This window comes from Neoarius graeffei, chromosome 7 (assembly GCF_027579695.1).
Source record: "Neoarius graeffei isolate fNeoGra1 chromosome 7, fNeoGra1.pri, whole genome shotgun sequence".
Classification (NCBI taxonomy): Eukaryota; Metazoa; Chordata; class Actinopteri; order Siluriformes; family Ariidae; genus Neoarius; species Neoarius graeffei.
Genome location: NC_083575.1, coordinates 41126259 through 41270437, shown reverse-complemented (window position 1 = coordinate 41270437; position 144179 = coordinate 41126259). Strand labels below are relative to the sequence as shown.

Here is a 144179-nt window from a genome sequence, read left to right as displayed (position 1 = left end):
TCAGTTGGTTACACTTTTATTTGTACTTCTTAAAAAGAAAGAAAGAAAGAAAGAAAGAAAGAAAGAAAGAAAAAGTCACCTCATAAATATGATTCAATACCTACAGTGCAACTCTAAACTAAATATTTGCCAACAAATAAAAGGTTAATAAATACTGCCATATTTCTTTTCTTTGTTTGCTACAATTCTTCATGTTTCTAGTATCTCACATGGTCAATAGCCTTTTGTCTTTCTGTTTACTCAGATTAATTCCCATCATTTCAGGTTCAGGAAAATAACCAGCTGTGTGAAACTAAGCACGACAGAACCACTAAAGACATTTTACCGTCACTAACTAGCCCAAGCTTTCCCAGACTCAGTCTACCACATGGAACATCTTTCACTTCTTACCATGAGTTTGTGTTAATTAGAAAATCTACCACTGGAAATAAGTCGGTGAAATATTAGCCTACACTCTCAGAAAACAAAGTACATCATTTGTACCTTTAGGGGCACAATAGCTTGTGACTGGGGCAGTACCCCTCTATGGTACCATTTGTAAAAAATTTGTACAATTTATATACTCCTTGGGAACATACATGTGCCTTTTTTAACTCTATAAAGGTACACATAGTTACCTTGAAGTCCAATAATGAGTTCTAGGAGGTACATTAGTGTAGATTGTACCTTGGGGGACAGAAATGGACTCCTACTGTACCCTTATTTCTGATAGTGCATGCGAATAAAAACCTGGTTACAGTAGATGGAGCATAACAATGCATCTTGACTGAGCTATTGAAGTGTTGATTGACTGTGTTTTCCAACATGTGGATTTAATTTCTATTTAAAGTTGGAGGGGAAACATATGTTATTTCTCAATATAATTTGTGGTCACAAGTTTTTGGTCACGAGTCTTGTGTCATGCTAATAATTGCTAGCCGTCAGCATGTTTTAGCATATGTAGGCTACGTTACATTCATTTCACTTTTTGTAAAAAAAAAAAAAAAGTAAATGAGTTACTGGGTGTTAGCAGGAAGAGGGTAGATTAAAGATTAGTGTTAATGCCCGTGTACATTTTAAGATAGTAAAAGGTAAAGGGGGGACAGGTAAAGATGGGCGACGTGGTGGCTGAAAAAAAAAAAGTGTAACAGAATCCATTTTAACCAGAGTAGCACAGACATGTAGGCTAGTTATTTGTTTTGTTTTTAAACAGGGGGATTCTTCTTACTGAAGTAGGTGGCATGAATGAATGAATAAATAAATAAAAATAGTCCCCCCTTTCTCTTCCTCCATATTATCAATTTAAAAAACATGAATGTACATGCACATTTAGATTAGGACCTTTACTCTTATTGCTGTTAAAGATTTCTGGTTTTCCCCCTTCAACACTGCGAACATTATGAATCAGATTCATCTGGTGTATTATTGTTTTGAACAGGAAACGTTTTGCTTCAAGACAAAGATATAATAATTCAGTCGAAATGTATTCTACATGTTTCCCTGACGACCAAAAGGTGACAACAATTCAAAACAGGCTTCGTTTCAAACCAAACTGAAAAAAAAAAAAAGCCCTTACTGGCTTTCTCTACTCCCTCAGTATTACCGCCAGGAACATACAAACCGACCCTTTTTTATTTTTTAAATGTATTTTTTAAGCAATAGTGCGGTTTCTGAATTGTTCACAAGCCTTACAAATAACAACTATCCGCCCTTTAAAGTAGACTGTTCTAAGTGACTGACTACAAAAAGTGAGCGAGTAGCTTTCACGGCCGAATCGGACATGACTCATTTCCGGTTTCACAGGAAGAAGACGCGCTGACATGTCAGAACTGTTGGGGATGGTTATGCGTTAGAGAACTTATATTGTTAAAAAGGAAACAAACAAACAAAAAAATAGCATGTAAGTCCAGGTTGCACAGGTCTTGTGAGGTGCAGTTTGTCGTGAAAGGTGCTTTAAAGGAAATGTTATCAGCTTAACGGTTTATTTGTGTCAGAGCAGGCCATCATGATACACTGAGGCTTTTAATGTAGAGACTTTCAGCGTTCAAGATAAGCATTGAGAATTATTCTGTCACGCTTGGAGCTGGAAAAAAATTATATAATATATATATATATATATATATATATACACACACATACACACTTTTTATTTATTTTTAATATATTTTTTTTGATCAACGCTTAAACGAGCCGACAATGCAAACTGAAACACGGAGCGTTATTAGTGTAACACCACAGTGAGAACGAAAGCAAGTTGAATGCACTGAATTAGCGTGAAATAAACACTGGTCAGCTGACTGGATGAAGCTTTTCGGATGCACGTCTGCACAGAGACCTTGGTCAGTTCATGAGTCAATATATTTAAGAAGCTCCTGGTTCAGTTAGCTCGGTAATAAAATGCTGCGCTTAGAAGACGTGGCTAATGTGTTGCTCAGAGTGCCCAGTCTCTTAGTCCTGGACCTGCTCTACAAATGCGATCTGGAGAGCTTCAGCCATCACCTCAGGGCGAGCAGCGAGGACATGCTGTTCAAATACAAATACGTCCTCTGGAACATTTACTACTTGGGTACAGTTTTAAACTCTTCCTCTAAATAGTTATTGGACTTACTCAGACAAACCTAGACTAGCCTTTAAGCACAGTCTTCATGTGCTCTCTGTCCAACAGGTCACTTTGTAAGCACAGTGGTGCTGCTGTTGCCTCTTGGACACATTGTTCAACTTTACCTGCATGTTCTTACTGCTCTTCTGCTCTACATGGGACATCAGATGTCCAGGTGAGCATTCTTCGTCCTTTCACACACCAGCAAGCAGTGCCCAGTAAAACGTACTGCGTTCTTTCACATCTACACTACCGTTCAAAAGTTTGGGGTCACTGTGAAATTTCCTTATTTTTGAAAGAAAAGCACTGTTCTTTTCAATGATCACTTTAAACTAATCAGAAATCCACTCTATACATTGCTAATGTGCTAAATGACTATTCTAGCTGCAAATGTCTGGTTTTTGGTGCAATATCTCCATAGGTGTATAGAGGCCCATTTCCAGCAACTCTCACTCCAGTGTTCTAATGGTACAATGTGTTTGCTCATTGCCTCAGAAGGCTAATGGAGGATTAGAAAACCCTTGTACAATCATGTTAGCACAGCTGAAAACAGTTGAGCTCTTTAGAGAAGCTATAAAACTGACCTTCCTTTGAGCAGATTGAGTTTCTGGAGCATCACATTTGTGGGGTCGATTAAATGCTCAAAATGGCCAGAAAAATGTCTTGACTATATTTTCTATTCATTTTACAACTTATGGTGGTAAATAAAAGTGTGACTTTTCATGGAAAACACAAAATTGTCTGGGTGACTCCAAACTTTTGAACGGTAGTGTATATTCGCTCATTTGGCACAACACTATCCAAGAACATCTGGATTGCAATTCAAATACACCGATCAGCCATGACATGACCGCTGAGAGGTGACGCGAATCACGTTGACACCTTTATTGTTTTAGCCGGCGTTAACTTTGTCAGCAGTTTGTGCTACAGTACGGTAGCTCTTCTGTGGGATTGGACCACATGGGCTAGCCTTTGACACCCATGACTCTGTCACCGGTTGTCCTTCCTTGGACTGTTTTTGGTCGGTACTAACCACTAACAAGATGTGCCATTTTGGAGATGCTCAGACCCAGTCATCTCGCCATCACAATTTGGCCCTTGTCACAGTCGCGCAGATCCTTACGCTTGCCCATTTTTCCTGCTTCCAACACATCGACTTCAAGAACTGACTGTTCTCTTGCTGCCTAATATATCCCACCTCTTGACAGGTGCCATTGTAATCAATGTAATTCACTTCACCGGTCAGTGGTTTCAATGGTATGGCTGATTTGGTGTATGTGTATTTTGACCACTCATGCACATGCTCATGTATGCCGGTGCAATGGTGTTATGTGACGCTGAAGTTACCACGATTTGTCATGTTTCTAATGCATTTTATTTAAAAAAAAAAAAGCATAAAAAAGGGCGGCACGGTGGTGTAGTGGTTAGCACTGGCACCTCACAGCAAGAAGGTCCAGGTTCGAGCCCCGTGGCCAGCGAGGGCCTTTCTGTGTGGAGTTTGCATGTTCTCCCCGTGTCCGCGTGGGTTTCCTCCGGGTGCTCCGGTTTCCCCCACAGTCCAGACATGCAGGTTAGGTTAACTGGTGACTAAATTGACCGTAGGTGTGAATGTGAGTGTGAATGGTTGTCTGTGTCTATGTGTCAGCCCTGTGATGACCTGGTGACTTGTCCAGGGTGGACCTCGCCTTTCGCCCGTAGTCAGCTGGGATAGGCTCCAGCTTGCCTGCGACCCTGTAGAACAGGATAAAGCAGCTAGAGATAATGAGATGAGCATAAAAAAGGCAGGAAAAAAGCCACACTGTGTTTTTAAAATGGTGTAATGGTGAAGACACAGACCTTTCAGTTGGAGAATGTGGGTTCATGTCCCTGCTTGGCATATTTAATTTGGAGAAAGTTTTGCTGCAAGTATCTCGTTTAAAATTAGCCAGCATGCACTGATATTTTGTCTAACCCTCTGTTGGGAAAACCAGTGAGTGTACGTGCACTCTGCTTTTGATCTCTGCAGTCAGTAAGCATGTTAAAGCAAGCCACAGTCCGAAGGCTGCTGCCTTCATTAAATAAAAAATTAAACCATAACTTTTAGTAAGACAGATGGAATCTTGCTTGGGGCTGAGTAATGCCATGCCTTGATGTTTAATTTATTACAAAACCTCGGTCAGCCCATAACGTTACCCATAACGTATTTACCAACAGAGAGTTAGGCAATATTTACCAACAGAGAGTTAGGCAATATATCAGTACAGGGTGGCTAATTTAAAGGCGTTAGCAAAACTTTACCCATATGAAATGTGGCGAGTGGGGACGCAAACCTGCGTTCTGTGATCGAAAACCCTGTGCTCATTGGAGCTGCTCAGACCCAGTCATCTCGCCATCACAATTTGGCCCTTGTCAAAGTCGCTCAGATCCTTACGCTTGCCCATTTTTCCTGCTTCCAACACATCAACTTCAAGAACTGACTGTTCTATTGCTGCCTAATGTACCCCACCCCTTGACAGGTGCCACTGTAATGAGATAATCAGTGTTATTCACTTCACCTCTCAGTGGTCATAATGTCATGGCTGATCGGTGTGTATTATTATTCAACATCATAATTAATATGCTTTAGGATATCTTTGACTGTCTCAGCTTGCACATGCTGCCAATCAAGTCAGTTCACTCAAATGAAGTTTGCGTCTTTGTTGACATGCAGCTAGCAGGTCAGGTCATCTGATGCTCACTTGTACCCTGATCTGTAATCCTTAACTGATTATAAACAGACGAGCATAAAAATTACCCTCATTTCTTTGGAAACGTAGCCTGTGTGTTTATAAGATGTTCAATAAGATAAGCTCAATCTTTGAAATTTGGCTTTGTGTTCCTTAACAGTCCAATTCTTTTATGTTCCTTTGTGTTCCTTTATTTGACACAGATGTTCACATCCTGTCAGCATTCCTTACGTTTTATCTAAATGATGTGCAACTTGTTATTAAATGACCTTTAATGGGTTGCTGAGAGGCATTCAACTATTCAAACAAGTCCCTACTTATTTATTTGATTTTTTTTTGTTTTTTTGTATTAACAGGGAATATGTTATAGGGGAGAGTCAATACGGGTATGACGGAACACACTTACTGCATCTACCAGCCTTGAACCGTTTTGTGAGGGCACTTACATGTAGGTACAAACCCTTCACCTAAGGCTGTACCATGGCCAGGAAGCAGTAACTTATCCACTGAATAACTATTCTCTTACATCAAGTTGCCTTTAAGGTGTGTGTGTGTGATATTATATTACACACACACACACACACACACACACACACACACACACACACACTGTGTAATATTTTATATAGATAGATAATTATTAGTGTGTGTGTTTAAAAAAAAATATATATAAAATGTGTATACATTCTGTCATGCTTAGAAAAGCAGTTTCACACTTTATGTAAATTCATTACCATTTAATCTAATTCACTCTTCTGAAATCTAGTCTTTTTTTAACATAACAATTAACATTGACTTGTGTATCTCACTAGTACTGATTTTAACTGATTAGCTTGCTGTTCTTAGCACCTACCGATCCAATTCCCTTGAATCAAGTTAAGAAAGCCTTCAGTTGAGTGACAGCTTCCTGTTTTTATCTTTGACACAAATGTACATGCAAAGCACAACCACAATCAGTAATTACTAAATATTTCTAAGTATCTATCTTCCAGAGATTATTTTTCTCAAAATTCAAAATTAATCACTAGAACGTAATCAACATGGTCGCTATAATCACGAGTAAAGGTCACCGTTGTTATTTTTCTGTTGTTCATGCTCATAGGTCTCACTGGGTCTTCTTTGGAGAGGACTAATTAAGAGAGGATGAAGAACAATCAGTTATCCTAACCTTTTCCAGTAATTTTGACTCCTACCCGATTGCACTGATTTTATTCTCATTCCTGGGTCACGTTGGATAGCAGCAATTAAAGATTGCAGTTTTTATATATATATATATATATATATATATATATATATATATATATATATATATATATATATATATAATATATCTCAGGGCTTTACATTAACTTTTTTGCTCACTGGCCACTGTGGCTAGTGGTTTTCTCGAGTCACTAGCCATTCAGCCTTTTCACTAGCCACAATTTTGTTGCCAGGAAATTGCGGTTTTTTCCTTCACCATGATACGTTAGTTTGGAAGATCTAGATTTAATTATGAATGGCAGCGTATAATGTATCTCTACAGTAGCACTCAAGTATTCAGTGCTGTTAAGGGAGCTCCCTATATGAAAACATGCAACCAACTCAGACAAAAATATAAACAGAGTATTCTGTTTATTGAACTCAAATTCAAGCCCCGTACAATATGAAGTATTGTATAATATGAAAAATAACATTCAGTACAGGCGGCACAGTGGTGTAGTGGTTAGCGCTGTCGCCTCACAGCAAGAAGGTCTGGGTTCGAGCCCTGTGGCCAGCGAAGGCCTTTCTGTGCGGAGTTTGCATGTTCTCCCCGTGTCCGCGTGGGTTTCCTCCGCGTGCTCCGGTTTCCCCCACAGTCCAAAGACATGCAGGTTAGGTTAACTGGTGACTCTAAATTGACCGTAGGTGTGAATGTGAGTGTGAATGGTTGTCTGTGTCTATGTGTCAGCCCTGTGATGACCTGGCGACTTGTCCAGGGTGTACCCCGCCTTTCGCCCGTAGTCAGCTGGGATAGGCTCCAGCTTGCCTGCGATCCTGTGGAACAGGATAAAGCGGCTAGAGATGATGAGATGAGACATTCAGTACAACTGAACTGATTCTAATATTAAAAGTCCAATTCAAAACATTTATCATTGAAAAACATTTGATGTTTTGATTTGCAAGTATTATGTGTATTATCAAGTATTATGTATATTATGTATTATCTATTAATTGTGTGTGAGAGAGAGAGAAAACGTGTAGAGAGAGACATTAAATGTCCTCATTCCATTCATCATCAGATGAGTCTGAATGGTCCATGAAAAATGGTCTTCGTGACCTGAGGCTTCCAGCAGGCCATAAGTTGATAGCTGGGGTGGGATCAACTTCTTTACAATCGCGTGAACGTTTCTAACCAGCAGCACCATCCTCTCCAGCTCAGCCGACTTCATGACAGCCAGGGACTGAAAGCAATGCTGTCCTGTAGTGACCAGCCGTCTTCACCTGTTTTGATGTTATAGTACTGATGTGTGCGTTTGACTTTTCGTGGTCCTTTATAGTTTTGAGTTTAAAATTGCTGGTGCCTGTCTTTGCTAGACTTTCTACAATCTTCACAGTACAGTGTATTTTCGGTTTTGCTATGAACTAGCCAATCTCGCCCGAACTTCCATTTGCCATTGAACTGTCTTATCTATTAGCGTCTTGTTCATCTCCATGGCCGTAGCCAGCTCTGAGGCCCCCATGTTCCAGACCTCGGTCATTTTTAAGAGCTGAAAATACATTTGTACGCTAAATATTGAACTGGATAAAAAAAATAAAGAACATTAAAACGTCTCCGTAAAAAGTGCATTTTTAATTATGTTAAACGTTGATTCTGTCTTCTGTGTGTGTTTGGTGCGCGCAGCTCTGAGACCAAGAACACAAAAGCGAATGAGCGCGCAACTCGGGGGAGGAACGCAGTGCAGGAGACACGGGGTTTCCATGGTAACCATCAGCGCACTTTCATGAAGCTGTTAAATTGACACTTTCGAAGCAGCGCAGTTGTAGCCTACCTTGTTTGTGATTTTAAAAATAAATCATTCGATAAGCCAAAGCAATAGAGTGTAAAGTTTCAACTTATGTTTGGCTTGGATAACTTTGCCTAAAACATGGTGGTGTATACTGATTTTTTTTTTTTTTCCCCCCCAGAATTTTATTTTTTTTTTTTTGTGTAGGTGTAACGGATGCCAGATTGTTAATGTATCTTAGTTACATAGGCTGCATGGTTAGGGTATCTTTTTTTTTTTTTTTTGTCCTCATTGCTTGGGCCAGATCAAACCATTAAACAAGCTTAAATTATTCTTACTCTTGCCACATACAATGGTGCTTGAAAGTTTGTGAACCCTTTAGAATTTTCTATATTTCTGCATAAATATGACCGAGAACATCATCAGATTTTCACACAAGTCCTAAAAGTAGATAAAGAGAACCCAGTTAAACAAATGAGACAAAAATATTATCCTTGGTCATTTATTTATTGAGGAAAATGATCCAATATTACATATCTGTGAGTGGCAAAAGTATGTGAACCTCTAGGATTAGCAGTGAATTTGAAGGTGAAATTAGAGTCAGGTGTTTCCAGTCAATCAATGGGATGACAATCAGGTGTGAGTGGGCACCCTGTTTTATTTAAAGAACAGGGATCTATCAAAGTCTGATCTTCACAACACGTTTGTGGAAGTGTATCATAGCACGAACAAAGGAGATTTCTGAGGACCTCAGAAAAAGCACTGTTGATGCTGATCAGGCTGAAAAAGGTTATAAAACCATCTCTAAAGAGTTTGGACTCCACCAATCCACAGTCAGACAGATTGTGTACAAATGGAGGAAATTCAAGACCGTTGTTACCCTCCACAGGAGTAGTTGACCAACAAAGATCACTCCAAGAGCAAGGGTTGGAGTAGTCAGTGAGGTCACAAAGGACCCCAGGGTAACTTCTAAGCAACTGAAGGCCTCTCTCACATTGGTTAATGTTCATGAGTCCACCATCAGGAGAACACTGAACAACAATGGTGTGCATGGCAGGGTTGCAAGGAGAAAGCCACTGCTCACCAAAAAGAACATTGCTGCTCGTCTGCAGTTTGCTAAAGATCACATGGACAAGCCAGAAGGCTATTGGAAAAATGTTTTGTGGACGGATGAGACCAAACTAGAAATTTTTTATTTAAATGAGAAGCGTTATGTTTGGAGAAAGGAAAGCACTGCATTCCAGCATAAGAACCTTATCCCATCTATGAAACATGGTGGTGGTAGTATCATGGTTTGGGCTTGTTTTGCTGCATCTAGGCCAGGACGGCTTGCCATCATTGATGGAACAATGAATTCTGAATTATACCAGCAAATTCTAAAGGAAAATGTCAGGACATCTGTTCATGAACTGAATCTCAAGAGAAAGTGGGTCATGCAGCAAGACAATGACCCTAAGCACACAAGTCGTTCTACCAAAGAATGGTTAAAGAAGAATAAAGTTAATGTTTTGGAATGGCCAAGTCAAAGTCCTGACCTTAATCCAATGGAAATGTTGTGGAAGGACCTGAAGCGAGCAGTTCATGTGAGGAAATCCACCAACATCCCAGAGTTGAAGCTGTTCTGTATGGAGGAATGGGCTAAAATTCCTCCAAGCCTGTGTGCAGGACTGATCAACAGTTACTGGAAATGTTTAGTTGCAGTTATTGCTGCACAAGGGGGTCACACCAGATACTGAAAGCAAAGGTTCACATACTTTTGCCACTCACAGATATGTAATATTGGATCATTTTCTTCAATAAATAAATGACCAAGTATAATATTTTTGTCTCATTTGTTTAACTGGGTTCTCTTTATCTACTTTTAGGACTTGTGTGAAAATCTGATGATGTTTTAGGTCATATTTATGCAGAAATATAGAAAATTCTAAAGGGTTCACAAACTTTCAAGCACCACTGTACATGATTTTTTTTTTTTTTCAAAACTGATGATATTCAGTTCAAACACCATTAAAAGTAATTTCAGGAATAGATCTCTTGTGTGGCGTGTAATTCAACCCTCTCATTTAAATATGGCAGACATTTTTTGGCGCGCGCTTTGCACATCACGGACCTCGGTGATTTTAAAATGCTGCTCCGGCCCTGCGCCTCTCTGCCCCTTTTTTCCTGAGCAGCAGGGTTTGAAACTCCAGGTATATGCCGCCACATAGTGCGCTTGTCAGTCATCAGCAACTTTGTTGCTTCGTTCATTAACCGTGGGTTACCGTATCAGTGATTTTTATCTGAGCCGTTAACGAACATTCTAAACAATTCTAACATGTCAGAATGTTTATGCAGGTGCTCATGGGAGTTGCAGGCACGTAATATTACACTGCAATGCGTTTATCAGATGCCTTCAGAGAAAACTACAATTTCAATACATTACAATATTGTAATAAAATTACAATACAATTTTACCCGCATTTGGCGGGTGGGCGGGTGCTAATGTAAAGCCCTGATATATATAAAATATACACACACACACACACACACAAAATGTCTCTTTGCAAGATTCACCTTGACCAAACATTTTTGTTTACCATGGACAAGCTTCTGGCAGAATTCTGATTGGATAGTTCACGACTCTTCATGGTAGAATTGGTAGAGTTCAATTAAATTTGGTTTTTTTTTTTTTTTTCTTGACATGGACTCGATTTATAAGCAAGGTCCATATATTTTCAATAGGGTTGAAATCAGGACTTGTTTTAAGCTTAAAGCAGATACGCAGAACCTTTTTATTTTTAAATACATTTCTGAGTGGATAGTATCTCCATCCTTGACTCTTGTATGCTGCATAAATGGGAATAAAAAATATATATTTTTGAGAGTTAAAATTGACCACAAAGTTGGCATTTGAGCTGCCCCGCTGAGCCAGCCAGCCCTGAGTGCGTGACGTCACAGCGGTAACCGGTTTTAAGGCCGAGGCCTTTGACAGCTATAGACCAAAGTCATATAAATAAAAATTTATGGTGAAAGTAAGAAACACTGTTACCGACTTGCTCAACTAAGACTGATTTGACTTCATTGATCGCGGGTTGACTCTCATTAAAACAGGAGAGGTGTTATAACCTATGCAACATGCATGTACATGCATGCATTTTCACTGATAAAACGTAAAAGGCTAATTAAATAATCAGATGAACTGAGACAATCACATTCTGAAGCAAATTAAATAATCTTATACTGGTAACTTAAACACACAATACAAGTTACATGTATTAATCTAAATGCAGTTAAACAACGTATTGTTTTTGTTGCTTTGTATCCAAATGAGTCGGAGCTTACCCGTCTGTGTTCTCACTTCTTGAAGGCTGATCTTGTGGCTGATTGTTTCGAAACAATCTGACTTTCAGTTGTTCATTCAGTTCGCCGTTCAGGGCTTGACATTAGCACTTGCCCGATGGCCCGGTGGTGTTTTTTACGTCTTTCGGGCCAGTTCGGGCCACTAAATTTGGCCAAACAGTGGCCCGGGCGGGGCAGTACGTTTTCGATACAAATTAACAAATTTTATGACTCATATTTTACCCAGAATTGTGAATAAATTGTTTGTAAAATGCACCTTTTAGATACGATGTCCATCATCTTTGTTTTCGTCACTCTCCGCTCCGTGGCAGGAGTGTGTCGTCTTCGTGCATCTTCAGAGATGTTCGGCGCTGTTCGGAAGCGTCATTTTGGCGGGAAAATGGCATCTTGTAGACGAAGACTGTTGCGGCAAGGAGACCATCATAACGGTGAAATTCAAATAGAAATATGTTCAAACTCCACGCTCCCCAACCTGGCCAAAGGCCAGGTAAACAGTTTAAATACGGTCGTGCATAAATTAACTATCAGGTGTTAACGAATGGCTTCATTTTGAACTCGGCAGCCAATCAGAGTGCGCGACGTCATGCTCTGTTTACAGCTCGCCAAATATGGTGCCAAATCGTAAAACAGCATTTCAACACACGCGCTTTAGCTTCAGATGGTGTAAAATCGTTCAGACTTTGTATGTTAATATCAAAATTTCAGGATACATTGCCAAGAAATATGGCTACACGTGTATCAACTTTTAGTGATTTAAAGAATGAAGTATAAATGTTGGTTGCTATGACTGGAATAGAAGAACAGATAAAATAATGTGGTAAATTAGATCTGATCCCATATATTATTCAAATATCCAAAGATGATGAAATCTATCAAAATAGCCAAACTAGGTCTACATTAGTTCATTACAACAAAAATAATAACTATTCTGACCCTCTCTGGTACAACCAGACCATGCTAAACCCAGTATACCCCCAGTTGCTAGGGTATCTGCTGTTGCCATGGCAACGGTTTATGCAAATGAGCCGACTTTGCAAAAATTTCCCCCGAGGACATATCCTGAAAATTTGGTGTTTATATCTTGCCTTATTAAAAAAAATACAACATTTCACCCCTTTTTGGCTCACCTGAGCATATGTTAATTAGCTAATTAACAGGTAATTAGGGTTATAAATCACCTCCGAGCAGGTAAGGTTCTGCAAAAATCTCACTAGATTATTCCCCAAAGTCCACCCTTTCAGGAAATGTATGGTTTGTCGATGATTCTCATGATATTTTATTAATTAAGAAATAAAACTTCTTCATGGGCAATAAAAATGCCCATTTAAATCCAGCATGATAAGGGTTAGTATGCCACCCTCACCTTTCATCCAGACTTGGGACTGGCCTGTGTGTGCCTTGTGGCTATTATATAAAGGTGTATTTAAAAAGTTAATTGTACTTCTATTTCTATTAGAATATCTACAGTGGTGAGAATTCAATATCTACAATGTTGAGAATATATGAGCCAAAGTTGAAACCATGACAAAAAAGGGAAATATGTCTCCATCACACAGGGTGGGTTACAGGCAAAGCTTATTCTATAAACAAGTTAGTTGCATGGTGAGGCAAAACTTAGCTTATTCTAAAACTTATACAAACAATTGTTAATGTAAAACAGTAATCAACAGCATGTGTTAAACGAACAGAGAACAAGAACAAAGGACATTTTTAAATGTAACTAAGAAATTGATAGAACAAGAAATGCAAACAAAATATCAATGTGAACAAACAGTAAAGATATAATAATGTTAGCAAAATATGAATCTTATTTTCATTAATTTCACCTTAAAATGCACCAGAATGCACGAATATGAATTGAAAAATCAAAATTTTCCGGGGGAGGGCCCCCGGACCCCCCTCTTTGTGTGGCTGCCTGCGGCAGCTGTGGTTCGGGTACCGCGCACATTTGGGCCACCACATTTTCCATTTGGGCTAGTAACTTTTCAATTCCACTGGCCCAATGGGCCACCAGTGGTAAATGCTTAATGTCTAGGCCTGCCGTTCATTCGCTTCTTCCATGTAAGGACGAGATAGCAGAGAAATCAGACAGCTGCTCCACTCATTCTCCATTTTCTCTATACTGAGTACTCCGCTATTACTGCTCGGCTAAGGCAATTACTAAAACCCGGGACAGGACGTCACCGGTTTTAGCAACAACCGTGGGGAGGTCACTGCCCAAGCGATATGTCACGTCCCATTCTGTCCCGGGTTTTACCAACAACCCTTGGTTCACACTCCAGGAGAACTAGTGCAACTGAACTTGCTTTCCTTTTTAAAAAAAAAAATGTTTTACTTAATTGTTGGTACTGCACCCTCTTTCAATATGGGCTTATAGCCAACGCTCCTCAACAGATCAAAGGTCTCTTACGAGTCCTCAGTAAAATGTGCAGAGGAGAGACCGCTTCATAGGTGCCCAATGTGCCTGTGAACTACTTGCAAAACGCATCCAAATCTTTGCAGTTTGAACATTTCTTTGGCTATGAATACAACGTAAATCCACCTTCTGTCGTGTTGCTGTACTGGCCAGCAACACATCTACATGGCATGGCGATAAATTGGCTTAAAATGGAGGATCCGAGTTGCAGTCAGCTCTGTGTTTTAGTATAGTGGAAATGGCGATGAGACTGATAGACTTCCTGCTGTGACGTTGCAGATGTCAAGGTCATTCACTCAGACCGCTACCTATATGAATCACTTTAATCGTAAAAATTACTATATTAGATTTATTGTTAACGCTTAAAACTATTCCTGTACCATTCTTGAGGTCTCAAGGCATTTATAAACGAAAGTGAGGCCATGGCTCTGCATATCTGCTTTAATGTTAGCCTGCTTTATCCTCCACAACCAGCTCTGATGCATGTTTGGGTTCATTGTCCTATTGTAACTCCCAAGTCGTGTTCAAGTTTCTGATGGTTTATGCTGAAGAATTCTAAGGTAGTCCTCCTTCTTCATTATTCCATCCACTTTGTGCAATGAACCAGTTCCACTGGCAGCAAAACAGCCCCAGAGCATGATGATCCTACCACCACCATCAGCTGGTACAGTGTCCCTCTGTACATGGTGGTCATTGTGGCCAAACAACTCAGTCTATGTCTCATCTGACCATACAGCTTTCCTCCAGAAGGCTTTTTCTTTGAATGTGTGGTCAGCTTCAAACTTTAGTTAAGCTTGAAGGTGTCAATTTAGGAGCAGGGGGTTATTTCTTGGATAGCAGCCTCTTAGTCCATGGTGATCTGAACTGTAGACAGTGATCCATCAGCTTCCAGTTCATGGCAAGGCTGTGCCATGGTGGTTCCCAGGTTATTCCTGACCATCCAAACCAATTTCCTTTCAGCTGAGGATAACAGTTTGCATTTACTTGAAACAAAGTGGCTTGGCAAAGTCACAGTAACTTGCATACAATTGTTTGAACTGCTCTTGGAATTTGCAGTTGTTTTAGAAATGGCTCCAAGAGACATTCCGGAGTTGTGTATATCTACGATCCTCTTTCTCAGATCTGCACTGAGCTCCTTGGACTTTCCCATTTTACTGTGTGTTGGTCAATCTAATGTGTGCTGTCATCAAACCCTTTTTATAAAGGCACAAAGAAGCTACCAGCTGTAGTCAATCCTGATCATTAACAGGAAGTTAAGAGGCCTTGGCAAGATAAGAGACATTTTGGAAGTTTCAGCACCTCTGAATTAATAATCTAAGTGAGCGTATGTACATTTTTGACCCTGTGTTGATTTCAGGAAACCCAAAGAAAATTAAAACTTATGCACCAAATTCTAGTGTTATATACACACACTGTGTGTGTGTGTGTGTGTGTGTGTGTGTGTGTGTGAGAGGAATTGGGTGGAGAATATTAGCTAGAGCCTTGTTGGATTTGCCATCATTAACCAGTCAAAATTGGGATGTTATCTCCAATAATCATGTTGTATGCTACGTTTGTATGGTTTTGTACATGTATAAAATGGGAATTATAAGCATTATTTCTTTTGATTGTTTGTGTTTTGTATGCTCATGTATACTAACAGGTCAGATTATTGTTGCCACTCTGTGTGCTTTCCTCATGCGCACTCGTCGTGTATGGCTGTTCTCTGCACACTTGCTCCCACTGATTGGACGAGTGTGTTTAGTTTCTCAACACAATGCCCTGACGCTCATTACTGTTTCCATGGGGATAACTGCAGCAGAGGTTGCCACCTTCCTCCTCATGAATCTGTTTGTCCCATATAGATTGGCCAGGGCCACATACCAGCAAATATCACAAACCGAGGTAAACCTAAATGTTCTTGCACTCATAAGTATGTTTAAGTGTCTGCTCCAACAAACCATTATAAAATAAAACGCACATTTGTACACAGTGTACTCTCAAATTCCCAGGTTTGTATTTCTCAAGCGTCTGTTGTCTGTAGGTGACTGATTTGTACCGGCTGTTGGCGGTGGGCATGTTTCTCTGGCATAGATTTGCTGTGCCTGTGTTGTTCAGTGCATTCTGGCTTGTACTGTTTGGAGTTCAGCTTGTCTCCAATGTTGGCAGCTCCACTGCCATTCAAGAGGGGTTGTTGCTCTACCTCCTCACCAGGTAAACACTCGCCAAAGGTCACCGTACTTAATGAGTAAACGCACTCACAAATGTCACTTGTTTAGTTGATGTTTAAGGCTTGGAAAACACAAGTCAGTAGGACGAGGCCAATAAACATTGATTTATGATTTTTGTTTATTTACAGTATCAGTCAAAAGTTTGTACACCCCTACTCATTCATAGGTTTTTCCGTAGTTTGACTATTTTCTACATTGTAGAACAATACTGAAGACATCAAAACTATGAAATAACACATGGAAAATGTATGGAAATATGTGGTAAACAACAAAAGTGTTAAACATGTTTCATATTTTAGATTCTTCAAAGTAGCCCCCGTTTGCCTTGATGCTTTGCACACTATTGGCATTCTCTTAACCAGCTTCATGAGGTCGTCACCTGGAATGCTTTTCAATTAACAGGTGCCTCGTCAAAAGTTAATTAGTGCAATTTCTTGCCGCCTTAATGCATTTGAGATCAAACAATAAATAATAACACAGTAAACAGCCCTATTCCACAACTGTAGTAATCTGTATTATGTCAAGAACCGCTCAACTAAGTAAAGAGAAACGACATCCATCATTACGTTAAAGGATATGGGACATGGATTTTTACCTGGGCATAATTATGTATAAAGGACATAAGAAATGCCATCTAAATCACTGCAGGGCGTCAAAAATGTGAAAATCATCACATTATTCAAGTTTTTTTTTTTATACATCAGCGTAAAACAAGGATTCGTTAATGAGCTAGGTGGTCACGTGACCTGTGACGCAACAAAAACTTTCCAAGGAGCCAGCGCTTGGGTATCTAATGTAAACAGGTTACCGAAATGGACACCATCGACAGTGACATTCCCGATGTTTCACAGAGATGTGAAGTTAGACCCTATCAATTCGAACCGATAGCTGGAAATTCACATGAACATAGATCTTGTCTTTACTCTGACGGGTCAGATGATTCTGAGAGTGAGAGTTCATTCAGCCCTCATGAAACTGAAAGCGGTCAGCTCGATAACACTTCCTGGTAAGTTAAAAACAATTCTGCTCAAAGGCTAATGATCTGTTGAAAGAAGTATTATTTTTGTATCATACAGTACATTGAAAGTTCATCATGGATCTAGCTAAAGTTTGTTGCAAGCTAGTTTTTTTTTTTTTTTTTGCTGATATTTTTCGAGATTGACTGAGATACAATGCTTCCAGAGTCCGAGATGAAAACATTCAAAATGGCGAAACGAGTCAGAATTATGATAATCAATAATTGATACACCCAAAATTATAATACTAATCCTTACCTCGGCTTTCAGTCGTTTAGCGCAGAGGTCTTCAACAGGGGGGGTCGCGAAATCGCACCGGATCACTCATATCAACAAAAATATTCCTGCCCTGTCCCCTGGCCTCCGTGCAGGGATGCAAACAGCGCGCCTTTCGGCGGATGCCGCCTTTTTCACGGCTGAATTGCGCAGATCCGATTTAAAAAAAAAAAAATAAAATAGCGATATTAATTCATGAAACATGAAGTATAAGGATGAGGGGAAAAAAAACAGTTTAAATCGGGAAGCTGCGCACATTTGTGCAGCCTGGCGCAAATGTGCGCAGCTTCCCGATTTAAACTGTTTTTTTCTTTTTTCTCATCCTTATACTTCCTGTTTCATGTTTCATGAATTAATATCGCTCAGCACCTGAGTATTAATGTTGAAAGAATCCTCAGTGAAATGGTCCGAACACAGTTTGTGGGAAACAGTAGGTGCAAAGTTTTTTCAACAGGTGTTCTGTAAAGTTATCCTACCTCTTGGATTTGTCCTACCAAGCCTACTGCGCATGCGCGAAGCCTACTGCGCATGCGCAGGTGAGCCCACACTTTCCTCAGCTTCGGGTCCTTGGGGAATGCAAAAAAAACTTACTCCAGGGCATTTCCCATTGGAATTATTGCAACCATAAGCAGCACAATACACCATGATGTCCAATGTATGATGTCCAATGTACTTTAAAGACTAGAAAAACAATTTTCTTGTCATCCACTTCTCCATTCATCTACCCGCTTTTGCTGTGCCCGAAAGTTTTTGTGACGTATGATCACATGACAGCGGCTCTTCCGGTTGCAAAAAATGCATATCGGAAGTCGAGCAGAAATGCCATATAATCATCACGAATATAACGATTTTGCTGAATTTAATAGATGATTTTTGTATTTGTTGATGCAATTAATTCATATTTTTAATGGAAAGAAACTGATATAGCGTGCTTTTATGTTTCATGTCCCATATCCTTTAAAACATGAAGTGTCTTTTAATTAATAAAAATAAAGAGAAAAAAATCACTGAATTAGATCTGTCCAAACTTTTGACTGGTACTGTGTGATATTACTGATTTGATTTCATGGCAATTGTATTCTGGTTGGATGACTATTTGGGTGTAAATGTGGAAATTTAGTTTAAACCCGTTACCCCATTTTTAGCCTAGCTTTCAACTTTCAGTGTTGTAGCCGATGATATTTTTATGCACCGTAAACAGTTGAGTTGCATGTCATGTTAGAGATGTAAATATTTTACACCAAACTGCAAGAAAGGTTGCTCATTTGTTTGAAAAATTGCTTGCTTGTTAAATTTGTGCTGCTTTTCTTGTGTGTGTGTGTGTGTGTGTGTGTGTGTGTGTAAGTGTGTCTGAGTGCTGTGCTAGTCCGTACTCTCTGCTGGGTTTGACGTTTGTGGTTTCTTATTTGGCATTGGGCCTCCTGAATCTCTGCAAGTTCTGCCTGGGAGGAGTCACAGCACTGCAGAACCACAACGTCATGCACAGGTATGGGCGTAAATACGTTTATACTTGTGTAAGTGTAGTAAATATTGGCAAAATATTTTACCACTAAAATATGGTTGTGTGTGTGTGTGTGTGTGTGTGTTAAAGGGGTGTGACGGAGGGTGTGACTTTATTGTTGTTGGCCCTGCAGACTGGCTTGTTGGACTTGCCAGCCCTGCAACGCTGCTTCCTCCTCTTTATCATACTCTTTATCGTCCTCACTTCCACACTGCAGAGCATGAGTGAGATAACTGAGCCCGTTGTGCTCGGACTTGGAGCCAGTAGAAACAGGTATAAATTTTGAATTTCTGTCCTTTTTTGCTGACATTGTCAAACGCGAACAGCTTACAGCAAAACAGTTAATTAGTATATGTGACCGTGTTAGCAGGTCTAGTAGTCACTCAGGCCAGAGTAACTTACAGACTTTGGGGGAATAAGCATAGTGTCAAGAAAAGCATTACATACAGTGGTGTAACCATATTTAAATTCCTCTGGGAGTTGTCATTCTTCTTAAAATGGCTGTGAGAAGACGCATTGGGGGCGGAAGCTGATCTAAACCGGTGTGTCTGCAGGTGTATGTGGAAGCATGTGCGGGGGCTGAGCATGTGTGTGTTCCTGCTACTTTTTCCTGGCTTCATGGCATTTAAGATATCCCAGTTCTTCCACATGGACTTCTGGCTTCTCATCCTTGTTTCCAGCTGTATGCTTACATCACTTCAGGTATGATTGGACAATTCACAGCCACACTAATCCTGAAAAGACCAACAATATAAACTTTTTGCACGCTCATTTAAAGTATTGTATAATGTTAAAAAAACAGCCGAGACCTTGATAAACCTAAATTGTCATTTGGTATGTGCTCCAGGTGACGGGGACCCTATTAATCTACTGCCTGTTCATGCTGGAGGTGTGGCGCGGTGCTGCCCTGCCCAGCCTCGACGAGGTAGTGTATTATGTGAACGCTGTGTGTCGGGCACTGGAGTTTGCTGTGGCACTGTGTGTGGTTGCGTACGGGGCATGGGAGTCATTGTGGGGTGAGTGGAGCTGGATAGGGGCTTCGGTTATCATCATTCACTCCTACTGCAACGTGTGGCTACGTGCCCGGGCTGGATGGAAGAGCTTCTTGCTTCGGCAGGAAGCAGCACGCAAAATCAACTCACTCCCACGGGCGAGTGCTGAACAGCTGCAGGAACACGGTGATGTCTGTGCCATCTGTTTTCAGGTCAGCATTGAGTTTGGATTGTAAATATCGGATAACGGGTTGTATATAAAACAACGACAATCTTGATAAATGCGCTACTGACCAATCTGTTCAGGGTACATTCTAGGTAGGGTTTGGATTTTGAGACTCTCACAAAATTGTTCCGCAGAACAATTTTATCACTTTTGAACTAATACAAATTAAATCTCAGCCTTTTATAACAAATTATCCTAGCAACTACACTGATTTACCTTTGCCTAAAAACCAGCTAATGTTGAACTGGTTAAACAGTATAGTTAGATATACATTATATATGACAATTAGTTTTCTACTTGGGGGCGGCACGGTGGTGTAGTGGTTAGCGCTGTCGCCTCACAGCAAGAAGGTCCGGGTTCGAGCCCCGTGGCCGGCGAGGGCTTTTCTGTGCGGAGTTTGCATGTTCTCCCCGTGTCTGCATGGGTTTCCATTGGGTGCTCCGGTTTCCCCCACAGTCCAAAGACATGCAGGTTAGGTTAATTGGTGGCTCCAAATTGACCGTAGGTGTGAATGTGAGTGTGAATGGGTGTCTGTGTCTATGTGTCAGCCCTGTGATGACCTGGCGACTTGTCCAGGGTGTACCCCGCCTTTCGCCCGTAGTCAGCTGGGATAGGCTCCAGCTTGCCTGCGACCCTGTAGAACAGGATAAAGCGGCTAGAGATAATGAGATGAGTTTTCTTCTTTTGAGTCCCCAGTATTTCCTTTGTAATAAATCTGCGATAAATTTAGTTATTTCTTTGTATAAATTTGCAATAAATAAGCAGCTTATAATTAAACTCAAATGATAGTTATGAAAGCTTTTTGGACATTGTATTTTCCTCCCATTGTGCTGGGTTCCTCCAGTAGAGTCAAAGCAGTGCTTACTGGGCCGTATTTGAAGATTTGTAGTTTGTGATGCAGTTTTTCAAAACATGGTAGAATTGTAACGACCCACTTAAATTATTATACCCCTGCTCCGAAGGGGGGCATACTGGTTTACCTCTGTCTGTCCGTTTCTCCGTATTTCTGTCCATCCAAAACACCCTTTTTCTAAGTAATCACAAATCCATTGCCACTTGGTATCAAACTTCAGCTTGGGGTTCTATACCATGTATACCGTTTTCAGGTCTGTCGCAGATCGACTTCCCGTTTACCGACTGGATGTATTTACGAAACATATAAAGTGGATTTTGATGCTATTTCAAGAAGCAAAATGCTACAGTGGTTCTTGAAAGTTTGTGAACCCTTTAGAATTTTCTATATCTCATCTCATTATCTCTAGCTGCTTTATCCTGTTCTACAGGGTCGCAGGCAAGCTGGAGCCTATCCCAGCTGACTACGGGCGAAAGGCTGCATAAATATGACCTAAAACATCAGATTTTCACACAAGTCCTAAAAGTAGATAAAGAGAACCCAGTTAAACAAATGAGACAAAAATATTATACTTGGTCATTTATTTATTGAGGAAAATGATCCAATATTACATATCTGTGAGTGGCAAAAGTATGTGAACCTCTAGGATTAGCAGTTAATTTGAAGGTGAAATTAGAGTCAGGTGTTTTCAATCAATGGGATGACAATCAGGTGTGAGTGGGCACCGTTTTATTTAAAGAACAGGGATCTATCAAAGTCTGATCTTCACAACACATGTTTGTGGAAGTGTATCATGGCACGAACAAAGGAGATTTTGTGGAAATAGTTTGAGGGAGACCCACGTATGATTGTCAGGTGTCCACATAGTTTGGCTATATAGTGTATGTTGTCATTCCATGTTGTAATTGTAAATTGGAACTAAAAGGAATAGAAGTGCTGAAAGCAATGCTGTGGAATGTAAGCTCTCTGCATTTTTATGACTAGCTTAGTACAGCGTTTCCAACCTTTTTTCAGTCACGGCACCCTTCAGAAGTATGCAAATTCCCAAGGCACCCCCATATAAAACATATGCAGTCACGCTGACCCCGGCAGTGACATGGGAAAGGGGGCCGTGAGACAAATTTTGACGATGCATGAGGCAGCGATGATCTGCATTAGTGTAACTATCGTTTTTTGGAATTTTAATTCATTTTATTTATTTCAGTGTTAGAATATATAATTTTTTGACGGCACCCCTGACGAAGCCCGTGCCACCCCGGTTGAGAGAGGCTGCCTTAGTAGCACAGAGCTTGGATTTATTTGTAAATTAGGCTAGTTTATTTTACAGAATCAGGGTTTGTGGACAGTAGCATGGTGGTGTAGTGGTTAGCACTGTCGCCTCACAGCAAGAAGGTCCGGGTTCGAGCCCCGTGGCCGGCGAGGGCCTTTCTGTGTGGAGTTTGCATGTTCTCCCCATGTCTGCGTAGGTTTCCTCCGGGTGCTCCGGTTTCCCCCACAGTCCAAAGACATGCAGGTTAGGCTAATTGGTGGCTCTAAATTGACCGTAGGCGTGAATGTGTGCGAGTGTGAAATGGTTGGTTGTCTGTCAGCTCTGTGATGATCTGGTGACTTGTCCTGGGTGTACTCCGCCTCTCACCCATAGTCAGCTGGGATAGGCTCCAGCTTGCCCGCGACCCTGCACAGAATAAGCGGTTACGAATAATGGATGGATGGATGGATTGTGGACTATAAGTGGTAAAATAAATTTTCAATAACATGGGAAAGTTTTTAATTGTTCGTGATTTGAAAATGGAGTTATTCGGTGCTGTTTACAAGTGTCCGTGATTGTGCTACTGGAAACACATGATGTTAAAGTGTGTTCCAAATGGTGAAAGTTACTTTTAACCTCTACATAAAGGGAATTGAGTTCTCAGTGTGGTGGGCGTAGCCTTTCATGGATCTAGGTCATAGTCATGGATACCTGTATCTATGTCCCATAATGCACAATGCTCACAGAGCATACTCTTTTATAATGATGTTTTATATCCTATGTATTTTTATGCTGTTATGATATTGTGTAATATATTTCTTTTACTTTTCAAACCATTTATCCTTATCGTTTCTCTGTCCTGCAGGATATGACCTCTGCTGTGATAACCTACTGTGGTCATTTTTTCCATGGAAGCTGTCTTAGAAAGTGGCTATATGTTCAGGAAACCTGCCCCATGTGTCACACTCCCATCAAACAATCCACATCCATCCAAACACCTGCTGCTGGCGATGCCCAACCAAACCCAGTACAGACCCAACCAAACCCACATCAGCAAGAGCCAGCTGTTGAACACCATGACATTCACCAAGGGGAGCAGGGCCCAGTGGAAGATGAAGTCCATTTACCAGATCAGAAAGCCGAGCCTGAGGCACCATTCAGAAGAGACCATCTACAGAATCTGAACTGTAGTGCCAGTGGAGACACTGCCAGACCTGGCTGCTCATTAGAAGGAAATCCTTGCAGTGAAAGAGACTGGGAATCTGAGCAGAGGACTAACCAGCCCAGAGAGGCTAATTTAACTATGGACTCGGACAGAGAACTGTGACTGCACCACTCTGTCTTTCAGTGCTACTTATGGAGCCAACAACAAAGAAAGAAAGAAAAGTGGATCATTAAAAGACAATAGAGAGCTGCCTCTCTGAAATCTTAGTATCAAAGACTACAACCCAGATTTCTGGTGGAATGAAGCTTCCTCTAATCCTCTTAACTATGTGCTGGTATCTTCTCATCACAGCCCTTCTTTAAGCAATACAAAAATGTAATGTTTGCTGTGGCTTCATTTCTGCTGAAATGTTTAAAATTCATAAGCTGTTGTGAGGATGATAGTCCTTTTAAAGAAGGGTAAAAGTGAAGGTGAGATGATTTTTGCTGTCTCTTTGTAAAGCAATGTACCGTATAATAACTGGGGAATTTAATTTGAACTGCTTTTGAGGAAATTCTTTAAAAATGATATATCCTCCTTCAATACAAATCGCAGATCTTCTGTATGTTGCAGTCAAATACGCATGTGAAGAGATGAGCTCTTCAGAGTGCATAAATAACTGACAGTGCCTCACTCAACCATAATTTTCACCATGTCACTTTGTCCAAAGTATTCTGAAGTAAATACTTTTTTTTCTGTTGATTAAATAGTTATTTAACTATTGCAACATTTTTTTTTTGACTTTTTTTTTTTTTTTCACGTTGCTCCACAAATAGTCTTAACTTGAGCTCGAATGAGATCGTTTCATGAACCTGTCATTCTTAGGCCTGGATTCTACTGCTGTGACCAGATATCTGCGAGCCTGCCAAGGTGTCTTTCACAGATGCTCACATACAGTAGGTGTCTGCTTTCAGATTACATCTAATGTGTGTGTATACGTTGGGGCATAGTGTCGCATGTACCGAAAGCAGAATTTTACAGGAAATGGAACAGAGATTTTCTCTGCAAGTACCAAAGCCATAGAACAAAGCAGAGTTATATGTTTCACCATAGAAATAATGAGTAGAAGAGGGCAGAGTGTTTTGAAAAACGCTGGGAATAAGAATGATGATGAAGCTTGAATCAATTTGCAATGAAAGTGTTTCTGAAGCATTTTCAGTTGTTTTGTATGAAACAGTTTAAATAGTTTCAGGTATTGAAGCACTTCATTTTTAACGAATGTAAAAATGCCCAATTCTACTAATTCTGGAATGATGACTGCTTTGGAATTAATTTTGAGTTGCTATGGTTCACATCACATACATTTGTGTCTTTACTGGGAGGCTTTCAACAGAAACAAGTGTTGCCAGGCAAAACAAACCTCGCCCGGTAGCACTTATGAAGGAAGATATCGCAAAAAAAAAAAAAAGGTACCCTACTGCTTATAAATAAAATTGTTTTCTGATCCCATGTCCACACAGTAAATATAGCATATATATATTTACTCTATGAGGCAGTTGCCACAAAAATGAAGCATAATCCAAAAATGAACAATTTTAAAAAAATCACAGAAGTAAAATATACCAAGTGTCTGTACTTTATATTATTCTACTCTTACCTCTTATAGTTTTCGAAACTGAAACCTCCGAACCGAGGCTGACATGCACACGCTGCTGCCATGACCCAAACTCTTATTTCCTGGAAATGGCCCGGCGCTAGAGCTCAGTGGAACGTGCTTTTCCTCTGTAATAAGCATAAATATGTCTGAAAGCGATTTTCTTTAATCTAGTGCATTTATTTTGAATGGTGAACCAAATTGTATACACTCACCAGCCATTTTAATCGCAACACGTGTATTCACAGTGCACGACTGTTACATTCTTACAGCACGATGACCTAGTGGCTCGCGCCTCTATATGAGGCGGTAGACAGCAAAAACGATTTTGACTTTTTGGTGACCTTGACCAGATGACCCTCAAAATGTTGGAGGTTCTGTTTGAGACCAATGCCCATCTATCCTGAAAGTTTCATGAAGATTGGTCCAGCTGTTTTCCTGTAATATTGTTAACAAAAAAAAAAAACAACACAAAAACCCCACCAAAACCAATACCTCGCCCCCTGGTGGACTCTGTCCCAGGCGAGGTAACAAGTAAAACTCAGTGCCAACAGTGTCGATGGAAATGCCTCTGCTGCCAACAAATCTGTTCTTTCTTGTTATGAATTTTTCTTATATGCCTCAAATAACCTGAAAATCACATGCATTCAAATCACATTCTGAAAATCACTTTGTTCAAACAGGAAGGAAGCTATTGAAGCACATTCAACCTTGCTTTAACCTTGAACCTGTGTGGATCAATTCTGAAATCTAATCGGTTCATTTGCTGGTTACAATCAGGATTCCATATAGTATAAATACGAAGGCGGTTATAGAAAATCGCACGTGCTGATTGGTTGAGAAATTCAGACTGTTTCTCAAGCGACTCGGCAAAAGGGCGGCCAATCGCTTAGTCACCGTAAGTGAGGAAGAATTACAAATTATGAAAGAAAATGCTGTTCCTAAAAGCACTAAAGATGCTACAAAGTCTGGTCTAAAATTATTCAAAGGTAAGGTGGAATTGTGATTTATTTGATCTGTTTCAAAACAAAGTATTTGACTCGCATAGATAAGTGGCACAAATCTCCACTGCACCGTTATTGCATTTGCATGCTGCTTTTGAAGTTTGAAATATTTTTTAATATGACTTTTTAAAAATAATTGCCTGTGTATTTTCACTAAGACGATTATCAGGCTCAGTGAACATCAGTGAATAATTGTTAAATACAGCCTACAAACATATAAAAAAAAATTTTTAATATCTCATCTCATTATCTCTAGCCGCTTTATCCTGTTCTACAGGGTCGCAGGCAAGCTGGAGCCTATCCCAGCTGACTACGGGCGAGAGGCGGGGTACACCCTGGACAAGTCGCCAGGTCATCACAGGGCTGACACATAGACACAGACAACCATTCACACTCACATTCACACCTACGGTCAATTTAGAGTCACCAGTTAACCTAACCTGCATGTCTTTGGACTGTGGGGGAAACCGGAGCACCCGGAGGAAACCCATGTGGACACGGGGAGAACATGCAAACTCCACACAAAGGCCCTCGCCGGCCACGGGGCTCGAACCCAGGACCTTCTTGCTGTGAGGCGACAGCCGGTAACCGCTACACCACCGTGCCGCCCATGACAGAACACTAGTCCCAAAAATAATTTGTGGACATGTAACTTACGGTAATATGTAAGTTTGGTTTGTTTCCCCTTCACTAACATGGGAATGGGTGGAGTTCGAAGTTGTACTCTGTATAGGGCCTCGGAGACATTTTGCCTTCATATTTAAAACCCTGTTAATACAGTGGGGTAAAAAAGTATTTAGTCAGCCACCAATTGTGCAAGTTCTCCCACTTAAAAAGATGAGAGAGGCCTGTAATTTTCATCATTGGTACACTTCAACTATGAGAGATAGAATGGGGGGAAAGAATCCAGGAAATCACATTTGTAGGATTTTTAATGAATTAATTGGCAAATTCCTCAGTAAAATAAGTATTTGGTCACCTACAAACAAGCAAGATTTCTGGCTCTCACAGACCTGTAACAACTTCTTTAAGAGGCTCCTCAGTCCTCCACTCGTTACCTGGATTAATGGCACCTGTTTGAACTCGTTATCAGTATAAAAGACACCTGTCCACAACCTCAAACAGTCACACTCCAAACTCCACTATGGCCAAGACCAAAGAGCTGTCAAAGGACACCAGAAACAAAATTGTAGACCTGCACCAGGCTGGGAAGACTGAATCTGCAATAGGTAAGCAGCTTGGTGTGAAGAAATCAACTGTGGGAGCAATTATTAGAAAATGGAAGACATACAAGACCACTGATAATCTCCCTTGAACTGGGGCTCCACGCAAGATCTCACCCCGTGGGGTCAAAATGATCACAAGAACGGTGAGCAAAAATTCCCAGAACCACATGGGGGGACCTAGTGAATGACCTGCAGAGAGCTGGGACCAAAGTAAAAAAGGCTACCATCAGTAACACACTACGCCGCCAGGGACTCAAATCCTGCAGTGCCAGACGTGTCCCCCTGCTTAAGCCAGTACATGTCCAGGCCCATCTGAAGTTTGCTAGGGAGCATTTGGATGATCCAGAAGAGGATTGGGAGAATGTCATATGGTCAGATGAAACCAAACTAGAACTTTTTTTTTTTAAAAACTCAACTTGTCGTGTTTGGAGGAGAAAGAATGCTGAGTTGCATCCAAAGAACGCCATACCTACTGTGAAGCACGGGGGTGGAAGCATCATGCTTTGGGGCTGTTTTTCTGCAAAGGGACCAGGACGACTGATCCGTGTAAAGGAAAGAATGAATGGGGCCATGTATCATGAGATTTTGAGTAAAAACCTCCTTCCATCAGCAAGGGCATTGAAGATGAAACGTGGCTGGGTTTTTCAGCATGACAATGATCCCAACGGGCAACGAAGGAGTGGCTTCGTAAGAAGTATTTCAAGGTCCTGGAGTGGCCTAGCCAGTCTCCAGATCTCAACCCCATAGAAAATCTTTGGAGGGAGTTGAAAGTCCGTGTTGCCCAGCGACAGCCCCAAAACGTCACTGCTCTAGAGGAGATCTGCATGGAGGAATGGGCCAAAATACCAGCAACAGTGTGTGAAAACCTTGTGAAGACTTACAGAAAACGTTTGACCTCTGTCATTGCCAACAAAGGGTATATAACAAAGTACTGAGATGAACTTTTGTTATTGACCAAATACTTATTTTCCACCATAATTTGCAAATAAATTCTTTAAAAATCAGACTGTGATTTTCTGGATTTTTTTTTTCTCATTTTGTGTCTCATAGTTGAGGTATGCCTATGATGAAAATTACAGGCTTCTCATCTTTTTAAGTGGGAGAACTTGCACAATTGGTGACTGACTAAATACTTTTTTGCCCCACTGTATATACACTCATATACCTAGGAATTTATCAGGGAGTCTTTTGAGATTCTGGTCCATGCTGACAATATTTCGTCACAATCTCTGCAGCATTTTTTCGGTGTGCCTTCATGCTGTGAATATCCCATTCTACCATATCCCAAAGGTGTTGAACTCGTGTTCATGCTCATGAAACCAGTTTGAGTTAACTTTTGCTTTGTGACATGATGCATTATTATGTTGGAAATAGTCATTAGAAGATTGGTAAATTGTGGCCATGAAGGGACGCACATGGTCATCAACAATATTCAAATAGGTTGCGCCGTTCAAGCAATGAGTGATTACCCCACTTCATAGTTCGACATGACATGTTGTTATGCATTCTGAGCTGCTTTCCTGCTCAGCATAATTATACAGACTTCTACACTGTACTGCAAATAATCTCCTCTGCAGGGATATACTGTTGCAGGCGCAGAGTGGTTATCTGAGTTACTGTAGCCTTTCTGTCAGCACAAACCGGTCTGGCCTTTCTCCACTGATCTCCCTCGTCAGCAAGGCACTTCCTTCCACAGAACTGCTGTTTACTGGAAGTTTTTCTTTATTGCATAAGTCTGAGCAAACTCAGATGCTGAGACTGTCGTGCATGAAAATCCTAGGAGATCATGAGTTATAGAAATACTCAAATAAGCCCATCTGGTACCAACAATCATGTCATGGTCAAAATCACTGAGATCAAAATTTTCCCCCATTCTGATGGTTGATGTCAATGTTACCTAAAGCTGCTGGCCCGTATGAGTATGATTTTATGCATTGCACTGCTGCCACGCGACTGGTTGATAATTAGATAACTGCATGAATGAGTAGGTGTAGAGGTATTCCTAATAGTGCTCAGTGAGTGCATCGAGTCATTGGCTTCAACAGATAGCTCGAAACCAGTCCTTGTACTTTTAGAAAAGTATGTTTTCTCATGATAGCTATGGGTGTATGTGATCTATCCGTCTTCAGCTGAACACTAGTTATAACCTCAGTTCCAAAAAAGTTGGGACACTGTAAAACATAAATTAAAAAAAATAGAATTTCACAAAGTTCAAAAGCCAGCATCTGTGATGTTAGTGCCCATGACATGGGTAATTTCCACATCTGGGAAGACACCATTAATGCTGTATGATATATACATACAGGTTTTGGAGCAACATGCCACCATTCAGATGACATCTTTTTCACAGAAGGCCTTGCTTATTTCAGCAACACAATACCAATCCACATTTTGCATGTATTTCAATTGCACGGCTCAGTAGTAAAAGAGTCCAGGTGCTAAACTGGCCTGCCTGCATTCCAGATCTGTCTCCAATTGAAGCTGAGCTCGGGCCCAGAGATGCATCCACAAATGCAAATTAAAACTATATATAAACAATGGTTTTCAGAAGTGTTCCTGGGCCCATGCAGTGATTTCCATTACAGAATCACGTCTATTTTTAATGCAGTGTTACCCGAGGGCCTGAAGATCACTGGCATCCAATGTTGATTTTTGGCCTTGTCCCTTGCATACAAAGATTGCCCTGGATTCTATAAGTCTTTGAATGATATTATGTACCATAGATGATGTGAATCCCACATTTTTTGCAATTTTACATTGGGGAACGTTATTCTTAAATTGTTGCACTGTTTGCCCACACAGTCTTTCACAGAGTGGTGAACCCCTCCCCATCTTTTACTTCTGCTGAGCTATTTCTTGTCATTCATTAGTAGCTCAGACTGTTTGCTGGGTTTCTTTTTGAGCTCATCAGTTGATGCCTGTTGTGGGCATTTGCAACTAACTTGCTGTTACAACTAAAAAACAGGGTAAACTAACACTTTGAAATGCTATAATTCTAGAAGATCCTTGCTTATCATCCGTGGCTAAATAATCCTAATGGTGACATGGCCTGCAAAGAAATATATGTATTTCATAGAAACTCCGAGCATTTGCACTAAAGAGAATCTGAAGGCATACAAATCTATGTTTACAATTTTGTCATCTGTGGTCACATGCAGGACATGATGATTTACAGTTACAACATCGAGGACATTGAGGCACTGAAAGCTGAGGTACTGCCCAGCCAGATAATAAATATATTTGTTAGCCAAACAAAGTTAACTAACAAAGTAAATATGTTCATTAGGCAACTCCTCAGTAAGAATGTGACCTAGCTGTCTAGTGTTCTTATGTAGTGTACCTATAGCTACAGTGCCTTGAAAAAGTATTCATACCCCTTGAACTTTTTCACATTTTTCCACCTTACAACCACGAACTTAAAAGTTTTTTACTGAGATTTTATGTGATAGACCAACACAGAGTAGCACATAATTGTGAAGTGAAACGAAAATGATAAATGGTCTTCAAAATTTTAAACAAATAAAAATCTGAAAAATGTGGTGTGCATTAGTATTCAGCCCCCTGTACTCTGATACCTCTAAATACAATCCAGTGCAATCAATTGCCTTCAGAAGTCATCTAATTAGTTAATAGAGTCCTACTGTGTGTAATTTACTCTCAGCATAAATACACTTGTTCTGTGAAGGCCTCAGTGGTTTGTTAAAGAACACTGAAGAACAAACAGCATCATGAAGACCAAAGAACTCACCAGACAGGTCAGGGATAAAGTTCTGGAGAAGTTTAAAGCAGGGTTAGGTTATAAAAAAATATCCCAAGCTCTGAACATCTCAAGAAGCACTGTTCAATCCATCATTCAAAAATGGAAAAAGTATGGCACAACTGCAAACCTACCAAGACATGGCTGTCCACCTAAACTGACAGAGCGAGCAAGGAGAGCACTGGTCAGAGAAGCAGCCAACAGGCCCATGATCACTCTGGAGGAGCTGCAGAAACCCACAGCTCAGGTGGGAGAATCTGTGCACAGGACAACTATAAGTCGTACACTCCACAAATCTGGCCTTTTTGGAAGAGTGGCAAGAAGAAAGCCATTGTTGAAAGACAGGCATAAGAAGTCCCGTTTGGAGTTTGCCAGAAGCCATGTAGGGGACACAGCAAACATGTGGAAGAAGGTGCTTTGGTCAGATGAGACCAAAGTTGAACTTTTTGGCCTAAATGCAAAGCGCTATGTGTGGCGGTAAACTAACACTGCTCATCACCCTGCACACACCATCCCCACTGTGAAACATGGTAGTGGCAGCATCATGCTATGGGGGTGCTCTTCTTCAGCAGGGACAGGGAAGCTGGCCAGAGTTGATGGGAAGATGGATGGAGCTAAATACAGGGCAATCCTGGAAGAAAACCTGTTGGAGGCTGCAAAAGACCTGAGACTGGGAAGGAGATTCACCTTCCAGCAAGACAATGACCGTAAACATACAGCCAGAGCTACAATGGAATGGTTTAGATCAAAGAATATTCATGTGTTAGAATGGCCCAGTCAAAGTCCAGACCTAAATCCCATTGAGCATCTGTGGCAAGACTTGAAAATTGCTGTTCACAGACGCTCTCCATCCAATCTGGCTGAGCTTGAGCTATTTTGCAAAGAAGAATGGGCAAAAATTTCAGTGTCTCGATGTACAAAGCTGGTAGAGACATACCACAAAAGACTTGCAGCTATAATTGCAGCAAAAGATGGCTCTACAAAGTATTGAGGCAGGGGGCTGAATACTAATGCACACCACATTTTTCAGAATTTTATTTGTTTAAAATTTTGAAGACCATTTATCATTTTTGTTTCACTTCACAATTATGTGCTACTCTGTGTTGGTCTCATCTCATTATCTCTAGCCACTTTATCCTGTTCTACAGGGTCGCAGACAAGCTGGAGCCTATCCCAGCTGACTACGGGCGAAAGGCGGGGTACACCCTGGACAAGTCGCCAGGTCATCACAGGGCTGACACATAGACACAGACAACCATTCACACTCACATTCACACCTACGGTCAATTTAGTCACCAGTTAACCTAACCTGCATGTCTTTGGACTGTGGGGGAAACCGGAGCACCCGGAGGAAACCCACGCGGCTGTGTTGGTCTATCACATAAAATCTCAGTAAAAAACTTTTAAGTTCGTGGTTGTAAGGTGGAAAAATGTGAAAAAGTTCAAGGGGTATGAATACTTTTTCAAGGCACTGTAGTTTCTTGATGTAGCTTTGAGGGTAGCTATGTACGGTTGTTAAAACAATATAAGTTAGGCATGTTAGCTAGCTAGCGGGCAGCACGGTGGTGTAGTGGTTAACACTGTCACCTCACAGCAAGAAGATCCTGGGTTCGAGCCCCGTGGCCGGTGAGGGCCTTTCGGTGTGGAGTTTGCATGTTCTCCCCGTGTCTGCGTGGGTTTCCTCCGGGTGCTCCGGTTTCCCCCACAGTCCAAAGACATGCAGGTTAGGCTAATTGGTGGCTCTAAATTGACCGTAGGTGTGAATGTGAGTGTGAATGGTTGTCTGTGTCTCTGTGTCAGCCCTGCAATGACCTGGTGAATTGTCCAGGGTGTACCCCACCTCTCGCCCGTAGTCAGCTGGGATAGGCTCCAGCTTACCTGCGACCCTGTAGAACAGGATAAAGCGGCTACAGATAATGGATGGATGGCTAGCAAGTTATACCTGTTAAATTCTTCGTAAGCATACCAACTTGACTGATAACTATCATATCTACATAGCAGACCTGCTGCCTGGTGCTTTTCCATCACCAGCTTGTTTGGGCAGGGCCTCAGCGAGTTTTCTCAGACTGGTCGAGCTGCATTGTTAATTTCCACATTATTAATGTGGAAAATCTGTTTGAGGATAGATTGTGCCCTGAATTTCTTATGATTAAATACAAATTTTTGTGTCATCACTGCTCCAAATGTTGTATAACATCCACCTGAAATGCACAGGTGCATCACACTTACCAATTTTATTGTAGAGACCATGCAAAAAATTGTGATTTTATTTTGCATATTTACTCATCCCACTGAAATTAATGTCTTGATACTCCACAGCCAGCACACCTTTTTACATGCAAGTGTGACTTACATCAAGCACATTTCAGCACTGTGAAATGTGAGCCCACACACTTTTGTACAATGGTGGTCGCTATGCTACAGATCTGCTGTCAATTCTAGATAGTGTAAGCATTTTGAGCAGTAGTGTACTTTGGGCCAATTTCATGTGGACCAAATGAAACAAGGCTAGATTTGGCCTTGTGTTTGACACATGCGGTGTAAGGTGTAGCAAGCAGCATGGTGTGTGATAGCTCCAAAGCAGAGGTGGACAAAGTACCCAACTTCATCAAGTCAAAGTACAGATCCCACTGGTCAAATGTTACTCCGATACAAGTGAAAGTTGTCCAGTCAATTTTTTACTTAAGTTAAAGTACTGAAGTACTTGCTTTTAAAAATACTTAAGTATTAAAAGTACATTTTCTGTCAACGCATTGTTGTATTATTGCCACAACGCTTACAGAACATAATGCCGTTACCAAAGACAGAAATGTGAATTCACAAAATGAACACATGCTGTGCCGTCATGGTGGTTTAACGTTAAGCTAGCTAGTCAGTGAAGCTCCACCTGACATGCTAGCAAACGCTTTTCAAACTCTAAATCATATTGGGTAGCTAACGCTACTAGAAAAGAAAGATTTCTACATTCTGTTTATTTGGCAAGATTATGCTAAAACATATTTCTGAAAGGACTTCAGATAAGTTAACGTTATTCGTGTTAGCGTAACTCCATTTTTACATGCTAACTAACAGTGTCCAAGTTAACTAGCTATGTGTTATCGTTAGCCGTGGACAAGGCTATGGCAACTTGGTGGGCAAATCCATAGAAAGTCCTTTGACTAACCAGACTGCATAGCTGCTGCGACGCTATCGCTAGCTCTAAAAGCACAGACAACTTCATTGCAAGCTTTCTCTTGGAAAAAAACATTTACGTATATACCTCAATATGTTTCCGCAGGTTGGACGGCGAGTTTTTGTAGGCTGTGATGTGGTTCATTTTTGGCAAACAAAGCAAACATTTAAAACGAAACGAATCTTTAACCCTTTCAGAAAACTGAAACATGGGTTCTAGGTATGGCCATGAGTGTGTGCGTTCCCCAGAAGAACCGCCTCCTTCCATTCTGCCATCAACTGATCGTGTTCAAATAATGCTGCTGAGAAATCATTGAACTTGATTTTATACAGTCTATAGACATGACGTGACCCTAGTGATTACTGACAGGCTGTCTCAGTCTCATCTACAAAAAAAATCAATCACGTTTTAGAAAAAAAAGAAAAAACGTCCACTTTCAAAGCTGTTTCATAGTAACGAGTAATGAGGACCTTGACAGAAATGTAGTGGAGTAAAAAGTATGATATTTGCCTTTCAAATGTAGTGAAGTTAAAGTCATAAGTTTAAAAAAAAGTAAAAATACTCAAGTAAAGTACAGATACTCAAAAACTATACTTAAGTACAGTAAATGTACTTCGTTACTGTCCACCTCTGCTCAAAAGACTAGCAATGCTAACTAGGGAAAGCTAACTTGAAGTCAAAAGGCCCCATGCTGTCTACAGTTAATGAAATAGTGCATCATACGTCACCAGTTTTATATAGCTGGTAGGTTTTCCTGAGCATCTTGCAGAACCAGCCACATTTCCTCTGAAGATTTTGACTGTCACACTTACTTCTTAATTTTATACCAAAACCCAGCAGCTGTCATTATATTTTTTTGTCTGAAAAGTGTCTCTTAGGTAATATGCTGCTTTCTTTCCTAACATACAAACATTTTTCTGTTACATTTAATTTTGTGCAAGAAAACTAATGTTTGGAGAACTAAAATGTTTTGTACAGACTCGATAATATAGAAGTGAGACCAAAAAAACCCCCCCAAAACCTATAACAAAGTTTGTAGTGAATAACCAGGGTTCCTAAGACTTTTGCACAGTAATATACTTTCTACTACCTATATTTTGTCAAGGGACAGTTATTTTCTGCCTGTTTCACTAAAGTTTATCTTTCACCCCTTGACTCAGAGCACCAGTTTCACAAAAGCACTGTAAGGGTCGTGTAGTGTTGTGATGCTTTTGCAAACCTCAGGTCTTATTTGTAGCAGGATCTCATGTCGCTATTTTGCAGTTTAATTGTGTCTTTGAGTTTAATTCCAGGGCGGCACGGTGGTGTAGTGGTTAGCACTGTTGCCTCACAGCCAGGGCCGGCTCTAGGTCTTTGGCTCCCCTAGGCGAGATTGAGTTTTGGCGCCCCCCCCAAGAAAAAAACCCCTCTAATAACATCTAAATAACACTTTAATCTAATCACTCTATTCTATTACTATTAAACAATGTACGGTGCATGGACAATAAACAAGAAGTCATTTTTATCTTTTTCATTATTGTTATTATTATCATTATTAACATAAAGTGTCACAAAGTAAAATGACCACACAAATTCAATACATATCTCCATATAATGGGCAAAAACTCTTCTGCACCCTGTTCAAAGTGTAGTGCATGGACAATAAACAAGAAATTATTTTTAGTTTCTTTTTTGCTATTAAAAGTTATGTCATCTCTGAAGAATTAACAAATTAAATGAATAAAAAATTCTACAATTCTAATTGTGCAAACTTAAGCACCCTGTTAGGACATCAACGGGCTGTGTTTTCAAACAAAAGTGCTATTATGGGTACTTTGTTATTGAAGTCTATTGCTGTTTGCATCTAGTTAGCTAGGCAGACATTGATTCAGGCATCTAAAATATTAATTTGCCACTATAATGGTTGATATGAAAGATTAGATCAGACTTACCTCTATACTTGGCTCTATTTGTTTCTTCCTGTAGCCTTCGTTTGGATTTCTTCATTTAAGCACTTGTAGTCTGGGCTACTTTTTGCAGTGGATAGCCACTCTCATTCCCCGATGAACACCGCTCTCCCCGCCCCCTTATAACCTATCATTGTGCATTTTTAGTAGGCATAAGGAAATCACTGACCACTACTGCATAGGCTACACTTGTTTTTCAACCTTTTTGAGCCAGGGTGCACTTTTTTCAATGAAAAAATCTCAAGGCACATCACCAATAGAAAATGTTGACTGAAACTAAAACGCTGTTGCCAATATTTACAATATACAGTCATTCTATAATTTTCCACGGTACACTTGGTGATCTCTCACGGCACACTAGTGTTCCGCGGTACTAGAGTTCGGCAGCACAGTGGTTGAAAACACTGTACACCACTGATGCACTTGGTAACATCTCCATTCAATAACTCCATCCCTCCTTTTTGGTGGGGTTTTGGTCGCCCTTGGCGCCCCGGGCACACTTTGCGCTCTAGGCAATTGCCTAGGTCGTCTATAGCAATCGCCGGCTATGATTACATGGCCAAAACAGAGAATAGCCGCGGATGCGCACTTGCGCGCCCAGGGGCGGTTTTAGGAAATCTGAGGCTCTGGGCAAAGGACAATTTGGAGGCCCCCCTCAACCCCAACCCATACATCTGTAATAATAATGAGATGATGAATCATACGTAGTGATGAACAATATTTATTGTGAACACATGGAAATGATTGAAAAAAACCCAATAAAGATCACTGAATATCTGAATATAAGCTGTGTGTGTGTGTGTGTCAGTAGAGGAGAGTGTGTGTGTGTGTGTGTGTGTGTGTGTGTGTCTGCCTGTCTGTCTATGTGCGCTGCTGTCGGTGTGCCCATCTATCAGTCTCATGGGTGGTGGTGGCTACAGTGGATGAGACCTGCACAGAAAGACAGGGAGAGAGAAAAACCAAACGTGGATTAATATACAGTGTAAGATTTAAATAAATGAAATTATTAGTTATTAATTATTATAATTTACTTACTGTGTGCTTAAAACTTGATTTTTCTTGCTTTAGCATTGGCAAATGCAGTGATGACATCTTCCATGTCCAGTTTCCTTCTCACGGCTTGCTCAATGGATATTACCACCAGATCTGACAGTCTCTCCTGACACATGGTGGACCTGAGATATGTCTTGATTAATTTCAAGGCAGAAAAACTCCTTTCCCCAGAAGCCACTGTGACAGGAAGTGTGAGGAGTACTCGAAGTGCAATACTTAGATTTGGGTAACAATCCAGCAGGTTTTCTCTGAATATATAGTTAAGCACAGTGACGGATTTAGAAATTTGGTGGTCCAAGGCGAATTTCGCTAGGGGGCCCTTCAAATCCTCATCTATTAACAAGGACCTTTAACTATGTGAGAAAGAAGTTTCAGACAAAAATTGTATGCCAAAATACAGAATATTTTTTAAATGGTTTAACAGTTTGACTGAGAGTATATGTGTGAGTGAGTCAGTCATGCCCATTTAATCTATAACTAAAGCTGTAACTACATTAAGTCTGTCACTGGTCTTCAAGAATCGGGAATGTGTATAATCTGTAGATATCTGAAACAGAGAAAATAAACACAAAACATAGTAACAGTTCAACTTTTTTTCTTGAAATATCTCATCTCATTATCTGTAGCCGCTTTATCCTGTTCTACAGGGTCGCAGGCAAGCTGGAGCCTATCCCAGCTGACTACGGGCGAAAGGCGGGGTACACCCTGGACAAGTCGCCAGGTCATCACAGGGCTGACACATAGACACAGACAACCATTCACACTCACATTCACACCTACGGTCAATTTAGTCACCAGTTAACCTAACCTGCATGTCTTTGGACTGTGGGGGAAACCGGAGCACCCGGAGGAAACCCATGCGGACACGGGGAGAACATGCAAACTCCACACAGAAAGGCCCTCGCCGGCCACGGGGCTCGAACCCGGACCTTCTTGCTGTGAAGCGACAGCGCTAACCACTACACCACCGTGCCGCCCTTCTTGAAATATGATACACAGTATATAAAAAGGTTATTTGTTTGAGAAGATAATGATTAAATATCCAGCAGGACTCAAGTAGTTACATAAATCATAGCCTGTTGAAATGTACTGTAAAATGATTGCCTTCATTTCTTGTCACTGGTCTTCATGCCTCAGGAATGTGTATAATCTGTAGATATCTGGAACAGTTTTTTATTTTTATTCAATAGTTTTTTGTCTTTTTTTCCGATTTAAACATACAAAATCACAATTTACAAACAAAATGGCTTAGGAATGGATCGCTGTCCAAAGGCCCCCAGTGTCTGTTGGAGAGGAAATGCAATCAGGGAAGCCTTTAACTGCAGCCGCTATCTTGTGTGGAAGAAGGTTGTTAATTTCGGTAGCTTTTCAACAAACTGTTCACTATCCTTTTTCCTCTTCCTTTTCTCACTACCACTTAGAAATCGTTTCATTCTGATTTGACTTTAACAAAAAATTTTACGAGGGCTCTGCAGCTAGAGCTAGATGGTGCTGGTGCATGTATTCAGCCTGCTCGCGTCGTTGCCTAGGTTACTTCAGACACTACGGCTCTGAGAAAGAGCGAAGCCGGATAGCTGTGCGTGACATCACGTCACATACTGGTGGTTTTGCTTGTGAATCTAGCTGTAGGATTACACGTGAATCATGCTTTATTGCTTTTATTATTTTCGTAGCAATGTGGTTCATGTCGAGTGGAAAATATGTATAATCACAATGAATTATTACATAGTAAATGATGTATAGCATGCAGGAAAACAGGAATACCATAACGCGACGACGAGGCCCCTGATTGGACGAGGCTCAGGGCAATTGCCCGACTTTGCCCAATGGAAAGACCGCCTATGTGCGTGCCCAAAGACACACTCCACTGTTGAGCGCTTATTGTTTCATGATTAACAACCACCACCACACCCCACCCCACCCCACCCCACCCCACCCCGCCCCGCTTTTTTTGACAAATCGCACCCTGACTACATGCTCATCTCATTATCTCTAGCCGCTTTATCCTTCAACAGGGTTGCAGGCAAGCTGGAGCCTATCCCAGCTGACTACGGGCGAAAGGCGGGGTACACCCTGGACAAGTCGCCAGGTCATCACAGGGCTGACACATAGACACAGACAACCATTCACACACTCATTCACACCTACGGTCAATTTAGAGTCACCAGTTAACCTAACCTGCATGTCTTTGGACTGTGGGGGAAACCGGAGCACCCGGAGGAAACCCACGCGGACACGGGGAGAACATGCAAACTCCGCACAGAAAGGCCCTCGCCAGCCACGGGGCTCGAACCCGGACCTTCTTGCTGTGAGGCGACAGCGCTAACCACTACACCACCCTGCCGCCCTGACTACATGCTTTGCTGTACAATTAAATTAGGCTAAGACATTATAATGCTGACTCGTTTTCAGAATAGTGGAAGTCATAATTTTTCTCCCCCCATTTCTGCGCCCCTGGATGGACGCAGCGCCCTTAGCATTTGCCTATATTGCCTATGCCACGGGCCAGCTCTGCTCACAGCAAGAAGGTGGCCGGTGAGGGCCTTTCTGTGTGGAGTTTGCATGCTGTCCACCCGGGTTTCCTCTGGGTGCTCTGGTTTCCCCCAAAGACATGCAGGTTAGGGTAAACGGTGGCTCTAAATTGACTGTAGGTGTGAATGTGAGTGTGAATGGTTGTCTGTGTCTATGTGTCAGCCCTGTGATGACCTGGCGACCCTGCCTCTCGCCCATAGTCAGCTGGGATAGGCTCCAGCTTGCCTGCGACCCTGTAGGACAGGATAAGCGGCTACAGATAATGGATGGATGGAGTTTAATTCCACAACCAGTTCAAATCTTATGGGATTTTGGTATATCTAAATGGCCTAAACATTTAGGGAAACCATGACCTAAAGGTTAGAGAAGCAGCTTTAGGACCAAAAGGTCGCCAGTTCGATTCCCTGGACCAGCAGGGATGGCTGAAGTTCCCTTAACTGCTAAATTCCTGTAATGTAATTATCAGTTGCAAGTTTAATAAAGTGTCTGAGATAAATGCTGTACTGTTCATATCCTGGCCTGTAGGTGGCAGTAAAACATTAACATCGTCCTTTTATGCGTCATTAAAAACGGAAGAACGGTAACCCGGACATTTTATCTTGCCTATGAAATTACTGTTAAGTAATTGATGAAAACCGGATTACTTTGTATAATAAATATTCTATCGGACTGTTGTTTACAGCGCCTAGTTTCGAATTGTTGAGCTTGATAGTTCGCTAGAATAGCTTTCAGCATAGGCTACAATATAGACTGTTATTATGTTTCCTACCTGTATTCTTGACAATCCCGCCTATCATGCTGGCTAGTTGGTTCGACTCGTAGCGTCCTCGATTGGCCGGTGTGAACCGCTAGCCAATAGTAGGGCAAGAGGCGGGACCATACGAGCCAATCACGGTACAAGGAAGTGCAGAATACAGGTGGGGAAAGCAATTCAGTAAGACTCGGTAAGCATAGCAACAGTCCAGCAAAAGTTGAGCGCGCTAAGAGCTCCAGTGTTTGGTGGAGTGGAGCTCTGCTAAACTAAACCACTACAGGCGGCGGTAAGATGGCGCTTAAACGAATCCAAAAGGTAAGCATGAAATACGCTGAAGATTTTACTAAAGGGTGGGTTTTAACATTAAAAGGCGGTTAATTTGGGCGCGTTTATAAGTGCAGCCGAGTGATTTAGTTTATAGCTAAAGCAGCTAGACAACATGCACATGTAAATACAGAAGAGAAATAAACAAACTTATCCAGCGTGAATGTTAGTTTACACGTTTAGGCACAGTACACACACACATTAACTTAACACAGGTCTCTGAAAAGAAACCTATCAGACAGCTGTTCGTTATTTCTGTCTATTGTGTGTCAGCATTGCCTGGAACACACACACACACACACACACACTTGTCAGTACCTGAGGCTGCACACACTGCAGTCCTGCTCGAGATTTCACTTAAAATCTCAGAGTTCATGTTTGCTAAAGCCTTAACAGTGTCTCAGGAGTGTGTAAGTTGTTGCACCTTTATCCATTTTCTCACTCAGTCTTTCAATCTTCGTGTTCAAAATAGTTTTCCCCCTTCAGCTCCAGCTCTGATTAAAATAGTAAGAAGATCATCTTTCCTCATTCACCCAATGCTCGAAAAGTATGAGGTGTTTTTTTTTAAAACTCCATTTAGTGATTATAACCACGTTTGGGTTTGTCATCAACATTTTGAGACTTGGTAGCATTTGGTGAACATGTCAGTCTGAATCTTCTATTTAAAACATTACAGCGGAGTTGATTTGAGTCCAGGAATGTAAGTGCAGTTGCGCAATGCTCCAGTGTGTAGAGTTGAATAGTAATGGAGATCAGCCAGGGTTGCCAGGTCTGACACAAACCAGCCTAATGCTCAGTACAAAACTCTTAACGTTTCTCTTCCAAAAGTTACCCAGCATCTTTTACATTTTGTAAAATGCATTGTAATATATTGAAACGTAACATCATACATTAGATTTTAATTAAATAGTATTAGAAGAAGAAACCTTGATTTGGGCAATTCCATGTAAATGTCAACCTCACCATGCAAAAATAAAGCAACATGTAATACATCAAAACCACTCCCAGAGATCTCACCTAGGCCTGTATTTTACAGATGTGAATAAGTTGAACCGATTTGTCACAAGAATTGTTCCCGGCGCCTTAATATGTCAGTCTTTCTTTCTTATAATGTAAAACCCAAGCTAAAATCAACTTTGATCATGTACAATTCTATATTATTGCTACAAGCCACAGAAATGTATGCTAAAATCCACAAAACAGCAAAACAATAGCCATCCTAAATATTATTTAAGAACTTTGATAGTTTTAGCTGATATTTAGAGAGTTTTTCAAAGGGTTATGGTGGTTAAATTGCTGATTTTCTAAACATATGCCATGTCTATTTCAGACGCGTCACATCCATAACGGAATTTCGTCACATCCATAACGCTGACTTTTCCTTCCGAAACTCTGCATGAAATACAAAATATTTTAAACAAAGATTTTTTTAATATTCACCTTGGACCCCTCTATCAAACGGATATCTCCATTTCGACATTAGGTTTACAATTTCACAGAGTTTGATAAAAATGTACAGTCACCCAAGAAAAGTGATACTTTTTCTGTCACATCCATAACGCATCTTTTATTGGCATTTTCTGGCATGCCCTAGATGTACTATGGGAATTGTTCTTGTTCTATCACTTCTCCAGTATGGTACAGCCTTAAAATATGCAACACCTGTTTAAATACTGGGAGACAATAAAACATGCACTGGGTCATTTGTTGCCATTTTGAGTTCAAGTGTCACGTCCGTAACGCTGGAATTGCTCATTTGTCACATGCACAGTGAGATTCATCCTCTGCATTTAACCCAGCTGAAGCAGTGGGCAGCCATACTACAGCACCCGGGGAGCAATCAGAGAGCTCAAGGGCACCTCAGCCCAAGGCCGCCTCACATCAACCAACTGCATGTCCTTGAACTGTGGGCGAAACTGGAGCACCCGGAGGAAACCCACACAGACATGGGGAGAACATGCAAACTCCACACAGAAAGGCCGTGGCTGGCAGCTGGGCCTGAACCCAGAACCCTCTTGCTGTGAGGCGACAGTGCTAACCACTACACCACCGTGCTGCCACGTAGCAGATAACTAATTTCCATCTAAAATCTTTACTAAAAAAAGATATAAATTGTCATAAATAGAGAGTAAATCAATCAAATTCACTGAACCAAATTCGTAGATTAATTTACAGAGATTAAAGTGCATATTCTGGACCAATTTTGTTTTTTGTTTTTTATATGAAAGTATGTCCCTTTACACATTGATCCAGAAGGGTAATTTTGCACAAGGCCATCTGTCTACAGCAGAAAAAAATAGAACAAAACACGTCTGGAAAAATCCCAAGGGAGTCTGGAGCCAGATTCGTGACGTCACCTGCAGAAGCGCGAGCAGGCTGCGAGAGCTTTGCGCAGTTTCAGTGCACAGCCTGTGTAGACCAAGCGCTCCCATTTCTCTCTCATTGTCCGGCCTTTTGGAAAACAATGAGTGCTAATCCCGTCATGATTGGTGTTGCTACACCCTCCTATGATACATCTGTTAACCATTTTAATAACTGCGTGATAACGTTGAAGAAATTTGTAGAAAACCACCAGGTCGTTTTCTCATAAACAAACCAGCGCTGATGTGGGATTCAGAAGGAGGCGTCCCGCAGATGACGTCATGAAAATCAGTGTGTGCCGGGAAATCCAAATGCCAAGTTTTTTCAGAGGCGGACCAATTCGCCTCAAATGGCTTGATTTCAACTGAATTTTTCTGGTATTGCGCAAGGTAAAAAAAAATTGCAGACATTGAAGAATGTTAGATATTTGACCAAAGTTTAATAATAAAATAGGAGAATTGCATCGATCTTGCTCCTGAATTTACCTGTGATATGCCTTTTAAGAATAACAGTTAACCCCTTGTCACCAATTCGAACTAGTTCTGGGCTAGTGCCGGATCAACTTGTGAACCATCTAAGATTTGGAGGCCTCCGTCAGTTATAGTCGACTATGGGCACGTCTCATCAGTTGCTGTTGGAGCATCTTCGGTGGTGGCTGAAGAGCCCGATCCTGGACTGGCAGGCACGGTTGCAGATGTCGCAGACAAAGGTGGCATTGGTGTGTGGGGTCATACGCCTTTCTTTCCTTCAGGCCTGCTTATCCTCAGCAGCATTAGTGAGCTTTTCTTCACCAAGCGTGGTTTGCTGTTTCACTGCACCCCTCCAATTGCTGCAGGCAGCCACCAGCTCTTCCCAGGAGTTTATGTCGATGTCCAAAGCCTTCAGGTCTATCTTGCAGACATCCTTGTATTGCAGTTGGGGGCGGCCAGTGTTCCTTTTGCCAGCCATGAGTTCACCGTAGAGGATGTCCTTTGGTATGCGACCATCCTCCATGCGCTGTACATGACCCAGCCAATGCAGGTGGCATTGCCTGAGGAGGGTAACCATGCTTGGGAGACCAGCTTGAGACAGGACCTCGGTGTTTGGCACCTTATCTTGCCAGCTGATGTTCAGAATGTGGTGAAGGCAGTGTAGGTGAAAGGAGTTCAGTTTCTTCTCCTGCTCGGCATATGTGGTCCATGTCACTGCCATATAGTAGTGTACTAAGGACACAGGCATTGCATACCGCCATCTTGGTCTTTGTGGACAGCTTGGGGTTCTCCCAGACACGATCGGTGAGGCAGGCAAGAGTTGTTGCTGCCTTTCCAATGCGCTTGTTGACCTCTTCGTCCAAAGACGAATTGTCTGTGATGGTGGAGCCTAGGTAAGTGAACTGATGGACAACCTGTAGTTCGTAGTCATCGATGGAGATGGAAGGTGGGGCTGCAACATCTTGACCCATCACGTTTGTCTTCTTAAGGCTGATGGTGAGGCCAAAGTCCTTGCATGCCTGGGAGAACTGAGACATGAGTGCCTGAAGCTACTCCTGTGTGTGGGTTCACAACTTGTGAACCATCTAAGAACCAGTTTGCTTTTCCACAGGCTAGAGATCCACCATAGAGCCACATAATTACATCACTGTATACACAAGATTGTCTCCTCCACAGATCACTGCTCCTTGGATTTTATGTCCATATTAAAGCTTTGTTTTTTCTTCTTCTGCTTTGGATTGGGCAGAAAAAAAAGACTACACCTCTTTGGGGGGGTTAAATGGCAGTTGCAGAGGGGTCTTTTTTTTTTTTTTTGGTCACAATAATTCAGCCTCCAGCCCCTGACGTAAGTGGTTCTTGGTTCTAGACCAGCAAAGTGTTGGTGCTGCTCTCGAATCAGGTGTCCTGGCCAAGAGCTGTTTCTTTGGCTGTTGAAACGTGAAGAATTGGCTCTGAACCAGTCCCTGAACTACTTTAGTGGAAAAAGGGGGTAGCCTGTGTATGACAAGTGACCACCTTGTCTGGCTACTGGTGTAGGTGGTGATATATTTTCTTCTGTATGTAGTAAACAAAAACAGGTTTTCTAGGCTTGAATATGTTTCTCTTTTGCACACACAATCAGAAGTAAAGCTTTGGCATTTTAAATTCTGGTTACCCCCAAAAATAAAAAGTGAGAAAATCATTCCAGTTCCACTGAAAGACCGTGTACGTATCAATACATTTATAATCTAATTGACTTGGGGGGGAAAAAAACAGAATTACTGCTGAATTTAACAGAATTTTATGTTTACAGTTAGAAATGCATTCTCACTTTGATCATCATCCACATCGTTGTCTCATCACGTGGTTAGTCACTTGTGGCATTTTTAAATTTAAAAAAAAAAAAGGTTTATTGTTATTGCCAAAGATCGTGAAATTGCAGTTGCATCTCCAAGGAGTGACACACAATACGTACACAAAAACAAACAAACCCCATCCTCGGATCTCTGTTCACTCTATCGTTGGTGGGGAAGTAATCAGTGGTGCATCTGTTCAGTGTGTAAATGCTTTTCCCTGGTTTGATGTGCAGATGTATCATGGTGTATGCATCTGCTCACAAACTGATTGTTTTGGTATGGGATATAGAAATGTAATATCTTGATCAAAGTGTGAAAGTCACTGTTTGAGGAAAGGACACAGAGCTGGCAAGGTTTTAGACAGTTTGGATGTGTAAACTGCGTTTTTGGCTGTTTTTAAAAAAGCTGGCCTCTCACTGAATGTGATCTCTGTAGGCAATGGTAGAAACTAGCCTCAATAAAAACACAAGTTTAGTCATACAGACTTTTTTTTTTTTTTTTGGAGCGTGTTAAATATATTATTGGCTGAAATACACAATTTTGGTCAAAAATTAAACACCAGAAAGTCACAGGTATCTCAATTACACGGTGAAACTGTGGACCTGGCAACACTGATGTCAGCCCTAACTCAGTGACCTCGTACCCCAATCCTATATACTTCAGGTGTCTTCCCACCCACCAGCAAAAATAAACCACTGGGGACGGACATGCTTGTGGACTTGGGCTCCGTTCTACCCTCCCCTATCCCACGTGACCCCAGTAGCTAAATATACACATTAATTCTAACACTCATGCACACCCACATGGCTCATATTGCTACAATCATACCACCATTATCATGACGACCGCATGTGGGTTTAGTGATCTTATTGGATCTTAATAATGCATTACTGGAATGCCTTAAATTGCATTTACGAGAACCTCCCAAAGTTTCTCTCTCCCTTTTCTCTCACACACACACCCACACCGTATTGTCCATCCCTTAATCACTTGGTCTTTTGTAGGAATTAACTGATTTGGCCCGTGATCCTCCAGCACAGTGTTCAGCAGGTCCAGTTGGGGATGATGGTGAGTTCACGAACCCTAATCCTGTCCATATTTGAATGTGTCTCTGTCAGTTTTACAGGTGAATATCTTTCCTTTTCTTTCAGTATTCCATTGGCAGGCCACAATCATGGGTCCTGTGAGTATGATTACATCTCATCCTATAAAACTAAGGTCAATAACAGTCAGGCCGTGTGGGAGCTTTTGGGTTTTTTTTTTTTCCTTTTTTTAATCATGAGGTGTTCAGGAAAATAAAAGTTTTATTTAATTTCTGAATACAGAGCATGATCAGTCAGACTAACTGAAGATATGATCAGCCCCGCTTCCTCTCCGTTTTCATTGTTTGCCACTGATTATCATTTTGGTCTGAAATGAAGGTTTGAGCCAAGTATTTGCAGAGCAAAAGTGGATCTTTCATCATCATTGTCAGCATTTCTTGGTTGACGATGGATTTTAATGCTCATCTTAACTGCGTTCCATGTCCTCTGTGACACTGTATCTGGTTACACGAACATCAGTGAGACGCCAATATTTGGACTAGAATGCAGTTAATGTCTATATTAATGGGAAGTTGTAGTTTTTCTACTTTTAGTGTACTATTTGTTCAAATCGTGAGCCATTTAGGACCAACCCAAATGCAAATTTGGAGACCTAAAGAAGGTTTAGAATGTTCTACTTTCTAAATATTCTGTAACGACTCTATTACTGTTGATTGAAGGTATCATAAGTCGCAGTGTATCCCTAATTCATAGTCGAATGGTACGTTCACACCAAAGCGTTAAAATTCGCTCTGGCTGTTCTGCCAACAACGCTGTCGAAGTTCATGGATGCTCTGTGATTGTAGATGAAATAGGCGGATACGAGTTTGTTCGTTCGGAAAGCTTTTTGCAAACTTTATTCAAAGGGGCCATAAAGCAAACACATGTTTCAACTGGTATCTTTGCCACAACTGACCGCAAGTTAACCTCATGAAATAATTTAAATGTGAAGGTAAGAAAATGTTTGAGGAAGGAAAATAATGAACAATTATGATTACATGTTTGGAAAGAAAATAATGACAACTAATTAAAAGCCTTTTGTGTTGATGCTAAGTGCTAAAGCAGATTTTAACATGCAGTGTGTGTGTGTGAGTGAGGTACAGTGGTGCTTGAAAGTTTGTGAACCATTTGGAATTTTCTATATTTCTGCATAAATATGGCCTAAAACATAATCAGATTTTCACACAAGTCCTGAACGTAGATAAAGAGAACCCAGTTAAACAAATGAGACAAAAATATTATACTTGGTCATTTATTTATTGAGGAAAATGATCCAGTATTGCATATGAGTGGCAAAAGTATGTGAACCTTTGCTTTCAGTATCTGCTGTGACCCCCTTGTGCAGCAATAACTGCAACTAAATGTTTCCGGTAAGTGTTGATCAGTCCTGCACACTGGCTTGGAGGAATTTTAGCCCGTTCCTCCATACAGAACAGCTTCAACTCTGGGATGTTGGTGGGTTTCCTCACATGAACTGCTCGCTTCAGGTCCTTCCACAACATTTTGATTGGATTAAGGTCAGGCCTTTGACTTGGCCATTCCAAAACATTAACTTTAGTCTTCTTTAACCATTCTTTGGTAGAACGACTTGTGTGCTTAGGGTCGTTGTCTTGCTGCATGTCCCACCTTCTCTTGAGATTCAGTTCATAGACAGATGTCCTGACATTATCCTTTAGAATTCGCTGGTATAATTCAGAATTCATTGTTCCATCAATGATGGCAAGCCGTCCTGGCCCAGATGCAGCAAAACAGGCCCAAACCATGATACTACCACCACCATGTTTCACAGATGGGATAAGGTTCTTGTGCTGGAATGCAGTGTTTTCCTTTCTCCAAACATAACGCTTCTCATTTAAACCAAAAAGTTCTATTTTGGTCTCATCCATCCACAAAACATTTTTCCAATAGCCTTCTGGCTTGTCCATGTGATCTTTAGCAAACTGCAGATGAGCAGCAATGTTCTTTTTGGAGAGCAGTGGCTTTCAGTGTTCTTCAGTGTTCTGATGGTGGACTCATGAACATTAACATTAGCCAATGTGAGAGAGGCCTTCAGTTGCTTAGAAGTTACCCTGGGGTCCTTTGTGACCTCGCCGACTATTACACGCCTTGCTCTTGGAGTGATCTTTGTTGGTCGACCACTCCTGGGGAGGGTAACAATGGTCTTGAATTTCCTCCATTTGTACACAATCTGTCTGACTGTGGATTGGTGGAGTCCAAACTCTTTAGAGATGGTTTTGTAACCTTTTCCAGCCTGATGAGCATCAACAACGCTTTTTCTGAGGTCCTCAGAAATCTCCTTTGTTCGTGCCATGATACACTTCCACAAACATGTGTTGTGAAGATCAGACTTTGATAGATCCCTGTTCTTTAAATAAAACAGTGTGCCCGCTCACACCTGATTGTCATCCCATTGATTGAAAACACCTGACTCTAATTTCACCTTCAAATTAACTGCTAATCCTAGAGGTTCACATACTTTTGCCACTCACAGATATGCAATACTGGATCATTTTCCTCAATAAATAAATGACCAAGTATAATATTTTTGTCTCATTTGTTTAACTGGGTTCTCTTTATCTACTTTTAGGACTTGTGTGAAAATCTGATGCTGTTTTAGGTCATATTTATGCAGAAATATAGAAAATTCTAAAGGGTTCACAAACTTTCAAGCAACACTGTATATAATATCAGGGTTCTAAGTAGACGAAAATATCAGTGTGGTGGCACAAGTCATAACGGCCAGGGCTTTGGGGGCCACCTCAGGCCCCCGAAAGCTCACGGGTTCTACATGCTTAGAGATGCATTCTAGTGCACTTCCTGGCACTTGCAGACCTCCCTGAAAGTCTTTTTTTTTTCTTCATTTTTGGATCATTGTGGCAGTGGGAGCATGGCTAAGTGGTGGTTTGTGAATGGAGGGCAAGGCCAAGGAAGGTGAGTGGCAAAGTCAGTACACCTATTCCCGTTTTAAGGTTGTGTATGTGCTTTGCAGTAACTGCAGAGAGTAGAAAAGGAGGGAGAGAGCAAAGAGAGGGGATCTCTCCCAACTAGAGTGTGTGTGTGAGAAGCTGAAAAGCAAGGAAAACAGTGGAAAATAAAAAGTCTGTGTGAATAACACTTCCCCGCCTGCCGAGCTTCAGTATTCCACCCCCTTCAGGGATTTACTACAGTGGTGCTGAAACCTGTGAATACTGAAGCGTGGCAGGCAGGGAGTGTTGTTTACACAGACGTTTTATTTTCACCGTTTTCCTTGCTTTTCAGCTTTACACACACACACTCACACGCGCGCGTGCTCTGGTTGGGAGAGATCCCCTCTCTTTGCTCTCTCCCTCCTTTTTCTACTCCCTGCAGTTACTGCAAAGCACATGCACAACCTTAATCAGGAATAGGTGTACTGACCTTGCCACTCACCTTCCTTGGCCTCGCCCTCCATTCACAAACCACCGCTTGGCCACGCCCCTGCTGCCAGAGTCATTCCCCCCCCCCCCCCCCCCCAAAAAAAAAAAGTTGCTATGATTGTTAGACACACATTTATGGAATAAGAATAAAACAACCAGTTGATGTTCACCAGGTGTCAGCTTTATTTTCAGCTTAAGCCATTCAATTACAGTACACGACTATCCAGATCTAACTCGGGGGACCGGCATGTATTACGTGCATAGCACATCAGCGGCTCTTAACACGCATGACACTTTACTGTGAACACAGCATAAGGAAGGAGGTTAACCGGACTAGCATCATCAGTGACAATCTCCACACGGAACAACTCGGGCAGCTATACACTGGATGCTTACGTCACTGCTATGCGGGGATAACAAGAGAAAATGAAACAAAAGACGACATTTTCAAGATTGCCAAGTCTTTTTGGCAACTTTTTACAGGTGTCTCGGCAGTATTGTGGGTGTAACAGTCGGGAAACATTATATTGACCCGATACGCTGAAAAAGCCTAGTTAGAACCCTGACTTTTTTATACACACACATGTATGTGTATGTCTCTGCTAGCAAACAGGGACACATCATAAATAATGGGGGGGGAACCCACCACCACAATTTGGTCATTCCTCCTCCATTGTACTTGGAAACAGTTTGAATGTAACCAAAACTTAGACGACTATGTTTTCTAGGATTCTTTAGGACTGCGCACTTTTAAATTTCAATTGGTTGCTGTCGGACCGTGTCATAGCTCATTACCATAAAGTTTCCTGGACTTCAAGTTCATTCTGATGCTGCTGCCACCACCACTCAAGACACACTGCCAAAGATCATGCTGCTGCTCACCACCAAGAGATGCTGCTGCTCACGTAGAAAATGAACAACTTCTGGTCATTTTGATGCCCTCACTGTGTTTGGTGTGAATTTAGGGTAATCCAAAAATATGTGGGTTTTAAAAAAAACACCAAATTAAATGTATTGATGCTTGCAAAGCCATTGATGAACAGAACAGATGAGACAAACGTATACTGTTGGATGCCAGGTGAACATCCTTAACCCTTATTTAAAATTTTAATTTTTGATTTTTCCATTGTTGAACAACTCCTGAAATGGACACAACTCTGCAATATTAAGTTCCTCAAATGTGGCTACTGTTGATGTATTTTTACCACACCTCATATATTGCACCATCGGATGGAGTATCTTGGGTAATTATTTTTTGTAGACTCCTATGTTAGACATTCTGTTTGTGTGATTTATTTAAAAAAAAAAGGCAGATTTCTGTTCATTTGCGATGAACATATAAAATTATGGTTCAGTATGAAATGCATACTGTTTGTCGAGGCAGTAAGAACAAAGTGGGTGTTTTTTTAGGCTAGCCCTACATAGAACATTTGTAAATGCATAGATTCAATGTTGTGTTTTATAAATGCATATAGTACCTGTCAAAAGTTTGGACACCTTTTAATTCAATGGTTTTTCTTTATTTTTATTGATTGTCACTTCGTGTCTTAAAGTAATGATGGATGTTGTTTCTCTTTACTTAGTTGAGCGGTTCTTGACATAATATGGAGCACTAGAGTTGTGGAATAGGGCTATTTACTGTATTTTTATTATTTATTGTTTGATCTCAAGCACATTAAGAAGGCAAGAAATTGCACTAATTAACTTTTGATGAGGCACCTGTTAATTGAAAAGCATTCCAGGTGACGACCTCATGAAGCTGGTTAAGATAACGCCAATAGTGTGCAAAGCATCAAGGGAAACGCTGGCTACTTTGAAGAATCCAAAATATGAAACCTGGGTTTTTTTTTTTTGTTTTTTTACTTTTAACCACAAAATTCCATACATGTCCTATATGTTATTTAATAGTTTTGATGTCTTCAGTTTTGTAGAACAATGTAGAAAATGGTCAAAATACAGAAAAAACTACAAATAAGTAGATGTGTCCAAACTTTTGACTGGTACTGTAGGTTCAAGCCAGGTTTATGACGACACCGTCCACTATCTGCATGATTGAGGAATGACCACTTTTGCAAGGATCTTTTTTTTTTCTTCCCCCCCCCCAAACAGGTTTGGGCTGAGAGAGAAATATTAGTCATGCAGCTGTGCTGACTTTGACACTTCAATACCAAATGTTCAGAAATACAGTGCTCAGCGTAAATGAGTACACCCCCTTTGAAAAGTAACATTTTAAACAATATCTCAATGAACACAAACAATTGCCAAAATGTTGACAAGACAAAGTTTCATATAACATCTGTTTAACTTATAACATGAAAGTATGGTTAATAATATAACTTAGATTACACATTTTTCCAGTTTTACTCAAATTAGGGTGGTGCAAAAATGAGTACACCCCACAACAAAAACTACTACATCTAGTACTTTGTATGGCCTCCATGATTTTTAATGACCGCACCAAGTCAGTAGTAGTTTTGTAGTAGTTTTTGTTGTGGGGTGTACTCATTTTTGCACCACCCTAATTTGAGTAAAACTGAAAAATGTGTAATCTAAGTTTATATTATTAACCTTAATTTCCCGTTATACGGTTAAACAGATGTTATATTCAACTTTGTCTTGTCAACATTTTGGCAATTGTTTGTGTTCGTTGAGATATCGTTTAAAATGTTACTTTTCAAAGGGGGTGTACTCATTTACGCTGAGCACTGTAGCACTAATAAAATTCTGACTGGTGAAAGTATTGATTATTGAGAAGCTCTGTGTGAATATTAACATAAAACATGATTTATCTGTTTGGTTATAAGCAATAGTTATTAATTACTCCTTCATTTAGATTTTAATTGTTTTGATTACAACCCCAATTCCATAAATTTGGGACACTGTAAAATGTATTTATTTTTTAAATTTATTTATTTTATAGAGTATTTTGACAATTTGTAAATCTTGGAAACTCTATTTCATTGAAAATAGTACAAAGACAGCTTATCAAATGTTGAAACTCAGGAATTTTATTGTTTGAAAAATATATGCTCATTTTGAATTTGATGTCCGTAGCATGTTTCAAAAAAGTTGGGACAGGGGCATGTTTACCACGGTGTTGCATCACCTCTACTTTTAACAACACTCTGTAAACATTTGGGGACTGAGGAGACCCATTGCTTTAGTTTTGAGACAGAAATGTTGTCCCATTCTTGCCTGATATACAATTTCAGTTGCACAACCGTTTGGGGTCTCCTTTGTTGTATTTTGCGCTTCATAATGTGCCAAATTATGACAGGTCTGGACTGCAGGCAGGCCAGTTTAGCACCTGTACTCTTTTTACTATGGAGCCATGCAGTTTTAATATGTGCCTTTGATATGTTGTCTGTGTACTATTTTCAATGAAACATAGGGTTTCCAAGATTTTCAAATCGTTATATTCCGTTTTTTATTTGTTTTGCACAGTGTCCCGAATTTATGGAATTGGGGTTGTACGAACCCACACAATGTTGTAGGCTGTTAGTACTATATAATGACTGTGTTAAAGCCAAACAAAACCCAAAATATAAACTCCTCCATACTGGCAGATAATATCCATACAAAACGTTCGAATGTTCTCTTGTTCATATTTGTTCTTGCATATTGTTTACAGGTTTATATTTTAAAAGGAAAAACGATGCTTCTGGGCGCTGACATCTTACTCTCTCCGAGGTTCAAATATCGTGCTCTGAGTACAAACCGTGATGTCACCAACTTCTCACATGACTTACTGAGGCTAGAGGATCTAGTGGATACATCACTTCAAAATTGTTGTAAACAACCCTAAAGATGTTCGAGTGTCGAGCATTTAGGTATATTAAAAGAAAAAGTCAGATCATTGATCATTTTATGTGATCTGCTTTTGTTTATTTTTATTCACTAAGAAAAGCGGTTGTTTTTAGATGGCAAGAATTGTTGCTATGGCAACAGGATTTGTTTACTAGTATTTGTCAGTACTGTGTATGTTATCTAACTGAGTTAGATTTGCACTTCATAAAAGTGAAGTCTGTTGATTCGTGTATTTTGTTGCCAGTAAAAATCACATGGTTAGAGAGAATTTCTGATTAGATTTTTAGAATTAGAAGCCTTTATTTTTCACACACAGATTACAGCACCATGAAGTTCTTTCTCTGTATTTAACCCATCTGAAGCAGTGAAAACAGAGAGAGAGAGAGAAGTGACATAAGAGGCGATTCTCTTTTCTCTTCCTCCAAAAGAATTGGAAGCCTTTATTTGATGGCGCTCTGTAACAAAGGTAAACGGTGTACTAGTGAACTGGTTACGTCACAGGCGGATATCTGGTTTCAGCGCAAATGGTCGCGTCCGGTTAAACCTATTTTTAGCAATATCATACCTTTTTTTTTTTAATGGATAAGTTGTGTTAAAGTTTTATTTTTAATTTACATGTGTGGAGGGAACATCAGGGCACTTGCTGTGATCAGCAAATTGCGTTTATTTATGGGTTTTGTTTGACTTTAACTTGTTGAAGCTACATTGGATCCTTATTTTAGCAATTAATCTGAATACCCTGACCTATTTGACCCTAGAACGAGAGTCCCTATCAGGGTGGTGTTTTCTTCCTGACCATACACTTCCCAACAGACTACCCCTTCAAACCTCCAAAGGTAAAATTCTGAAATTCTGGTTGTATGTTCAGTATGCATGTAGTATATTATTGTTGTGTTGACATTTTAAGGACTTGGCCTTACTTTATTTTGTCTTTTTATTAGGTTGCTTTCACCACAAGAATCTACCACCCAAATATTAACAGTAATGGCAGCATCTGTCTAGATATCCTCAGGTCCCAGTGGTCTCCTGCACTTACAATTTCTAAAGGTATAAATATATAAATACAGGTTAGATTTAAACTTCAGGATAATTGGCACCCTTCTTGAAAAGTGATGAAACATAATGGCAGGCCTACTTATATATTTAGCCCTTACGAGCCGCTTGTTATGAAGGTGTCTAATAGTTAATTTGTGACCATTTTTCACTGCATGGTACCAGCTCGACTTGCTTTTGGTGTCAGTAGTTTGTTTTCCACTACAGGTGGTCATCATAGCGACGGCGCATGAAACCGACGTGACTTCTTTAACGCAACACGCATAGGAACATCTTTATTATTAATACTGCTATACATGTACGTTTGCGTGTGTGCACGTGAAATGGTGTTACGTCAAGCCGAAGTTGCCACAATTCCTCATGTCTCTAACACATTTTGTTAAACAAAAATGGCGTTAAAAGGTGGTGTGCAAATTGTCAGGATGTACTGGTAACAGCATAAGAAGTGCCATCAGTTTACAAGAGGCAAAAAAGCAGAGCTGTAAATACTAAAATGGTATAACGGTGAACGCACAGGGCTTTCAATCACAGAACGCAGGTTTGCGTTCCCGCTCGCCATGTTTCATTTGGGTAAAGTTTTACTAACTCATTTAAATTAGTCACCCTGTACTGATATATTGCCTAACTCTCTGTTGGTAAATATGGGTAATGTTATGGGTTGACCAAGGTTTTGTAATCAAACAAACATCATGGCATGGCATTACTCAGCCCCAAGCAGGATTCTGTCTATCGTACTAAGTTAGTTTTTTTTGTTTTTTTTAAATGAAGGCAGGAGCCTTTGGTCTGTGGCTTGCTTTAACATGCTGACTGACTGCAGAGATCAAAAGCAGAGTGCACGTACACTCACTGGTTTTCCCAACAGAGGGTTAGACAAAACATCAGTGCATGCTGGCTAATTTTAAACGAGATACAGTGGTGCTTGAAAGTTTGTGAACCCTTTAGAATTTTCTATATTTCTGCACAAATATGACCTAAAACATCATCAGATTTTCACACGTCTTAAAAGTAAATAAAGAGAACCCAGTTAAATAAACGAGACAAAAATATTATCCTTGGTCATTTATTTATTGAGGAAAATGATCCAATATTACATATCTGTGAGTGGCAAAAGTATGTGAACCTTTGCTTTCAGTATCTGGTGTGACCCCCTTGTGCAGCAATAACTGTAACTAAACATTTCCAGTAACTGTTGATCAGTCCTGCACACCGGCTTGGAGGAATTTTAGCCCATTCCTCCGTACAGAACAGCTTCAACTCTGGGATGTTGGTGGGTTTCCTCACATGGACTGCTCGCTTCAGGTCCTTCCACAACATTTCGATTGGATTAAGGTCAGGACTTTGACTTGGCCATTCCAAAACATTAACTTTATTCTTCTTCAACCATTCTCTGGTAGAACGACTTGTGTGCTTAGGGTCGTTGTCTTGCTGCATGACCCACCTTCTCTTGAGATTCAGTTCATGGACAGATGTCCTGACATTTACCTTTAGAATTCGCTGGTATAATTCAGAATTTATTGTTCCATCAATGATGACAAGCCGCCCTGGCCCAGATGCAGCAAAACAGGCCCAAACCATGATACTACCACCACCATGTTTCACAGATGGGATAAGGTTCTTATGCTGGAATGCAGTGTTTTCCTTTCTCCAAACATAACGCTTCTCATTTAAACCAAAAAGTTCTATTTTGGTCTCATCTGTCCACAAAACATTTTCCAGTAGCCTTCTGGCTTGTCCACGTGATCTTTAGCAAACTGTAGATGAGCAGCAACGTTCTTTTTGGAGAGCAGTGGCTTTCTCCTTGCAACCCTGCCATGCACACCATTGTTGTTCAGTGTTCTCCTGATGGTGGACTCATGAACATAAACATTAGCCAATGTGAGAGAGGCCTTCAGTTGCTTAGAAGTTACCCTGGGGTCCTTTGTGACCTCGCTGACTATTACACGCCTTGCTCTTGGAGTGATCTTTGTTGGTCGCCCACTCCTGGGGAGGCGAACAATGGTTTTGAATTTCCTCCATTTGTACACAATCTGTCTGACTGTGGATTGGTGGAGTCTAAACTCTTTAGAGATGGTTTTGTAACCTTTTCCAGCCTGATGAGCATCAACAACACACTTTCTGAGGTCCTCAGAAATCTCCTTTGTTCATGCCATGATACACTTCCACAAACATGTGTTGTGAAGATCAGACTTTGATAGATCCCTGTTCTTTAAATAAAACAGGGTGCCCACTCACACCTGATTGTCATCCCATTGATTGAAAACACCTGACTCTAATTTCACCTTCAAATTAACTGCTAATCCTAGAGGTTCACATACTTTTGCCACTCACGGATATCTAATATTGGATCATTTTCCTCAATAAATAAACGACCAAGTATAATATTTTTGTCTCATTTGTTTAACTGGGTTCTCTTTATCTCCTTTTAGGACTTGTGTGAAAATCTGATGATGTTTTAGGTCATATTTATGCAGAAATATAGAAAATTCTAAAGGGTTCACAAACTTTCAAGCACCACTGTACTTGCAGCAAAACTTTCTCCAAATTAAATATGCCAAGCAGGGACATGAACCCACATTCTCCAATTGAAAGGTCTGTGTCTTCACCATTACACCATTTTAACATGGTGTGGCTTTTTTTTCCTGCCTTTTTTTATGCTTTTTAAATTTATTTATTTGTGTGTTTTTAATAAAATCTGTTAGAAACATGACAAATTGTAGTAACTTCGGCTTGACCATTTTGCCGGCACACACGAGCATGTGCGTGAGTGGTGAAAATACACATACACCGATCAACCATAACATTGAAACCACTGATGGGTGAAGTGAATTACAGTTAGGTCCATATATATTTGGACACTGACACAATTTTTTATTTTTTACCTGTTCACTGAAACATATTCAAGTTATAGTTATATAATGGACAAAGTCCAGACTTTCAGCTTTCATTTGAGGGTATCCACATTAAAATTGGATGAAGGCTTTAGGAGTTTCAGCTCCTTAACATGTGCCACCCTGTTTTTAAAGGGACCAAAAGTAATTGGACAATTGACTCAAAGGCTATTTCATGGGCAGGTGTGGGCAATTCCTTCGTTATGTCATTCTCAATTAAGCAGATAAAAGGCCTGGAGTTGGTTTGAGGTGTGGTGCTTGCATTTGGAAGATTTTGCTGTGAAGAAAACATGCGGTCAAAGGAGCTCTCCATGCAGGTGAAACAAGCCATCCTTAAGCTGCGAAAACAGAAAAAAACCCATCCGAGAAATTGCTACAATATTAGGAGTGGCAAAATCTACAGTTTGGTACATCCTGAGAAAGAAAGCACTGGTGAACTCATCAATGCAAAAAGACATGGACGCCCACAGAAGACAACAGTGGTGGATGATCGCAGAATAATTTCCATGGTGAAGAGGAACCCCTTCACAACAGCCAACCAAGTGAACAACACTCTCCAGGAGGTAGGCGTATCAATATCCAAATCTACCATAAAGAGAAGACTGCATGAAAGTAAATACAGAGGGTTCACTGCACGGTGCAAGCCACTCATAAGCCTCAAGAATAAAAAGGCTAGATTGGACTTTGCTAAAAAACATCATCTAAAAAAGCCAGCACAGTTCTGGAAGAACATTCTTTGGACAGATGAAACCAAGATCAACCTCGACCAGAATGATGGAAAGAAAAAAGTATGGCGAAGGCGTGGTACAGCTCATGATCCAAAGCATACCACATCATCTGTAAAACACGGCGGAGGCAGTGTGATGGCTTGGGCATGCATGGCTGCCAGTGGCACTGGGTCACTAGTGTGTATTGATGATGTGACACAGGACAGAAGCAGCTGGATGAATTCTGAGGTATTCAGAGACATACTGTGTGCTCAAATGCAGCCAAACTGATTGGTTGGCGTTTCATAATACAGATGGACAATGACCCAGAACATAAAGCCAAAGCAACCCAGGAGTTTATTAAAGCAAAGAAGTGGAATATTCTTGAATGGCCAAGTCAGTCACCTGATCTCAACTCAATTGAGCATGCATTTCACTTGTTAAAGACTAAACTTCAGACAGAAAGGCCCACAAACAAACAGCAACTGAAAACCGCTGCAGTAAAGGCCTGGCAGAGCATTAAAAAGGAGGAAAAACAGCGTCTGGTGATGTCCATGAGTTCAAGACTTCAGGCAGTCATTGCCAACAAAGGGTTTTCAACCAAGTATTAGAAATGAACATTTTATTTACAATTATTTAATTTGTCCAATTACTTTTGAGCCCCTGAAATGAAGGGATTGTGTTTAAAAAATGCTTTAGTTCCTCACATTTTTATGCAATAATTTTGTTCAACCCACTGAATTAAAGCTGAAAGTCTGAACTTCAACTGCATCTGAATTGTTTTGTTCAAAATTCATTGTGATAATGTACAGAACCAAAATTAGAAAAATGTTGTCTCTGTCCAAATATTTATGGACCTAACTGTACATTGATTAATCCATTACACTGGCATCTGTCAAGAGGTGGGATATATTAGTCAGCAAGAAAACAGTCAGTTCTTGAAGTCGATCTGTTGGAAGCAGGGAAAATGGGCAAGCATAAGGATCTGCGCGACTGTGACAAGGGCCAAATTGTGATGGTGAGATGACTGGGTCTGAGCATCTCCAAAATGGCACATCTTGTGGGGTGTTCCTGGTATGCAGTGGTTGGTAACTACCAAAAGTGGTCCAAGGAAGGATAACCGGTGAACTGGCGACAGGGTCATGGGTGTCAAAGGCTAGCCCATATGGTCCAATCCCACAGAAGAGCTAATGTCGCACAAACGGCTGACAAAGTTAATGCTGGCTAAAACAGAAAGGTATCAGCATTAACCTTTCTAGCAGTTTGTATTATTGGGTGCCAATAATTCTGGAATTGACAAACTGTATATAATGTGCATAGACAGTCATAACCATGATGAATTCTGAGGTGCTTTATTGTGACTTAATCTTTATCTCCTGCCCTTTTTTTTTTTGTAGTTCTCTTGTCCATCTGCTCACTCTTATGTGATCCAAACCCAGATGATCCTCTCGTGCCAGAGATTGCACGAATCTACAAAACAGACACAGAAAAGTATGTACATTTTTGTACAGTCATACAGAGACAAACTGGCAGAAATAACGCATGCAGTCTTGTTGAAAGCTGATCACTTGTGCACATTGATTTTCCACACACCTTTTGTGGAATACTCGATTCTGATTGGTCAATCAAATTTCATCGATCTTTTATTTCTGTCATTACTAAATCACAGATTTAATTAACTGCCGGGTCCTGCCACTGTGTCACATCTGTCATACCAAAGACGACTGCAGTTACAGCCACAATTAAATTTCAAGTTACATTTTTCTTGTCTCACTTTCACATAAATTGAATTATCATTCAAATTATTTTTTTATGCGGGGCGGCACGGTGGTGTAGCGGTTAGCGCTGTCGCCTCTCAGAAAGAAGGTCCGGGTTCGAGCCCCGTGGCCGGCGAGGGCCTTTCTGTGCGGAGTTTGCATGTTCTCCCCGTGTCCGCGTGGGTTTCCTCCGGATGCTCCGGTTTCCCCCACAGTCCAAAGACATGCAGGTTAGGTTAACTGGTGACTCTAAATTGACTGTAGGTGTGAATGTGAGTGTGAATGGGTTGTCTGTGTCTGTGTCAGCCCTGTGATGACCTGGCGACTTGTCCAGGGTGTACCCCGCCTTTCGCCCGTAGTCAGCTGGGATAGGCTCCAGCTTGCCTGCGACCCTGTAGAACAGGATAAAGCGGCTAGAGATGATGAGATGAGATGAGATTATTTTCGATGCCGTTTTGTTTGGCTGAGTGAACTGCAAACAACTGCCTACAAATAATGGCCTGCTCACGCGCAGTTATTTTGCAGTTTTGTATTTTGAGTTCTAGAAGATGTAAATAAAGCAGTGATTGCATCGAATTTATTTTATGGTTTGACTCATCACGCAAAATTCATAATCAGTATTTCAAAAAAATAGTTTGAATGATAAGACAATTATTGAACTCGGTCAACTCAAAGTCACCCATTCAGTTCTGATGGACTATTTTTTACTTGGTGAAAGTTTTATGTAAAATAATTTGATTGCTTTCAGTTTCTTTCCATATTATGTATTCTGCATCAAGTTAATGATCACTAATAATAATTATGGACTGTAATGTTGTAATAAGTGGTATAATGCTTTGAGTCCCTCAACTATTTCAAGGATTGTTTTGTGGCAGTGTCCATCTGTCTGTACATTTTCCTTCATATATAAAATTTATATAAAAACCACTGCCTTGGCAGGTACAATAAAATGGCAAGAGAATGGACAGAGAAATACGCCATGTTGTAGATGAGGGGTAAGAGCCTGTGCATTTTGAGCAGAAATATAAAATTTAAAAAATGGTGTGCTGCATTGATGCTGCTTCCTGTGTGGCACTGCATGAATGTGTGACCATTAATACACTTCAATGCACATGATTTGTTCTGAGCTGAAATCCCAAGACCACTATGCTTCGTCACTTCTTATTAGCCCCTATAACCCCTATTCCAAAAAATTAGGAGGCTGTGTAAACCGTAAATAAAAACCGAATGCAATGATTTGCAAATCCTTTTCGACCTGCAATAAGTCAAAAGTTTGGACACCCCTATTCATTCATAGGTTTTCTCATCTCATTATCTCCAGCCGCTTTATCCTTCTACAGGGTCGCAGGCAAGCTGGAGCCCATCCCAGCTGACTACGGGCGAAAGGCGGGGTACACCCTGGACAAGTCGCCAGGTCATCACAGGGCTGACACATAGACACAGACAACCATTCACACTCACATTCACACCTACGGTCAATTTAGAGTCACCAGTTAACCTAACCTGCATGTCTTTGGACTGTGGGGGAAACCGGAGCACCCGGAGGAAACCCACGCGGACACGGGGAGAACATGCAAACTCCACACAGAAAGGCCCTCGCTGGCCCCGGGGCTTGAACCCAGGACCTTCTTGCTGTGAGGCGACAGCGCTAACCACTACACCACCGTGCCGCCCTTAGGTTTTCTGTATTTTGTCTATTTTCTACATTGTAGAACAACATTGAAGACATCAAAACTATGAAATGACATATGGGACATGTATGGAATTATGTGGTAAACATAAGTGTTAAAGAAAATGTTTCATATTTTAAATTCTTCAAAGTAGCTACCGTTTACCTTGACACTCTGCACACTATTGGCATTATCTTAACCAGCTGCATGAGGTCTTCACCTGGAATGCTTTTCAATTAGCAGGCGTGCCTCGTCAAAAGTTAATTAGTGCAATTTCTTGCCTTCTGAATGTGTTTGAGATCAAACAGTAAATAATAAATACAGTAAATAGCCCTATTCCACAGCTGTAGTAATCCATGTCAAGAACTGCTCAACGAAGTAAAGAGAAACATCCATCATTAAGATATGAAGTGAGATATATATATATATATATATATATATATATATATATATATATATATATATATATATAAAAAAAGTAAACCAATGAATTAGGTGTGTCCAAACTGACCTGGTACTGTATATTCAATTGAATACAACATAAAGGCAAGATATTTAATGTTCAAACTGATAATTTGTTGTATTTTTGTAAATATTGACTCATTCTGAATTTGATGCCTGTAACACATTCCAAAAAAGTTGGGACAGGGGTGTGTTTACCACTGTGTTACAGCACATTTTTTGTTTTTAAACACTTGGTCAGCATTTGGGAACTGTGGACACTAAAGTTTTGAAAGTGAAATTATTATTTTTTTTTAATTCTTGCATGAATTTTCCATTCTTGCTTCAACTTAAATTGCTCAACAGACCGGGGTCTCCATTATGGTGTTTTGCCCTTCATAATGTGCTACACATTTTCAGTGGGAAGCAGGCAGACCAGTTTAGTACCCATACTCTTTTACTACAAAGCCACACTGTTGTAACACATGCAGAATGTGGCTTGGCATTGTCTTGCTGGAATAAACAGGGATGTCCATGACAAAGATGGCAGCATATGTTGCTCCAAAACCTATATGTATCTTTCAGCATTAATAGTACCTTCACTGACACCCCACCCCAATACCGTCACAGATGTTGGCTTTTGGACTTTGTGTTGGTAACAAGCTAGATGGTCCTTTCCCCATTTAGCCCGGAGGACACAATGTCCATGATTTCCAAAAGCAATTTGAAACATGGACTAATCAGACCATGGCACACCTTTCCACTTTGTGTCAGTCCATCTCGGATGAGCTCAGGTCCAGAGAAGTCAGTGGTGTTTCTTGATGTTTTGTATGGTAGAGTCTTAGCTTGCATTTGTAGATGCGGCAACGAACTGTTTACTGAGAACAATTTTCTGATGTGTTAACAAGCCCGTGTAGTAATATCCTTTATACAGTCATGTCGGGTTTTTAATGCAGTGCCACGTGAAGGATTGAAGGTTACAGGAATTTAATGTTGGTTTTCGGCCTTGTCCCTTATATGCAGAGATTTCTCTGGATTCTCTGAATCTTTTGATGATATGGACTATAGATGATGAAATTCAACATTTGTTCTTGAACCATTGGACTATTTGCCCACAGTTTTACACGACGTGGTGAACCTTGCCTCATCCTCTCTTATGAATGACTGCCCCTTTCATACCCAATCATGGTAGTATCACCTCTTACTAGTTAACCCGTTTACCTGTAGAATGTTCCAAACAGGTACGTGTGTGAAAGCGTTCTACAACTTTCCCAGTCTTTTGTTGCCCCTGTTCCAACTTTTTTGGAAGGTGTTGCAGGCATCAAATTAAGAATGAGGGTATATTTAGGGGGAAAAAAATGTGTGAACATTAAATATCTTGTCTTCGTATTGTAGTATTCAGTTGAGTATGGGTCTAGAAGGATTTGTAAATCAGTACATTGTTTTTATTTATGCTTTTTACACTGTCTCAACTTTTTGGAACTGGGGTTGTATAAAATAACTATATGCAAGCCTGTAAAGATGAGCTCGTGCTCAGTCAACCAGCTCTGTAACCATCTGAAGCAATATTCATAATCATCTTTTCTTTGTGATATTTGAATATGATAGGACGGACATGCTGATGTTTGTAATAATATTAATCCAAAGTAGTTGGTGTTTAACTGTTAGTGGCATATTGTTGAACCTGGAAAATCCAGTTTAAGAACTGCTTATGACTTAACATTTTTCCCCAGTGCAGAATGAGAATTTAGGTTTAATTGCTTCCTGCTTATAGTGAAATACTTTAAAGACTTTGCTTTGTCTGTTGGATACATAGACGCAAGAAAAATGGGCAGCATATTGTGACATTACAGCAGGGCAGTCAACATGTTTTTTATTCTTTCATTTAGTACAAAACTGTTAGTAGTCATCACGGTCACATTATGTGCACATTTTTCATGTCTGTAAAATTGAGGAAAAGTAAGCAGATAATTATATCCTTGTTGCAAATACTCCCAAAACAATTTCTGCCATGCTAAATAGATTATTATACTGTTGTCCTCATCAGTTACTTATTGTGCATTATGCATTTTGAGATGCAGAAATATTTAAAAAATGGAAAAGATGCTACTGAGCTGCTCAGAGTCAATCTGATAATCCTGCAACAGTAATTCAGTGAATGTGTATTAAATGTGCTCTCACACAAAGCTGTCAGATTAGGCACATGTTTAATGTTTATGGCCAAATGACTTTGTGTGATTTGACTAACTGGGATGGCACAGTGGCGTAGTGGTCAGCACTGTCGCCTCACAGCAAGAAGGTTCTGGATTTGAGCCCAGTGACTGATGAGGGGGGCCTTTGCATGTTCTCCCCGTGCTTGTATGGGTTTCCTCCGGGTGCTCCGGTTTCCCCTACAGTCCAAAGACACGTTGTTAGGTTAACATGGGGCAGCCATGGCCTGAGGTTGGGCTGAAGTGCCCTTGGAGCAAGGCACCTAACTCCCAACTGCTCCCTGGGTGCTGTAGCATAGCTGCCCGCTGCTCTGGGTGTGTGTGTGTGTGTGTGTGTGTGTGTTTTCACTGATTCAGATGGGTTAAATACAGAGGAGGAATTTTACTGTGTTCTTAAGTTTGTGCTTGAGTGTTTCCCCCACGGTCCAAAGACATGCAGGTTACGGTAACTGGTGGCTCTAAATTGACCGTAGGTGTGAGTGTGAATGGTTGTTTGTCTCTGTGTCAGCCCTGTGATGACCTGGCGACTTGTCCAGGGTGTACCCCGCCTTTCGCCTGTAGTCAGCTGGGATAGGCTCCAGCTTGCCTGCAACCCTGTACAGGATAAGTGGTTATGGATAATGGATGGATGGATGGATGATTTGACTAAATGGTATATTTTAATAAATAATCTGAAATTAAGGTTTCTTTCTGGAAAAATTGTGAATGGTCCATTTTAAAACATGCAAATAAAATATTTTCCTGTTAAAAGGTAACTGATGGCTTATTTGATTTGTCAGGAATTTTGAGGAACCTGTATTCCTATGGAATCAATTTTGTGCCAAAATGTTCATACAATACTTTTGAAATATCAAACAAAAACGACAAATCAAAAGACAAAAAAGTAAATTTTTTTAGACTGGCAAACACATTATTCGTGTAATCGTGCAAAATATCAGTCTATTACTCTTCAGAAACCTTTTATTTTTGTTCCGGGTCTCTCTGTTTTATTTGACGTAATTTATTTTGGTTGCGATTCCAGCTTTCTCGTTTGCGCTCCCTGACTTTTTGCTTGCAGTTTTGGCACAAACTTGACGTGTGGGTGGGCTGTCCAGGAATGCATTCCCATTGGCTAACTTGTGTTTGACTGACAGCTACGCCCAGCCATTCCCTACTCGGATTCTGGCGGACTGTTTGACGAGTGACCGATCCATTGACAGTAAACAAGGATCGAGTGGACTTCAGTGGCGACTATGATATTGAATTAATTCAACAAAGTGTAAATTCAATATCATAGTCGCCACTGAAGTCCACTCCATCCTTGTTTACTGTCAATGGATCGGTCACTCGTTAAACAGTCCGCCAGAATCCGAGTAGGGAATGGCTGGGCGTAGCTGTCAGTTAAACACAAGTTAGCCAATGGGAATGCATTCCTGGAGAGCCCACCCACACGTCAAGTTTGTGCCAAAACTGCAAGCAAAAAGTCAGGGAGCGCAAACGAGAAAGCTGGAATCGCAACCAAAATAAATTACGTCAAACAAAACTGAGAGAGACGCGGAACAAAAATAAAAGGTTTCTGAAGAGTAATAGACTGATATTTTGCACGATTACACGAATAATTTGTTTGCCAGTCTAAAAAAATTTACTTTTTTTGTATTTTGATTTGTCGTTTTAGTTTGATATTTCAAAAGTATTGTATGAACATTTTGGCACAAAATTGATTCCATATATTCCCGCCAACCACTTCTTTTGGATTTCTATCAGATCAGCACATTCACATAGCGTACCTGTAAAACTGATAACGTACTACTGGCATTCAGACTGATTATTCTGAACATTGTTGCACAGGATTTATAATTCTTTTTATCCTTTTTGCAGATACAACAGAATAGCACGGGAATGGACACAGAAATATGCCATGTGATGTTGGCAGGACACATTTACAAACTTTATATGCTCTTGTGTTTGGTCACTGTCTTAAGGCCATTTCATCACTTACGTCTCTTATGGAGAAACAGTCTGCAGATGTCTACTCAAACAAGACTACAAGAAGATCTGCAGAAGCTGCCATTTTCAAATATCATTTGGACCTCATTCATCAAATGGAATCTCTTCTCTGCTTCTTTGCCTTGGGGTCAATGCATCAGTTATTTCCTCTGACCGCTTGTCTCATGCAATCTTTGTAAGAGCACAGTGCTGCCCTGCTCAGGCAGAGGACTGTAGGCTGTGCTACTGCTTCTTCTGGGCTGTACTGCATGTCATTTTACAGAGTGAAGCTCGGTTGTGGCATAGCACTGGGATTATCAGATAACTTTTGTTCTGAGATCCTTTCTTGGCCCAAGCTTTAACATCTGTAGCAAGGAAATGCACCACAGTCTACTAGCTTTAATGTCCTGCTCCCCCCCCCCCCCCCCCAAATAAAGTTGCATTACATGTTCGTGTTTCTGTTCCGTATTTGTGAACTTGACTATGAAACAATGTAAAATTGTTAGTTTTATATTTATAAATGCAGTGTGTTTTTGATTACATTTTACCTTTACAATCAGATTATATCTGGTAATTTTGTCAGTTGTTGCAGATAACTCCTTCAGATCAGGTTTGGTAGAGATCCTACATCAGCAGTAATTTTTCCTGGAAAATGAATACAGACACATTTTCAGTCAGACTTTTACATACACGAGCATGAATGTCATCATGAACACGAATTTCATGGTAAATATTGGGCTTTCGATGATGTCTTTGAACTGTTCTTTTTCTGGGGTAGAACTTTTAATTCACAAGTTTTATAATTGAGTTTTCTGAAATCAACACAGGGTTGAAAATATACATGCTGCACACCTAATGTTTGATTAAATGTCCCTTAGGAAGTTTCACCTTGACCAGATGCTTTTGATAGCCATCAACAAGCTTCTAGCAGATATCTGATTGGATATTTGACCACTCCTCTTAGCAAAATTAGTAGACTTCAATTATTATTATTTTATTTTTTTCCTGGCACAGACCTGACTCTTAAACAGTCTCCTCATATTTTTGATACAGCCAAAGTCAGGACTTGTTTGAAGCGTAATGTTGGCCTGCTTTATCTATTCCATAACTAGCTTTGATATGTATTTGGGGTCATTGTCCTGTTGGAACACACAATTGTGTTCAAGTTTCAACCATCTAACTGACAGCTTGAGGTTATGCTGAAGAATTCTGATGTTCTTTATTACTCCATCCACTTTGTGCAATGCACTAGTTCCACTGGAGGCAAAACAGCCCCAAAACATCATGTTCCTCTGTACTGCTGGTCATTGTGGCCAAACAACTCAATCTTTCTCATCTGACCATAAAACTTTCCTCCAGAAGGCTTTTTCTTTGAGCATGTGGTCAGCTTCAAACTTTAGTCAAGCTTGAAGGTATCTATTTTGGACCAGGGGCTTCTTTCTTGGTGCAGGTACAGTCCATCTAAGAACTACAACAGTCCCTTTAAGGACTACATTTCCCATCACCAGCTTCCGCGTTGACCTGCGTCACATCCACCATGAAGGCATAAGTAATGGAACACGTTTCCGCTTCCTCCTCTTTCCGTCTGGATACAAAGAGGATTCGCTCCACGAGCAAACCCAAAATAAGATGTCTTTTCTTCTCTTTCTTGCAAGATCCATGATTCAGCGCGATCTTTGTTTACCTTTGGCCATGGTAAAAATCCAAAAATCGCGCGATCTAACTCAAATGAGTTACAACCGGTTTTTATTTCTATTATCAAGTACGTACCAAACTGCCGCCAAGCAGTTAATTTAAAAGTTAGGAGCGACCGAAATTCCTCCTAATTATAATTCTGTGCACATTGTTTGATCAGAGACTTTCTTTTCATCACGAGCGACCACGCGTCAGACCAAGAAATCCTCTGCTTCACGGAAGGCTTCACAACGGTGAAACTCCAAAGTCTCGGAACATCTCTTCATAATTTTGCTAAAGGCAAGATACTGAGTAAGACTTGGCATTTGGGCATAAAAGCTAGTCTTAGGAATTTGCTTTTATTGAAGTAGTGTGAATGTAAACTCAGGAACTGTTTAAGTGTGCACACTGATTTTTGTGTTCCATAATTGTTCTATGATCTCTCAGTTTTGTTTAATAGATAGGTTGCATGCTCTCTCTTTCTAATACTTTAATTTCATTATTTACACACATCTTGACCTCATCAAGATTTCAGTGGATTCAATACTGTTATAAGCTAGTGAAACTAGCCTATGGCTAATTCTTTTGTCCCATTAGCATCCAGGGCTAATTGTATTGTCTCAAAGGAGAACATGTGGCGGCCCTCCTCCACAGGCCTCACAAACACATCTTAGCTAGCATTCCTTTGTCTTAGCTAGCGACACAAGGCTAACCTGTGGCTCAACACGTGGCCAGTACATCTCAATTAGCAACCAAAGCTAACTCTCTTGCTGTACTTAGAAGCACGTGGTCACCGGGCCCCATACACACAAACACATCTTAATTAGCACACAAAGCTAATCTTTTGTCTTCACCACAACACACACACACATCTCACTGTTTGTATATATTTCAACTGACACTATTCAATTTTTATCATTGTTATAATAAATTCATTTATTATTGAAACTGTGTATTTATTTGTGTTCCAATATCTTTGAAGTCACATAATCTCCAAGAATTCAAAGGTGCATACGAGTTATGTAATATGGTAAGTGATCATAATAATTTGGAATATACCATAATTTAGCTGTTTGGTAATTTATTATTAAGCACCAAAATTAATGGTATTATTTAATGAGACTAATTCCATGAGTAATTTAATGATAATGAGACTGATTCTATGAATGATTCAATGGTATGATTCAAATGAGACTGATTTAATGATTTAATTATTAATCTTCAGATTCAATGAGACTGATCACTCAATTACCCAAATGCACCTACATTGGACAGCAGCCTCTCAGTCCATGGTGATGTGAAACTCTGTTGACTGTAGACAGTGACACTAGTGTTCCAGCAACTTCCAGTTCATGGTGGGCCTGTGCTTTGGTGGTTCCTGACCATTCGTACTAATTTCCTCTCAACTGAAGGTGACCATTTGGGTTGTCTTCCAGTACATTGGCATAGCAAAGGGACTATACTTCCCAATAACTTGTACTTGCATAAAATTATTTGAAACTGATGATCTTGGAATCTGCACTTGTTTAGAAATGGCTCCAAAAGACATTCCTGAGTTTTGTAAATCTATGTTCTTTCTCAGATCTGCACTGAGCTCCTTGGACTTTCCAATTGTATTGTGTATTGGTCAATACAGTGAGTGCTGTCAAACCCTTTATATGTTGGCACAGAGAAGGTAGCGGCTGTAGTTAATCATGATCACTAATAGGATGTTAACAGGCCATAGCCTTGCCAAGTTAAGACATTTTGGAACGTTCATCACCACTGAATTAATTATCTGAGTTCGTGTATGTACATTTTTGACCGTGTAGCTATAATTTTGAGGGTACTGATTTCAGAAAACCCAAAATAAACTAAAACTTGTGCATCAAATTCTTGTTTTATTCTATTAAAGAGGTACAATCATTCTGCTCCTGAAAAAAAAATTGGTTCAAAGAAATCATTGTCATGGCAATAAAGGGCTTTCATTCATGCCCGTGTATGTAAACTTCTGAACGCAACTATAAGTTGTGAGCAGACAGTTGTGTTTTTGCGGTTCAGTGTTTTGTTTTTAAATTTTGGACATCTCATCTCATTATCTCTAGCTGCTTTATCCTGTCCTACAGGGTCGCAGGCAAGCTGGAGCCTATCCCAGCTGACTACGGGCGAAAGGCGGGGTACACCCTGGACAAGTCGCCAGGTCATCACAGGGCTGACACATACACACAGACAACCATTCACACTCACATTCACACCTACGGTCAATTTAGAGTCACCAGTTAACCTAACCTGCATGTCTTTGGACTGTGGGGGAAACCGGAGCACCCGGAGGAAACCCACGCGGACACGGGGAGAACATGCAAATTCCACACAGAAAGGCCCTCGCCGGCCACGGGGCTTGAACCCAGGACCTTCTTGCTGTGAGGCGACAGCGCTAACTACTACACCACCGTGCCGCCAATTTTGGACATTTAATGTTAATATTGTTTTACCAACACTGTACTTATACAGTGCACTTAAGTATATTTTAATCAATCCACAATAGCTATTGGTAGTGTAGAGTTTGACAACTAATGTGCAATGTGTAGACTACAGAATTGATTACTGATTTATTCTAACAGTACAAATGTTATGGTCTTGTGTGAATCATGCTGTCTTTCAGCCATTTACTGTCACACACTGACTTCGGTTAGAAAGTACTGTACTTTGTTTTGTTATTGAAAATACCCATATAAGTCATGTAGTGATGCTGACTGTAGAATGTCATGTCCAACACCACAGAGTCCTTGCACTGCAATGGATGCATACATTTGAGTATCAAATTGTATGCAAATATGGACACATTCAGTAATTACAGCACAAAAACATTTAGGAACTTTGGGTGCCTAATCTAAATGTTGTATCATCAGCTGACTCATGGAGTCCTGTCCAGTCATCTCCTATTCTGAAACAAAAAGAGTTTGGTCATTTCTTCATATCATCGAGTTTTACAATAATAAACGAATGTTAAAGACCATGAAGACCCTAAAATCCCAACCGTTCAAAAGTTTGGGGTCACCCAGACAATTTTGTGTTTTTCCATGAAAAGTCACACTTTTATTTCCCACCATAAGTTGTAAAATGAATAGAAAATGTAGTCAAGACATTTTTCTGGCCATTTTGAGCATTTAATCGACCCCACAAATGTGATGCTCCAGAAACTCAATCTGCTCAAAGGAAGGTCAGTTTTATAGCTTCTCTAAAGAGCTCAACTGTTTTCAGCTGTGCTAACATGATTGTACAAGGGTTTTCTAATCATCCATTAGCCTTCTGAGGCAATGAGCAAACACATTGTACCATTAGAACACTGGAGTGAGAGTTGCTGGAAATGGGCCTCTATACACCTATGGAGATATTGCACCAAAAACCAGACATTTGCAGCTAGAATAGTCATTTACCACATTAGCAATGTATAGAGTGGATTTCTGATTAGTTTAAAGTGATCTTCATTGAAAAGAACAGTGCTTTTCTTTCAAAAATAAGGACATTTCAAAGTGACCCCAAACTTTTGAACGGTAGTGTATATTTGTTTATTTATTTATTTAGCTTATGTGCGCAGAAGATAAAATATTTTTAGGGGGTCCATAAAATACTGGAAATGACAAAATAAAAAAGAAATAGCTTCTTTACTTTATTCCAGCAATTTGTTATCTAAGTAAGTTTGTTTATTCCTAGCTCTGTAGTCTGTTCACGGTGTTTCCGTTCTGCGTTTTTTGAGCGCATCCACGGTGTTCTAAAGGCTCTAAGGTGGAAACACAACACCACACCACACGGATCACAAGTTCACCGTCAACATTTTCACATTCACGCTTTTAATGTTTGCATTATTTTCACACTGTCACCGTGAAATACTGTAACTTGCTGTGCTTAAACACACAGCGCTGCTGCTGGAATCTGCACAGTCATTCATCGGTCAGCTGACTGCGCATGCGCGTTTTTAACCTCAACCGGAAACTCAGCAAAGTGCTAAAAACTTTTGTGATTTTACAAGTAAAGCTACTGCACGGTTAGTGCTTTAGTATCAGACATGAGCCATGTGGAACAAGTCTGGACCACCTTCTGTGTTTTCCTAGCATTCTCTGCAGTGTTTCTACACTGTGTGAAGTCTCCCGGTTTGGGAGTGTATGAGCTGGTTCTGGACGGGACTTGGCACTTACAGAACTCTAATGGTTCTGTGTCACTTGAGGCTCGAGTACCCGGATGTGTTCATACAGCACTGCAGCACCAGCAGCTTACTGAGGTAATGATGCACCGATGAGCTTTCATTTAATCACGTTGTTTAAACTTTAAAGGCTCATATTTGGTATAAAGTTGCATAAAACATATTGAATCCTAAAATTTATTTATTTTGAAACTGGTTTAGGTGTTATACATACAGCAAAGTCAAAATGAAAAGTAAAATATGACAAAAATACTCCTGAGATACAAGCAGAATTTACTGATCAGATCAATCTGGGCTTGGTCTAATATTTTTAAGAAAGAAAGCACAACTTTATTCATCACGCACTTGTGAAATTCCTCTCTGCATTTAACCCACCTGAAGCAGTGAACACACACATACCCAGAGCAGTGGGCAGCCATGCTAACAGCACCCGGGGAGCATTTGGGAGTTTGGTGTCTCGCTCAAGGGCACCTCAGGCCAAGGCTGTCCCATATTAAAGTGCCATTCCACCATTGGATGTATTCTTTGGCATAAAATACAATATATTTTGACAACATATATAAATGGTATCACTAGATAGAGAAATCTTTTAGCTTCAAAATGATATATCAAACATAATTTTTTGACAACAAGTATATTAGTTCTGCGACCAAAGTCACCTACCCTTCTGCGCGTGATGTCATCGGCAGGTTCCCCTTCTTGTGTACCACGTGACGTGTGACGTGGCACATATTATCAGCAATGGCGGATAGGACGCGATAAAAATAATACCAATAAATCTAGCTAATACCAATAAATTTAGCTAACTGAAAGATTAACTCAAAATTTTTCGCAATTTTTTTGGCCCCCATATACGAGGAGAAATGACTCTCTCACTTTGGGGGTTTCCTGGTCTAAAAATAGACCGACACGTGGTACACAAGAAGGGGAACCTGTCGATGACATCACGTTTCACTACCGCGCGGAAATTAAAAGGGTAGGTGACTTTGGTCGCAAAATTAATATACTTGTCGTTGTCAAAAAATTATGTTTGATATATCATTTTGAAGCTAAAAGATTTCTCTGTCTAGTCATGTTGTCATAAAATATATTGTATTTTATGCCAAAGAATACATCCAATGGTGGAATGGCACTTTAACCTAATCATCATATCTTGTCACGATAGTGCTTTATCCAGGAGATGGCGGTATTGGTGACTTCTCTTATGGGGCTTTTCCACTACCAACGCGGCTGAGTTGGGCTGAGCCGTGCGGTGCTGAGTTGGGCTGAGTCGAGCTGAGTGGGGCTGTTGGGGTTGCATTTCGACTACAACCGCGCTGAACCGTGCTGGCTGGAAGTGGGTGGACACATTGGGTGGAGTTAGCGAAAGTGGGTGGACGTCACGTGATGTCATTAGGCGGCGCAAACAGTGACATCAGTGACCTTTTAAGCGGTAGTCTCACGACCCGGATAGTAAACAATAAACATGGAGGACATGGAGTCGTTAGTGTTGCTGGTCTTGGTGCTGTGGCTTGTCACCGACAACGCCAACAGATACTGGCAAGAGCGTATAGATGAGGCGAGGCGCATAAGGCTTCGTAATTCTTCTTCCGGGTTTACGGTGTTTACAGATCCCAGCGTGCTTGCGGAGCGTGTGTGGGCATGTGAGGACACTCCTCCTCACCAATCAGTGCACAGGGGAGTGTCTCCTCACGCCCCTAGCCCCACTCGGCTCAGTTGGGCTCACTTCAGCCTACTCCAAAACCGTGCGAGTTTTGGGTGCTGAGTAAGGCTGAAGTGAGCTCAGTCGTGCTGCTCTGAGGTAGTCGAAACGCGAGCCGTGTTGGGCTGAAGTGAGCTGAAAAAAGGTAGTGGAAAAGGCCCATTAGGTCCACATCAGAGCAGTGAGGACCTAGTGGACAGTCCCGTAAGATGTGGTCCATCGTCTGTGCTTCACCGCAGGGACATCTTGCATAGTCGCAATACCCCAACGTGCCAGGTTCTTCTTCGTTTTACCCACTTTACTCCTTGCCCGGTTCAATGTCAGCCAGTCCTTGCGACTGAGAGAGCTTCCTGTTGGCAACTGCTCTTGATGTTCGGGAAGCGCTGCATTGAGATTGGCGTCGTCTAGGTCTTTCCATCTTTCAAGGCGGAAATTTGATGTCTGAGCAGGGTCGAGAGGTTCAACAGTGACGAAGCTCTTGCACGAGGCAAGACGGCGAGGTACTTCCTGGTGCTGGTGAAGTGGATGGCGCTCATCGTTGGCCTGCTTGAACCGCTCTGCACGAGACAGAGCTTCTCGTCATACGTTGGGCGGTGCAATGCCCGACAGCCTGTACAAGCTTGGCGGTGGGGTCGCACGCATGGTTCCTGTTATAGTGCGGCATGCACTATTCAGTGAGGGGTCTACTTTGTTGGCGTGTGCAGACCTAGCCCAAACGGGAGCGCAACCTAATGTGTAATGACTGACAGCCTTCTATCCAAATCCCCCAGCCTTTATGCCACCAATGCAGAATCTGGGTGGCACGGTGGTGTAGTAGTTAGCACGGTCACCTCACAGCAAGAAGGTTCTGGGTTTGAACCCAGCGACCGGCGAGGGCCTTTCTGTGTGGTTTGCATGTTCTCTCCATGTCTGCGTGGGTTTCCTCCAGGTGCTCCGGTTTCCCCCACAGTCCAAAGACATGCAGTTAGGTTAATGTGGGGCGGCCTTGGGCTGAAGTGCCCTTGAGCAAGGCACCTGACCCCTGACTACTCCCCAGGCGCTCTAGTGTGGTTGCCCACTGCTCTGCGTGTGTTCACTGCTTCAGATGGGTTAAATGCAGAGGATGAATTTCACTGTACTTGAAGTGTGCATGTGACAAATAAAGGTTTCTTCTTCTAAGTTTTCTGAAGTTTCCTTAAAAAAAAAAAAAAATCAACCCAGGTCATCCATGTGGTATGTCACAGCCGTCTCCACTGAACAAATGCACCTTTAATGTAATATGCCTTGTACCAAGATTGGTGTCATGAAGGGTCAAGGGTTATATCCACCTAAATATTATTACTGTTCTAACAAACAGTCTCGAAATATGGACATTTTATTTGTTGCATGCGGCATGGTGGTGTAGTGGTTAGCACTGTCGCCTCACAGCAAGAAGGTCCGGGTTCGAGCCCAGCAGCTGGCGAGGGCCTTTCTGTGTGGAGTTTGCATGTTCTCCCTGTGTCTGTGTGGGTTTCCTCCGGGTGCTCCGGTTTCCCCCACAGTCCAAAGACATGCAGGTTAGGCTAATTGGTGGCTCTAAATTGACCGTGGGTGTGAATGTGAGTGTGAATGGTTGTTTGTCTCGGTGTCAGCCCTGCGATAACCTGGCGACTTGTCCAGGGTGTACCCCGCCTTTCGCCCGTAGTCAGCTGGGATAGGCGCCAGCTTGCCTGCGACCCTGTAGAACAGGATAAGTGGCTACAGAGGATGGATGGATACACATTTCTGAAAATTACGAAGACAGTAACCTACTGTTTTAAAGAAATTGCAATAAACTTGTATATGAACTCGAGGTCATTTTCTTCTGTCTCTCTTTTATGTTGCAATTATATATTGGGGGAAGCTATGGCCTAATGGTTAGAGAAGCAGCTTTGGGACCAAAAGGTCACCAGTTTGATTCCCTAGACCAGCAGGAATAGTTGAAGTGCCCTTGAGCAAGGCACCTAACCCCTAACTGCTCCCCAGACTGCCCTGGGTATGTTGTATGTCGCTCTGGATAAGAGTGTCTGCTAAATGCCATTAATGTAATACATTTTGGCCAAATGGTCCAGTAATTGTGTACATGCATGATTAGAAAAACGGGTTGAAGGAAGAAACTCCATTGCATTTTTAGGTCCTCTGTCTTGTACATGGGCATTTTGATGTTTAGCTCTTGTAATGGCACTCCGTTAGCTCTTCCTTGATTACTGTACCATTTCTAGAGTCAGTCGAAAAAAACCTCTTTTTCCACGCGAACGACGAGACATGACAACTTCCCTTGTCTTTCTAAAATGTTATGTTCTTTTTCTATGTTCTAAACTCTTTTCTATGTTCTTAAATTATCATTCATTTTTAACTGTTTTTAACTTTTAAATTATTATTCCTTAACTGGCCCTTACATTACCCGGCCCCTAATTGGTTAGGCAGGAAGACTAAGCAATTACAAACTTAAACATTCAGATTACTTTCAATATCTCTGAACAGTCCGACTTAAACTGGCTTCTTATGATTTTTCCTTTTTTCACATCTTCTCACTCAATCGTCTCTTCTGACGCTGCTTCTTCCAACAAGCACAGTTTGTTGACCGGTCTTTCCAAGATGTTGGTCTTGGTTTTTATCTTCACTCTTCACACCATTCCGCTGGAATCCAGTAATGTTTCAACTACTCTTCCCATGAGCCAGGAATTGCGAGGAGAAGAGCTGTCCACTAGTAACACGACATCTCCAGTAATAAAGTTTCTCCTTGGTCTTGACCATTTCTGGCGTTCTTGGAGGAGAGGAAGATACTCACGCATCCATCTAGTCCAAAATAAATCTGCAAGATATTGGACTTGCTTCCATCGCTTTCTTGTATATGTGTCATCTTTGTTGAAGATGCCTGGTGGCATGCTGGGTTGAGACTTCAGCAGCAATAAGTGATTAGGTGTTAGAGGCTCAAGGTCATTCACATCATCTGAGATACTTGTGAGCGGCCTGCCGTTGATGATGCTCTCGACCTCACACGTTATTGTCTGAAGACAATCATCATTCACAGCTTGTTCTTTCAACAGGGAATTGAGGATTCTTCGCACTGTGCGAATCTGTCTTTCCCAGATCCCGCCCTGGTGGGAAGCTGCTGGACTGTTAAATATCCACTTTATTCCCTTTGGTTGCAAAGCTCTTTCAATCTGATCATTATCCAAGTGCTGTATGGCTTCTCTCATCTCCCTTTCAGCACCCACAAAGTTTGTGCCGTTGTCAGAGCGCATGATGGTGACTTGACCCCTTCTGCTTACAAAACGTCGAATGGCATTAATACAGGAGTCTGTGTCGAGGCTGTCTGCAACTTCAATATGCACAGCTCTGAGGGTGAGGCAGGTAAACATCACGCCATATCTCTTGACTGTACTCCGGCCCCGCTTGACATCAAACGGCCCAAAGTAATCAACACCTGTGTTCGTAAAAGGTGGTTTGTCGGGCATAAGGCAGTCCTCTGGTAGGTTCGCCATCTTTTGCTCTCCGACCTTTCCATTAGTCCTGCGGCACACTGTGCACTTATTGATTATCTTTCGGATGGCAGAATTGGCTTGTGGGATCCAATACTTGCATCTTAGTTGTGACAAAACATAACTCCGTCCGCAGTATCCTGTTCTTTGGTGTATGTCTCAAAATCAGTGTAGCAACTCTACTGTGCTTAGAGAGTATCGCTGGATGTTTGACATCTTCTGGCATAGCCGTCTTGTTAAGTCTTCCTCCGACTCTCAAAATGCCATCTTGAAGGATTGGGTCTAGTTTGAACAGCCGACTGTTGCAACTGACTTGTTTGCCTTTTTGCAGAGCTTTGATTTCTTCTCCAAATTTCTGTCTTTGGCTAAACATAATTATCTCCTTTTCTGCGGCAGCCAGATCATCCAAGGTAAGTGATTTCCGTTCTATCGTTGTTTTGCATTTTTCCATATGCTGTCCTAACTTTGACCTTTGCCTTTCAGGGTCCTTTTCAGTTTGACTGATTTGTTCTTGTGAACTCTTTTCTTTCATCCTTCAGTTGGTGCAAAGTTTTCTTTACCTTTAAAATCCAGGCAACCGACCTTTTTAGCTTATGCCAGTCAGAGTAGTAGTAGATCAAATTGTTAATTGGTTCCATGTTATCTTTGACTTCGATTGTGTTGACTGTAACTGTGCTTTTGACTTCTGGATCGTTTTGAAGGCTTTCTTTCCTTTCTATAGGTTGGTACACCCCGTGATGTGGTATGTAGAACACCCTGTTGTCATCACGGTTCAGCTGATGTGCTGGAACTTGAACGGTGTAGTCTTTGTCAATAGTGGTGTCCATGAAGGCCTTGTACTCTTCATAGAACCCAGGATTCTTCTTGAACTTTCTGAGTAGAGTGGCTATGCGCTGTTCTGCCACACAACGATTATTAGGCATTTGAAGCCTTCTGTTCCTGAGTGGCAATCCAATGCTGTAATGTCCATTCTCTAAAGTTGCTGTTTCCTGCACAGACTGCATGAATTGTTTGTCTTCTTGTGACAACTCTTCTTTGTCGTCATAGTTACGCTCTGGGAAGTCAGCACTGTATTGTTGGACCAGCAACTTCTCAATTTCCATCACAGAGATCCTGTTCACTGAACATTTGAGGTGGTTTATTCTCTGTGTCGTCCAGCTCTTTTCTTATGGGCCCATTCACGACCCAGCCAACAGCAGTCTTCACCGCATAAGGTCCTCCATCTCTACTGTTGATGATGCGCCATGGCTCCATTGCCTTTGGACAGTTTGCTCCAATAAGTAGGCCTACATCCGCTTCTATTTCTGGCAAGCGTACTTCTTTGAGGTAAGGCCACTTCTCTATATCTGATTGCTTTGGTATGTTGTCAGTGTGAACAGGTATGTTGCTGTGAGTGTACACCTTGGGTAACTGAATATACTTGTCTTCCAGTCCACACACTTCCAGGTCTGATATCCCATAACTGTTCGTGAGTTTCTGTTCCCCAGGTTTGTTTTGACCCATGGTGCTGAGAAGTATTTGTGTTGGTTTCCCTTTAACGGTCAGTTTCCTTTGCAGGTCTCCAGTGCAGAACGTTGCTGTACTTCCTGGATCCATGAAAGCAAACGTTTCCACATACTTGTCACCCTTTTTTGACTTAATCTTCACTGGTACTATTGACAGCACACATTCAGGTTCTCCGGCCCCTGTGAGGCTGCAAGATTCTTGAGCGATAGAAACTCGAGCACATGATACTACTTCTTTGTGAGCACCACAAGCCTTCTCAGATGAAACAAAACTTACTTTATTTCCGTGGTCACCATCACTCTTGTCAGGTGAGACAGAAACTTCCCTTTTTGGTGTGTGTAGAATGTCTGGGTGCCTTAATGCACATTCTTTACACTCAATTCTTCTTTTGCAGAATTTGCTGAGATGGCCAGGGGTTAAGCATCCAAAACACAGGCCCTTTAACTTCAAGAACTCCACGCGTTCTTTGTGTGGCTGCATTTTGATTTGGCTACATGTAGCTAGGGTGTGCGATTGCTGGCAGTACAAACATGGCTTCTCAAAGGCAGTCCCTGTCTTGCTTGAGTTTGCTGGTTTCACATATGATCCTGGAGACCGTTGGTTTTCAGCTGAAATGTTTGTGGCAAAACTGCTTCCACGGATCTCTCTCTTTGCAGGATACCTTTCTTTATGCTCAGTTTTTCCAGTTGTGACTGAGCGGCTGTCTGGTATATTACCGAAGAGGGGATCGAGCATTATTTTAGCTTGGCGGTCTATGTAACTCACTAAATCAGCAAACCTTGCTCTTATGCCTCTTCGCTCTTTGATATCAAAAGCTTCAGCACGCCAGCGTTCTTTCATTTTGTAAGGTAGTTTGGGTACCACTGTTCGTAGGTTAGTAGGATTGTCCATCTCGTCTAAGAAGTCTATTGCTGCTTTTCCACTACCAACGCGGCTGAGTCGGTCTGAGCCGTGCCGTGCTGAGTTGGGCTGAGTCGAGCTGAGCGGGGCTGTTGGAGTTGCATTTCGATTACAACCGCGCTGAACCGTGCTGGCTGGAAGTGGGTGGACACATTGGGTGGAGTTAGCGAAAGTGGGTGGACGTCATGTGATGTCGTTAAGCAGCGCAAACAGTGACATCAGTGAGCTTTTAAGCGGTAGTCTCATGACCCGAATAGTAAACAATAAACATGGAGGACATGGAGTCGTTAGTGTTGCTGGTCTTGGTGCTGTGGCTTGTTGTCACTGACCACGCCAACAGATACTGGCAAGAGCGTATAGATGAGGCGAGGCGCATAAGGCTTTAGAAATTCTCGTAATTCATAATTATTCTTCTTCCGGGTTTATGGTGTTTACAGATCCCAGCGCGCTCGCGGGGCATGTGTGGGCATGTGAGGACACTCCTCCTCACCAATCAGTGCACAGGGGAGTGTCTGCTCACGCTCCCAGCCTCACTCGGCTCGCTTTGGCTCGCTTCAGCCCTACTCCAAAACGGTGCGAGTTTTAGGGGCTAAGCAGGGCTGAAGCGAGCTGAGTCGTGCTGTTCTTTGGTAGTCGAAACGCGAGCCATGTCGGGCTGAAGTGAGCTGAAAAAGGGTAGTGGAAAAGGGCCATATGTCCTCCATAGAGTTGCGACATCCAACCAAAAACATTGCATAAGCACTCAATGCCTTTCCATCATCTGACTTGATCTGCGGCCATTTTAATGCCTTATCGATGTATGCACTGGCAATCTGTAGCTCATCCCCATCGTGTTTATGAAGCAGACGCTTTGCTTCGTAGTAGCCTTTGCTGGGTGGCATGTGCACACAGCTGCGGAGTAACTCTTGGGGTTCACCGGCTGTAAACTGTTCTAAAAAGTACAATTTGTCTTGATCATTGTCTGTCCTTTGTTCTATTGAGTGCTCAAATGCTCTTTTGAACGATTTGTATTGCAGTGCATCACCTCTGAAGACAGGAATATCCTTCACGGGTAGCTGAGATTGCTTCTGTTGTTTAACTAGCAGTTCAGTAATTACATTCTGATTTTGCATGACCTTTATTACGTCCTCATCTCTGTTGGTTGGCGCATTATAGTTCAAATCTTGTGGAACCACATTGTGCCGCGTTTGTGGTGGTGCGTGAAAGTTCATGCTGCCTGATTGAAGAGGAAAGCTGGTTCTTTCTTGCTTCACGTTCCCACCTCGTAGCTTTTGTGCTTGTCTGTGGCTACTCAAACCATCTTCTGAGTTCTCGTATTCTTTGAGCACCTTTATTTTTGCACTGCTTTCAGCTAATGCAGTCTCCAGCTCAAGTTCTTCCTTTGCAACTTTTAAGTCTGGTCATTTCAGTCTCCTTTTGAGCTTGAAATGCAGCCATTTCAAGCTGCTGCCTTTTCTTCTGTGCAGCCGCACGTTCAAGCAGGGCTGCATGTTCCGCTTCTTGTTTAATGCGTGTTGCTGAGACTCGTGTTGTGGATGACGTGCGACTAATTTGAGATCCACATGGGCGGGTGTGCCCATCATCATTGACATCAGCCTGAGAAACGCTGTCACTTGGTGTAACAGTATCTTGGAGGTCAATGTCCTCATCCATCTCTCTTTGCAGTACAGATTCATGTACATCTGCAATCCATTTTTTAGTTTCTTTCATAAATTTTGTGATTGATGCCATTTTGGGTTCAAACCATTTTTCCTGGTCATATATTTTTTTTCATCTTCAGCCAAAAGATTTACGACTTCATTGTTGTGGCGACTAAGCCCCTGTAAATGAAGTGCAAAATCATTTTCCATCACTTCTTTGACTCTTTGTAAATTTTGAGCATCACTCTTCAATGTTCGCATACGAGCCCCAACCCCGGGCCTGGCTCCAGGGTGGGGCCCCGGCTGCGTCCTACCGGGCGACGTCACGGTCCTGGATTTTTTTCTCCATAGGGGGTTTTTGGTGAACTGCTCTTGGTCTGCCCTGTCACCTCGGACCTGTCTGCCTTGGGAAACCCTAACAGGGGCATAATGTACTATGTCTCTCGGCTGGCCTGGGAACACCTCGGTGTTCTTCCCGAGGAGCTGGCCGAGGTGTCTGGGGAAAGGGAAGTTTGGGCTTCCATGCTTAGACTGCTGCCTCCGCGACCCGGTCCCGGATAAGCGGAAGAAGACGAGACTCTTCAATGTCTCCACGTCCCTTATTTTACTTGTGAGAGCTCCTAAGTTGTGCTTCCTCAGTGCTATGTGCCTTTGTAATTTCTCCTGTAGTGCTTTCTCTGTCAGCTTGCGTGACCTTCCCTGTTCCATTGTATCCTCAAGACATCTTGGCTCCTTTTCATAAGCCATCTTATATTGCAGAGTAAAGGCTCAAGTAATATGCAAAAGCTTAAAAGCACTTTTCTTCATAAAACGAGTGCAATACAACCTTTCAAAATAATGCCAAACTCCACGTTGTTTGACTCAAGACTTGCATTACAATTCACAGGGGAAATCCGTAACTTGCATTTTTTTGTTTGCAGTCGCCCTTTAAGTTCGGCTCGAGCTCCGTAATTATCCACTTCACGTCTGCTCGTCTTACTGCACTTGGATATTACGAGGATCTATCAGTACCTTGTCTTGGAGAATATATCAAACAATAGTCCGTTTCTGCTTCAGCATCCTTGGGTGAGCTGTCCTCCTTTCCTTTCATGCAACGGGCCCAGCTCTCTCACACATACACAGTGCAACTCCAGCTCCGCTCGTTAAGCAAGTCTTTTGACTAAATGTAATGGCACTCCGTTAGCTCTTCCTTGGTTACTGTACCATTTCTAGAGTCAGTCGAAAAAACTCCTTTTTTTTTTTTTTTTTTCCTCCACGCGAGTGACAAGACATGACAACTTCCCTTATCTTTCTAAAATGTTTACTTAAAAACAACAAGGTGAATCACAAGGTCTGGCGCACGGTCAAAAGACTGTGTTGCTTCCACCGTGTTCTGACTCGAAACTAAGGTATACACAGTCAGTGATGTCACATCATAAGATTTAGAACATGGAACTCTTTTCTATGTTCTTAAATTATCATCATTCATTTTTAACTGTTTTTAACTTGAATTATTATTGCTTAACTGGCCCTTACAGCTCTGTATCAGACACCAGCTATTTTACAATATGTTGACCTCATAATCAGAAACGTGTTTACAATTGAGCATAATCATAGGGTTAATTAGGATTTGTTGGTGAGAATGAAGATACAGTAGTTATGTAGGATACAGCTGCATGATTTTTTTTTTTGGATGCTGTGTCAAACGCCTTTATTAGAAGCTGCTAGGCGTGTCTTTTTGATACTGACACAGCTCTGCTGTAATTTCTTTTTTACTTTAGGCCATTGCACGTTTATTACTGTAACCCCTGCTACCCTGTAAGTGTTCATGGTATAATCTGATGCTTAAGGAATAACTGTGTGCTTTAAATGCTCTGTAGGATCCATACTATCGGTTTAATGACCTGGTCTACAGATGGATCTCGCTAGATAACTGGACGTATACCACTTCGTTCTCTGTGCCTGATCATGTCAAGTATGTTATCCTACTGTACTACCTGCCAGCTCTCAGTATTAATTGAACACAAGGCTACACATTTCTCAGTGACTGCTTGCTGTACGACGACCATATAAACAAGATTAAGCTTATGTCTCAAACTGTGTGCTTCAACAGAGAGAGTAGGAGAGCTGTTCTCCTATTTGAAGGTGTGGACACAATTTCCACTATATCTCTAAATGGAGTCATCATCGGAAAGACAGACAACATGTTCCGGAGATATGTATGTAAAAACTTACTCTCGCACAGATCCTCCAAACAATGAATTCTCTCCGAACAATCATATTTTCATTTTAACATCCTGATAAGATGAGAACGTGATATTTTCTAATACTGACACATCAAACAAGTGATAATTCAGTGACTGAACAGTATATTATTTGTACATTCATTCTCAGGACTTTGAGGTTACAGGACTACTTAAAGATGTTAATGTTCTGGAAGTGTGGCTCATGTCAGCCGTGACCTATGCAGCAGAGCGAAGTCAAGCCCACACTTCATACAAAGTCCCCCCAGAATGTCCTCCTGCTGTACAGAAAGGAGAGTGTCACGTTAACTTTATTCGAAAGGTATATTAAAACTCGATATATAGTGTTGGCTCATACTAGTTCATCTACAACAGTGAGACAAAACTGTGTTGAGTTTGTGTGTTTCAGGCACAGAGCTCATTTAGTTGGGATTGGGGGCCATCTTTTCCCACTCTTGGCGTCTGGAAGGGTGTTCGTCTTCAGTCATTTAATACCCTTAGGCTGTTGAGCGTTATCGCCACTCCAAAATATGGTACAGTTTACAGAACTCTCTTGATAAGAACATGGTTTTCTCTTAAAATCCATACTGCACTGCAAATTCACAAACTTAGACATTGGAATTATAAGTTTGTTGCAGGGCTTTGAACCGGTTCAAGGAACGAAAACGAAAACCAGGAACATTTTCTATTTCACATGGAACAGAAACGAAACCAGAAACTTTATTATTTTTTATGTTCCGGAACAGAAACGCTTATTAAAAATAATGGTAACCGGTTAATACCGGTTTTTATTTCGTTCCTCAAAGTTTCCGTAGCCTACAAATAAAAAAGCCATTCTTCTCCTGCGCAAGTTTCTATGACCCGCTGGGGTTCACTTCCTGTGTGACGTTTGCTGACTGAATGGAGAGAGCGGGAGGGTGGACTACTATCACGTCTCCACATCTTAAGTAAGAGGTAAATATTGCAGTCTATCGTTATTCGAAAACGTCAATTTCAAACACGATATCAATATATTTGTCCACGTTAATGAGAGGCTCGCGAACATTAAATGACGTTAACCTCTGTTAGCCTATCAATGCATAGGGCCTGACTAGCCTTTGGTAACACACTAAACGAATTATCTTTCATTTTTGGCACTTTTTCTGTTTGTGTAGATGGGAAGACATACTGAGAATCCAAATCGCCAACATTTGAAATAATAATTGTTTTGAATTATTTCTTGTCTTATTTAATGAAGGTTGTAATAGAATTAGCCTACATTTGGCTTAAGCTGGATGAGACAGAGACATAATTTTATAGCCATTTGTTAAACAGCTGACAGGGAACGTAATTAACCATTCCGGGAACGAAATTTTTTTGTTCTAACCGGTTCGGGAACGTCTATTTAATGGTGGAACCCAAAACCGGAAATGTTAAAATTCTGTTTCTGTTCGGAACGAACCAATAGGAAAAAAATTCTGGTTCAAAGCCCTGGTTTGTTGTATGAAGTCAGAATCAAACGTGTAGAATCAGTGTGGTGCTTATTTGGGCAAATGCAATATTTGTAATCATAATCCATATCATAGGTCACATTACAAGATGACAGGGTTAGCACAGGAGTATCCATGACCATAATCTGCAGACACAACAAAACTGGGAAGTCAGACTAGAAGTACAAAACGGGGAACCAGAAAACCCAGAGAAACACGGCACAGAAATGCATATAAATGAATGCGATTTTGCCCTGGGACAATGGAACCAAGGGCTTAAATACACAAACCAATAATTCACTAATAATTCACGTAATAGGTGAGTACTATAGGGATCAACACCAAGGATGGAATCAAAACAAGTAGATCTCGAAACCAATGGCGTTGATGACGATGCCTTTCCTGCCAAGAAGTCTAGTCCATGAAATACATTTAAAGGTCCACTATGTAGGATTTAGAGGGCTGTATTAGCATAAATGGAGTATAGCATTCATAAGTATGTTTTCATTAGTGTATAATTACCTGTAACTACGAATTGCTGTTTTTGTAAGCTTAGAAAGAGCCCTTTATATTTAAATAGGGTGTGGGTCATTTTCCATGGAGTCACCATGTTGTGCCATTACAGTAGCCCAGAACAGATAAACCTCAAGAGAGCACCTTTCACATTTTTACAAGTGGCATCATGAATCTGGAAGGAAGCACTGGAAGGAGGAAGAGAGGAAAAAAAATAAGAGGAATCAGTGTTTGCTGGTGCTGGCTACCAAGTTTGAGAACCCAAATTTTGAAAAATGGAGGATCATACTTTTTAATTAGCATGAGAAGAAGCAAGGGAAAGTGAATGTAAGTATTGGAAGTGCTAGTGTTGTACTTGAGACTGGTCTCAAGCAGTGGCGGCTCCTGAATTTTTTTTCAGGGGGGGCAATTTTCCCCCGTTATGTCTACACGGACCATAAATGTCCACAGGACTGAAGTAAATTGACCTAGGTAGCAAGTCAATAGTCAACCAGACCCAGAAAAACACCACGGTGACTGGAGCCCTCAGTTTCGTCTTTGCCTTGTAGAGCTAACTCGAACACTCCAAAATTTCACGCGTTGGATGAGCCGGTTTAATATGTGCCTGTTCTTGCTCACCTCATCGTTGTGGTGGTGAACTGCTAGCCTGTAGCCCTCATCCGGTTGTGTAGCGATGTTCACTCTCCCAAAAGCCGAAAATTTCAGGCAGCTGCCCATGTGAATCTTTGATGACTCATGTTTTTTTTTTTATTTTCTCTGACAAATGATGCATGTCCGAAACTCCAGTGACCGTCCAAGCAGTGTTGTCCATGGAGCCACCTCCAGGGTGGAAAAGTAAGCAGGGGGAGCAGAAAACCGCTGAGGCGTCCTCGCAGCCAGCTCGCCAGGATTCGTGCTGGGACCATGTTGAAGTAAAACCTCGAGTATATGATTTCCCCCCTTGTCGAAATTTGTTTTATGTTTAGATTTGGTTGAGGGGGGGGGTCCAGCTTGTTCTGTTGCCAATTTAGCTCGATTTGATCGCTGACTAAATGGAACTTCTTTTAAGGACCGCACTGAATTGCTTTCCGCATCCATCTCACCTCAGAAACTGAGCGGATCGAACCATAGACATATAAACATAGACGCCGCATTGAGCTGGTGGCCCCGTTGCTGGGATACGTCAGAGTGTCCGCCATATTTGATGTGGCAAATCTTCCCCGTAAACCAATGCAAGTAAATGGACCGAACTTCATAAAGCCCCTTTCTACAATAATATTTAACTCGATGCCTTTTCACCCATTAAGACACACGTATATTTGGGAAACAAACAGGCATCAAAACAGTATATATAACTTTTAATGTGATGGTTATAAATAGCGTGCGAAATACCCTGTACACTGCAAACTAGCGACAGATATGTGATAGATAGCTCAGGTAAGCTAATTAGTCAGCATACTGTAGCAAGCTACCGAAACCTGAGGCCACAATAGCCAACCTACAAGACTGAATATGATAAATGATGGAAATAGTGGAAAAACTGGAAATAGTGAATGAAAATAAAAATTTACTGTTTTATTTATTGAGTCACCACACAGACCTACTCTCGTTGAATAAAGTGAGCTGAATGACCGCCAAACTGAGTTCGGCCAGGTTCTAACGTCATACCAAAACAAAATACATCACTGATTCCTTCACATTCAGAAAGGTTAAAAACATTCATCATACGTTCAAAAACGTTCATCATAGTGTGGCACTGTATTATCTGATTCTCACTGCTTATAACTCTACACCTACCCGGTGGAGATGAGCTGGGAAACCTGAAGACTGAAGGAACAGTATTGAAAAGTATTTTTCCAGTCTCACCTGTGAAAGGTAATCCCATGTGATCTCGTTCGGACGGTAAACCTGTTGGTACAGTTAAACGCAGCACGTGAATAAGGCATCTTTATTCTCGGCTAATCTCCACTTTGCCACATCCAATATGGCGGCGAGGATGACGCATGATTCTACACAGAATGCGGCGTCTATGTTTATATGTCTATGTCCGCATCCATCTCACCTCAGAAACTGAGCGGCTCGAACGCAACTTTGCCGTGCTTCGCAGTGACGTAAGCACGTTAGGGCAAGCCCCCCCCGGAACCCATAGAGATTGCATTGAAGTGTCAGTCAGGAGAAAAAAAAAATATTAACATGGGACTCTATCGGTGAACTCTTGGGCGATTTTCAGCATGACTGAAATCACCCCAAAAGGGGCGGTACTCTAGAAGCAAGACCACCCTGATTGGACAATGATACCCAGAGACAGATTAAAACGGCCTCGAGCAGTGCTGGTGAAAGTTTGTTTTAAAAAAAGAAAAAAAACTTTTTTCGTTTTGGCAATGTGTCGCCTAATCGCCCTTATGCACCAGCCGCCCTTGGTCTCAAGACCACTTTTTGAAGATCTCGGTCTCATCTCGGAATTGATTGCATTTTTACTCAGTCTTATCCCGGTCTCGGATATAGAGGACTGGATTTTATTTGAAGACCAGTCAAGACCACAACTATGGGGCGTTCACTAAATTGCTTGTGCATTGTCTGATTTATTTGTTAACATTACTGTGATTGGATGTAAAACTTCCTGCTTCAAATGCAACCAATAACGTGACCCGTTGCTAATTCAAAATTTTTGTTACTGTTAACGGCCGTCACCCCTCCCCGCCCGCCTTCACACACATTAGTCTGGTTCTGGTCTTGACTCAGTCTCGCCCTGTTTTGGTATTGGTCTTGACATGGTCTCACCCACTCAACGTCTTGGTGGTGTCTTGATATACTGTGGTCTTGGTCATGACTTAGTCTCAGTTTAGTTGGTCTTGACTACAACACTTGGAAGTGCGCTTCAGACACCTGATGATCACCATACAATATTAAGTGCTTGGAAAAGGAGGGGTGGGGAGGGGTATTCATTTGGTTGCAAGCAACTAAATCCTACGTAGTGGACCCTTAATTTTAAAATATGTTTGAAATAGGAAGGAAGCTTTGAAGAGAAAACTATTTCAGATGTTTGACCTTGGTGTGACCATGACCCTTTTTGGATCAATTCCAGAATCTAATCAGTTCATCTGCTGGTTAGAATGATAATTGCATATAAATCCTACAAACATTCAGCCACTCATTCTCGAGATAGTGTATTAATGAGAATTTTGGATGAACACACGACCAGTTACATGGACTGACCAATGGCAAAAATTGTAAATGGGTCCGTCTTAGAAACTGGTCTCTCATTTGGGGCATTATGGTCAAAAAATAAATTTTCTAATTTTACTTTTTTTTTTTGGTTTTACCTAACAATGTTTCTTTTGTCATGTTTGATAAGAATAAAGATAGGATCTTGCTTTATCTGGCCTCCACTGTGGAAATTATTTTTGATTACAATTCAAATGCTTTTGTAAAATTGATTTACATATAGCTACATCATGAAGAATTAAAGCCCCTCCTTCACAGATGAGTGAAAATATTGAATAAATTTCCTCTTTTTGATTGCTTGGGTTAAAAATGCCAAGTTATGATGACTGAATTGATAATTCACTTAAATATGAATAATGTGATACATTTTGGGTATTTGATATGGCGAAATAGGACACAATGGAAAAATCAAGAACATACCGGAAAGATGAGAATAACGGCGGTGGTAAAAGAACAGCAACTGTACCGGCTGAAGGTCGCGCGGGTCTCTGCTGGGGCGTGTGAGCAATGGGACATCACTATCGCACCAGGCGGGGGCGGGGCAAAATGACTGGCCGTAGATTCTATCAAAAGTTCGATCTAAATTGACCATGATGCAAAATATTGGCCAAAAATATGCAAACACTACGAAATATGAAAGTAAAATGAAAAAGAAACATTCTACTGCCTTATACTGCAAGACTAAAACAAAATAAAACTGTCAAAACTCTCCTTTTCAGTGATAACGTCCGAACAGATCACTCACGTAACAAAGACCGCAAATGGAAGCACAATCAACTTCTAACTGTTGAAGTGGAAAATTCCATTCTACACATGCAAATTACAAATTGTTAATGTGTGTCCTTCCCCGCACACAACACGCTACGGTAAAAAATAGACCACAACTCATTTTATAGCTCAGAAATTCATACAAGACCAGCTACCATCGTAACATATTCTGTAAGAAACCTATTCTATACCTAACTTTCAGCTTTTGTTTAAAAAAAAAAAACTAAATCGCAGATTTATAACTAAATTTTTATATGGTGTAGTGATTTTAAGTTACTACTTTTAGTGAGGTAGTGACCTTGACCCTGAGGCTTTCCATTTAGATCAAAACACATGATCGTATTGGTTTTGGGTCTGCAGAAAATGGAGTAACAACGGTGATCAAATATTTTGCATGATGTTTTATTACGGTTATAATTATTCTGTGAGCGCACCAATCCTTAGGTGTATAAAGTTACAACTTAAAATACAATTAGTGATAACTGTAGACTTTTCAGTGGACTACAGCCTTTTTAAGGGAATGCGATGTAGTCAACCATTTATCATGTCCCAGATCAAGCTGCCATTTTTCCACAAATTTGAAGAATTTTTGCCAAATTCTGAATATTGTTCACATCGAAGATTTAGTTTTATCTGTATTATTTCTTTCATCATTTTATTTCAAATTAAAACCAACACCACCATTCAAAACTGTATAGTTTATTGACTGTGAGTATATTTAGTGGGGTACCCCCACAGTACCCAGTTTTTGAGACAGACCCAAATACATATAAAATGGACTTTGAGTTCCTGAATATGACTGTGTAAGTAAAATTTCTGTATGACTAACAGGAAGAAAGTTATTCTAGAAAAACTATTGCATACGGTTGATCTTGCTGTGACTGTGATCCCTGTTTGGATCTATTCCCCAAATCTAATCCATTCATTTATAATGATAATTACATAGAAGTCGTACAAACATTCAGTCATTCGTTCTTGAGATATTGTCCTAGCGAGAATTTTGGATGGATGCACAGAAACATGGACGGACAACCCAATGCAAACAAAGAGGGATGTTCTATGCAGGAAGGGGGAACATGTGACAAAAAGCTTCTGCTTGGCAAATTAAAAAAAAAAATAATAATAATAATTATATATATATTTATTTAATCAGCACATATAGCTTTTTCTGTTTCTTTACAACTTGTAGATATACTTATCACTTGCACTCACTGGCCACTTTGTTTATGCAATTATCCAATCCAAAGCATAAAATCATGCATATGCAGGTCAAGAGCTTCAGGTAATGTTTATAAAATATCAGAATGGGGGGAAAATGTGATCAGTGACTTTGGCTTGGTTGTTGGTGCCAGGTGTGGTGGGGTAGGTTGGGTGTTTCAGAAAGTGCTGATCCCCTGGGATTTTCATGCAAAACATCCAAAGCCCCCCCCCCCCCCCCCCCCCGATATTTGATATAATCCTTAAATGAAGCTTGTCACCTGTATCTGTATGATTTTATGCGCTGTGCTGCTGCCACATGATTAGCTTTAGTATAATTGCATGAATATACTGGTGTTCCTATTAAAGGAACAGTCCACCATACTTCCATAATGAAATATGCTCTTATCTGAATTGAGACGAGCTGCTCCGTACCTCTCCGAGCTTTGCGCGACCTCCCAGTCAGTCAGACGCGCTGTCACTCCTGTTAGCAATGTAGCTAGGCTCAGCATGGCCAATGGTATTTTTTGGGGCTGTAGTTAGATGCGACCAAACTCTTCCGCGTTTTTCCTGTTTACATAGGTTTATATGACCAGTGATATGAAACAAGTTCAGTTACACAAATTGAAACGTAGCGATTTTCTATGCTATGGAAAGTCTGCACTATAATGACAGGCGTACTAACACCTTCTGCGCGCTTCGGCAGCGCATTGATATCTGAGCTCCGTATCAATGCGCTGCCGAAGCGCGCAGAAGGTGTTAGTACACCTGTCATTATAATGCGGACTTTCCATAGCATAGAAAATCGCTACGTTTCAATTTGTGTAACTGAACTTGTTTCATATCACTGGTCATATAAACCTATGTAAACAGGAAAAACGCGGAAGAGTTTGGTCGCATCTAACTACAGCCCCAAAAAATACCATTGGCCATGCTGAGCCTAGCTACATTGCTAACAGGAGTGACAGCGCGTCTGACTGCGTCTGACTGGGAGGTCGCGCAAAGCTTGGACAGGTACGGAGCAGCTCGTCTCAATTCAGATAAGAGCATATTTCATTATGGAAGTATGGTGGACTGTTCCTTTAAAGTGAATGACGATATTCAATGGTATGCAAATAGCAAAATGATAACACTAACACTTTTTTTTTTTTTCTCAAAATAGTTAGAAAGAATCTTAAAAAAGGTCTTGAAATATAGCGAAAGTTCACTTTTCTTTTGCATTCCTTGGGGCCTGTTTTCTCTTTCTTCAGACTCTGTCCTGTCATGCTGGACTGTGGAAGCAGAGTTGTACTTTGATGTTACTGCGGTCTCAGTGGGTGTCATCCATGTGTCTATGCCACAGTTACAGTCCGAGGCAAAATTTCCTCTTTTTCTCACACCTGAACGAAGCAACACCTCCGTACTCCTTCAGATCAACCAGGTAAACAAGGAACTTTTATCTTAATTAAACCCATGTCAGATTGGGATAAGCAAATAAATAGCAGATTATATTGTGTAAATTCAAATTATTCCAATAAAATGTAATGCAAAATCTGTTTGAAGAATGTGACAGTTGATCTCTGGTGGCCCTTTGGACATGGACAACAACCACTAAAGGATCTTGTAATAGATATCAACATGGAGAATGGAGAGACATTTCATGCAGAGAAACTGGTAAAAAGACCATCATTTGTTTGTTTATTCTCCCCCTTTTTACCCACATTCTTTCACTCACTATTTGGTTTCTGGATACAGGTAGGTTTCCGTACTGTGGAGTTGGTACAGGAACCTATTCCTGCTTCTCCTGGCCTCAGCTTCTACTTCCGTATCAACGGGCAACCCATTTTCCTGAAGGGTTCAAACTGGATACCAGCTCATGCCTTCCAGGACCAGATTACTGCAGTCAAGTGAGACTTTTATAATCTAGTCTCACTCAAGAATCCACCTTTTTCATGTTATGATAATCTATTTAATAGATAGGAGATATCCCCGGCTAACATGCAAACTAACATGAGTTCTTTTATTCTAACCTTCTGATTGTTCATTTCTTTGTTTGTTAGTTTGACTCAACTGCTCGTGTCTGCACAGATGGCAAACATGAATGTTTTGAGAGTATGGGGTGGTGGAATCTATGAACAAGAACTTTTCTATATTCTGTGTGATCAACTAGGCATCATGGTACTCATTCTTGCATTATGTTATAAATCTATTCTGTGCTTATTCCTTGTTCTGTGAGATTTGTTTTTGTGTGAGGTTTTGGTTCTCTATCTGGTTTCAGGTTTGGCAAGACTTTATGTTTGCATGTGCGCTATATCCTACAGATCAAGATTTTATTGACTCGCTGCGAGAAGAGGTCATTCAACAGGTAGATACACACTCATCCCCAAACACAACAAACCTTAAACCTTCAAATTTGCACAATTAACGGGCTAACGTGCTGTGGTTCAGGTAAGACGGCTCAAGTCGCACCCCTCCGTGGTCCTCTGGAGTGGAAACAATGAGAATGAGGCGGCTATAGCAGACAACTGGTTTTCTATTCCTCCTGCTGAGAAGCCTCGCTATGTGAAGGACTACATTCAACTGTATGTGGACAATATCAGAGAGATTGTACTGCTGGTGAGTTGCACATTTGCACAGATGTCTAACTCAAGTGTGAAGTAGTTTTTAGTTTCACTTGCATCTTAACAAGTTTTCTTAACATGAAAGACCACAGGAATAAAAGTCTCATTTTGAGTAGAATGCTTTTTACTTAATGATATACATGTATACCACAGTTTAAAAAAAAAAAGTTACTTAAAAATGAAAATGCATACTTCAAAACATGTACAGAATTTATATGTATACAGGGAGCTCCTGAATGGTGCAGCAGAAAAGCCAGTTGTGTGTGTATATGTGAGCTCGTGTATGCAGAAGAGGGCAAATGGCTCTTTCCTCTGTGTGTTACACTGCCCTGCATGAGCAGCAGTTTGAAAAGATGTAGTTGGCTGGCTTCATGGGCTTCACCTTTTCTGGTTGGGAGCAGTCATATGATGGGGAGGGCTGGCTGATGAGTATGAAATAGACAGATAACCGAAAATATGAAAAAATTCTTAATATGTTGTCCATTTTAATATATTGAAATATAAATATGCATACAAGCTTGTAAACTAAGAGCTAGTATGATTGTTATAAATATTTCTAATATAATAATAGCCATCGCAGAAACAAATTTGTTAGAGGGGCCATATGGCTAAAGATTATCTTCTGACAAGAACTACAAATAACAATAGGTGGTATATTTTATGAATAAATTGTCAGTTTCATTTTTTCAGGTATTTATCTTTCCCTTTTATTATATGACTGAATATAATTAAATACTTGCTTAATCCTAACTTTTTGTATCAGACAACAAAACCATATTATTCTCAGGCCGACAAGATGGAATCCACCGGGATGGAGTAGCTCTTATACTGGACAAGCCAGCCAGTAACGCACTTGAGGAATGGTCACCCATAAATGAGCGTCTCTTGACTGCAAGATTCATAACTAACCATTTAAAGGTCACCATAGTGCAGTGCTATGCTCCAACAAATGAACGTGAGGATACCCACAAAGATGCACTCTACCAGCAGCTCCAAGATCTGGTCGACAGGACCCCTCGCCATGACATCCTTATTGTCATGGGAGACATGAACGCACAGATCGGAGGAAGTAGAGAGGGTTTTGAGCATACCCTGGGCCCGCATGCTTTTGGCAACCGTACAGACAACAGGAATAGACTTGTACAGTTCTGCTCAATGAACAATATGAAGATTGGCTTATCACTTTTTGAGCATAAGGACACCTACAAGGTAACATGGTTATCAAATGACCACACAACTAGGACACAGATCGACCATATCGCCATTGGTCCAAGATGGAGGACCCCATGTCTACAAGATGTCCGTGTATACAGAGGAGCGGATGTCGGCAGTGACCACTACTTCTCTATTGCCAAAATAAAGATCAAACTAAAGAGGCAAAAGAAGAAGGCATCTCTACCCAAGAGGTTTGACACCAGCAAACTGAAAGATCCTGCTACAAGAGAGCAGTTTGAGGCCTCCCTGAGAAACCGGTTCTCTGCTCTAGCAGACCTGCCTCCAGGGTCAACAGTATGGTGGGATGAGCTGAAGGAAGCAATGACTGCAGCGGGGGAAGAAGTCATGGGCTACAAGAAGTCCCTCCGAGAAGCTTGGATCAGCGATCACACCTGGAAACTAATCAGTGAAAGGAAAACCCTCCACCAGAGGAGATACAACAAGAAGTCTGGCGGCAATGCTGTCCACCATGAGTACATGGAGAAGAACAGAGAAATGAAGTGCAGTGTCCAGAGAGATAGATGGGCATGGATGGAGAGACAGGCAGAGGAAGCAGAAGGAGCAGCAGCCTGGAATGATATGTGAACTGTATACCAGATAGCCAAAATGATCACTGGCAGTTCCAAAGCCCACTCAGGCCCAGTCAAAGCGAAGGACGGGACCCTATTGTCGAAGGGAGAGGACAAACTTGCCAGATGGGCAGAACACTTCAAGGAAGTCCTCAACCGTCCAGACCCTACTTCACCACCAACGGTTTTCGATGAACCGTCGCACCCACTACCCATTGACACCGGTGACTTTACAGAAACTGAAGTCCAGGAAGCCATCAAGACCCTGAAGAACAACAAATCACCAGGCATGGATGGCATTACTGCCGAGATGCTGAAAGCCGGGGGTGACTGCACTGTCCAATGGATGTGTCATCTTTGCAACCAGGCCTGGAACTCAGGAGAAGTACCAGAGGACTGGAAGAATGGAGCAGTAGTATGCATTCCCAAGAAAGGCAACCTCGCAGAATGCGACAACTGGAGGGGAGTGACACTTCTCTCCATACCGGGGAAGGTGTATGCTACATGCATCTTGAACCGCATGAGAGATGCGGTAGACCAGGTCCTCTGGGAGCAACAAGCTGGATTCCACCCAAAGTGATCTTGTGCAGAGCATATATTCACTCTACGGTGAATCATCAAGAAATGTACAGAACTACAAACACCACTGGCCATTAGTTTTATTGACTTTCACCAAGGCTTTCGATAGCATCCATAGGCCCTCACTATGGAACATTATGCACTCTTATGGAGTTCCAAGTAGACTCACCTCTGCAATCAAGCAAATATATGCTGACTCAAAGTGTTGTTTGGACGGACGAGGGATACAGCGGGTGGTTTGATGTTATAAGTGGTGTCCGCCAAGGATGCATCCTGTCACCAATCCTTTTTGCCATGGCTATCGACTGGGTACTTGGGAAGGCAACAAAGGAGAGGAGGATACAGTGGGTACAGGAAACAAAACTAGCAGGCCTTGACTTTGCTGACGACATTGCTGCGCTGGCTGACTGTACACGAGACCTCCAACCCGTAGTGAACGACATAGGCTCATCTGCAAGCAGCATTGGACTCAGCATCTGTGCCAAAAAGACAAAGAACATGCTGGTAGGGACACACCCCACACCAACAAGTGTGATCATTGACCAGAACGAAGTGGAAGTGGTGGAGAACTTTACCTACCTAGGGAGCTCCATCAACAACAGAGGATACATGGATAAAGAACTGGACTGCAGAACAGGAAAGGCCTCAGCTGCTTTCAACCAGCTTGGCAAGATCTGGGCTAGTAAGAAACTTTCCCTCAAGACAAAGCTGCGGTTTTACAACACCAATGTTCTCTCCGCTCTCTTGTACGGTTGTGAAACCTGGCACATGAAAATAAGTCAAGAAAAGAGACTGGATGGCTTTGATAGTAAATGTATGCGGAAGATCCTGGGCATCAGATGGGATGATTTCGTTACCAACAGGGAGATAAGAGCCAGAACCAACCAGCAACAAGTGTCTGCAACAATATGTAAACGGTGTCTGAGCTGGCTAGGCCATGCTACAAGGCTTGTGCCAGACAGACTGGCAAACCAAGTCCTGCAGTGGAACCCACAGGGAAAGAGACGCAGAGGTCGCCCTAGGATGAACTACAGACAGACGATTGAGAGGGATCTCCAAGCAGTCAACATGAGTTGGAAGGATGTAAGGAGGATGGCTGCTGACTGAGTCTGCTGGGCCAACCTAACTGCCTCATGTGTCGGACGACACGGGAGCCCCTACGCTAAGTAAGTTAGTTAATCCTAACTATGCAGAAGGGAATCAGTTATAGGCTACACTGTGTAGAAATGACCAGTTATCTGTTATTTCTATTTTGTATTTCTATTATTTTCCTCTATAGATCAGGACACATCCATTGTTTTCTTATATAGATTACAGGAAATGTTTTACTCAGTATAAGCATGGTGCTGGTTATCTAATGAATTCATAAATTGGATTAGAGTGATTTTGTATAAAATAAATTTTTCCCCTGATTTTCTTCCAGATTTAGTCATGGCCCATCAGGCATCTCTCCCCATCACATGACAGCTACCAACTAGGAAGGCACATGAGGCTGACTGAAGTAATCAATTCCTAACTGCTGCTCATGCAATATCAGGAGGCAGTGTTATACACTTGAGCGAAAACGCTGTCCACCAATTTCTGCATGCGTGATCTTAGGATCACCCATGATTGGCCAGGGTCAGTGTGATTGATAGGGGCGATAGTGTATGCCACCCCACCCTCCTTGATAGCACAGCCAATTTTGCTCCCTTGTATTCCTGGCCATGGATGGCGGTCGTCATCATCAAGACGTGAACTCTGTCTTCTTACCGCTTGTCTGTTGTGCCACTCAGGAGTCCGTGATTTGATTTCTGTTTTCTATGACGGTAACTGGTGATTCTAACAAGTGTCTTTTGACAAAAATGGTGAATACTGATAGACATTTCATTTTAGGAGGACAGCACAAGACCTTTCTTGGTGTCTAGCCCAACCAATGGTGTGGAGTCTGAGAAAGAAGGCTGGGTGGCCCAGAAGCCCAGTGACACTCATTATGGAGATGTCCACTTCTACAGCTACCTCACTGACTGTTGGAACTGGAGGACATTTCCCCGTGCACGCTTTGCCTCTGAGTATGGCTTTCAGTCCTGGCCCTCACTGTCCACCCTCAGTAAGGTAAAGCTTCTGGATGCACAGAAGGATACACTGTGTGTCTGTGCATGTATATCCTCTGTTAATGTATGTGTTAACAGGTGTCAGTTGCTACAGACTGGGATTTCAACAGCAAGTTCTCAGAACATCGACAGCACCATCAATCTGGAAATCTGCAGATGCTTCAGCAAGCATCACTACATTACATCCTTCCCAACAACACAGACCTCAGGCAAAGATACCGAGACACTATATACATCACCCAGGTGACAAAACAAGATCCGCATATTGCATTTTAGTCTCAGTGATTATAAAAAGGTAATATATGGGGAACACAAACTAATATACTTAAACGTCATGTTTGGTCTCTGTAGGTCATGCAGGCAGTGTGTGTAAAAGCGCAGACAGAATTCTACCGCCGCAGTCAGAGTGACATTGTTGAGGGTGAAGGGCACACTATGGGTACCCTCTACTGGCAGCTGAATGATATTTGGCAGGCGCCGTCTTGGTCCTCTATAGGTCAGTGTGGCAACACGCACCACAGCCAACACAATTTTCTTATACAGTAGCAGTCAAAAGAAAATCTACAATTAGAGATTTACTTCAATATTTCATAAACATACAGTAAATATCCCTATTCCACAACTGTGGTAATCCATATCATGTTAAGAACCGCTCAACTAAGTAAAGAGAAACAACATCCATCATTACTTTAAGACAGGGGTCACCAAACTTTTTTCTCTGGGGGCCACATTGTCGTTCCTGACTGTGATGGGAGGCCGGGGTCGGGTCAGCTATATAACACAGAATTGTGTGACCCAGACAAATATGACCACCAGCAGGCCTCATTGTGTAGTAGAGATTACTAGCCTGGCACGGCCATCCCCACTACTATATCCACACTACTATATCCATACTACTATATCAACACTTGATTCCTGGCACATATTTGTTTATCTTTACTAGTGGTTTGCAAAAGTAGTAATCGAGTCTTCACACTTTGTTTTAATTTGAAATACCACAGATATTCCATTTATTTATTTTCTAATAAAAATAACATCAAAGCTGTCAAGGTAAGAAACATCTGCCTATTTGAGGTGATTGACACTGGCAAAGGTGAGTGGAAAATTATAAATTGTAGGTAGACCTGTTGATATTATTAATAATAGTGTGCAGCACTTAATAAAGGTAAAATAAATAGGCCTATAAAATAAATACATTTAAAAAAAACAGTGAAATTATAATAATATGAGCAATAGATCACAGCAGTTGTGCTGTGTCCTGCACGTCATTGCTCTCATCCATGGCCAAAGCAAAAAACTTGAATTCTGACGCTTTCTCATTCAGCTGGTCATACACGTTGTCCCCCAAATCTTCGGTTCGCCTGGTCATAGTAGGTGCGGAGAGACTCACCGCGTTGAGCGCATCCTTCTTGTCGGGACACACCTCCTCGGCCACAGCAAGCATGCATACTTTAACAAAGTCCCCATCAGTAAACGGCTTTCCATGGGTAGCTAGTAGGTGAGCTACCTTATAGCTAGCTCGGACAGCAGCCTGGTTGATCTGGGTTTGGCGAAGGAATACATTCTGTTGTGCAGCCAGTCTGCATTTCATCCTCCGAATCCTGTCTTCTCTTGTTTGCCCTCGCAAACTAGCATACTCTTTGTGGCGGGTTTCGTAGTGACGACGCAGATTATATTCTTTGAAAACCGACACACCTTCTTTACATACCGTACAAGACAAACTGCATGGTCCTTACACTGAACGAAAAAAAAATCGGTGGTTCACTGTTCTTTAAAAACTCTGCACTCTCTGTCAGCTTTTCGCTGACCGCTAGCCATTTTGTTGTCCTGAACACTGACAGTTCTCTGCGCGTGCGCTGCCCGTCACTGCTTGATCGCGAGCATATGACAAAAATTCGGAAAATATGAATAGTTCATTTTATAACTAAATATCAATTTTAATTGATAAAATCAACAAAATACAAGATGCAGACATGTTATTATTTGCCAAAAAGCAATTTAAAAAAATAGGCCATGACCACTTTTGGGGATTGCCTCATAGGGCCAGTTCAAGTGGTGGGGGGCAGAGGGGCTGGGGGGGGGGGGCGGTCAAAGGGGGGTGGCGGGCCGGAGTCGGCCCGCGGGCCGTAGTTTGATGACCCCTGCTTTAAGACGTGTCTCTTAATTAATGAAAATAAAGAAAAATCTTTGAATTAGGTGTCCAGACTTTTGACTGGTACTGTATGTATAATAATGTATAACAATTGCACATATCCATCAGATAAAAGCACAATATTTTTGTTTTATATGTTACATAAAGTATATGGAGTGCATGTATTTTTTTTTTTTTTTAAGAGTTTGGTGGGAAATGGAAAATGCTACACTATTTTGCCATCCGTTTCTTCAATCCACTCATAGCAGTGGGGGTTGAAGATAAAGGAGACTTGCTGATCTATGCTGTCTCTGATGGGAACAAAGATTACACTCTGAAAGTTACTGTAAGAGCACTTTTTTTCCCCCTCTTTTTTTTTTTTTTTCCTCTTTGTCTCTGGGGCTTTAAATCAAAAGTAAATCTTAAATGTTTAACAAACTGACCGACACTGAATTTTTCTTTTCTCTCTTTGAATCTGTGTCTCCATGTTGGCTGCCTGAAGGTGAAATTATACCAGTGGACCAGTTTTACTCCACAGTGTTCACTGGAGTCTGATCAGATAATGGTGAAAGGGGGTGGGGTTACAAAGGTGTATCAGTCTCCAGTCTCGACAGTGCTAACGAATTGTGGAAATTGCACTCGGAAATCATGTGTAGTCACCTTTGTGCTCAGTGACCCAGAAGGTGTAACAAGTCCCTCCAACCACCTGTTCCTCAGCTCACCAAAAGATGCTGAAGGCCTCCAAAAACCCAACATCACGGTGAGGATCACACTGTGCCAGTTACATTCAGTGTCAAAATGTTACTCATTTTACCGCACCATTCTTTACACATACCCAGAGAAATACGATTTACACATATTTATCCACACCTTGTTTGTGTGTGTGTGCAGTTCACTGTAAAGGATACTGGGAGGAGGATCATGGTGAATCTCTATTGCTCATCTCCTGCGCTGTTTGTATGGCTGGATGTGGACGACATTCCTGGTTTCTTCGATGCTAATGGTTTCTTGATGGTATCTGAGAAATACACTGTGTATTTCACAAAATGGGGAGCAGTCACCGTTCAGGAATTCACTACCAAGCTGCACATTACTTCCCTCCGAGACATCTACTGAGTGCATGTTGTGTTGGTGTGAATGTCCAGACATGTATGCAGTGTGTTTACTGTTGTTCATTATTACCTCGCCCGCGACAGAGTAAGCGGGGCGAGGTATTGTAATCGGTTTGTTTTATTTGTGTGTCTGTCTGTTAACAATCTAGCATCTACACGGTTGCACCAATTGATTTCAAATTTTCAGGGTAGGTGGGCAATGGTCCGTAGATTACCTGATTAAATTTTGGGGGTAATCGGGTCAAGGTCACCGGAAAGGTCAACCTTTTGGTCAAAATAACATTTTCAATTATAACTCAAAAATGGTTGTCGATAGACAAATGTTTATTATAGGAACTCCCATATGGCCTTTCATTTGGCACCATGATCTTTGACCTTGAAAGGTCAAACTCAAGGTCATTGATTTTCAGAGGGCTGTAACTTGAAACCAGTTGATAGTAGACAGATATTTACCATTATCAACTTATAGGAAGTGCCATATGGGCTTTCATTTGGCACCATGATCTTTGACTTTGAGTGACCTTGAAAGGTCAAACTGAAGGTCATGGGTTTTCAAAGGGCTACAACTTTAAAATGGTTAATGATAGCCAGATGTTTACCATCAACATACAGGACTCCTTATATGGGCTTTCAGTTCCTGCCATGACCTATGGCTTTGAAATGTCAAACTCAAGGTCATGGATTTTCATAGGACTATAACCGGACAGCTGATGGCTGAGAAATATTACCATTATCAACATATAGGTATAAAATAAGTGCTGCTAGGTGAGGTTTGTTTTGCCTGGCAACACTTGTTTTGAATGCATTGATTCTGTACTGTGGGGTATAGGGGGTAGTGTTGCCACCTCACAGCTCTGGGGTCCCTGTGAGCTCTGGGCTACTGTCTGTGTGGAGTTTCACATGCGCTCCTGTGTGGATTTCCTCCAGGTTCTTTGGTTTCCTCCCATCTCCCAAAAATACACTGTCAAATAGGGGTACAGGAGGAGTTCATATCTGTCCCCCAGGGTACAATCTACACTAATGTACTCCCTAGGATCGTTAATGGACCTCAAGGTAGCCATGTGTACCCTTTGTCGTGTCAAAAAGGTACATATACGAGGGCAAGTCAAAAGTTCTAAGACAGATGCTATAATTTCAAAAGGTACGAAAGACATTCCTCAGAATTCTACAAAGAAGGAATTCACCGCTTGCAGAAGTGTTTAGACTTAAGTGGAGGATATGTAGAGAAATAGCTTTATTTTCATAATTTTTTTCTTTTTTTCAATTAGGACTTTTTGACTTACCCTCGCATGTTCCCAAGCAGTGTATATAAAGGGTACAAGAAGAAGAAGCCTTTATCACACGTACACTCAAGCACAGACTTAAGAACACAGTGAAATTCCTCCTCTGGATTTAACCCATCTGAAGCAGTGAACACACACATGCACACTAGGGTTATGACTGTGAAAGTCTCATCTCATTATCTCTAGCCGCTTTATCCTGTTCTACAGGGTCGCAGGCAAGCTGGAGCCTATCCCAGCTGACTACGGGCGAAAGGCGGGGTACACCCTGGACAAGTCGCCAGGTCATCACAGGGCGACTGTGAAAGTGTTTTTTCAAAATTTCTACTTTCCTGATGTTGCATTTGGTGAACTTTTACTCATATATAACTTTTTTGAAGTTATTTTTATTGGGTCATGCAAAAACCTCCCGCACCCAACATCACCTCACTTTTGATAAATACGTTGCCCGAGCGCGAGAATCCTGGATGGAGGGATGATTTCAAGTTCCTCTTTGAACTCTGTGAAGCATACAAGTTTTACCAAAAAGAAGTAAAATGGCCTCAAATCAAATGGTGCAAACTGCCTTCACTTCACAGTGCCAGATGGAATTCAAGAGGAATTTTTGCATTAATTGCCTTTTTCCTCCTTTCCAAGTGGAGAGAGAACTTGTAACTCATTTGCAATTTCATTGCAACCACATGGGCACAGGTCTGGTTTTCTAATCGGCACTATTCACAGAATGTTTACGATTACCTGCTTTCGGCCATCTCAGAACTTAAGTGTTCCAAAGCTGTGAAATGCTTCACCATTCATTGGGTAAAGGAACCTTCATTGCTTGATGTGCCTCGCTCCAATATAGTGGCTGAGCGAGGTGTAAAGCTGATGGAGCAGATCCATGCCACTTGCAAAACTGACAAATATCTGAACAGTAAATTTATCAACACTAATTCAGACATTTGAAACCCTTTGCTGCAGATCTTCAATAATATATTATTTCTAACTTCTGCCAATGTACTGGTTCGTTTTGAAAATATATTTGGTTTACAGACAATTCTATGACTTAATTTGCTGTTTTAGCAATGTGAGGCTTTTGTGGGGTTTGCAGGAGTCATTTTTTGTTGTTTAAATAGTAAATTACTTAAGGTGCGGGAGGTTTTTTCAATGTATGAACAAAAGTTTATTTTTGTGAGTTTTAGGCTAAAGTTCATCATTTAAACCCACAGGCTTAAAAATCTAAAATTAGTCATAACCCTAATGCACACGCAAGTGAGTAATGAGCACACACATACCCAGAGCAGTGGGCAGCTATGCTACAGCACCCAGGGAGCAGTTGGGGGTTAGGTGCTTTGCTCAAGGACACTTCAGCCTTACCTCAGGTCATGGCTGCCCCATGTTAGAACTTTGAACTGTGGGGGAAACCAGAGCACCCGGAGGAAACCCACACAGACACAGGGAGAACATGCAAACTCCACACAGAAAGGCCCCTGTTGGCTGCTGGACTCAAACCCAGAACCTTCTTGCTGTGAGGTGACCGTGCCAACCACTACACCACTGTGCCACCCGTGGCCTAACTTGGAGCAGGGTGACCAGACATCCCCATTTTTAACCATGATCGACAGACCCGGAAAAATACCAGACCAAAACATCTACCAGATTTCAGCAGACGCCTTGCGTATTGTCTTGTGGATCTCAGGCCGATAGCAGAGATGTTCTAGAACACCTCTGGTGATAGCCTTTCCAGTATTTTGATTGGTGGAGCTGAGGAACATTTTTAGCGGAGCGCAACTGGAGCGGATTTGGGGGGGGGCACACTAAGTTTGAAAGTTCCTATTTTTAAAACATATTTTTGATATGGTAATTTTCTTTCAGAGATTTCATTGACGACGTGTCTCTGACAGCTCAAAATGCATCTCTGGGCATTTAAAAACTGCAGAGCTTCTGGGGGCTTCTGGCAGCCCCCGGACTCCCAGCCTTACTGGGTTGATGCCCCCTCCCCTTCCCATTTTCCTGGCTCCGCCCTGCACTAGAATCTTTGCCTAAACTAAAGTCATTCATTCAGCTTTGACAGATCACTTCATCTGCTCCTGGACAGGTGAACCATTGTCTTTTCTTGTAGGCCTAAGTGACATTGTTTGTCATCTATGTTATTTAGCCTTTAAATGTGTAAGCTACAGTTTGCAATATTGTATATGACATAACATTGCTTGTCACACTGTATTGAGATGTAGCGGTTGACCTAACAAACCGTAGCCTACTGCGGCCAATGCTAGTAGGAGAAAGCTCGGTGCAGCGCCAGTCAGCCAGCTGAAGTTGTTGCTAGATGTAGCGTTGCTGTAACAGAAATCCAGCTGGGGTAAAATTGTAACAGTTCAACGGCATAAGCTAACTTGCACACAAATTGGTGTTATTCCACAGAGTAGCTGGCTATGTAAAGCTGTAAGTTTATGGTAATGCAACCAAAGTGTTAGTAACTTTTTGTTTAATTTTTTTTGTGATGTGTAGCGGACGACGCATTTTAATGAAGGCTACTCGTTTAGGCTCGGTCGTCAATTCAGCTATGGCTACAATTTAGGCTATGGGAGATCAGGAATCATTTGTATCCTCAATAATAATAAGTGACCATACCTTAAAATTGCTTCGATTGAAGTAAAATGTTCATTTAAATTGTGTGTTTTGTATATTTTTAAATACATTGTCCATTACAAGCAGCATACATGGTAATTAATTTAATATATTTACTTTCATGGGTCTAAAACATCTATTTCAGCTAGCCTACAACTTAAGAGTCTATAAAGCTAAACCACGTACCCATACCAGAGATTTTCACATTATCTTTAATTAATGTTAACCTCAAGCAGTTGCAGAATCGACCTACAGTGCACTCAGTGAGGAAAATTCCACTTTTTATGCAATGCATGATCAAAACACATGAAAAACAGAAGTAACCCTTTTATTACAAAGATGAAAACATCCATCCATCATCCGTAGCCACTTATCCTATTCTACAGGGTCGCAGAAGCCTATTCCAGCTGACTGGGGGTGAGAGGCAGGGTACACCCTGGACAAGTCACCAGATTATTGCAGGGCTCACACATAGAGACAAACAACCATTTGCACTTGGTCAATTTAGAACCACCAATTAGCCTAACCTGTATGCCTTTGGGGAAACCAGAGCACCCGGAGAAAACCCACGCAGATATGGGGAGAACATGCAAACTCCACACAGAAAGGCCCTTGCCGGCCGCTGGGCTTGAACCCAGAACCTTCTTGCTGTGAGGCAACAGTGCTAACCACTACACCACTGCATCGCCAAGATGAAAACATTAGATGTTTTAATGATATTTTCACCGCCGAACTGAAAATGCCCCTGGTTTTCTTCTCAGAAATCTGGTCACCTTATCTTACAGGGTACTGCCCCAGTGACGAGCCATTGTATCCGTAAAGGGACAATAATGTACTTTGTTTTCTGAGAGTGTATCTTGCTATAAAATGGCCCTAGAATTGAGCGTGTATATGAATGAATGTGTGTGCATAGGTTCAGATTGCAGACCAGTGGTGTATTGCTGTCTTGTGGGTGGTACGGTGGTGTAAGTGGTTAGCACGGTTGCCTCACAGCAAGAATGTTCTGGGTTCGTGGCCGGCAACGGCCTTTCTGTGTGGAGTTTGCATGTTCTCCCATGTCTGTGTGGGTTTCCCCCACAATCCAAAGACATGCAGTTTAGGTTAATTTGGGACGGCTTTGAGCGAGGCACCTAGCTCCCTGGGTGCTGTTAGCACGGCTGCCCACTGCTCTGGGTAGGTGTGTGTGTTCACTGCTTCAGATGGGTTAAATGCAGAGAGGAAATTTCACAAGTGTGTGATGAAATTCTTTCTTTTTTCAGTGTTCTTGGGATGGTCTCTGGATCCACTGATTTGTTGAATGAATGAATGATTCTGGGCACTTTTAGAGAAACATGTACTCTAACATTAAAGGATTCTAGTTTCAGAAAGTGGGCGGCACGGTGGTGTAGTGGTTAGCGCTATCGCCTCACAGCAAGAAGGTCCGGGTTCGAGCCCCGGGGCCGGCGAGGGCCTTTCTGTGTGGAGTTTGCATGTTCTCCCCGTGTCCGTGTGGGTTTCCTCCAGGTGCTCCGGTTTCCCCCACAGTCCAAAGACATGCAGGTTAGGTTAACTGGTGACTCTAAATTGACTGTGAGTGTGAATGGTTGTCTGTGTCAGCCCTGTGATGACCTGGCGACTTGTCCAGGGTGTACCCCGCTTTTCGCCCATAGTCAGCTGGGATAGGCTCCAGCTTGCCTGCGACCTATAGAACAGGATAAAGCGGCTAGAGATGATGAGATGAGATTCAGAAAGTGATTCTACTTGTAACCTTTAAAAAAAAAAAGTTATGATCCAAAAATCAAGTTGTTCTGAACTTTTAATGTTTTTGAAGGAATGTGTGTTTTGCTATGTGGTGTTATCCTTCTGACTAAAAATGCCAAAGCACAGAAAATGGTTTAATAGATTAAAGTGGGAACAGATTTACCTGTAAGCCTGGCCCATTCACTCTGTCAACACGGACCATGTTACACCAGAGAGGTTGGGAACAGAGTAACAAAGGGTCTTTTGACATCGCTGAGCCTGAAGGTTTACCTGTGTAAAGAAGAGCCGATGGGCCACGAACAGCTGATCTTTGGCCGTCTCTCGATTTCGCCATCACTGCTGGGATTCGAACCCGCAGCGCCCCGGGTGCACAACTCCTTTATTGTGGCTCATTCCTTAGGACTTTGTTCTGACTACATCAGAGATTAAAAAAAAAAGGCAGAGAGTGAGCTGTTTGAGCTCCTGCACTGATGCCAGACTTCGTAGGTTATAAATCCGAGTAACTGGCGGATTCACGTCTTTCAGTCGCCTTCAAGTCGGGGAGTCGTCTCGGTCGGTTTTGCTGCGCGCGCGCCTTCTGAGGGAAATAATAATAGGATATAAAATAAATCAGGAACATGGGTGAACCTTTTCTTCGCGACGTTTTGAGCTTTTACGGCGCTAACAACTCGCTGTCGAAGACAAACTTGGAGGACTTTTTAAAGCTCATCACCTCCCGCCGAGCTCCAGCATCAGTAGATCATGAGGAGAATCCCCTGAGGAGTGCTGAGGTGAAGCTGATGGGCTTTACATCTAATATCGACATTATTCCCATATTCGAGTCTTTTTGTTTAGAGATTCTATTTGACTAATTTCACAAACTTGTGCAGTGTTTGTCTGCCCCAGATCTCCTGGATGCCTTTGGGCTCTCTAATGCATCTGAGCTGACTGTAGATCAGTTAGACCTCATCTGCCCAGCTGTTCTTACTCAGGTTCTGCTCCCTTCTTGTCCTTACATGACCCCCTCAAGTGGAAACATTGATCTTCAAGGTGAGTGCATACAAAACCACAACTTATTTTCTGTTTCCCAGGATGCACTTTTTTTAAACCAGTATTTTCATTACTGTACCACCTAGCTGTGTCCTCTACTTCTCAGTGGCTACCATTTGAGGATTACTACACAGGTGAATGTGGTCACTTTGTGCATCCCCCCATTCCTACTGGTTAATCCTAGCTTTATTTCATTGAGGCATGCCATGAGGTGTTTTTATTTATTTATGTTAAACCATCCATGTATGATGTTCATGCATTGTTTGTTTGGGTCATTAAATAAGTCAATAAATTGAATAAAGCTGGATTTATTTATTTATTAAAAACCCTCTATGTATGATGCTCATGCATTGTTTGTTTGGGTCTCTAAATAAGTCTAGAAATTGAGCAAAGCTGGATTTTTTTTTTAATGATTTTTTTTAAAAACCCTCCATTTATGATGCTCATGCATTGTTTGGGACTCTAAATAAGTCAAGAAATTGAACAAAGCTGGAGGTTTGTTTTGTTTGTTTGTTTTTAAAACCCTCTATGTATGATGCTCATGCATTGTTTGGAACTCTAAATAAGTCAAGAAATTGAATAAAGCCGGATTTCTTTTTTAATGATTATTTTTTAAACCCTCCATGTATGATGCTCATGCATTGTTTGGGTCGCTAAATAAGTCAAGAAATTGAACAAAGCTGGATATTTATTATTATTATTTATTTATTTTTTAAACCCTCTATGTATGATGGTCATGCATTGTCTGGGACTCTAAATAAGTCAAGAAATTGAATAAAGCTGGAGGGTTTTTTGTTTGTTTGTTTGTTTGTTTGTTTGTTTGTTTGTTTGTTTGTTTGTTTGTTTTTAAAACCCTCTATGTATGATGCAAATGCATTGTTTGGGGGTGCTAAATAAATCGAGAAATTGAACAAAGCTGGATTTTTATTTATTTAAAAAAACTCTATGTATGATGCTCATGCATTGTTTGGGTCTCTAAATAAGTCAAGAAATTGAATAAAGCTGGAGTTTTTTTTTTTTTTTAAGTCATTTGAATTATTTGAGATTGATATTGCCATAAGTGTTGGTGTACACTCCCCAGAAGCAGTGTAGAGTACAGGTGATATCGAGCAGGACTATAGACTTTATCACCTTCTCAGTTCTCACTAAATGGAGGAAGCTTTGTGTCCTATCACTAATTCATATGAAGATTTCCAAATCTTTAGTAGTGGATTTTTGTGAAGGAAAAAGTACAAGGAAATGTTACTTTACTGCCAGGATGGTGGTTTAATGTCTATTCTTCAGTGAAGTCCCATGCAGTGATTCTAGTTTGTGTTTTTGATCGTGTCTATAATTGGTATCTGTGTCTTTTTTTCAGTTTGGGGCTATAGTTTCTTGGCTGTGACATTAATTAACTTGGCTTCTCTATTGGGGTTACTCTTGGTTCCCTTCACTAAGAAATCCTACTTCCCAAAAGTGCTAACCTACTTCATTGGGGTGGCCATAGGAACATTATTCTCCAATGCTGTACTTCAACTTATTCCTGAGGTAAGATGGAAGCAGGAAGGAGCAGAAGAATAATCAGAGATTCATCAGAGTAAATACTTTTTATAGTAAAATAATCCAAATAGACAGTGGGTCAATTGGAGGGAAAAAGAAAAAAAAAATTTGAGCCCAAACCACTGAATCGTGTTATAATAATTTCTACATCAATAACCTGAACATCTATATATTTTTGTTTTTAATAAATAAACAGGCTCTTGGATTTGACCCGAAAGCTGATAACTATGTGTCAAATGCAGTTGGGATTTTTGGAGGATTCTACCTCCTGTACTTTACAGAAAAAGTCTTAAAAATAGCACTGAAAGCAGATCCGGAGGTAAGAATTCAGCTACATCTGGATTCAAAACCAGTTATTGGAGGCAGAGTAAGAGCTCACTGTGCCTTCTGTTTCTCCCTCTTTGCAGCATTGCCACAACCACTTCCCTTCACTGCAGACTAATGATGTAACCATCACCAGCTTCAGCAATGACGTTATCATAAACACCATGGCAAGCGATGTCATCACAGATAATGTCAACCATGAGGTCCTACCAAACAGCCCCAATGAGAAACCAAGCCAGCCAACCACAAACCCGACCAATGAACAGGTATCACTGACTGCTTGTACGTATTATCACACATCTTACCCTGAACAAATATTAGATTTTTACAAAAATTAGCCCCAAGTTCCTCATTCCTTCAGCATTACTCATGGCTCAGAAGATAATCTGAGTATTGGATGCTGGCACACACTAAATGTTCTTTGTCCTACATTTACTGTATACTTTATCTCATGTTTAGAAAGCTGACTTGTAGTGTATTGGTACATCAAGTTGGTGTTATCAGATAAATGGTTTAGTGAATAATGATTAACAAAACATATTAAAGCATTTTCACTTTTTATATATCTGTGCAATATATAATGTTTACTTTCTGCCACAGTGAGCCTTCACATTTTTTCTTAGTTTAACATTTTATCTTTTTTTTATTTATTTTTTAATATATCTTTATGGTTTTGTTTTATATTTGTACTGTGTGTCTCATCTTGTGTCATAGCCCTATAATAAATACAACCCCAAATCAGAAAAAGTTGGGACGGTATGTTAAAATATTTGGTAAATAGTCTTTGACCCGTATTGCACTCAAAACAATACAACAGCGCATTTGATCTTTTACCTCATGACTTTTTTCAAAATAACTTATTGCAATTTTGATAACTGCAACATATTTTAAAAAAGTTAAAACCGTATTTACCACTTTATAATGTTACCAGTTGTTCTCACAACACTTAAAAGATGTTTAGGGACTGAAGATACCAAGTGATGAAGCATTTCAGGTTTTATTTTGTTCCATTCTTCCTGCAAACAGGTCTTAAGTTGTGAAACAGTACGGAGTCGTCGTCATTTTTCATTTCAAAATTAACCACACATTCTCTATTCAGGACAGAGGGGACAGGCACCCTCTTCCTCCACAGCCATGCCTTTGTAATGTGTGCGGAATGTGGTTTTGCATTGTCTTGTTGAAATATCCCTGGAAAAGGCGTCATCTTGAAGTTGCTCCAAAACCTCAATGTAAATTACCTTTGCCAAGGGCACTGACACAACCCCATACTATGACGAACCCTGGCTTTTGGACTCGTCGCTGGTAACAGTCGGGATGGTCTTTTTCATCTTTGGTCCGGAGCACATGACATCCATTTCTTCCAAAAGACCTGGAATACTGATTCGTCTGACCACAATACACATTTCCATTATGTGACTGTCCATCCAGATACTTCTGAGCCCAGAGAAATCGATGGCACTTCTGGGCACAGTTAACATAAGGCTTCCTTTTTGCACAGTAAAGTTAAATGGCATTTGTGGATGTAACTCTGTATTGTCGTGCTGGACAAAGGTTTGCCAAAGTAATCCTGAGCCCATGTGATTATATCAACTATAGATGAATGATGGTTCTTGATGCAGCACCATCTGAGGAATCCGAGATCACAGATGTTCCACAGCCATGCCTTTGTAATGTGTGCAGAATGTGGTTTTGCATTGTCTTGTTGAAATATCTCTGGAAAAGATGTCATCTTGAAGTTGCTCCAAAACCTCAATGTGAGTTACCTTTGCCAAGGGCACTGACACAACCCCATATGACAGACCATGGCTTTTGGACTTGTTGCTGATAACAGTCTGGATGGTCTTTTTCGTCTTTGGTCCAGAGCATATGTTATCTATTTCTTCCAAAAGACCTGGAATACTGATTTGTCTGACCACAATACACATTTCCATTATGTGATGGTTCATTCCAGATACCTCTGAGCCCAGAGAAGTTGACTGCACTTCTGGACACAGTTAATATAAGGCTTCCTTTTTGCACAGTAAAGTTTTAAATGGCATTTGTGGATGTAACTCTGTATTGTCATGCTGGACAAAGGTTTGCCAAAGTAATCCTGAGCCCATGTGGTTATATCAACTATAGATGAATGACGGTTCTTGATGCAGTGTTGTCTGAGGGATCAGAGATCACAGCTGTTCAGCTTAGGCTTGTGCCCTTGCCCTTTATGCACCAAAATCCCTTCTGATTCTTTGAATCATTTAATGTTATTATGCACCATAGAGGGTGAAATATCCAAATCCCTTCATATCTTTCTTTGAGGAACATTGTTTTTAAATATCTCATCTCATTATCTGTAGCCGCTTTATCCTTCTATCCGGGCTCAAACCCGGACCTTCTTGCTGTGAGGCGACAGCGCTAACCACTACGCCACCGTGCCGCCCGTTTTTAAATATTTCAAATATTTTCTTATGCATTTGTTGACAAACTGGAGATCCTCAGCCCATCTTTGCTCCTCAAAGATTCAGCCTTTCTTGGATACTGCTTTTGTACCAAATCATGATTGCAATCACCTGTTGACATCACCTGTTTCAAACCAAATCATTATTTTATTGTTTTACCTCATTACTAGCCCTAAATTACCCCATCACAATTTTTTTGGAATTTGTTACAGGCCTGAAACGCAGTAATGGATGTATATTAACAAATGAAATGAATTTGACCAGACAAACATGAAAGATCTTAGGTTCATACCGTCTGCAATGAAATGCATCCATCCGTTATCCGTAACCACTTATCCTGTACAGGGTCGTGGGCAAGCTGGGGCCTATCCCCGCTGACTATAGGCAAGAGGTGGGGTACACCCTGGACAAGTCGCCAGATCATCGCAGGACTGACACATGGAGACAACCAACCATTCACAACTACGGCCAATTTAGAGCCACCAATTAACCTAACCTGCATGTCTTTGGATTGTGGGGGAAACTGGAGCACCTGGAGGAAACCCACACAGACATGGGGAGAACATGCAAACTCCACACAGAAAGGCCCCATCGGCCACTGGGCTTGAACCCAGAACTTTCTTGCTGTGAAGTGACGGTGCTAACCACTAGACCATCGTGCCACCCAATGAAATACAAGTCAAAGTAAATTTAGAAATCACTGCTTCCATTTTCCATACTATCCCAACTTTTTCTGATTTGGGGTTGTAAATGATTTCAAAGAACGGAGTCATCAGGCATTCCTGAACTATCTGTCAAACTATGTTCCAAATTGTGTCTTGAGATTATCTGGAATATGAAAATTAAAAGGAGTGGTGAAACAGCTTTTGGTTTTTATGCACCAAAGATCTGGAAGCATTAGGATTGAAGAACTGTTTGTAAAATTATATAATCAGTTCTAAAGGTAATTGGCAGTCAAGTAGAGTTAAGATTAAAGTGATCTAATATGAGCTTGTTTTCTTCAGAAATCAAGAATCACACCAAGATTTCTAACTTCAGTTTTTATATGTAGAGCCAGATTTGCATATCTGTTGTACTGTATGTCTTTTTTCCTTCTTTGTTCACTGCCACTTACATGCATTTCCATCTTGAATTAATTTAGTTTAAAAATATGATTCATCCATCCAGCAATGCTGAACAGACATGTCTTATCAAGAGTAATGACATCTATCACTGCAAATTGTTGTTTATAATGTGCATAGCAGTTAAAATTGTTTCCATGCACTTTAATAATCTGACCCAATGGTAACATAAAAAGAAAATAAGTGGTCAAAGTACAGAGCCTTGTGGCACACCTCAGAGAACATCATGCTTACCTGAGACATGCTTACCTGTATTTAGAAAAATATTGTCTTACAGTTAAATAGATAACTTTCTCATCTACATTATATGGCCAAAAGTATGTGGACACCTGACCATCATACCCATATGTGGATCTTCCACAAACTATTGCCACAAAATTTGAATCACACAATTCTATCAGATGCCTTTGAATGCTGTAGCATTACGATTTCCCTTCACTGGAACTACAGAGCCCAAACCTGTTCCAGCATGATGATGCCCCTGTGTACAAAGCGAGGTCCATGAAGACCTACATGGTTTGGCTTGCACAGAGCCCTGACCTCAACTCCAATGAACACCTTTGGGATGAACTTCAGTTCTAACTAGTACCTGCCATACTAGGCCTCCTCACCCAGCATCAGTGTCTGACCACACTAGTGCTTTTGTGGATGAAAGACCACAAATCCCCACAGCTATGCTCCAAAATCTAGTGGGAATCCTTTCCATAAGAGTTGAGGTCATCATAACAGCAAAGGAGGACTAAATGGGATGTTCAAAAAGCACATATGGGTGTCATGGACGGGTGTCCACAAACTTTTGGCCACATGGTGTATAATGTTAAATACAGCAGTCAAATAAGGAACATCAGGAACACAAACCTCAGGCCATGCTGTCATAAATGGATGGTGTGGTATGGCATGATTTGCCAACATTTACAACTTGTAATTCATTAATGATAGACACCACACCTTTTAACAGTTTATAGTTGCATTTGATATTCTGGAATATCCACAAGAAATGTGCTATCATCACCCTACGTTATATAGTAGCTATAATCAGTCATTTCTTTACCTGCTTCTTTTTCTTCTCTCTTAATAAATTCTTAAAATCTTAATTCTTTGTTAAATAACGTGTCTTAATCCATTTATTATAAGGCTTTATGTGGAGTGTCCAACATACAAGTCCCTGTGAATGAATTGCTACTATAGAAACAATCATCTTTAGAATATGCAGATTAATGGCAGGGTTGGTCATTTTGGAGAAACTAGCAAGAGCAAGTTAGATTTTGAAAGTTTCCAACTGAAAAATCTCACCCCCCTTTCCTTGAGCCCTCAAACTCTGCTCACTGCCTGGAGGACGAGTTGGGGAGAGGAGTGTAACATGTCGTCATCATATCCAACTACATCATGTCTCATTCACAGATAAGAAAACACCTAACATTATCATAAATGTAAATGACTATTGTTGGTACTCACAGCTATTGACTAGCTCGCTAGCTTTACATTATATTATAGGCATTTAGCAGACGCTCTTATCCAGAGCGATATACAACATACCCAGAGCAGCAGTTGATTTGCTCAAGGGCATTTCAACCATTCCTGCTGATCCGGGGAATCGAACCAGCATCCTTTTAGTCCCAAAGCTGCATCTCTAACCATTAGGTCATTGCTTTAGCAACATGTCTGCAGTAAGTCTGCCTAGACTTGGAGGAATCTGGTCACATGCAATGTGTGCAGGAGCAGTGTGCGCGCAGGTGGGTAGGTAGACAGGTAGGCAGGCCGTTGAATCATTTAATTCCGACCAAATGATATGATTGGATGAGCTTTTTACAGCCCTGTGACTGCCACAGTTTTTTTTTCTTTTATTGTCCGAGCTTTTCATGTATTAATTGCTGGTGGGATGTAAAGAAAATTTCAAGAAATTATAACAAAAAATGCTTCTAAAAATGACCTACCCTGCCTTTAATATAAACCTATCATTAATGTTACAGCCATCACCACTGTGGAAAATGAATCCACACCTTATGATTTGAGAATCTGACAGCACTGTGGTATAAATCCAAATTGTGGAACATGTTGCCTGCATGTCACATCATTTTATTACTTTCACTAATGCTATTTCAGTGTTATGATCTGAAACCAGATAATTTTCATTTAATAAGACCTTGAGCTGTGAGAGTACTTTTTTTTTTCAAGTATTTTTCCTCAGAAATGGAAAATTAGACATACTCAGGTCCATAAATATTTGGACATTGACAAAGTCGGAATTTTTTTTTTAAGCTGTCCATCCCAGTATATTGAAGTTACATTACGTTACAGGAATTTAGAAGACGCTCTTAGGCAGAGCGACATACCCAGAGCAGCCTGGAGAGCAGTTGGAAGTTAGGTGCCTTGCTCAAGGGCACTTTAACCATTTCTGTTGTTCCAGGGAATCCGACCAGTGACCTTTTGGTCCCAAAGCTACTTCACTAACCATTAAGCCATGGTTTCCCCCAAGTTGAAAGTAAATAACATGATCTCAAAGTGCAGACTTTCAGCTTTAATATTATTTATTATATCCAAATTGGGCACAAATATGTGTGCTGCCTCAAAGCCAAAAATTAATTGGAAAATTACAAATCCATGGCCAGGTGTGTGTTATTCCCTCATTATTTTATGTCTCAAGTCCTTCCCATGCCACATCGGGTGTCGCCGATCTCTGGTTCAGTAGCCCTCAGGCTCTCGTATAGCTAGGGTTACAGTAGGGGGCTAATCCTCTGGTAACTGTGAGAGTTTGACTCCCTATTCACATCTGTATTGCGGCATGCCTCGAAAGATGGCAATAGGTACCATTTTTATGATGGTCTTTGGTATGATCCAGCCGCGAGTAGAACTCATGATGTCACAGTCGAGAGGCGGATACGCTAACCACTAAGCTGACTCGCAGTTATTTAATGTACAAGCAGATAAATTGTCAAGTTAGGACACCTGAAATTTAAAAACTATTTGGATTTGGTTGCACCTGTTGCTATTAACTCTCAGTATGAAGTTCAGTATCAGGCTGTAAGAATCCAAGCAAACCCATCAGAGAACTAGCAAAAACATTTACATGTGGCCTCCTAGGGCTGTCAAATAATCATTGGTTGCTTTTAGGATTTTAAAGGCTGTTAAAAATTTTGGGGAAAAAAAGTGTTCATAGGAGTTTACAAATTTGAGAAATATATCTCACTGTTTTCATCTGGTGTCAATTTTTTTTTCTGTAGTAATCAATGTCCTTAATGCCAGAGTTTTTTTTTTTTTTTTCTCCCCTGTACACCACTTCACAATTGTTTTGTGTGTGTCCCTGCTTATGTTTAGGAGACATGCATGCTTGTGGGATGTCGCTGGCTGCGAGGGGAACCAGTGTCGAGCATAAAAACTGTAGCTTGGATGATCACTCTGAGTGATGGATTGCATAATTTTATAGATGGACTAGCCATTGGAGCTTCCTTCACGCTCTCTCTTCTCGCTGGCTTCAGTACCTCCATAGCCATTGTTTGTGAAGAGTTTCCTCATGAGCTAGGTAAGACCAAAGTCCTCGGCTTCTGAGGAGTATCATTTGCATCTAGGCAGGTTAAGTTTAGCAAATGATGAATATTGTGTTTGTTTCTAACTGCCCAATTACATTCTTTCTCTCCGTCCGTCCCCCCCCTTGCCTGTCTCTAGGTGACTTTGTGATTCTCTTGAGCTCTGGTATGAGTGTCCCTCAGGCAGTGTTTTTTAACCTGCTCTCTGCTATGTGCTGTTACCTCGGCTTGGTGCTGGGCATCTTGCTGGGCAGCAGCTTCGCTCCAAATGCCATCTTTGCCATTGCTGGTGGAATGTTTCTTTACATTGCCCTGGCAGACATGGTAAGGCACATACAATATTACATCTTAAAATAAACTGTATGATATTGAGTTTCTATAATGCAGTATTATTGTTTACTTTAACCTTCGCTTTGTGGCTGATTTTAGTTTCCAGAGATGAATGAAATAATGACCACACATGCCAGAGGCCGCAAAGGAAAGATCTTATTTTTTCTGTTCCAAAATGTTGGCCTGCTAACCGGCTTTTCCATTATCCTCCTCATCACCATGTTTGCTGGAAACATCAATCTGGGATAAATTGAAATCTGAAGCATGAGAATAAAAAGATTTAAATGGAACACTGAAGATGAGTTAAGTCCACACAACCAGAGGCCAAAGGGTTGATACCACAAGCGAAAATGAGACAGTGTAAAGATCGATCATTTTAAAACTCTTGATTTGGACTCTATTCTTACTGTTTAACACAATAATATCTCAAGTAACACTGTAGTAACAGAAAAAAAGGAATGATAAATTATTTTGTGTAATTAATCTCTGTACAGGAGCATCACATACAAAGATGCTCCTATGGAATGTTTGTCACCAGGCCTCTGAAAGGTTTCCTTCTCCGTCGCTAGGTTTACAGACTTGACTTGTGGGTACACAAACGGTACAAACTACCTTGGCAACTGTCCCAGGCAGTAATTTCTAGTGATACAAGACCAGGCCAGAGTGCAGAGACAGGCCACTGTTTTTAAAATGAATGGGGCAGCGCGTAAAGGTCAACATGGCAACTGTGTTCTTTGTCTGTTGGTTTGGTAAAGATTTTGGTAAAAAAAAAAATGACATCATATTCTTACACTGATGCATATCCAGATATACAGTGCTGAGAAATAATACCTGGCTCCTCTCATGATTGATTCTATTTCTGTGTTTTTTAACACACTAAAAGGTTTCAGATCCTCATACAAAATAAGGAGAAACAGTTTTTAATTGGTCACTTCATTTATTGCAGGAAAAAAGATTATGCAACACCGATCACCCATGTAAACCAAATTGCCCCCCGAACTTAACTGTTTGTGTCACCTTTGACCAAATTCTTCAGATCACTGGAGATCAGTGTCTGGCATTGCTGTGGAGTTTGGGCCCACTCTTCTTTGCAGAATGGCTTTAATTCAGTCACGGTGTTGGGCTTTCTAGCAGGAACTGCCTGTTTAAGGTCCTGCTACAGCATCTCTGGGGTTGAAGTCAGTACTAGGTCATTCCAAAACCTTATTTCTTTTGAACTATTCGGGAGTGGACTTGCTGTTGTGCTTTGGATTGTTGTCTAACTGCATAGTGCAGTTGTGCCTAAGCTTCACGTCATGGACTCGTGATGACCAGATATTCTCTTTCAGCATTTTCTTCCAGCCACTCGCCTTTTTGGAGATAATGGCACTCACTATAGTTTGAATCAAAGAGTTTTATAAATGTCTTTCTAACTCTTTTCAGACTGATATATATTTCAATAAATTTCTTTCTCATCTCATCCAGAATTTCTTTTGATTGCGGCATAGTGTGCTTCTTGTTGAGACCTTATAGTCTACTTCATTTTGCTGGAAAAGTTCTATTTAAGTGATGCTTAGATTCAAGGCTAGCAGTAATCAAGTGTGTAATCTAATCTAATTCAACCCAATTATCAATCAAATATAGTTCATTTGATTGTTGGAGTAACTAATGGGGCAGTTACATTTTCATGGGCCAGTTGGTGTTGGATAACTATTTTCCCACACTAAATGATCATTTAAAAAACTATATTTTGTTTAATCAGGTCTTTGTCATATATTAAATATTGTTATAAGATCTGATTGTGACATATGTAAAAATGGAAGAAATACTTTTTTTCACAGCACTGTAGGGCACATTGCTCTATTATAGAGAAATGAGCATTTACATTAGCTGGAGCAACCTGAAGACCCCACTTTATTTAGAGTATTAGTCTGATTTTAATAGCAATTTTAAATGTGTTTGTCAGTCCATTTCTGAGACATGGAGGTTTCCCCTATTCAAGTAGATGGGCCTTGTATCACTGAAAATACCTGCCAAGTTATTTGGTTTGTTGCCAAGATGGCTGCAGAGTGAACCTTAGAAGGACTTTGACTTGGCTTTTTTTTTTTAATAAAGGTGAAACAACTCTGATGAAATAAGATGACATTTCCAACATGGATTTGAAAAATAAATCCACTGTTACAATTTTTTGGGGAAAAAAACACTGCAAATAATCTATGATATTTGGCTCCAGTAACTCTCAAATGTATTTAGGTTATGGATGTTATTAACAGGTGATGATGAGACTTTACTTTCAGAAGATTAATAACCAGTGCGTGAAGGTTAACAAGCATGACAAAGGTTTGAGTCCAGCCTCGTTTATATGTTAATCGTTATCATCATCTTGTGTAATGTACTATATAGCCAATAGGAAACCTTTTAGGCTCCACTTGATAGCTAGCTCACCTGAAGTTTAGCTAATCTGGATTGTGGTTTATTTCCATTCCAGTCCACAACCCTTAACTTTAATTTGGGTCTAAGCCGAAGTGATTTGTTGTATTAGTAAGATATTAACCAAAATGTTGCACTGTACAATAGACAGTATGTTATGGAATACAAAACTTGTAAAGCTGCTGTGTTGTTACAGATATGCCCATGTATGTAATCCACAATAAATCATATCTCCTCTGTATTACCTTTTTTCATATCAAGTTGACAGTTATGAAATACGATTGCCAAATTTCACATGGTGAGAAAAATAAAGCATGTGTCTATTTGGAGACTATTTGTGACATTAGTCAAAAAACAGTCAGGTTTGTTGCAGAGGGGGTGGTTTGTTATGTCTGCACATATCTGGATTTTTTTTTTTTCGCATTGTGCCTTCACCAACAAGAAAATTGGCTCTTTTTAAGGAAGAAGGTTCACTGACAATAAACATAATTTTCCTGCTGAAAATTCCGTCTTGGGCTGACCAGTAGTCTGACCAGACCATCTTTGAGTTGATTTTGTTTTATTTTTAAAGAGCTAGTGGGCTTGTTGGAAAGGGGTAATGAGGAAAACAATACGATTAGATTTGTACACTGATCTGTGCACAGATACAGCAAACTGCTATTTCTGCAACAGTACTGACTGTGTTTTTTTTTTTAATTTGTTTTTTTTGACTGTCTCAAGTTTTCTGAACACACACTTTATGCTTTAGTTTGTTTTCCATGTCAACAAGCAACAATCAAACCTCATAACAAGCATGCCAACTTTATACGAAGGTAATAAAGAGGAGATATAGTTTATAGTGGATAAACTACATAGGCATATCTTTTGTGCAGTTTTTATGAAAAACGTGTCAAAATTTAACTAGACATTACTAAACCAAAAAGTACCTAAACCCCTAACAATTTCTTTGGAATTTAGAAGTTTTAACTAAATAATTGTAAATGTCTCTTCTGACATTTCATCCCTATTTGGTGGAACCATCCATTATCTTTACTGCTTATCCATCAGGATTACAGGGGAAGCTGGAACCAATCCCAGCTGACTTCGGGCAAAGTCAGTTTTCCCTATGCTGATATCTGCACATTTAAAAATGTTCCCCCAGAAATTAGTTCTTAAAATGCTGTTCTACTATTTTGTAAAATACACAGCCACCTGGGTTGCACAATCCAGTGCATACTTAACGCCAGTCCCAAGCCCAGATAGACTGGGGAGGGTTGTGTCAGGAAGGGCATCTGGTGTTTAAAAAAAAAAAACTATGCCAAATCAAATATACGGATCTGGATGATCCTCTATGGCAACCCCTAATGGGAGCAGCTGAAAGAAAAATATGATTCTACTGTTTCGTAAAAAGGCGTAGATACACTTGGGAATGAAGTGATTGACAGACTTAGCGACACAATGGACCTTGGTATTGGGACAGGAAGGCAGCCTACCAGATGAGTAGGTGTACCTGACTTTGACTCATGTTGCTACTGCACAGACTCTGCCTCCAAATTTGACAAAATGGCAGAGGAATTTTTGACTTCATCTCTATAGAACAGAAAGGTGTGAAACGACACCGTCCATGGTTTTTACAGTGATTGGGTGGAACATTATTAATAATTATAATTGTAATACAATTGATTGTATTTTTGATTGTACAACAACCATTTTTTTTTAAATAAAAGAAGAAAGTGGCTCAAAAAAATTGCTTGAAGTTCCTCCAACATTTCTTTGAGTTGCAAGTTCCTGGAAAGGAAGAAGACTTTTATTTTGACACGGAAGTGATGGCGTTTACTCCGCTGGAGAGCGCTGAAGCCACTGAGCTTTATATAAAATCTGGGGAGCTCATAGGCTCGTCAGAGTGAAACCATCTGGCTGCCATCTTACCACTCGCATCGCATATATGACTTGTGTGTTAAACCGTGGTATTCGATCAAATTTGCCCCAAGAAAAGTATTTCCTAACTCCTCCCCCCTTCATTACCTCCTCTTATTTTCTCAACTTTACCCACATTCCTTACATATCTTGACAGTGTTCCCCTTCACTGTTATTTTTTTTCCCTTTTCCAGTTCAGTCTCTGATCATTTTTTAATGGCTCTTTTTTTTTTTTTACTACTATCATTATTTTTACAGAGATTATTTCAGTTTTTCTCCTATACAGTGTATTTTTCTCTTTTGTATATTTCATCTATCTATCTATCTATCTATCTATCTATCTATCTATCTATCTATCTATCTATCTATCTATTATACCAATACAAAGGCTGTACAATACTTCCTTTCTGGTTAGAACCGTTGTTGAAACAGGATTATTTTCTCATGTTATTTGCCATTTTCACAGTCATATCTTCACAATAGGGGCGGCACGGTGGTGTAGTGGTTAGCGCTGTCGCCTCACAGCAAGAAGGTCCGGGTTTGAGCCCCATGGCCGGCGAGGGCCTTTCTGTGTGGAGTTTGCATGTTCTCCCCGTGTCCGCATGGGTTTCCTCCGGGTGCTCCGGTTTCCCCCACAGTCCAAAGACATGCAGGTTAGGTTAACTGGTGACTCTAAATTGACCGTAGGTGTGAATGTGAGTGTGAATGGTTGTCTGTGTCTATGTGTCAGCCCTGTGATGACCTGGCGACTTGTCCAGGGTGTACCCCGCCTTTCGCCCGTAGTCAGCTGGGATAGGCTCCAGCTTGCCTGCGACCCTGTAGAAGGATAAAGCGGCTAGAGATGATGAGATGAGATATCTTCACAATATTTATTGGTCACATAATTCACTGTCATTTTAGACACAAAACAATTCAATTTTGATGCTTTTACTTTTTAAGACCACACAGTGTTTAGCAAATGGGGTGGTAAAAAATTGCAATGAGAAATACAACTTGGCAAACAATGTAACAAACAAATCAAATCAAGTTTATTTGTATAGCGCTTTTAACAATAAACATTGTCGCAGAGCAGCTTTACAGAATTTGAACGACTTAAAACATGAGCTAATTTTATCCCTAATCTATCCCCAATGAGCAAGCCTGTGGCGACGGTGGCAAGGAAAAACTCCCTCAGACGACATGAGGAAGAAACCTCGAGAGGAACCAGACTCAAAAGGGAACCCATCCTCATTTGGGCAACAACAGACAGCCTGACTATAATATTAACAGTTTTAACAGGTATAACCCTCAACTGTCCTCATGAGGCCGTCCTTCACAGGAGCGGTGCAATAAAACTCCGACCAGACACAGGGCACCAGGATGGATCAAGCAGGTCCGAGGGGCAGAAGAGGCCAGCATCTCAATCCCAGGATCAACATGTAACTCAGAGGGACAGATGGGGGGGGGGGGGGGAGAGAGAGAGAAAGAAAACACGTTGTTAGGTATGCCCTAAAAATGACAAGTATTAAATCTGTGTGGTAGGCTCGCAGAGACAAGAGTCTTTACATCAGGCATAACACACAACAATGGCATGTTAATATGGTAAAATATATCATGACCTGCTCTGGCTGGATGCTTGATTGGGTGATGGGAGCACACTCCTCAGCAATGATGAGATGCAGATGGGACCCTTAGGGCAGGGCTGGCCAAGACAATTCAGTTACATTTCACCGGGTCTGGGACATGCGACAGAATGTCTGACGGCCGATTCCCTGCAGGCTACGATAGCCAGTCGAGGTCTCTACCCTCTCCACCAAAAGATTTCCTGTTGACTCCATGTAACGCAGAGGGACAGATTTGGGGTGGGGGGGAGGGAAAGAAAACACAGGTGGTTAGGTATGCCCAATGTCACCTGAATAAGTAGGAACAGTATACATATTGCACCGAGTACAAGCAGGGACTCCGGCAACTAACTATGACAGCATAACTAAAAGGAGAGAGCCAGAAGGTAACACAGGCATGAGGGAGCCCCGGGACATAAAGCAGCCAGCCACTACACCGTCAACAAACTCGAGTGAGCAAGCGAGTGGGGACTGACAGCATCCATACATCCCAGTTTACCAAAACACTCTATGTCTGAGGACCCTCCAGATCTCCACCTTTACCTCATAAACACCATTAACAAAAGGGTTGACTAAACAGATATGTTTTCAGCCTAGACTTAAATGCTGAGACAGTGTCTGATTCCCGAACATTACTTGGAAGGCTGTTCCATAACAGTGGGGCTTTGTAAGAAAAGGCTCTGCCCCCTGATGTAGCCTTCACTATACGAGGTACCAGCAGATAGCCTGCACCTTTTGATCTAAGTAGGCGTGGCGGGTCATAGAGGAGCAGAAGTTCACTCAGGTACTGTGGTGCGAGACCATTTAGTGCTTTAAAGGTCAATAGTAGTATTTTATAATCAATACGAAATTTGATTGGGAGCCAATGCGGTGTGGATAAGACAGGCGTGATATGGTCATATTTTCTAGTTCTAGTAAGGACTCTTGCTGCTGCATTTTGAACTAATTGGAGCTTGTTTATGCACTTATTGGAACATCCAGACAGTAAGGCATTACAATAATCCAACCTGGAGGTAACGAAAGCATGGACTAGTTTTTCTGCATCATGCAATGACATTAAATTTCTTATCTTTGCAATATTTCTGAGATGAAAGAAAGCTATCCGGGTGATGTTATCAATGTGAGTTTCGAATGAAAGACTGGGGTCAATAATCACTCTGAGGTCTTTTACTGCTGCACATGAAGAAACAGAAAGGCCATCCAGAGTTACTGTGTAATCAGAAAACTTACTTCTAGCTGTATGTGGTCCTAGCACAAGTACTTCAGTCTTGTCAGAGTTAAGCAGAAGGAAATTAATAAGCATCCAGTGTCTAATGTCCTTAACACATTCCTCAATTCTATTAAGCTGGTGTCTCTCATCAGGTTTTGCAGAGACATACAACTGTGTGTCATCAGCATAACAGTGGAAACTAATACAATGTTTACGAATAATATCGCCCAGAGGTAACATATATAGAGAAAAAAGCAGTGGACCCAAGACAGAACCTTGTGGAACACCAAACTTTACCTCGGTACATCTAGAAATATCACCATTTATATCAACATACTGATAACGATCAGTTAGATAAGACCTGAGCCAGGAGAGGGCCATTCCCTTAACTCCCACAACATTTTCTAGTCTATCCAGAAGAATGGAATGATCAATGGTATCAAATGCTGCACTAAGGTCAAGCAACACAAGCAGCGAGACACAGCCCTGATCAGACGCCAACAGTAGGTCCTTTACTACTTTAACCAGTGCTGTCTCTGTGCTATGATGAGGTCTAAATCCTGACTGATACATTTCATGGATGTTATTCCTATGTAAATATGAGCATAACTGCTGTGCCACAGCTTTTTCAAGGATCTTGGAGATAAAGGGGAGGTTTGATATTGGCCGATAATTGGACAGCTGACAGGGATCAAGGTCAGGTTTTTTAATCAGGGGTTTGATAACTGCTAGTTTAAAGGATTTGGGTACATAGCCAATCATAAGAGAATTTATTATTTTTAGAAGCGGTTCAATTACTCCAGGCATTATCTGTTTGAATAGATGTGTCGGTAAGGGATCTAGTACGCAAGTTGAGGCTTTTGATGTAGAGATTAATGAAAGTAATTCAGTTTCTTTTAGGGGAGTAAAACATTCTAACTGATGATCTGATACAGTTATATTGTTAACTACAGGGTCACTTTCATTGTCTAACCTTAAATTAGTAGTTTGAATTTTTTGTCGGATATTCTCAATTTTGTCATTAAAAAAATTAATGAAGTCGTTGCGACTACATACTGCAGGTGTGCATGTGTTGATAGTGGACTTATTCCTGGTTAATTTTGCTACAGTATTAAATAGGAATCTAGGATTATTTTTGTTATCTTCTATTAGGGAGGAGAAATATGTTGATCTCGCAGCACTAAGAGCTTTTCTATACTTCAGGAAGCTCTCCTTCCAAGCTAATTTGAACACTACCAATTTTGTTTGACGCCATTTACATTCTAATTTTCGAGTGGTCTGTTTTAATGTGCGAGTGTCATCATTATACCAGGGTGCTAATTTTTTGTCTCTGACCATTTTCCTTTTTAGAGGAGCTACATTATCTAAAGTATGGCGGAATGTTGACTCTAAGCATTCAGTTGCCTGATCAAGTTCTGCAGGGGCTGACAGTGACCCAATCAAAGTTGACAGCTCTGGGAGATCATTTATAAAGCTCTGTGCAGTAGTTGACGTGAAAGTACGTTTAATACAGTAGCGTGGTGAGGTGCATATATTATTACTCAGACATATTTTGAATGAGATGAGACAATGATCTGAGATAACTTCAGACTGTGGAAGTATGACTATATTGTCTACGTTTAATCTGAATGTTAGTATTAGATCAAGGGTGTGACCACCATTATGGGTCGGTCCTATGACATTCTGCTTAATCCCGACTGAATCTAAGATGGACACAAACGCTGTTTTTAAAGGGTCTTCTGGGTTATCGAAGTGGATATTAAAATATCCACCAACTAAAGCTTTGTCTAAGGAAATAACCAGATCTGAGATAAAATCTGCAAATTCAGAAAGAAACTCAGAATATGGCCCCGGGGGCCTGTAAATAATAAGCAATGGAATTAACTGGGTAGACTTATTTTTTGAGGCTACATACATTATATGAGTATGAAGAACTTCAAATGTATTAAATTTATAACCAGGTTTGTGTGTTACACCTAGATAATCGTTATAAATAACTGCGACGCCTCCTCCTCTGCCAGTTAGACGAGGCTGGTGTATATAACTGTATCCAGGAGGACTCGCTTCATTTAATGCTATATATTCATTTGGCTTAATCCACGTTTCTGTTAAACACAGTACATTAAACTCCTGATCAGTAATGAGTTCATTAACCATTAGCGCTTTAGATGTAAGAGATCTAATATTTAATAGCCCTACCTTTAGATCAAAGGTGCTGGCAGCAGCTGTACAGTCAGTATGATCTAATTTTATATTGATTAGGTTACTGGAACAAACACTCTGAAAATTTCTACCTTTTTGTTGAGCTCGGGGAACAGACACAGTCTCGATGTAGTGGGCCCTGAGTGACGACTCTGTGCAGCTAGCAGACAGTCGGTTTAGCCTGTTCGTCTGCTCCCTGGCCTTGGCTCTGGATTGTCAGAAATTAACTAGGCCTGTTCTGAGACTATGACCTATGCTGCAGGAAATGAGAGCAGCACCTTCCCGAGTGGGATGGATACCGTCCCGCCCTAACAGGCCAGCAGTGCCCTCAAAATTAGCCCAATTATCTATAAAGCCCACACTGTTTTCAGAGCACCACCTGGACAGCCAGCAGTTCAGCGACCATAACCTGCTGTAAGCTACATCGCCACGCCGCATTGGGATGGGGCCAGAGCATACTACAGCATCGGCCATCGCCTTCGCTAATTTAAACACCTCTACAAAGTTACTCTTAGTAACCTCAGCCTGACGAAGGCGTATATCATTAGCTCCTGCATGGATAACTATCTTTGAGAACCTATGCTTGCCTAGGACCCTGAGATTACCTGCTATGTCCGGCGCCCTGGCTCCCGGTATACACCTGACTAAAGCTGCTGGTGCCCCTAAAGGCTGAGCTAATTTCACGTGCCGTATGATAGAGTCCCCTATAACCAGAGCTCTTTCAGGTTTCTCAGTGGGTGCATCACTAAGGAGAGCAAACCTGTTCGACACGTGATGCGGAGAGGAGTGGTGCTCCCGTGGGCGAGCCTCAGTGGTAGCTTTGGCTCTACGCTTATGCCGCCGAGCCGTCACCCATTCGCCTCGCTGTAAGGGCTCTAATGCCGGAGTTGGGGGATTACTAACTCCACCTAGGGCGTCCAGACTTTCCCTAACAGAAACTACACTGTTCTCATGCTCACTAACCTGCTCTAAAGCCTGGACACGCGCTTCTAGCACTGTAATCTTCTCCGTCAGAGAGCTAACTAATCTGTACTTATCACAAGTAAAGCTAATAGAGCTATCGCTAGTGACAGAGGAAGAATGACTAAACATCCTGCACTCAGCACACTGAACAGGCTGAAGGTGTGCCATGATGAAAAGATTCACGTACCTCAAATGAAGATCTGTTGATATTAAAGCAGATCAGATGGCCTCCACTTGTGGACTTTACACAGGAGGACAGAAAAAGAAAGCTCAAATACAACTTTTATCAGAATTATGAATGATGTATGCATTGGAAAATGAAATCATTCATGCCTATGCAAGAGGAGTTTTGTTAACTGCTTGTGGAGTGTGGGTCCAGTCCAGTTATCTTCTCGTTGAAGCATTTGGCAAGATGGTGCTGCCTGCATCCATCCTGTCGGACATAGTACACAAATGCAATGAGAAATACAATGTTAAAAGTTACCCCATTTGCTAAACACTGCATGGTTTGTGTCTAAAATGATAGTGAATTATGTGACCAGTAAATACTGTTAAGACGTGAGAATGAAGTGAAAATGGCAAACAACGTCTATCCATCCGTAGCCGCTTATCCTGTTCTACAGGGTCGCAGGCAAGCTGGAGCCTATCCCAGCTGACTATGGGTGAGAGGCGGGGTACACCCTGGACAAGTCACCAGGTCATCACAGGGCTGACACATAGACACAGACAACCATTCACACCTACGGTCAATTTAGTGTCACCAGTTAACCTAACCTGCATGTCTTTGGGGGAAACCGGAGCACCCGGAGGAAACCCACGCAGAAAGGTCCCTGTCGGCCACTGGGCTCGAACCCAGGACCTTCTTGCTGTGAGGTGACAGTGTTAATCACTACACCACTGTGCCACCCTGGCAAACATGAGGAAAATAATCCTGTTTCAATAACTGTGCTAAATAGAAAAGAAGTATTGTACAGCCTTTGTGTATTATTTATATATACATATAAATGAATGAATTAATTAATGAAAGGAAGAAGAAATATCTCATCTCATTATCTCTAGCCGCTTTATCCTGTTCTACAGGGTCGCAGGCAAGCTGGAGCCTATCCCAGCTGACTACGGGCGAAAGGCGGGGTACACCCTGGACAAGTCGCCAGGTCATCACAGGGCTGACACATAGACACAGACAACCATTCACACTCACATTCACACCTACGGTCAATTTAGAATCACCAGTTAACCTAACCTGCATGTCTTTGGACTGTGGGGGAAACCGGAGCACCCGGAGGAAACCCACGCGGACACGGGGAGAACATGCAAACTCCTCATAGGAAGGCCCTCGCCGGCCACGGGGCTCGAACCCGGACCTTCTTGCTGTGAGGCGACAGCGCTAACCACTACACCACCGTGCCGCCCGGAAGAAGAAATACATGAAAGAGAAAGATACACCGTATAAGAGGAAAAACTGAAATAATCTCCTTAAAAAAATGATAGTAGTAAAAGAGCCGTTCAAAACAAACAATGATCAGAGACTGGACTGGAAAAGAAAAAAAAAACAATAACAGTGAAGGGGAGTGCTACAAAGATATGTAAAGAATGTGGGTAATGTGGAGAAAACAAGAGGAGGTAATGAAAGGGGGGAAAAGTCAGGAGATACTTTTCTTGGGGCAAATTTGATCGGATAGGACAGCTTAACACACAAACCAGATACACGCGATGGGAGTGGTAATATGGCGGCCAGATGACGACACTCTGACGAGTCTATGAGCTCCCCATATGTTATATAGAGCTCGGGGTTGAAGCTCACTAGCTAACAGCTAATAGAAGAAGAAGCGGAAGAAGAACTGAGTCGGGCTCGGGAAAGGTTAGTAAATAAACAAAACCATTGGTAAACACATTGCTGTTAAAAACCCAACAATATATTTATCAAACTCTCTGACTGTATGTTAATGTATTGTGAGTTATTTAACCCACTTTTGTATTCATTATCACAAGTAACCCTCAGTTCGCCTTGGCAAAGTCATTTCCTTTATTTAAAGCATATATTTAGTGCTGAGGATCAGATTAAGTATTTAATTTTATTTAATATCACAGGAGAATTCAGTTTTCCATTCCTCTGGGGTTGATGTGCTGCAAAGGTGAAGTGAGGGTCAGTTGGTCAGCTGACTGTGGACATGTGAACACTTAGTCACATATACAGTCATAGTTTCACTGAAGTCTGTATAGTCCTACTGGAGGTAGAAGGTCAAGCTAGACACCACTGGAAACATCTCATTCTCATTATCTCTAGCCGCTTTATCCTGTTCTACAGGGTCGCAGGCAAGCTGGAGCCTATCCCAGCTGACTACGGGTGAAAGGCGGGGTACACCCTGGACAAGTCGCCAGGTCATCACAGGGCTGACACATAGACACAGACAACCATTCACACTCACATTCACACCTACGGTCAATTTAGAGTCACCAGTTAACCTAACCTGCATGTCTTTGGAGTGCGGGGGAAACCGGAGCACCCGGAGGAAACCCACGCGGACACGGGGAGAACATGCAAACTCCGCACAGAAAGGCCCTCGCCGGCCACGGGGCTCGAACCCGGACCTTCTTGCTGTGAGGCGACAGCGCTAACCACTACACCACCGTGCCGCCCCCACTGGAAACAATTAATTTAAAAAAATCAAACTTAGGTGAACCGGTTCATTTCCTCCTGTTTTTATGTCCCTGTTGAGATCATTGTATCGTAAAAGGTCATAGGCAAGGGTCGGAGGTGGAATGTAGAGTATCAACTTTATTTTCTAGAAGAACGACCCAAAAAGCGAATTCAATCTTCCTGGTGTCTAATTCGCACCCTAAAATTGAATAAAACGGTTAAAATATACTGGTTTGCGCAAGTTCCAAAGGCTTGTTTATATCTCACTTATGCACACTTTCACTGCCAGGGGACCGTCGTCGTGACGTCATTTAAGCCAAACGGACTGGGAGCAGCTCTGTGTTTACTTGCGAACTGAGCACACGTGTACGGACTTTGGTCGTGAGAGGTTGTGTAAAATGTCTGAAAGCGATAGCGATTTTGAAGTGAGAACTCTCCAAATTGAATATCGAGAGGTGAAACTACACTATATTGCCAAAAGTATTCGCTCACCTGCCTTGACTCACATATGAGCTTAAGTGACATCCCATTCCTAATCCATAGGGTTCAATATGACGTCGGTCCAACCTTTGCAGCTAGAACGGCTTCAACTCTTCTGGGAAGGCTGTCCACAAGGTTTAGGAGTGTGTTTATGGGAATTTTTGACCATTCTTCCAGAAGCGCATTTGTGAGGTCACACACTGATGTTGGACGAGAAGGCCTGGCTCTCAGTCTCCGCTCTAATTCATCCCAAAGGTGTTCTATCAGGTTGAGGTCAGGACTCCGTGCAGGCCAGTCAAGTTCATCCACACCAGACTCTGTCATCCATGTCTTTATGGACCTTGCTTTGTGCACTGGTGCACAGTCATGTTGGAAGAGGAAGGGGCCAACTCCAAACTGTAAAAACAGTCTGCGTGCCTAGGTGCTTGATTTTATACACCTGTGGCCATGGAAGTGATTGGAACACCTGATTCCAATAATTTGGATGGGTGAGCAAATACTTTTGGCAAAATAGTGTATATATGTATGAACCTATGGCCGCGGTGAATGTGGCTCACTGGTTTGACCGTGCAGCCTCGGAATCGGACAGCGACTCGGCCGACTCTGATCGCGGTGACCCCGGACCTCAACAAGACTCGCGCCCAAACGATTTATCCTGGTAGTTATGATAAATTCTTACTTTTGTCGTAATACTAAATAAGAGCCCTTTTGAAGAATAATTAAACCACACGGGCACACACATAATCCCTATAATATAACGTAGATTCGTTTACATTGCTAATAGTAATACAAGCATTATACTATTTATAGCCGACTCTAAGCTAGGAAAATCCCTTTTTTCTCATTTCCACAAGGATCCCTCGGGATTCTTGACTTGTCAATTGCAAGCAAAGGTAAAAATGTTTACCTCCAAGCTTCTCCTTTTTGCTTGAGCGTTGCTGCTCCGTTTCTTCTTTGACTGCTTGATTTTGTGTTCGAATTTTGTCAGAACAGCGTCAGGTTTGAGCCTTCTCTGTCCGACACTGACACCTAAACTCTCCAACAGATGGGGATTCTTCAAAAATGAATCGTCATCCAAGTGATCGGAGCACAGAGTGGCGTATTTACCCGGCTGCCAACCCTCTCGCTTCACGCGCACAATCCACTCTCTCCGCCTCTTCTCCTCTCTTGGAAAAAGGTAAAAACTTCTTCCTGAACCCGTCCCGTTGTTACAGTTCACTGCACAACAATAAGGCATGGGTTTTCTCTTTGGAAATTCCCGAACGCACGTCTGCACTCAAGCCGAACGGCAATGCAAATAAACGGAAGTGGACTCAACTCAAGCGATTTGTTTGCCATGAATGATGTCACGCGCCGAGTGGTCACGAAATTCACCGAGCAGAAATTCGCCGCGATCCGCGCTAACTTTTATTTTAATTATTACTTATTAACAATACTTCTTGGGACCAGAAGAAAATTACAGAGGGTTTTTTAACATATAAAGTTTCAAATGTGCATAAACTGAAAACCTTTGCCTATGACCTTTAAACACTTTCTTTGTGTCTCTGGATTTGTGTTTGCAGTCAGTTGTTAGCTATAAACTGTGCTCTCTGTAAACACAACTGCACAAGTTAATTGTAAATGCATTAATGTTGTCAGCTTCCTGTTTATAGATGCCGATTTTATATCTCACCTGCTCAGCCCTGCAGCTACTTGCTGAAATTTGAGTGTAATCAGTGGCACTGTGTGTATTTGGTTTGAAGGCCATGGCAGAAGTGCAGATTCGTCACTATGAGGATGATGATGAGGAAGACGTGAAGGAGATCTTCACACTTGGAATGAGCGAGCATGTGCCATCCTCATGCATGCACGTGCTGAAGCAGCCTCACACCCAGATGTTGCTAGCATGTGTGTTCTGCGCTCTGCTGACCAGCTCTAAGTCCATCTTGCTGCCCATCCTGGCTGTTACACTGCTGCTGGCTGCAGGGCGCCAGGGAATCTGTTACATGTTTTCCAAGTACATCCAAATTTCCCTGAGCAATGACCTTAACAATATCCGGGAAACGTACATGGAGGTGGCCAATTCCTGCTTTTGGGTGGCCGAGTGCCAGGGTCGGGTGGTGGGCACAGTGGCGTGCCTCCCTGCCAAGCGCATTGAGGGCTGCCTGGAGCTTAAGCGCATGTCAGTAAAATACTCTCACCGTGGGAGGGGCATCGCCAAAGCCCTATGCCGCACCGTGACTGACTTTGCTCAGCTGCGGGGCTTTCCAGCTGTGGTACTATATACTTCAATTGTACAGACAGATGCTCAGAAGCTGTATGAAAATATGGGTTACAAGAGGGTTCGGGAGTTTCTTTTCCCAGAGTTGGTTGCCAAGATCACCAACTTCACTTTATTTGAGTACAGGCTTGACCTGGAGCAGCCTGGAAACTAAACAAGAATGCAGTTCGCGTTAATGAAAAATGTGTTGCACCATTTCAGTTATTCTCTTCATGTATTTCGGTGACATCAGAAGCCCCTGTAAGTACTGTATTTGAATGTGGAAGGGGATAGTTGATAGATTGAACTTTTTATTAAAATTTTTCATTTTCCAGAGCAAGAGCAGAACATTCCCTGACATAAAACCTATTTAAAAAAATTGTTAGAATATAGAAGAGAGAGCTTAAAGTGCATATCACGGGTAAATTCAGGCGCAAGATCAATGTAATCCTTCTATTTTATATTAAACTTTGGTCAAATATCTGTAACATTCTGCATTCTCTGCAATTTTTTTTTACCTTGTGCAATACCAGAAAAATTCCGTTGAAATCAAGCCATTTGAGGCGAATTGGTCCGCCTCTGAAAACACTTTGCATTTGAATTTCCCGGGAAACATTGATTTTCGTGACGTCGCGTGCGGGACGCCTCCCTCTGAATCCTACGTCAGCGCTGGTTTGTTTATGGGAAAACGACCTGGTGGTTTTCTGCAAATTTCTTCAACGTTATCACGTAATTATTAAAATGGTTAACAGATGTATCGTAGGAGGGTGTAGCAACACCAATCATGACGGGATTAGTACTCATCGTTTCCCAAAAGACCGGACAATGAGAGAGAAATGGGAGCGCTTGGTCTACACAGGCTGTGCACTGAAACCGTGCAAAGCTCGTGCAGCCTGCTGGCGCTTCCGCAGGTAACGTCACGAATCTGGCTCCAGACTCCCTTGAGATTTTTCCAGACGCGTTTTATTTTATTTTTTCTGCTGTAGACAGATGGCCTTGTGCAAAATTACCCTTCTGGATGAGTGTGTAAAGGGGCATACTTTCATATAAAAAAACCACAAAATTAGTCCAGAATATGCACTTTAAAATCAGAGAGAGCCACCCCTTACAGAGGGAGGGGCATTTACAGTAAATCATTGTCCATTTTAAGAGGAATATTATGATGACAACAGTTCTGGGGTGTTCCATGATACTAACCGTTTTGTTCCCCTTTAATTGTGGCCTTACTGGCATTCCATTCAATTGCGGGAGAGATGTTACCGTCGTCATTTATGGCAAAGTACTCCGACAGGGCTGCCTGTATTTCTTGTTTAGTATGAGTATCTGCTAGTAATGATACATTGAGCCTCCAGTGCTTAAACCGATTGTCTAATCCTAAATTAATTTTCGTAGTAACTGGGCTATGATCAGAGATAGTGATTGGCTCAACTGTGCTTTCTTTTACTCAGTGACGGTCTTGTTTTGACATACAAAAGTAGTCCATCCTTGAGTAGCTTCCATATACTTGCGACATGAATGTAGAATCTCTGTCATTAGGGTGAAGATGTCTCCAAACATCTGCTAGGCCCAATTCTTTCATCATATTTGATAGGCCCTTAGATATCTTAGATTGAGGTTTTATCCTTACAGGCAGTCTGTCAAATTTTGTGTTTAGTATACAATTGAAAGCCTCTCCCATAATTATAATCCCCTCATCTGTGTCTGCCACAAGAGTTGCCATCTTTTTAAAAAAAAAGTGGGGGCAGTCTTCATTTGGAGCATATGTATTTAAGATGGTTATCTTTATGCCTCCAGTCGTTCCAACCACCATGACATGGCAACCTTCTTCATCTTGAAAAGTTTTTTCATTATTGTAATATGTGACGAGTCATGGAATCCACGGACCCGTGTCGGCCGAAACGAATCCGAGAAAATCTTTTGCGATTTTCTCGGATTCGTTTCGGCCGACACGTGTCCGTGGATTCCATGACTCGTCACATATACAGATTTGTTGAAAAGTATGGCCACCCCTTTCTTCTTTCCTTTCCTACATGATACACTGTAACTCTGGTCAATCCACTCTCTTTTAAATTTTAAGTGCTCTGTCTCAGATAAATGAGTTTCTTGAATAAGAGCCACTGAACATTGTAGTTTCTTTAGTTGCCCCATAATTTTTTTATTTTTCCCCTCTTGATTGGGTTATTAATTCCTCTTACGCTGTAACTAATAAAGTTCAAATAAGCCATAGTTTGTATTTACCTTTGAGATAAATACCTCTCTCTTCATAAACCTACAGTATATATCATATTAACTTGCCCAAAGAATCTTTGGTCTATAACGTACGTCAGGGAAAACAAAAACATAATAACACAGAACAGAACTTCCACCTTACCACTCGTCCACAGTAGCCTAACTCTAACTGTGTCCAATCCCCGTTGGTATTGGGGCAGAGAGGTGCGACAGTCGTTGATATATTTTATGATTTATATTGAATCATTTTGGATTAAAGGTGAAAATGCATAAAGTGATTCGTACTTCTGTGCACAGTTAATTCAGCATTTAACCATTGATGAGAATCATGATCACAAATATCCTGAGGTACATATCCCAAAGACATTCAAGTACAGGTTACTTCCTCTGTTTTTTTTTTTCCCCCCTCATATTGTACTTTTCAGCTCACATTCTTCTGTTTTTACATAAACATCCTATAAAACTAAGTGATTTCGAAGTCATTCCTGATTTGAGTGTGAACTAGCCTTACAGCATTTCGTGTAATAGATTTTATTCTACCCATATTCACTGGATATGAGCAATTGCTCGCTTTGATTGGCTACTCTACTACTAGGATTTCAGCTCATATTGCTGGGTTTCAGTCACGTGACTTTTCTTAGCGGTTTTACTGGAAGTGAAATAGCTGGTGGTCTAAACGGTTGCCGTAGTGCAAATAACTAGCGATAACTTATCAGAGTACGCTCGTAATCTAGAAGCCACTGCTGGCTTTAGATATATTCAGAAGATTGCTGTGTGCAATGGAATCGACCCCTACAGTCTGGGAAAGAAGGATTTGTCATACGATCTTGAAAACGACCCTTCAGTCGAGTTCCCCGACATCTCAAACTATCTGGTGTTGCAGACGTCCTTCTACACCGCAAAACAGACGAAAGCGTGGAAGAGTATAGAGGTTTACAAGTTTTCTGTATGTGGCTGGGTGAAGGACCTCGGTATCAAGTCACTGCCGAATGAATCCTGTATTGTTTTTGTCCGTGTGAGATTTTTTTTTTAAGCTTTTCATTTGCGTTTTTACAACAAAGCACTGCAAGTTGAAGTGTAAATAAACAACAGTTGGCTTGATTCTCACTTGTGTTGGCTCTTATCTCTCAGGTAAATTTTCACAAAGATTAACAGAAACCCCTTTAAAGACCTGGATCTTAGTTAAACGAGACGGAGAAGTGATCACGGCGCATTGTAACTGTACGGCTGGGGAAGAATTTTGTTGTGACCTTCATGCATATAGACTTTGTGAGGAGTAAACAAAGAAACAGCTGGGGACTTTAGCGCTTCGTGACTAAAAAAAGTACTGTAAGATAACACACAGCAAGAAAAGTACTTGGAAAACACTAAGGTCAGAGCTGAGAGGGAAATACAAACCTTTCACCAAGTGATCACTGCAAACTCCAGCATGCTTCAACTCGGCTCCCTTCGATTTCAGTGCGAGGTTCAAAAGCCACCTTTCTCGACGTCTTTTTGTGAAATCCTGTGTTCGTTCACCCTTTTTTATTAGTTCACAGGGAACCCTGAAGAAACTTTTATCCGTTTCACGGTTTGATCGATTCGAACAACCTAAAACAACGCAAGCGTGAGGCATTTTTCATGCGAGCAATGCACCTTCTTCATACAAACGCTTTGTCAACTGAGCTTTGGTAGACCACCAGCTAAAGTTTTGAATAACTAATGAGGCGGATGTGACATCACATGAAACCCAGCAATACCATGAGTAGAGGAAAACAAAATGGCGGCGCGTGATGCTGAACCAACCGAGGACGAAATAAAAGCTCTACTTGAAAACAAAACACAAAAAAGCAACAAAATATGAAATAAAAGTGTTTGTTGGTCAGAATATATATATATATATATATATATATATATATATATATATATATATATATATATATAATTTTTTTTTTTTTTTCAAGAATTATTTTAGCATTTTTCACAAATTGTTCCTGTCATTTTGCCGGTTTGTTTACATTCTAAGTGGAAATTATGTTTTGTATAAAATTTTTATTTATCGAATTTGCAAAAAATAAAAATGCTCTCTTTCTCAAAAGCCAGTGAATGTGGATAGAATAATCAGTTATTCTACTCAGTCGAGTTGTACACGGCTTATAGCTGACTCTGCGCTATGTGCCTCGTCAGCTATCAGCTCATGTCTCATGTACGACTTGATTTTGTGGAATAACTGTTCAGTAGTTCCTTTTTGCAGGCATGGTCCGTTAGGTAAACGGGCCTAGCTGGCTTCTGTACATATTGTAAGAAAACTGAATTTAATCCATTCAAACATGTTTAAAAGTAATAAATAATAAATGTAATTTGTGTGTTAATCTTCATGTAATTATTGCACTGACCTTAAACATGCAGTCAAGTTGATTGATGCTTCACCTCTAATTAAAACTTTTTTTTTTTTCCAAAAACTTTTGTGACTGTTATTACAATAGACATGACTCAGGAGGAGCTGTTTCATTTGATAATGCCTTTCATTATGGAGGCAGCCGGGTCCAATAGTGAGGCAGCACTGCTGGCTTGGAATGGAAGAATAAAGTTTCAAAATTTCCACCCACACTAGCAGTTGTGTATGTTTTAGTGGTTCTTCTGCTGATGTACATCACTAGATGCTGTTATTGTTGTAATGGAGACAGAGATTGACGGTGTTCAACAGAAGTGTCAACTTTTTTATTTATTTTTTTAACCAGGTTGAAATTAAGTGTATTATGACATTTTACAACCCCGATTCCAAAAAACGTTGGGACAAAGTACAAATTGTAAATAAAAATGGAATGCAATAATTTACAAATCTCAAAAACTGATATTGTATTCACAATAGAACATAGACAACATATCAAATGTCAAAAGTGAGACGTTTTGAAATTTCATGCCAAATATTGGCTCATTTGAAATTTCATGACAGCAACACATCTCAAAAAAGTTGGGACAGGGGCAATAAGAGGCTGGAAAAGTTAAAGGTACAAAAAAGGAACAGCTGGAGGACCAAATTGCAACTCATTAGGTCAATTGGCAATAGGTCATTAACATGACTGGGTATAAAAAGAGCATCTTGGAGTGGCAGCGGCCCTCAGAAGTAAAGATGGGAAGAGGATCACCAATCCCCCTAATTCTGCGCCGACAAATAGTGGAGCAATATCAGAAAGGAGTTCGACAGTGTAAAATTGCAAAGAGTTTGAACATATCATCATCTACAGTGCATAATATTATCAAAAGATTCAGAGAATCTGGAGGAATCTCTGTGCGTAAGGGTCAAGGCCGGAAAACCATACTGGGTGCCCGTGATCTTCGGGCCCTTAGACGGCACTGTATCACATACAGGCATGCTTCTGTATTGGAAATCACAAAATGGGCTCAGGAATATTTCCAGAGAACATTATCTGTGAACACAATTCACTGTGCCATCCGCCGTTGCCAGCTAAAACTCTATAGTTCAAAGAAGAAGCCGTATCTAAACATGATCCAGAAGCGCAGACGCCTTCTCTGGGCCAAGGCTCATTTAAAATGGACTGTGGCAAAGTGGAAAACTGTTCTGTGGTCAGATGAATCAAAATTTGAAGTTCTTTATGGAAATCAGGGACGCCGTGTCATTCGGACTAAAGAGGAGAAGGACGACCCAAGTTGTTATCAGCGCTCAGTTCAGAAGCCTGCATCTCTGATGGTATGGGGTTACATTAGTGCATGTGGCATGGGCAGCTTACACATCTGGAAAGACACCATCAATGCTGAAAGGTATATCCAGGTTCTAGAGCAACATATGCTCCCGTCCAGACGACATCTCTTTCAGGGAAGACCTTGCATTTTCCAACATGACAATGCCAAAGCACATACTGCATCAATTACAGCATCATGGCTGTGTAGAAGAAGGGTCCGGATACTGAACTGGCCAGCCTGCAGTCCAGATCTTTCACCCATAGAAAACATTTGGCGCATCATAAAACGGAAGATACGACAAAAAAGACCTAAGACAGTTGAGCAACTAGAATCCTACATTAGACAAGAATGGGTTAACATTCCTATCCCTAAACTTGAGCAACTTGTCTCCTCAGTCCCCAGACGTTTACAGACTGTTGTAAAGAGAAAAGGGGATGTCTCACAGTGGTAAACATGGCCTTGTCCCAACTTTTTTGAGATGATGTCATGAAATTTAAAAATCACCTAATTTTTCTCTTGAAATGATACATTTTCTCAGTTTAAACATTTGATATGTCATCTATGTTCTATTCTGAATAAAATATGGAACTTTGAAACTTCCACACCATTGCATTCCATTTTTATTTACAATTTGTTCTTTGTCCCAACTTTTTTGGAATCGGGGTTGTAGATATTTTCAGTGTCTTATTGTCTCTCAGATCTTGTAAAGACAATTTCAAACGAAGTTTAAAACAAATAAACCAGGGGGGCGCTAGTGAGCTGGCAATGGAGTAAGACCTGTTGTGTTGAGTTCTTGCCTAACTTTTCAAAAAATATTATTTTAAAGTGCACTTTCTGTAGTTTTGTCGCAAATCTCATTAATTACCGCAACACCCTGGAGCAGAGTTAAACTGTCCGCATTACTTCAATGGCGACCAAGCTCCGTAAATATAAATACTGCGGCCCTACAAGCGCTGGGCCCGAAATCACCGCGGCTCGAGGTGATAAGGTCAGCGGTGAGAGGATAAGCGCGTCACAGCCGGAGTCAGAAATGGATCCCGAGGGCCTGAAAGCGGATATCATCTCCTCACTGACGGCAGATATCTCCGTTATTATTAGAACCGAGCTAAAGAATGTATTCACTGATGAATTCAACATCGTTAAAAACGAGCTGAAAGAAGTCAAGTCTGAAATTGCTAACAGCACTGCGGCCATCCGCTCCGACATGGACAACATGAAGGCCGCCATCAGCGACATGGAGGGAGGTTTGTCAACTTGGTCGGGTGAGGTTACCACGCTACAGGCGACGGTTGCTGAGCTTAAAACAGAGTTGGCTAATCTGAGGGAGAAGACAGAGGACATGGAGGGGCGAATGAGACGATGCAATGTTCGTATAGTGGGAGTTGCGGAGGAGCCTGGCTCATGCTCCACTGCTTCAGTCTCTAAACTACTAAAGGAAGTTCTGTATTTGGATAAGGATATTCTGGTTGATCGCTCTCACAGAGGACTTGCACCGAGAAAGCCCAATGGAAAACCCCGGGTGATTGTCGCCAAGTTGCATTACTATCAGGATTGCATCGATGTACTGCGCCGAGCCAGAGAGGGAGGCCCACTCTGGTACAAGGAAGACCCAGTGGCTATATTTCCAGACTACACCGCGAGCGTCGCTAAGGCCCGGGCCGCTTTCAACAACGTCAGGAACCTTCTCCGAGGTCGACAAGGGATCCGCTATGGGATTATGTTCCCAGCTCGACTCCGCATCTCCTACAATGGAGATAGCAAAGACTTCCTGGACCCGGAGAGGGCGATGGCCTACGTTAAGACTATTGTGCCGGCAGCGGATGTTGTGAAGTGACGACAGTGAGGTTTTGTTCTCACCTCCTTTCTTTTGGATGGACATTAGGATATGGACGGTTCGATAGTCCCACTCAAAGACTACTTACTTTTTTTATTTGTATATTCTTGATTTACATATTATAATACTATCGTTCTCTTATACTACGGGGTGAGTACAAATTTTTGTCAATAATGTTTTTTTTTCATTTGTATACATGCTTAGACATGTAATCCCACACCGGTTGCTTAAAGATGAATAAGCACCCGAACTTATTTTACTATTTGGTTATTCTCTTTGACTTAAAGGTCAAGGGTATAGAGGATCTTTCAGTTGAGTGGTACTTATGGATATCTTTGATTAGATATTTGTACATAGGTACATGCCCAGAGTCATATGTTTATTTATGATGTATATTCTTTCTATATTTGATTAGTTTTTTTTCCTACTCTTATTTATTTGATTTTTTTTTTTTTATTGTATTGCATGGGATGTTGCTCCACGGGCATGTGGCTTAAAGACTTGTTGCACTTCTCTTTGGTTCTACTTTTAAGTGCAGGGTTGGGCAAGGGCCAGCCTATTTGACACGAAGTTGTTCCCCATTACCATCACTTAATGTGTGGTTTTGCTTATGAAGGGTATTGCAGCCGCCGTGTTCAGTTAGGTGGCAGGGGTTGGGAACCTACCAGACCTATCTTGTTTGGCTATATTTTTGACTGTCTTCCATGTTTTAAACTCTGTCTTGTTGAGGCTTTGGGGAGTATCTATAGAATATTGGCCAACATGACTCCTAATGGCTAATACAAGTAATTTAGGAATGAGTTCAGGGTGCATTGTTAACTTTGTAAGTTGGAATGTGAAGTCTCTGAACCATCCTGTTAAACGCAGGAGGGTATTAACACATCTTGGTCATCTTAAAGCTGACATTGCATTCCTTCAGGAGACTCATCTCCGCACTACTGACCGTCATAGACTGAGAGGTGGATGGATAGGACAAGCATATCACTCTAACTTTGGTTCTAAAGCAAGGGCAATTCTAATTAGTAAGAATATTCCTTTTGTAATTTCTGACACTGTGTCAGACCCTATGGGGCGTTATATTATAGTAGTGGGTCGACTGTACGGATTCCCCGTTATTTTAGCTAACATTTATGCCCCTAACTGGGATGACCAGACCTTTTTTATTAACACCTTCTCTCGGATTCCTAACATAGATTCACATCACCTCATTCTAGGTGGGGATACAAATTGTGTACTTTCCCCAAATTTAGACCGTAGCTCCTCTAACACTTCTTCTGAATCAAAGTCAGCACAAACAATCCAACTCTTCCTTCAGGCTTATGGTGTAGCTGATGTCTGGCGTTTCCTCAACCCTACATCTAGGGGCTATTCCTTTTTTTCCCCGGTCCATAAAACTTTCTCACGGATAGATTATTTCTTTATTGATAAGAAACTCCTTCCAATGGTAACTGCCTGTGAATATCAGTCAATAGTTATTTCTGATCATGCTCCCTTAAATTTGAAGTTATGCATTCCCAGCGCAGATTCTAGCTATCGCCCATGGAGACTTAATCCGTTACTTCTCTCAGACGATACTTTCGTAAATTTTATTAACACAGAAATTAAATTTTTTCTCGCCCACAATCAGACACCAGGGATGTCATTTTCTACAGTATGGGAATCGCTGAAAGCATACTTAAGGGGACAGGTTATCTCTTTCTGTGCAATGCGGAAGAAAGCTAACACTAAGCATCTTAAACAGCTGGCAGATGATATTCTTAAACTGGATGCGAAGTATAGCCACTTGCCCTCGGATGATATAGTCAAACAACGCCTATTGCTTAAAACAGAGTTTGACCTCCTCTCAACACGCCAAGCAGAGAACCTCATTTTAAAGTCCAGACATAGTTCATACGAGCATGGAGAAAAGGCAGGGAAAATTTTAGCACATCAGTTACGTCAGAAGGCTGCCAGTCAGTATATATCTGAGATAAGTGATGAAAAAGATCTAAAACATACAGAATATTCGGAAATAAATTCTTGCTTTTTTCGTTATTATTCCCGCCTCTACACCTCTGAATCACCACAGAATAAGTCTGCATTAGATAAGTTCTTTTGCAATTTCGATGTTCCCAGAATAGATCCTGAGTTAGCCAATGTGCTAGAGGATGACATCTCCGTTGAAGAGGTCACAGAGGCGATTGGGAAGATGCAAAGTGGCAAATCTCCGGGGCCTGATGGCTACCCATCAGAGTTTTTTAAGACATTTTCAGTAACGCTTGCCCCTCTTCTTCTATCCGTCTTCAAGGAATCACTCTCTTCAAATTCTCTCCCTTCAACAATGCGAGAGGCAACTATTTCCCTTATTTTAAAGAAAGATAAAAATCCCCTTTACTGTAGTTCATATCGTCCGATTTCGCTTTTGAATCCAGATGTAAAGCTTCTTGCAAAGCTCTTGGCTCAACGTCTTGAGGTAGCCCTTCCTTCAATTATTTCAGCTGATCAGACAGGCTTCATGAAAGACTGATATTCATTTTTTAATATTAGATGCCTTTTTAATATCCTTTATAGTCCCTCCCCATCTAACACTCCAGAGATTTTACTATCTCTTGATGCTGAGAAAGCTTTTGATAGGGTGGAGTGGGACTACCTTTTTTACACTCTTGAAAAATTTGGCTTTGGTCCAAAATTTATGTCCTGGATTAAAGTTCTCTACTCCTCCCCAATGGCAGCAGTACGTACTAACAATAATCTTTCTCCCTATTTTAAACTACAAAGAGGCACCAGACAAGGCTGCCCAATGTCTCCACTCTTATTTGCAGTTGCCATAGAACCGCTAGCATTAGCTATTCGACAGGATATTAATATCAAGGGAATCGAGAGAAGGGGATTAGAGTGTAAGGTATCGCTTTATGCAAATGATCTGCTGCTATATATTTCAGATCCCTTGTTAAGTCTCCCTAAACTGCTGGGCACACTGAAAAATTTCGACAAGATATCAGGTTATAAAATAAATTTGCAAAAAAGTGAATTAATGCCGATCAATATATCTGCAGACAACATCTCTCTCAGTTCAACCCTTTTTAAAATAAACACAAAAAAGTTTAAATATTTGGGAATTTGGGTTACACATAATTACAAAGACCTATATAAGGCTAATTTTCTACCCCTGTTAGATTGTCTGAAACAGGACATTAAACGTTGGGATCTGTTGCCCCTTTCCCTGAGTGGAAGGATCAATACCATCAAAATGAATGTATTACCTAAGTTCCTTTATCTGTTTCAGAACCTTCCCATATTTCTGACCAAATTCTCCTTCAGCTCCATAGACAAGCTCATATCGACCTTTATCTGGAACAAAAAAAACCCACGGATACGGAAATGCATATTGCACAGACCACGTCTTCAGGGTGGTATGGCTCTTCCTAATTTTTTGTTTTATTGTTGGGCAGCCAACATTAGAGCACTGACGTTTTGGATGTCAGATTTAGACAGCTCAAACACCCCTAAATGGCTAACCTTGGAACATACTTCCTGTGGACCCTCTTCCTTACCAGCTTTATTGTGCACCGAACTCCCATTAGCAAAGCAGA

At 41.2% G+C, this 144179-nt stretch overlaps 5 protein-coding genes and 1 long non-coding RNA gene across 10 annotated transcripts; 5 read left to right on the top strand and 1 right to left on the bottom strand.

The window, feature by feature from the left end:
• Positions 1 to 1785: 1785 nt before the first annotated feature.
• On the top strand, positions 1786 to 24258 carry zmp:0000000662 (RING finger protein 145). 2 transcript variants are annotated; one of them, XM_060925658.1, is made up of 10 exons: positions 1786 to 2545; positions 2645 to 2753; positions 5640 to 5731; positions 15647 to 15888; positions 16028 to 16197; positions 18852 to 18992; positions 19098 to 19280; positions 19562 to 19709; positions 19855 to 20211; positions 23193 to 24258. In XM_060925658.1, exons 1-10 carry the CDS (start codon positions 2377 to 2379, stop codon positions 23652 to 23654), a joined length of 2073 nt encoding a protein of 690 aa, XP_060781641.1. In that variant the 5' UTR covers positions 1786 to 2376; the 3' UTR covers positions 23655 to 24258. The 2 variants fall into 2 exon arrangements, with proteins under 2 accessions (XP_060781641.1, XP_060781643.1); XM_060925660.1 differs by lacking the exons at positions 1786 to 2545; positions 2645 to 2753 and adding an exon at positions 8147 to 8226 and having other exon boundaries at positions 5653 to 5731.
• A 12677-nt stretch (positions 24259 to 36935) lies between these two features.
• Positions 36936 to 37665, bottom strand: LOC132888617 (uncharacterized). Its single transcript, XR_009654957.1, has 2 exons — positions 37266 to 37665; positions 36936 to 37160 (listed from the first exon to the last, which is right to left on the bottom strand). It is a non-coding gene; the product is annotated as an uncharacterized LOC132888617 (long non-coding RNA).
• Positions 37666 to 40633: 2968 nt separating this feature from the next.
• ube2d3 (ubiquitin-conjugating enzyme E2D 3) lies at positions 40634 to 69156 on the top strand. 2 transcript variants are annotated; one of them, XM_060925656.1, is made up of 8 exons: positions 40634 to 40884; positions 46564 to 46627; positions 46711 to 46742; positions 54602 to 54679; positions 54785 to 54890; positions 59889 to 59982; positions 61188 to 61243; positions 66427 to 69156. In XM_060925656.1, exons 1-7 carry the CDS (start codon positions 40861 to 40863, stop codon positions 61234 to 61236), a joined length of 447 nt encoding a protein of 148 aa, XP_060781639.1. In that variant the 5' UTR covers positions 40634 to 40860; the 3' UTR covers positions 61237 to 61243; positions 66427 to 69156. The 2 variants fall into 2 exon arrangements, with proteins under 2 accessions (XP_060781639.1, XP_060781640.1); XM_060925657.1 differs by lacking the exon at positions 61188 to 61243 and having other exon boundaries at positions 40739 to 40884.
• Positions 69157 to 71983: 2827 nt separating this feature from the next.
• Positions 71984 to 105216, top strand: manba (mannosidase, beta A, lysosomal). Its single transcript, XM_060925655.1, is given in 18 exon segments — positions 71984 to 72279; positions 72282 to 72466; positions 83478 to 83572; positions 83711 to 83816; positions 83992 to 84162; positions 84250 to 84373; positions 92242 to 92411; positions 92534 to 92644; positions 92726 to 92877; positions 93031 to 93148; positions 93249 to 93335; positions 93419 to 93586; positions 97830 to 98048; positions 98126 to 98290; positions 98399 to 98543; positions 100382 to 100524; positions 100681 to 100938; positions 101070 to 105216. Coding segments are annotated over 18 exon segments (2661 nt in total). The 5' UTR covers positions 71984 to 72260; the 3' UTR covers positions 101295 to 105216.
• Positions 105217 to 105798: 582 nt separating this feature from the next.
• On the top strand, positions 105799 to 118091 carry slc39a8 (solute carrier family 39 member 8). Its single transcript, XM_060925654.1, has 8 exons — positions 105799 to 107684; positions 107784 to 107943; positions 109301 to 109470; positions 109679 to 109801; positions 109890 to 110072; positions 116681 to 116885; positions 117029 to 117213; positions 117319 to 118091. The coding sequence occupies exons 1-8, from the start codon at positions 107532 to 107534 to the stop codon at positions 117466 to 117468; spliced, it is 1329 nt and encodes a 442-aa protein (XP_060781637.1). The 5' UTR covers positions 105799 to 107531; the 3' UTR covers positions 117469 to 118091.
• An 11195-nt stretch (positions 118092 to 129286) lies between these two features.
• Positions 129287 to 134764, top strand: nat8 (N-acetyltransferase 8). Of its 3 annotated transcripts, XM_060925651.1 has the most exons (3): positions 129293 to 129361; positions 131667 to 131798; positions 132364 to 134764. In XM_060925651.1, exon 3 carries the CDS (start codon positions 132367 to 132369, stop codon positions 133033 to 133035), a length of 669 nt encoding a protein of 222 aa, XP_060781634.1. In that variant the 5' UTR covers positions 129293 to 129361; positions 131667 to 131798; positions 132364 to 132366; the 3' UTR covers positions 133036 to 134764. The 3 variants fall into 3 exon arrangements, with proteins under 3 accessions (XP_060781633.1, XP_060781634.1, XP_060781635.1); XM_060925650.1 differs by lacking the exon at positions 131667 to 131798 and having other exon boundaries at positions 129287 to 129361; XM_060925652.1 differs by lacking the exons at positions 129293 to 129361; positions 131667 to 131798 and adding an exon at positions 129563 to 130178.
• The last annotated feature ends 9415 nt before the right edge of the window (positions 134765 to 144179 follow it).

Coding starts and splice junctions, on each gene's coding strand:
- slc39a8 (XM_060925654.1), top strand. CDS start 107,532: ATGGGTGAACCTTTTCTTCGCGACGTTTTGAGCTTTTACGGCGCTAAC. Junction 109,471..109,678: donor TACTTCAACTTATTCCTGAG/GTAAGATGGAAG, acceptor ATAAATAAACAG/GCTCTTGGATTTGACCCGAA. Junction 110,073..116,680: donor CAAACCCGACCAATGAACAG/GTATCACTGACT, acceptor GCTTATGTTTAG/GAGACATGCATGCTTGTGGG.
- ube2d3 (XM_060925656.1), top strand. CDS start 40,861: ATGGCGCTTAAACGAATCCAAAAG. Junction 46,628..46,710: donor AGGTCCAGTTGGGGATGATG/GTGAGTTCACGA, acceptor CTTTTCTTTCAG/TATTCCATTGGCAGGCCACA. Junction 59,983..61,187: donor TACAAAACAGACACAGAAAA/GTATGTACATTT, acceptor CTGCCTTGGCAG/GTACAATAAAATGGCAAGAG.
- zmp:0000000662 (XM_060925658.1), top strand. CDS start 2,377: ATGCTGCGCTTAGAAGACGTGGCTAATGTGTTGCTCAGAGTGCCCAGT. Junction 5,732..15,646: donor TTTTGTGAGGGCACTTACAT/GTAGGTACAAAC, acceptor GTATACTAACAG/GTCAGATTATTGTTGCCACT. Junction 16,198..18,851: donor TTGCTCTACCTCCTCACCAG/GTAAACACTCGC, acceptor TGTGTGTGTAAG/TGTGTCTGAGTGCTGTGCTA.
- nat8 (XM_060925650.1), top strand. CDS start 132,367: ATGGCAGAAGTGCAGATTCGTCACTATGAGGATGATGATGAGGAAGAC.